Genomic DNA, 144,179 nt, shown 5'->3' on the forward strand with positions numbered 1-144,179 from the left:
TGAACTGAAAGATAGTCAAAAAGAGGACATGTATAAAGTTATTTCAAACTAGATAGTATTTCAAAATAGAGAGTGAATCAGTCGATGTGTTAGCTATCGCGGTAACGTAGGTCAACAGCAACTTGCCAAAGTTTATGGAAACGTTAAACACAGAAATAAAGTAATTTATTATTGTTTCGTGAACTGGACGTTTAATTATTTTCACTAGAAAATTTAAAATAACTCGCCAAAGGGAGAACTATGTCACAATAATTTGCTACAAATTTAACACATGATACTGATTGGACACAGTATATCAGTTCCAAAGATGAGGAAAATTTATTGAAGCTTCATAAATATATTGGGAAGTATGTATGTTTTCTTATAGCAAAGCCTCAATTGGCCATCAAGCTCGGCATGGCCAAGTGGTTAGAGCGCTCAACTAGTAATCTGAGGGTCGAGATTTCGAATCCTGGTCACGTCAAACATGTTCGCCCTTTCAGCCGCGAGGGCGTTATAGTATAACAGTCAATCTCACTATTCGTTGGTAAAAGAGTAGCTAAATTAGGGACGGCTAACACAGATAGTCCTCGTGTAGCTTTGCGCGAGATTAAAAACAAAACAAAAACCAAACCAAACTGTTGTGTCATTGAGAGGAATTGAACTGTTGATTTTAACGTTGAAAATCCAAACACTTAAGCTGTTTCTCTGGGAAACGAAGGAAAGTTCATTGGTAAAAGAGTAGACCAAGAGTTGGCGGTGGGTGGGGATGACTAGGAGCTTTCCCTCTAGTCTTACACTGCAAAATTAGAGACGGATAACGTAGAGAAAAGTCCTCGTGCAGCTTTTCTTGAAATTTACAAAATAAATAAATGAGTGACGTGTTATTTACATGCTACATTAATCAATATCAATTGGTCTTGTATATTTACATAACCAGGATATTCATGCCTTATGGAAATAAAAAAATCATTTTCAAAATCCAAAGTAAACATAATAAACAATGCAAAACAACAGCCGTTATATGGGAAGCTAATTAAAAAAAAAAAGAATGTTATTGAAAACGAATAAAAGCTAAAATGTATGAGAATACGGTAATTGTGATAATTTCATAATTATCTCTGTTTATTTATCGTAATTTTCCATAGTAATTGTAAGTTTACTCTCAAATATGTACAAAATACTATTAAAAGCAAATGAGGTATACGGTTATCTGTAAAATAGTGATAAAGGTTTGGAATAATTGTTTAGGACGTGGTATCGTTTGTTATATATTCTGACTTTAACTTTTCGAGCCAACGATTAATTTTAAGCCAGGATAGCAATTATATCAAAATGATTGTTCGTTTTTATCAACTTAAAAGGTTAATTCTGGCAATAGCGTTTGTTGTGACAACATACAAAACAGGAATTTGTGGAAGTGGTTTGGACTTGTCCGAGGTATTTGCTTTTATTACTCTTAAGTATTACTGTTAGGCGCCAAGCTGCAAATTGCAAAAGCTTCAATGTAAAACTGCACAACTGAACTGTTAGTGTTAGCAGTACGTCAGTTGAGAAAATAAGGTTCTTTACCACATAATCAGTGATGTCGAGAAACCCACTTGTTGAGAAATTTATATGCAAAAACGGCTCGTTTGGGTTGAGTAAAATATTTTCATCTATATATATTATATAGATGCAAAGGTCAAATTTGAGTAAAATATTTTCTCAACCCAAACGAGCCGTTTTTGCATATAAATTTCTTTACCACTTAACTGTTGTTATATATCTTAAAACGAGAGGCTGAACACAGAGGCTGAGATTTGCCTAACTTTGTAGAATAATTGTCTTTTTTTTCTTCTTTAAAGTAGTACTGATAAATCAAAGTATTCAAATTATGAGTATGACTCGGAGTCGTATGAACTGAACCGTTATTGTTCATGAGAATGAACCCCCAAACAACCGCGATAAAATATCATGATTTATTATTGCTGGAAATAATTTATATAGACATTTATGATTTACGGAATTCAGTTATACTGAATGATTTAACTACAAAATAATATTTAGAAAATTATATTAATGTCTTTTCTGACAAATTTCGTTTAGGTTTATATATTATATAGATGCAAAGGTCAAATTTGATGTGCATAAATACATAGAGTAAATCCCTAAAGTATATGCCATAAATAATACAAATATATACTCAGGTGTAAAACCTACAAAATAAAGCTTAAGGAACTTGTAAAATTGTGTTTTTTTTTAAACAGAGAAACTGTAGGCTTTGCACATAAATTATGAGTTAAAGATATTGCTAAAGAAAAACTCCCTTTGTACCTAACTCGGCAGTAAAGTTGTTTTATACTTCCAGCTCAGAAGGAATTGGTGTTGCATTTCACAATAATTACTTTACCTATACATAACAAGCTAATCAACAATAAGCAACTTGTACATCTAGTATCATGTGATTATTGAATTACATATTTTCTCCCAATCAAAAAATGATAAAAGTACTAAATATTGCTGCAGTATCTCTGTACTTCAATGTGAGTTTGATGATATACAGTTTGTCATTATACCTGGCTCCTTTAAATTTAAATTTCACCTGCTAAAGACAGTTCACAGAGTGCTGTGTTCTCTTCCTCTCTGCTTCATTTTCTTAACCTAGCTTGGAAGAATTCAGATTTGAAAACCTACCTGGCTAAAAAGGCAAAACAAAGAAGCAACAATTTTTATCAAATAGGGTCAAGACAGCTTGGGCTCATTGCTTATTTTATTTCTCTTTAACCCGCTAGTACAGCAGTATGTCTCCGGATTTACAATGCTAAAATCAGGGGTTTGATTCCCCTCGGTGGGCTGAGCAGATAGCCCTATGTGACTTTGTTATAAGAAACACACACGCACACTTTTTAACCCATAAATGGCAGCCATCATCAATTGATGATTTCATGCTTTGCACTCAGTATAATTATCATCAATTGATGATACAGGCTAAAAACAGTTGGTAACCCCCTCACACTATAATGACTATACCCACTCAAAGCATTGCATTTGAGTCATTTTCTCAGTGTAAGTCATGGAGCAGAAATGGAAGGGTGTGTCAGGTAAGGGAATGAAGCAAAAATGTTTTTCATCAAAGGACGAAATTGAAGTATTAGCACTTAATGAAGAAGACTTTTAGATTTTTCATTATCATCAACTTCAATTGTTTCAAGTTCAGAATGTCATTTAGATGATAAATCACAAAATAAGAAATGGGAAGATACAACTACTGAGGAAATGTGCACTTTTTTTTTACTTTGGTGATGCTCATGCCACATGTAAGAAAAGTACATATTGGCTGATTATTGAAAGAATGATCTCCTTATAGGAATTCTAAGTTTTGCAAAATACATTACTCCAATGATTCAGGGAAATTCTTAGATATTTGCACTTTACACATAAGGAAGAACTGAATATGGAAGCAATCGATTATGGAAAGTTTGAGAAGTGTTTACGATGGTGAAAAATAAAGCTAAGGAATCTTTTTCTCCATTTCAAAAAAATGAGATAACAATCTTTGTATTATGTAATTGTGAGACAGGAATTATAATAAATATTAATATCTTTTCTGCAAGTGATTGTAGATGTCCCTAAAGATCCCTGATTTGGAGTTTCAGGATCAGTTGTCAAGCAGTTGATGAAAGAATACTTTGGAAAAGATCATATATACTGATAATTGTTATAGAAGTCCAGAATTATGCAACTTTCTTTTTGAAAATAAAACTAATTTTTGTACAACAGTTATAACTTATTGGAAGAAAATGCCTAAATTTGCACCTCTGAAGAAACGAGATGTTGAGACCAAGAAGCAAGGGAATATTTTAGCACTTCAGTGAAAAAACAAACATCCTGTTACTTCGCTTAGTACAGTATATAAAGATGAAATGAAGTACAGTGGAAAGGATGGTTACAATACTAAACAACCAATAACCAAACTTGATATGGTTTCAGATTATACTGTTAACATGAAGCTAGTTGACAAAAGTGACTTGCAAATTGGACAAATTGATTGCTTTCATAAATGTGTGAAGTGGTACAAGAAGCTCTATTTTTTCACTTAATTGATATCTCAAACTTGAATTCTTATAACGTATCTAGTGAGCCGTCATTGAGGCAGGCTAGTTAGATTTTTTGGAAAAGAAGCATTTTCTCTGCACTTTTTAGAAAGTATTCCATTCTCAGGAGCTAGAAAAAGTGGATAAAGACAATGTCACATTTGTATGCATACGACAATAAAAGAAAAGCAAAAGATGGTGATTCCCTGGTGTAAAGAATGTAGAGTAGCACTGCATATTGGAGAATGTTTTCATAATTTTCATACCCTAAAAATATTTGAACTTGTAATAAATAAGTCTTTATTATGCTTTTCTTTTTGTCTTTCATATTTTGTTCAAAATTCATAACAAAAATGTTAAATATTATGTTTAAGAAATATTTTCCCAATTTTTTATGTCTGTGATGAGCTGCTACCTACAACATTCCTGCTGTTTAAGGGTTAAATACATTTTGTCTGTGGCTTTAAACACTATAAAGCAAATTTTTTTTATCTAGCAAATGGTAAAAAATGTATCACTGTAATTTAAACTGTTACAGTGCCACTTTGTATGAACAAAAAAAAATCTTTGTTTCTCACTGTAGAAATCTAGTAACTCTAATTATACACTGTATTTTATGCTTATACAAAATGATAATACAGAACATAATCAGAAAATTTGTAAATTATTAATAGGAGTTGTGTTTTTAATGTAATGGTGTGTAATGATATATATCATATAATGATTGTGCTGACAGATGTCTGCATCTGAAAGAAGAAAGAGTCTTAACTCAGTTCTCACTTATTACCCTCACCAAAAATTGCCTTAAACAACAAGAGGTAGAAATCCAATTGATCAGAATGGAAAGGATGTGTTCATTAACAAAGTTATTCATACAATTGGGATTTCAGAATGGTCATGAGAACAAAGACAAAAACCATAGAAACTTCAAAAGTAGCTACTGCCCATGTGTTCATCTAATTTTTAAGATGGAGGAATAACAGTCTCTAAAAGTATTTAGTAAAGAAGTCTTATGTGACTGAATTGTGGTTCAGGTTGTCCCTTTACAGCATCAGTGGCACAAATCTCCCATTTAAAATTTCAGTATTTGAAATTAAAAGAAAATCACATTTACTCATTTATTCTCTGTTCTTTTTAACAAAAAAATGCCATTTATATATTTGGCTTAAATACCAAATATTTTTTTATTAATGTCTCTTTTGTGTAATTATGAAAATAGGAAAAGTTTATGGTCATTTAGTTATTTAGGGTTTGGGTTTACTGGTATTCTAAGCTTTTGTGCTTATTAATTGTAGCACCTCTAAACACTGAATTGGTTTGAAGGACTGAGGTTTCAAAATAACTTGACACCCTCAACTGAGTAGCTACATAGAAAGTCATAGAATATGGAATGGGAAGTTTGTGAGTAGGTTGATCTAACTGAGGAACAGATGTAACATTCAAGGTTGAGAAACAGGAAAAACCTGGCTAGGTAACAATAACAGAAGCCATATAATGTTAGACCAGAGAAAGGAATATAACTGAAGATATCCATACAAATAAGAACTGTACATGAAGAAGGAAGGAGTACAATAAATAGAAACATACCTGACCCAATGAGCTCCAACTGTAAGAGAATAAAGTAATAAGGGGTAGAGAAGTTCAAGATTCATAGCTAATAACTGATGTAAGTGCTCATAGTATCTTGTAGGCATATTACTAAGATGTACTTGCCAGCAAAAGAATGGCATTGAAGTATCTCATTAACAGCTGTAATAAGCTGGTATAAATGATTAAATAACAAAAGATAACAGCATACAGTATATCATTAAACAGACCATTTCACAAATATATATTTATATGTTAAAAATGGTTTATTTAATAAATATATATATATATTTCTAACAGACAAATAAATTTGCCAAAAAAAGAAATATGGATCATAGCTTTAAAAGCAGCAATTTACCCTAATATCTAGCATAAGAATTTAAAAAATAGTGGTTGAAGGCCATTTAGCCTATTAATGTTAATCTTCACTTACAAGAAACAAGAAAAAAAGAGTAAAATTTTCATTTCTGTACTTACCATTCCAAACTGAATAAAGTCACTTATTAATTCTTGTACAATCTGCCCAAATATACGTCTTCAAATTTTTTAAAATTATTTTTATGAAAATTGTATCACTGAACTTATGAGTTAAATATATTGCATTACAAAAAATGATTCAAAGTGTATTTTCACTTTTAATTGTACAATATAATGTAATAAAATAGAAAGTCACAGAAGTCTATCTACTCATCAGTGTCTGGTGTATGTTAAAATGCATTGGTTCAGTCATGAACAACAGAATATTTTCTTTTTTGCAGAAAAGTACAGTTTTAGATTGCAAGGTCAAACACAACTGTCAAAACTCTTCTGTTAGAGAAAATGTTAGAAAATATTGTGAAGAAGAAAATCTTACTTATATTGAAAGGTGTTGTTTCAACAAAATGTCTATGGCTAATTTGCTAGTCGGGTAAGTAGAAACTGTTGATTAATCAATTTAAAACTGAAATTGTAAATTATCTTACAATGAAGCAGGCTGTTTAGTATTAGGAGTACTATTCAAGCTGTAATATAGATGATCTGAGACAAAAGTTATCAAAGTGAAAAAAGTTTTTAAACAAAATACCTGGAAAGGTATAACAAAATTATAAATTTTAAAATATCTTGCAGTTTTTTATCTTGTGGATATGAAGTGAAATTTTAGTATTGAGGTAGAGTATTTTGTATGCAGAATATAATTGTATCTTGACTAAAAAGTTGTCATTCTATGTTAAAAGAAATAAACATTTTCATACTTTAAAAATTTAAGATATAATATTATTTTTCTTTGTAAAGGAAAATATCTCTATTGTAGAATTAAAGATAAATATGTACAGCATTTCACAGGAAGATCTACAAGTTAAACATGAAGATAAAGAAAAGCATTTGAATTTAACCCTATAGTTAAATTATTTTATACTTTTTTCAGACTTGATTTGTCAAACTGTATGCTAATGAATGTAAATGACTTGTTCAAGAATACCACTGATCTTGTTATATTGTAAGTATAATTTCTTTTATTGTTTAATATTTGTGACAGATAACAAATAATCTCTTGAAACCACAATAACATAATATCTTTGTGGTGAACAAGGACCCATGTCAATTGAATTTAATATAATATTATAGAATGACCAAACCTTAAATTAAGTACATCTGGCCATCCAGGGCTATTATACACTGACTAGCCATATTTGGTTCTCTTGCAGTAAGCAAGTAATATCATGAAAAAATTGAATTTTTTTTTTTAAATATCATTTTTCTATTGGTTTAGCTCTCTTAAGTGTAGCAAATTTTTCTAAATTTGTAATATAACAAAAATAGAAGGAACTTTCAGTGAACATAATGTATTCAATCATAAGAATTTTTATGTAACTTTAGGTTTTAGTGAAAACAAGTAAAGTTTGGAAATAGTTTTTATGTGCAGATTTTCAGGACTCATCTGTTGTCAGCAGGATTATAGTTTGTGACTGTAGTGATATTATTATTGATGTGAGGCATACAGTTAAATCAAGAATTTTTTTAGGATCTACAGTGTCTTGGGTTATGTTACTTTGTTGGAGAGCCTGTTCTCCTGATTTAGACCAATATTTTAACTCCATTATTAGAACAATATTTTTAATCACAGGTCTTAAGGCACATGTAATTAAAATATAAAATAAATATAAGTAAAAAAGCTGATCATTGGCTTAACAATTAATTGTCATATATTAACAAATATAAAAAAAAACTTGACCATCCCATCTTATGGCAGTATAAAAAGAAATCAGATATTACATGACTTACATAAGTATTAAAATAACTATTTAAAAAAATACATGTACATTTACTTTTCAGAAGATAATTTGTATATGAAACTGCATATGGATATTATTTAATTAAAAATTGTACCCTAATTTTCATTTCGTACAACAACTCTAGCTTCTTTAATATTAAAAAAAAAAAATTATTCTATAATTAATATTTAATGTTAATTTGGTAGGAAACATGTTTTAAGTTCATCACACTCGCACACAAACATGCAAGGGAAAAATATATACACATTATTAGCTTTCTTTAATAAATGTAACAGTAGCATTTTATTTAGTAAATATTCAGCATGGCTTCTTAGAGATAGTTTAAAACTTACAAATTTGCTTTCTTTTTTATAATGGTTATGCAATTTGATTTTCCTTGTTTATGTGCACATGTAAATTTATATTATTTAAGTAAACATCAAAATGCTTATGTTCAAAAGTACATTAGAGGAAACATCTCATTTTTTCAATTTTTAAAATTTCATATTGATACTGATATATCTACTAGTATTCATATGCACTGAATGGTAAAACTAAGGAAAAGATTATTAAAAAGAAAATTATTTCTTTTGGTATGGGAAGTTTACAAAAAGACAGGACTTCCTCTGTCAATTGAGTTGAATGCATATTTGATATTTATTCATTACAATTTTGAGGCAAACTGCTGCTGAGTTGTTTCAAATGGCATCTGCTATGAAACTATAATTGAAAGTAAGCATAATGTGAGTTAAATTACTTCACTTTTTGATTTGATATCTTAGCTTCTTACTTATTAAAATGTTTTATTTTTATTATTAGTTTTATATTGCATTCTAAGTCTTAAAAGGTATGAATATTGCATTTCTTGATGAAACATTTTATTAGTTACATTATTTACAAAGTTTCAATTATATTTTATTAAGTATGTTTTATATTTTGCTAGTCTATTCAAGTTCATGTTCAAAATTTCAGTTGGATTTGACAAAATAATCTGAAACTTTTACAAGAGTAAATACGTATACATATTTATTATTTTTTCTATTATTAGGAACTATTAGAACTGTTATTGTCATGTTTGTTCATAGTCCACAAAGTTTCATGAAGTTATACATACATTATCAAATGTTTGCTAACCTCATGGTTACTATGGTGGTCATTTAGTAAGTGAAATGAACCTGCTCATCATAGTTAGAGTTTATAGATGTATAAAATCCTCCTAGGTTCATGGATAAAGAAATTATTGGGAGTAATTTTTAGTAGAAATATTTTTAGGGTGGTTTCATTTCATTTATACTTTTGATATTATTAGAACTTTCAAGAGTATCTGTCTTTCTACAGTTGGCTGCAGACAGTGATAGGTAGTAGGAGTTGAGATGTTTTGTGTGTAAGTACTCAATTATGCACTCCTAGTTTTGCATCTGCATTTGGATTTTGTCTGATAAATGGGACTTCCCCATAAAATAATTTTAAGGCATGTTTTATATTCATATATAATATGGGGAGTGTACCATGTTTATGAAAGATTTTTATCTTTCTTCTCCTATACAGTTGTGACTGAGTGAGAAAAATCTGATTTTTTTTCTAAACTTTCATAGCATAGTTTTAAAGATTTATAATACATGTAAATGTGTATTTTTTTTCTTTTGATGTCTAGAGATTTGGCAGTCAATCCTCTCCTCAATTACACTAAAGCAGATTTTTTTGGCCTTACTCATTTGGAATATCTGTAAGTTAACTTTGATGTTCAGTATTTAGCATATAGCTTGTAAGTTAACATGAAAGTTCAGATCAGGGAGCCTTTAATTTAGTTATAAGACATTAACCCTTTCCATACAAGTAGGGGTAAAATATTTTATGAACATATTATAATAAATTTGGCATCAAACTGTTGTTATAATTCAAATTTTAGTATTATACATTACTTAATTTCTTAATTCAAGGGTAACTATTAAAAAAAATGCATCAACTAAATATAAATTTTTGTGTGTCATTTAGTATATTGTCATCCTCCTTTTGGTCAGGTGATATTTTATGATACCCATATATCTATACACAATGTCTTTAGATTTTAATGAATTAGAAACCCAAATTACCAATACTGACAAGCTAGAATATAAAATAAGAACCTCTTACTTTTTCTATTTGCTGAAATATGTTTAGTGAACCCACTGCTTCATCATTTGAAAATATTTGTTTACTTATGCCTTCTTTTTTTAAGTACATATTTATTATCATTAGTCAGTGCTTATTTTGAACTACACTGTCCTGTAAGTCTTTTTAAAGTATTTATTTGGAGAAAGCCATTTAACCATTGGATGATCAAAGTGATATTCTGATCAGAAATTAGATATTTTTTAGGCACAAACACAACTTAATTAGAAAACTTGATAAATTACAGTAGATGTTGTGGTATTATAGTAATTTATTATTTTTTAGTATTCTAAAATGCATATATAAGACTTACAATTTTTTTTTCTTACTCCATGTGTGAAATTCTGTGAGACTTAGCAAGTATGACACAAGTACAAAAACTTTGTCACAAAGTAAGTAGTAGAATGGCTGGTTTTCTATATATTTTTAATTACTGTTGTATGTTTTGAGAAAAATAACTGAAATTAAAGAATTCATTTGTAAATAGTAATAATATATATAGGTATTTAATATGTGGTAACTAAAGTGTCACTATTTTACAAAATACTGGTATGCTGTTACTAAGACAAAAAAAGCAAGAGATTTGTGCTTTGATGGCCAGTTTTATGTTATTCAATATGATAATGGGAGCTGCATGTGCACTCTATGATTTACAACTTTTATGATGGATTATTAGTTATACAAGGTTCAAAAGCCAATAAAGCAGAAAGATTGATAAATTTAAATAGATGTATACTGTTATGAGCTATAAGCTAATTAGAATAAGTAAATGTAGTTTTGTGTTACATTTTGTCATCATTCTACAGTGGCACAGTTGTATGTCTGTAAACTTACAATGCTAGAAACGTAGTTTTGATATCCTGTGGTGGGCAGAACACAGCCAATTATGTAGTTTTATGTGTAATGACAAATAAGATAGATTTATTTTCTAAGTGGTTACAAGGTTGGTCATATTGATCAACCTCATACAGAGTTATGGTAGAGAAAATAATAAATGAAATATAAAATTTTTCTGAACAAAATTTATATTTAATTGGGAGGTTTCAGAGAATAAGCAAATGAAATGTGACAATTATCAGATGAATAAATGTATTAATCTTAAAATCAAAATCATTTTGCATGATGGATAATCAACATTGTAAAAGCAAAGGTTCACAAGCAAATATTTAATTAAAATACTTAACCAAAAATATAATGTCTGTTTATATTTCTTGAATGAAATACCTATTGATTTATAAATGAATAACAATTTTAATATGGTATTTGTTTATTGTTAAAAATAATAATATTTAAGTAATGTAGTTATTTCCAGGTAGTAATAGTGAGCAATATACAGATGCTATAGTTGTTACTCTTTCATAATTTACAAAACAAATACCTCTGTATTCAGGCATGTTTAAAAAATTTGTTTCAGAATTTCAATAGACATTGTCTGCAGGCATACATTCTATAAAAACAAGATGTATTCAGTTGTGAACAGTAGTAATTCCACCCTTAGGCTGTCGCACGACAAGAGTTAATACAGACCTGTGTGTTTTGTTATCTTTGTAACCAGTATGCAAGATAGTTGTCAGTTTTCATGTTACTATTTCTGGTATACTGTAAATGTAAAGAAATACATACTTGGAAAAGATTACTTTTCCTAGTAACGAGACTACTCTTTTGATGTTTCTGATGAGCCCTCTGGGATCTGAAAAAATATCTTGAACTAAAATATACTTTCATGTGAAACTAACAAGTAGTTCAGTTTCTTAGGTTCTTTAATTTTTCTGATCAATTAAGTCAAGTGTCTTTGCTGTATGAAAGGGTCTAAATACTTAGATCTTGATGTTTCATGGGTACAAAAACACCACTTTTAGTTTTACTTGAGGATACTTCAGAGGAAGTTATTAAGTGACATTTTGGGTACTGTGACAAGCATTTGTTTGCAAAATATGAAAAAGTATGCTTCTCTTTTCTTTTTTTTTTTACATTTGTTTGTACTGTGCGAGTTTGTATCTTGTTTGAGATGAAAGGTGCATTTCAGAATTTCAGATCTCACAAAGGACTTGCAGTGAAAAAAAAGAAAACAATACTTGTGAAGAAAAGTGACATCTGAGGTACAATTTAGAAGCATGTACAGATGATCCATGGCTGCATCATCAGGAGCAGGGAATAGAGCATCAGTCAGGACCTTTTCTAGTTGTAGAATCTGCTCAGCCTTCCTTGGTTGCTTGAGTTAATAGGTGACTGTATTATATCTGTGTGGGAAAGAATATCTCATCATCTTATCGTCAGATCTTTGTTGAAAATTTTATGAACTAGTATAACCAGCACCACATGAATGTAAAGGAGTGTTTTATCTTTGATACAAGCTGTTCTTGTGACAGAATGGTTTGATATGTCCAAGTCAAAGAAGGAGCCAGGAAAGAGTAATCCAACTTTATTATTTGTGATTCTTTAGAAACAAGTAGCAGAAATGTCAACATTCCACTAAACTCTAAGCCCTTTTGCTACAAGCACCATTAGAAGTTGTAGTGCAGCTACATTGAGTGATCAGGTATATCAAGACTGTTCTCTGAGCAGCACAGTCAGTACTGCATTCATGTTCTTCAAGATGATGCAATAAACAAAAAGGACAGAGTTCTGCTTCAGCTATAAGTTTTGGACATTGGGAAGAACTGTCTGTATTATGTTGTGCCATACAGATATCTTCCTTTCCAACCAGCTTCCAAGCAGGTACGAGAGGGTCTGTAGTAAACTGTGGCTATTTCTTCTCCAGTTAGTTTAAATTTCTGGGCCTTGTGTTTGCTATGTCCTCTAATTTCAGAAGATATAGCATCATGTTTGTATAAAACATTTTGTTAGCCAGATCATGTTACCATGAATTTGGCATGAGTTGTCATGTGATAATGAAAATAAACTGACATTAGGTTGAAGTTTTGGTGAATGCTTATTCTGGCAAAACTTTTTTTAGGTGTTGTAATTCATGAAGTAAATTCAGAATTTTGATAAACTTTAATTCTTCAGTATGGGTATTGGGCTATGAACCTGCCCTTTGCATGAAACATTAAGACAATGAACACTAAACTATGTATGAGCTAATGACTGAAGGACATCAAGATGTCTCATGCATTACTTTTGAGCAGCATTTGCATGAAATTGTTGAGGGGTAGTGTAAACACTAAATTGTGTGTGTGTTGTCTAAAAGCAAGTTGTGATTTACTTTCTGAACTATTAAATGAGTCGTTAAAATAATACATAATATTTTATATTAGATGATGGAAACAGTTAGGACAACTGTGTCATAGGAGGCTGAGGCTGCTGTAAGATTAATAGCTGAAAAGATGTGGCATGCTTACTTTTCAAGTTACTGTGCATAGATAAGCATTATTTCTGCATTGCAGGCTATTCACTGTGTCAGTATAGTTACTAGATGTAAACCTAAAGCATTGATAGTTGAAGTGACTGATAACAATCCTATGTATTTTAGTATACTAAAGGGTTTAAATTTAGAACTATGTGATCATTGATTCCTTTTAGCATTCTGATGCATGTACTTAGATTTGGTTACCAGAAACATTTTGAAGAGATCCACTGTATTTATGTTGCATTGATCATGTAATGACCATTATGAAGCCAAAAACACCCATCAATCTTCTAAATTCTCACAACAAAAATACATAGCTAAATTTCATAATTCATGGTACAAATTTTATAATTAGTATCTTGTTCCTGTATGAAATATATCTTAATATCTGATTAGTATTTCAGAGAATATTTTTTTCCAGTATCACATTGTACCTTGCAATTGAAATTGCCCCATTTGTGATTAAATAGTGTAACTCAAGTCTGAGATTTTCAAATTAGTCATAGTTTGTACTTCTGATACATCTACTTTTTGTTACAGAAAAATTTCTCAACTTATACTGTGTTCTACTACTGGCTCCTATTTTTGCTTGACAGTAACTTTGATTCTCCCACTTATTTCTGTATACTAACATGCAAGTACCTATGCAGTAACCTTCCACCAATAGTAGTAGGACAGTACCAGTATCTTAACTAGCACCTTCTCAAATCTTGCACGTGTTAATCATTTAATGATTAGCATTCTTATAGAATGGATATATTTTTGCTCATAGTTTTCTTCAATTATTAACAAGTTTTTGCTTTTGTAATTTTTTTATTTAAATACAATATTCTTTATCATTTTCATCCTCTGTTGTGGAGAATTAAAAATTAGTTATCATCCTTTTCAGTTTCATGAGTTGTGCACTCACAGTTTCACGTGGTCATGATTGCAACTGCTGCAGTGGAATTACCAACCATGTTCAGTGGGTCAGAACCATGTTTCTTGGCCCATGAAATGATGGCTAAGGTCCATTAGGAGTTGACTAATTTCATGCAACAATCAGAAAAAATTGATGATTGTCATATCACAGTTTTCCATAATCTGGGAAATTTTGGATATGAACAGCCTTTTTCCTCCTCCTGAATATGCCTCTCAGCTACATATTGTTTTGGAAGACTTGCCCAGACCTTTATCCCCTTTGATGGATTTGATTATTCAAATATATTATATTCTGTCTTTATCTCTTATTTCCTATGTTACATTGCTACTATTTTCAGGGAGTAGCCTCTGGGTCATTGTTTTAGTGTTTCCTCCTCCTCTGGATATGGGGGTTCATGCATATTGTTTGGGTGTCAGTATGTCTTGACTCCTACATACTGTGGACACTCATACTTTTGATTATTATTGTTCAAGTTTTCCTTACTTAGACTTATAGTGTTTGATGTGGTTTCTTCTTTCACTGGAATAAGACCTCAATAATTTGATTACTTTTCTTGTATTTCTTTGTCTGACTACCCTTCTTGGGTCAAGGCTGGTGGGGGCCAGACTCCTTAATTTGTCTAGGTTTGGAAGTCCATGGTAGTTGATCCGTGGGTTCTGAAAGTCATTTCAGTAAGTCTAATCCTCTACTTCCCTTCATTTCTTGTTAACTTATTCCAGAGGTATTAATTTCCACCATTCTATGAATGTATGGCTGATTCTTGCCTCCTCACTAGATGACTTAGTCCTGTGTTTTCAGTTTACTTATCAAGACACTGTCATGGTGAGTTGACATCTCAAAGTGAAAGAACCTTTCCTCATATCCACACCGGTTTTTAGTTAATCTCAGGTGTTTTTCATCTTTCTCCTCCACTGGGCCCTACCTGCTTTGTTTTAGTTGCAGGCTATGAAATGCCTCATGTGCACCATCTCATTATGTCCTCCTACTGTGTGTGAAATTCTTTCTTTTTGAGGGACATGGATTTCGTTTGAATATCAGCCCTGAAACTTCTTGCTTTGTGTTGAGGTTTTCTTCACTTCCTGCAGGCTTCCAGGGACCAGTTGGTAATGATTCAGTCTGGCATTTGTGTTGTAGTCTTGTATGTCACTGGGCAAGGGGTACTTGATTGAGATACCTCAGTTTTTTTAACATTTGATTTCTATGTCAGGCCCACTGCCATTCCATCAATTTGTTCACATGTCATAATCCAGGTGTCCTGAATCTGATTGCAGATTGGTTATCCAGTCCCAACAAGAAGCTGTTTGTGGAATGGTCTTAAGATCTATGTGTTTTTTGGTTTTGTACTGTATGGGGTGTCTCAGATTTGGATGCTTTTGCTACTCTTATCAATACACCACTTCTTTGATTTTGTTCTTCTGTTCCTTATCCCCTGGCAGGAGCAGCCAGTGCTTTCAGTTAGGATTAGTCAGGTTGGTTCCTATTAGTCTAATCCTGTGTGTCCTTGCCATACATGTGTTTGGATATTACCCTCTTCTTAGCGTGGAGTGGACAATAAGTTTTCGATGCCACCAGGTTTTGTTAGAGGTCCTTCTTCCTTCTGTTTGCTGGATGTGGGTTTCTGGTGGATCTGCTGTTAATTGTAACTGGATGAGACACATGAATTCCTGTATGTTTTAGGCTGGGAACCCTCCTGCTGCTGTGGACTGGACAAAAATTCTCAATGCTTTCAAGTTTTGAACCAGAGATGAACACACACTTGGGCTCTAAACGTTACTACTGCATGCCAAATGTCAATTCCCTGTTGATCTGGTGTTGGTTGTGTTCAAAATTGCACATGTGGAGGTGGGTTTTTTGTAAAGAAATTTTTCTACCCTGCCTGCCCCTCCACCAGTTCAAAGTGTGATTCTAATTTTTTGTGTAAGAGGTGGTAAGATATCATATCAGAAATTAACATTTTCCTATACTGAAAATGTATTTCTGACAGATACTCATTCTCACATTTCCCACCCATCCTTCCCACTTCCAGTGTGGTTTGACCTGACCAATCTTGAAGTGGTTAACACTATAAAAGTTAAAGATGGTGCTAGTTATGAAAGGGGATAGTGTTGTGCTTCTGTAGATGGAGGGTTGTTGAATAGTCATTTGCATGTTAGTATGCAGAAATAAGTGGGAGTACCAAGGCTAGTGGTAAGCAAACATTTATGCTGCTAGAGGGCAGCATATTTTGAGAATACTTTTCCAATGTGCTGTGTTACCTCCATTCCCCTAAATGGCTATTTCATTCAAAACTGTCCACTATATCCAAAAGCTTTTTTGGATGTCACAAGCCTTGAGCTCCTCATACCTTACAATTTATTGATTAAAATGCAACAGCCCTCCAACAATAAGTGCAACACATTCTCCTGACATAGGTAACTCCTGATATTTAATTCTACTAAGCTATCACTTCTCTTTCATTGTTTGTTTGTTTAGAATTAAGCACAAAGCTACACAATGGGGTATCTGTGCTCTGCCCACCATGGGTATCAAAACCCAGTTTTTAGTGTGTAAGTCTGCAGACATACCACTGTGCCACTGGGGGACCACTTCTCTTTCAACAGAAATTGTGTTGTAACATTTAGTTTGTGCTCTCTTCATGTTTTTTTTCTTTTACCTTTGTGCCAATTTCTTTCAAGAAGTTTACTCTTTATTATACAATAATGATATTTTTATCTTGTTGAGTTATTCTGAAATGCAGTTATTTTATGTTTCTTTATGCTATCACACTACACAAGTTATATGTTGTATCACTACATTTACACAGAATTGAGGTGACAGTACTCTACAGGTAAATTAATGGCTTTTTTTTTTGGGGGAGACTGATTGTCCAATGAGCTAACCTTTTTCAGGTGTTGACAAAAGTTTGGAGGCCTAAACATTTTGAAATACAGTCTGCCAGCTTTGGAAAAATAAGATGATATACTGTTTTGGTTATTAAATACTTTTATTATTATTATCTGTAGAAGTATAGGTTTTATAACATAATATTTGTTAGATTGGTCAATACTCAGTTAAATTCAGGTACAAAATTAGTTGTAATTGTATCCTATCTCCTCCATCATTTGCTTAGGCTTACCATAGGTCTCTGTTAATTTAGGGTTATCTGTTATACGTGTTACTGATCAGTCATTAGTTTATACTGCTTTTCTTTGATACATCTTGTCTCATGCATGTGTTATTCTTTATACATACTTACTTAATTATACAAAATAATGTCTTTTTCATTTTTGTTTTTGTTTACATTTATACTTTTTCACATTAACTTGGTTTAGTGTGGAACCCTTGAGCTTGGGTCTACACAAACTTCTCCCAATTTTGTACATACTTAGTGTTAAGTTAGGGTTTTTAGTTTAGAGCTTAGTGATATATTTTGTCCTGCACTGTTTGATTAGGCTTAACAAGTAATTCTTGATTTATCTATTCTTGTACTTGTATGTTAATTGATAATCAGGTTAAATATCTTTTTTCATCACAACATATAACACTTATGTTTATTTCATCATGCAATTTCTTATAATTTACAATATATTGAATATTTCATTTTCACCATTATTTATAATTTATACTTCTTATCATTAACTTTCATTAATTTATAAATTATAATTCTTACCATTAATTTCATTTGTGAGGGCCCCAGTATTGCTCTCCTTCCTCCTATAATGACTGAACCCATTTCAGACAATATAGATAGTGTCATTTTTTCTTACACCTGATCATGGATTGCCTACACAGGCCTCTACTGCAGAATCTGCTAAGCGTATCTCAGTTTTTCTTAAACATATTTCACTGTATATTTTCCTTCTTATCCTGACATTGTTTCATGATGATAATTTTTGTCTTGCTTTGGAGACAAAGCCTCACTCTACATAGGCTTTGTTTCTTTTTTGATTATTAGACATTTTTTCTTCTTGATTATATGTCATTTGGATCTCTGTTAATTCTATCCATTTTATTCCTAACCTAGTTTTCCAGCTTGGTTTACCCTATGATTCCTTCTATCTATGTTTAGGCAATTGCCATCTATTAGTTCTTTTTCTCTGTATGTAGCTTTTTATCTTTTGAAATCGTATAGGATGGGACACTACCATTTGTTTACCATCCACTGCTAATAGGGACTTATGGTCATTTTTTTTCTCCACAAGTTCATTTTATTGTGGCTACTCTTGTACATTTAGTGATATATTCTTTTTTGCTTTTATGTTTCTTTCCAACTTCATTCTCTGTCTTATCTTGATGACATTCTTTATTCATTGAATGATGTGGATTGTTTCATTGTGTCCATTTCCATGGTTTCAATCCCTTACACCACATCTGTGTTTGTGATTAATTTTTCCTTCCTCCCTTATTCATTGGGTTTGGATTGTGATTTGATTGGCCTTTTGTTCCTTGTTTTTTTCTTTCTGCCATCAAATCTTGGTGTTTTCACTCTAATCATGCACCTTTCTTTTTCCCTGCATATCAACCCTGTTGTCCATTGGGAGCACTGTCTGTCAAGCACTAGGGTTACATTTCATACATTCATTTCCCATTCTCTGCTTTAGATAGGTGTTTCTTCCTTATCAGGGTATCATCATCCATCTGTTGCCATTCTTTGGTGAGACTGTGACTGGGTAAGACACCTTTCTGTACAAATACCTCCTTATTTTTCAGGGAAATATCACATTTTTTTCTTTATGGATCCCACTCTGTGAAGAAGGGTGCCTGTCCAGGTATAGTTAAACTAGTAAGATCTGCACTGTAAGGCCCATAATTTCCATGACCACTAAACTCACACTGCTGAGATGGAATGTTCCATGAGATTACTTGTATGCCTGCCATTGTGATATAGTTGCTTCATTATTTTGTTCATTCTGGACTGTACTCATCCTTGGATTTCATTAGTAAAGCAGAAGGAGATAGCTGCCCCTATCTGCTATGCCTGAGCTTGAATAAATCAGGTGTGTTATGCTTCTCTCAATAGGATTTTCATGGTCTTCTTTGCACTGTCTCAAGTGTTGTCTTGTCTTTTCTTCCCCTGTCAGTTTCGTTTTGATTTCAATGGTTTAAATTACAAAGACATTTTTACAATACTGAAAGTTGGGTTCCTGGATTAGTCAATCAATTTCTTACTGTGTCCTGTTTATAGATTGGGGGTATAATTTTCTCTCTGGTCTTATGATCTTGAGGTGAAGACAGTACAATCCTCTTTCTTACTCTCACATGGATGTTAGTTCCCAGTGGCCTAGATTTGGGATGCAGTTGATTTGCCAGAGGTATGATCCTCTTTCCCACCCTCACATAAACGTTGATTCCTGGCATCGCGGGGTTTGGATACAGTTGACTTGCCATAGACAGTCACTCTACGTCTAGAGGTACGTCCTTTTACTCTCATCTATACTGATTTACCGTAAGTGATTTAGATTCCAAATATTGTGTAGTTTTGACCTTTACATAGCCAGATAATTAAGGAGCTCATCTCACAAAATGTGAGTTGCAGCTTTGAATTCCCATTCCACCAAACATGCTTACCCTTTCAACTGTGAGGGCATTATAATGGTAGAGTCAATCCCACTATTCATTGGTAAAAAAGAATAGCCCAAGATATGTCAGTGGGTGGTGATGACTAATTGCTTTCCATATAGTCTTTCACTACTAAATTAGAAACAGTTAATGCATATAGCCTTCATGTAGCTTTGTGCAAAATTTAAAAAAACCAAGTCAAATCAGATTTCTATCTAACCATTGTTTTCTCCCTTTTGGGTGTAGCCTTTCTAATTTCCACCCATGAATGTGACATCAGTTTACTCACTAAATAAAGTGTATATTTGGTATAGAAATCATGCATTTTTCTGCATATGATCCTCTATTGTGAGGATCTACTCTCTTAGGGTGTCTTTTAGATGTTTTTGAAGGATGCTTCTTTCTGTCTCACCTGTCCCTCTACCTATTTAGTGTGGGATTCTAGCTATTTTTGTGAGTAGAGGTAATATTCTGTATTGGAAGTTATAATTTTCCTATACTGATAGGTACTTATCTTCTCTCACACTTCTCACCCTGTTTCTCCATAGAAAACTGATGTGTCCATTTTCTTGCCAAAACTCAAAGTGATAGTTTGGTAGAATTGAATAAAGGAAGTTCCATGCATCAAAGAGTGTGGCCAACTCTTGTTAGTGGAAGGATGTTGCATGATGATCTGCAAGTGAGATGCATTTGAATGAGACAATTGTGGAAGCTCAAATCTTGTGTCATGTGGAAACATGTTTTGCTTATAGAGGGCAGTTCTGAACAAGAATGGATATTTGGGAAGATGTAAGATTGTATCAGAAATAAACTTTCAGGATAGGAAAATGTTAACTTTTTGTTGAGGTAATAAAGGTAGGTAATGTTCAATTTGATAATAATATTGCTGAGTAAGACATGTCTTTAAGGATATAGGCCTAATTTGTGGCCTGTTTTTGGTTTAAATTTTAAGAAATTTAATTTGAAATACAGAAAAAAATTTATTATTTAAGTAGACCTAGTGAGGGAAGGCACTGTATGATAGAATTTTCAAAGTATAATAATTTATAAAAATGCTAATTATAATAGTTCCATATGTGTTTTTATAGAAATAGTCTTTTGAACATTGTTCTCAAGGTTTTAGCAATTTTTTTCTTTTGAACTTCATATATTTGAGATGGCATATTAGCCACATGCTGGTAGAATGAACAATTTTCCAGCTGCTAAATTGTTATTTTCTGTGCAAAACCTTTGAAACATATTTTTCTTTGTGTTTTCACTATTTTAGGGTGTGAAGTTTCTAAAATTTTGTTGTGAAACTGTTTTGAAGGTACAATTTTTATATCCAATCAGTGTTATTTTTTCCTAGCACCCCTGCCTCTTTTTAACTGAGATATTCCAGTTCCTCAATGACTCAGACACCAAACAAGAAGGGATTTAATCAAGAGGTGTCGTGGGTGGAGAAGTGGTATAAGCTACCAGCAAGATAATTGTTCACCATCAGATGCCCCATTTGGAATAAACATCTGGTGCCACTAGGATTTGTGGGAATCAGCCTAGATAGAAAATGTAGATGTTCGGAAGAGAATGAGGCAGAAAAAGCCTGTCATCATGTATTTATAGACCAAGGAAAACAGTTACCTGCCATCAAAGCCACAGATGATCCCCTACACTATAGAAAGCTGGTTAGGAATTTGTCTTAAGATATTTGTGACTAATTCACAGGCAGTACTGCAAAAGTGGTTGGCCCTCAGATGAATGTCAGAAAGCAATCCCACTGCTTGGTAAAACTGTTTTTCAGATGTAATGTAAAATGAAGAAGCTGATAAGGTTGCAAGAGAAAGTCCTATATTAGAACCAGCAAAATTGTATTGACAAGATATTGACTTTTTCTGCCAAATAAGACAAAAATGGCAAACAGGAAAGATTTTGTTTAACATTCAGAGGGAATGAGACTTTTGGAAAACAAAGTACCATATGGTGTATCTAGGAAAGGCAAAATAAGGGTATTCAGCATGGCAGTATACAGGCACAAGGCCACTGGTAATACCAGTGAAGGAATTCTCTTCTATCTTTTGCATGGTAGCCAGACTGCACATGATGGGGTATCGTCTATTTCCACATCCTATGGAATTGTCATCAAATGCTCAACACCATTGGTAATAACAGCTGCCTCAATGTGCAAGGGTATAGAATATTGCTACAACAACTAGATATCAGCTAAGAAGAAATGAAAACTTTAGTAATGTCAGTCATTTTATATAGCTTTCTACTTTTTGTTTTTTCAAGCTGTGTAATGAGTGGTGGCCTTTATTTAAAACTGTACCTTTGACTGATTAGCTGAAGACAATAGTGCTTGTGATATTTTGTGACACATGATAGTTCTATGTGAAGCTCGTTCATATTAAAAAAATGTAACTATTCTTTTAATTTAATAATAACTTGTATCTAATCAAAGTTATGAAATTTTTCTTTTCATGGATTGATCACATGTACTTCAAATGTGTAAAAGTATGTATGAAATTTGGCAAGTTATAATTTCAAATCAAGAATGTTTATAATGCCTGATAGTCATATATGAAGTCAGCTTGTATTTTAAAAAAAAGAAAATGTAACTTTTCTTTTCACAGATAATGCTTCATATGTGTGAAAGTATATATGTTAATTTCAGAAATAAGAATCTGAAACACATTTTCAAATCTAGCATTTCACTCATTTTCTTTTAAGCTCTTTCCTGTGGTGTCCAGAGATGCTTCCATCTAAATACAGTTGTACAAATCTGTAGTTATTGGTTTTGTGCATGTAGAGAAACTAGCTGTAATTAAGAAGACCCTTGAATACTATATGTCATCTTTTCATTAGTGTTCAACTGTTGATAATGTTCTCTGTGTTTCATAATGAAACAGTTTTCAGTCTTTTTAGTAGTAGCCAAGTCTGATAAATCAGATCTTTCTACAAGTATTTAGTTGTTTAATCTTAATTATCATATTCTGGTTTCTGTTTTATCTGAGAATATCACAGGTCATTTTCAGGTAGCAATATTATTACTTTGATATTTCCAGATGGAGTATTGGTTAGGGTTTGAAAACTGTCTTTCTAAATTTATGAAAGAAATGAGTGAAAAAAGAACAAACTTTCTAGGGGGATCCAGAGCATGCTTATAAGGAAATACTTGAGATTTTTCAGAGATGCATTTTTGTGCAAATCTGATAAGGGTTTAGTAAAAGTTAACAACATTTTCTTACATCTATTAATTCTTACCTTTTGAAATTTGTGTTTAACAAGTGAAATAACAAAATCAATAATTTTATATTTGCAGATCCTTATTTCAGTTGCACATCACTTTGTTATTCTGTTATGGTAAAAAAAAAGCATCATTGAAGGGAAACTGAATATTGAAATGTATGTAGCTTATTCTGATCAACAGTATTTGGGGGATGGCATAATATGCTGAGGAATTAAATTTACATTCACTGAATATCATTTTTAAGTTTATTGCATTCAAACAACATATATAACTAAATTAGATTTTACATGATCAAAAACAACCTAAATTTGTAGAAATAAACAATTTAGAAAAAGGTATTGTTAGCAAAAGTATTGTTACTTAGCATAGGAAAGGTGAAGTTGACACTAATTCAAGTTCAGTATATCTTTGTCATTTTTTGCCTTGCTTTTTAAAACTGGTATCTTAAAGTGGCACTATTGTAAATGGCAAAATAACTTACCAAAAGAAATATTGTAATAGATAATAAAATTTTGATAGTTTTGCAAACCTAAACAATTATAAAATTACTGAACCAAATTATGATAAATTTTAAAGTCAAAATTAGATAGTATTTAGTAAATTACTTCAAAGTGTTTTACAGTTTTGTTAAGTATTACCCATGTAAGAAGAAAAAGGATAAATGACAGATATTTTCTGTTTTGTAGGCAAACATATTAATTTTTTTTAGGTTGTACTGTAATTAATTTCATATTTGTATCATTAAGATAAAACATAAAAGGATACCAATGACACACCTCTAGCTAAGACAGAGTAGAGTTGTGGCTTAATTATAGTTTACAATCTTTATTGAAAAGAAACCCAGTTCCAGTTGAACATTGAACTTATTATTTATTTCAATTATGGGTGGAATACCATTAGATAACATAAATGATAAAGCACCTACAGCCAAAGTATTGATTGACACTGATGCTTGGAAAAGGTACACAAAGGAACAATAGAAAGAATTGAATAGTTTATGAAATGATAAAGGACAAATATTTTATGTTTTATAGACAAAAATATTTAAATTATTTAGGTTTTATTTGGCATTTTTCAGGTATTATTGTTATAATAAGAAGCATAGTCATTTATTTATAGTAATATTATAATAGCAAAAAAGTTAAAAATCATTAACTTTTTATAACAAATAGGCATACATAGTTTGTTTTCATAAAATAGCTTACATAATTATTGAAAATATGTTGCCATAGTTTTCATTGTCATAATTTTTATGTTACGGCATGTGAAAAAACATTGTCATTATAGTAACCATTATAATATTTCAGAATAATTATTTTCATGTGTCATTGGTTTGTGTTTCTTTTATGTGGTGGCCTACATGTGTCAGGATTAAAAATCATTTAAAACAACAATCAAGAGTCATATGTAAAATGGATTTTACCAGCTTTTAATGTCACGTTTTCTTAAGGGTAGTACCAAATTACGAAAACTGAAATATTTTTATATAGTGTGTTTGAAGTATTAAGAAAAATAATTCACAAAATGTATTAGTTAATGTGACTCAACTAACCATTGTTGTAATAACAGAAAAATGTTTGTGTAACCAATGACAGTAAAATTTACAGGAAAGATAGCATGCATTTATATAGACATAGTTTGGATAGTCTGTTAATTAACTCTTTATCTATCAAAGGATCTACTAAGGTTTTTATTACTTACTTTTAATTAATTTTTGTGCTAGAAGAATTTCATCAGTACAAATTTTCTAAAGATTAGTTCCAAGTTTATATTTTAAGCATAAACCTATAAATCAATATGAGGATGTAACAGAACACCAGAAAGATAATATAAAGTACAAAATCACACATTGATGTGTACAGTAGGGTTAATTAGAACCTTTCTAGTACATTCAAGTTTTTGAGATCAGCCACGTTATTATGAATGCATTTTTAATAGTATTTAAATGTCCATATAGCTTTCAGTATGTTATATAAATTGTAACTCCAAAGTTATAGTAATCAGACAGTCATTTAACAATAAATATTATACAGAGTTTGAGTACTTTATACGAAAATTATCTTGCAGCCTCAACATATTGTTACAGTCCATGTCCAAAACACGCTGCTACTCCCTGCTCCTTATTCATAATCCATTTAATGTATGAAGATTGTATTTTTCTGTTACCTGTTTGAACAATCTAATCACATAGAAATGCATAAATGTTGTGTCCATGGATTTCACCAGTTTCTTTGTATAAATATGCCTTTTCATTCTCAGGTGCTTGACTTTTGAGAGGTAGATCGGATATATGGTGGAAGCAACTTATGTATCTGTGATAAGTATCACTTTTTCAGATGGAGATTCATTTTGGTTATACAGCATACTGTTGCTTTGGGATATGAGTGCTTTTTGCCACTGATTTCTGTGTTAATGGATTTTCACTTGTTAGAAAGTGTCTTAACTTTCTTACCATGTTTAGGGTATGACTTGGTGCATAATTTATGGATGGTCCTGATACCCAAAGGTGATCTGAATTCCTTTGTTTTCTGATATAGCTAACTTCAAGGAATGTCTTCATTTTGGAAATTCCACATCTTTATATTCTAAGAATATGAGTATTTTGCATCAGATTGGGCTGTTACATGTCTGTCCTGAAATCTGTCGGTGTTTGATGGCATCATACTATTTATAGAATGTGGTTCTGACACATTTTATTCTATCTTGACTTTATGTAGTGCTTACTAATTTGCATATTTAAAATCATTTTAATATAACATACTCATAATGACTTCTTTTTCATTTTAAAAAACAAATACACAAGATACATGCTGTCATAAACAATATATTTGTAAACTGTTGTGACCACCTGTTTCAATTTTTACTCTAGTTATTTACCAGAAGACAAATCATGCCCAGGAGGTGAGGCAGCATGGAGTAATAGTGGAGCTGAGTGTATTGGCCAGTTAAACCCCTGCAATTACTTAAATGGTGGGTTTTACATATACATATACCTTTTAAGTTAGTAGAGAAAGAATCATATTTGAAATGTAGACTTGTACTATATAACTGTGGTAAGATAATGAGGTTTAATATTCATAATAGCATCAGAGGTGTGTTTTATAATAATGAATTAAAAATGTGTATATTTCAGTATCCTGTACTGAAAATGGTCAGTGTCATCACTTGGGCCCAGGTATAGCCAAGTGTGACTGTCTACCAGGACATTTTGGATACAAGTGCCTTAGGCAGGTATGTTAATATAGTGTCTCAACCTAGGAATGAATGAATGAGTCTTTATTTGAATTATAATTAACACTTTTATAAACAAAAGGCCAGGTAATGTTTTAGTAACTAACTGTTGACAGTACCTTAAACAAACCTGGTGATGTGTTTGGCCAGGTTGGCTTAGTTTTTGAAAACCTGACAGTATGTTTCAGCTTTTAGTGGTTCATTTTTGGATGAAAATACTTAATGTGGAAAACAATGCTATCTTGCATTTGTTTTAAGGTAAAAAAATGTAATGACTACTACTTTGAAAATTGAAGCAAAACAAATTTCTGAAAAAAACATTTAGTTTCAGCAAAAATGATTGTAATAAACAGTGTCAAGCTACCAGTATAAAGACGAAATTACCATAATTTTTTTTATATATATATATATAATTGACTTGCTACTGTAGTGACCAAGGTTATTTTGTTTGCAAGCAGTCACAAAAGGCTTCTGAAATCTTGTATGCAGGACTGGCTGGTTATTTTGAATAAGAATTTGCAGCAGAAAACAATTAACTAGCAAGGCTCATTATTTGCATAACCTACAATTACTTTGTTTTCAAAAACCTTGTCTCATTTCACTAAAATCAAACAAACTTTTCACATACTGGAAGAGTTCCCGAATTACTTTTTTCGTGGTAGTTTTATTCCATCACATAATGTGTAAGAATATAAAAGCAGTAACATTAAATTACTTCCAACTAATATTCTGAAGAATTTATGAGGCAAGTATTGATCTGTGCCTTTATAGTAGTCAATATATGTGTATGCTTCAGATTGAAGAAAATTATTCAATTTTGCATAATGTTATTTAAGATTCTTGTTAATGAAACTTTCTCATTTTGTATTCATTTTCATGTTACTTATCACTAATTATAAAAAGGTTTATTCCTTTTGTAGTTCTGTCAAGAACGTTTTTACTTTTTTATTCTTTTTTAGTAATGCTCAATAATATACATTGCCACTGAGCAACAAAACTATTACATGATTGTTCTGAAGCCAACTATAGTCTCTCTGTTGAATTCTTTATTTTTATTTGTTAGAAAGACTTATTTCTGTTCTGAATGTTGTATTAATTTTGGTAATATAATAGCAAAATAGTTTAATTCAGAAGTTTTATGACATTGAGTTGTAGCCAAAAGGAAAATAAAATTTACCATGTAGTGTTTCAGCTAAGCCTTATGTTATGCTTATGTATTAGTCAAGATGCTCAAATTAAAATACAAATATGACTGCTTTTACTAATGTTATACAGTTAGTGTTTAAAAAGTTTTAAGTGGTGAATAAATGTTAATTAATGAAAATTATTTTGGTGTTTTAATTAATTTGGCTTTAAAATGTAAAGAAAAATATTTATTTCTACTAAATATCTTTTATTCTTTGTATTGTTGAAAAAGTTGAAATTTGAGTTTTCTACTTTCTGAATTCAGTTGAAAGGCTCAAGAGTGTTATTTCAGAACCTTTAATCTGAAAGGATAACATGTTTTAGTAATGTTATACAGTTTGTTAATTATTTAACTCAATATAAGTGCTTGCATACTTTTCTTCACAATAACATTTAATTATTTTTCTGCATAATTTTTACTAAAAAATGTGGGGATTAAAGAATTACTTTGAGACTGATGAAATAAATGAAGAGTAGATGCATTTTGGAGGTACAAACAAATTCATTTTCATTAAATTCTGTAATGATTTCCCATCATTTTTGATGGACTTTTATACAAGTTTATATACTTTTTTAAAATTTAAAATACTTTTACATTTTTTATTCTTAAATAAACATCTTGGGTTATTTAAATTTTGCTAATGTTTTAGGAAACAATTTGTAATCTCTCTGGAAGAAATAACATTTTTACAGTTTGTAACATAACTTGTTGAAAAAACTACAACACTGATGCTAAAAATAAAAAAATCTTGAGTCAAGTGTTTAAGTAGTATTGCTACTTTTCATGTAAAAGTTTTGCCATCAATAAATATCAAAACACTGACTGAAAATAACAGTTTATTCATTGTTATGTACATTGAGAACTATTGACAGATGAGACAAAAAGTGGTGATGGACAGTAACTCAAATATAAAAACAAAATTAAAGATTTACTCCCTGTTAACAGTCCTCAAAACTATTCAAAACATAATAAACTTCCAACCTGACCACTTTAAATATTAGTAATAACAACGCCATAACTTCCAAACATTTTCAAGTACACTCAGTTGTAGATGTGATAAAAATATGAAATGAAAAACATTTTAGTCCACAGTATCATCTAGAAATCTACCTTTGTGTGAACTTGGATACAGCCTGTTGTCACAGACAGAAATGTGTAACTTCCTAATGTGTTAAGGTCAAAATATCCATATCTGGCCCCAATGGAAAATTTCAAAGACAACAAACTTTCACTTGCATTCCTACAAGTATTACATACTTTGTGCTGTAAAAAGTGTAACATGTTATACATTGGTCAAATGTGTCACTGCTTAGGGGATTATTCATGTGAATATCTCTCTTACATAAGAAATAACATTACAAAACTCACAGGTAGACACTGATAATCCTTCATATTGCATGTCTGTCTTCTCCATATTTGAACATGCATTTGCTTCATCCAGTACATTGAAAAGAGAATACCTAGTAAAGCATTTGATTTTTAGATTAGGCTACTACAATTTCTCACACTGGTAATTATTTTGCACAACTTTTTCCATCAATGTACACACATTTTTCCTCCTCTATATCCTGTTCACTTTAGTCACCCATCTTTATATTTACTTCTTTTCACAGTCGTTCTTAACTCCTATTAATTTCACACACCTGTTATTGTTGTATTCCTTTTAACAGTATTATTCCATGCACAGAAATTGAATTCATTCTATATGTTGTTGCCTGTATTTATGTTATACTTTTTGCTTTGATTTAGTTTGTTTACTATTATTTGCTATATTTATACAATTTATATACCAAATTATTATTTTTCTTCTTTTAGCTCAATTTGTTCTTAAACTCTTGAGCCACGTGTTACTTGTTCTTTTTCTCTTCCACCCTAACTCTGATTTTAACAGTTTTATTCTCACTAGAAACACGACAAAGAGCTGTTGTCTGAAACATTGTTTTTGTGTCTTGTCAATAAAATTATTTTAAATTAGTTAGTTTTACTATTACTTTATGCTCTATTTTATATTATTTTTTATTCTTTGTAAGCCTTATAATCAATATAAAGGATTAGTCACTGTTAGTAAATCATTTACAACAGGAAGTATTAATAGTTGGCTTTAGAAAATATCAAAGCTACTGACAATATAGTGTTAGTCAAAAGTAATATACTGTATATGGATATTATATCTGATAATCTGAGGAGTTAATAAGATATTCAGATTTAGTTAGATTGCAAAATTATTATTTAGATATATTTTAAAAAGAGAAAAAGACATTGTTCTTGATGCTTTTATTATGCCCAGTTCTCACATGATTGCTTAAAGACTTTCATATTCTAACAAACTGTAATGGATTTTCTTTTTTCCTGTCTTTGAGATGAAATTCTAGTCTTTTATTTTTACATATATTTTCATGTATTCTAATATACCTGAGAATAAAATTAGAGTTTGTCTTCAGTACCAAAAATAAAACAAAAAAAACATTCATTAGAAGTGTACATAAAATTTTCTATGAATTCAGATTTCTACCTTTTTGTGTGTCCTTTTCTAAGGTCAGTGCAAGTTCATAAATAAATAAAACCAAATAGGGGGAGGTTAGTACTTTTTTTTTTAACAAAGTGAAAAAAATCTTGAAGTTTTTCAACTCAAATGTAAGGGATTTCCTATAATATAAGTTGTGTATCAAATATTGTACTTTTCTATCTATAATTTTTATTGGTGACTTTAATAATTATTTAAACCATTCTAGTTGTAATTCTGCTGACAGCTCCAGGTAATATAATCAACTAATATATATTAATTATTTTGAGCTATTCCTGAATAATTTCAGAACAAAATGAAAATTAAACATTGTTTATGTTGTACCAATCTTACTTGTGAAAACATCTCTATAGTAACTTGTATTTCAGTTGAAGTGGACATTCTTATAAAACTTGCTGATCTGTTCAGTTTAATATTTCTTCTGCTATTTTAGCTATTCATGTGTATAATTTTGACTGATATTGCTGTGTAAACTCTGTTTAGATTCATTTCAACAGTGAGAACAATTTCTGTGGTTGTGTAAGGTATGCCATATTCATTCAAAGTAATTCCAAGTATACAGTGTACAGCTGTTGTGTAACAGGAAATGTAGGATAAACTGTGCTACATTTTTAATAATTTTTTCCTTTTGGAAGAAATTATTCAAAGTAAAGTTTATTATAATTATAGAATTTACACCAGTAATTTCTGTACTTGTAATTACTGTGATTCATTAGTAAAGTCTTTTATTTAGTTGAAGATTTCATAATTTTATGCGTTTCATTGCACTGTGCCACTTCAAGAAATAACATAAATTTATGTTTTTGTTGTATACATTTAATATAGATGTTACTGTTCTGTACCCACTCCAGTTGTAACCATAACATAAGGAAATTAACCTTTGTTGTATTAATTATAATTGTAATGATACAAAAGATAGAAAAATTGTCTGGCTTACCCTGGTGGTGGGTGTTCAGCTCATGGATTCATATTCTATTATCAAACATGCATACCCTTTCAGCCATGAGGTGTATAATACTACAGCCTATTCAATTACTTAATAAGTTGCTCAGTAGTTGGGCATGGTTAGTATTATCTAATTGCCTTCCCTCTAGTTTATCACTTGTAAATCAGGGATAGTTAGGACAGATAGCTCTTTGGTAGCTTTAGGCAAAATTCAACAAATAAACTATTTTAACAGTTAGATGCATCATATGAAACTTGTTAACTTAAAGGAACATTTTTTTTCACTTCTTTAAGGGATATAAATTTGGACTTATCAAGCATCCAACTGTATAAATTTAAGGTTAATATTTTCACTTTTTCCAAATAAAATTGTTTTACCTTTTAATTCTGCCAATAAACAAATAGCACACAGTGAATGTGGCTTAAAATAATGTATTAAAGTCAATTGTATCCACCAATAGATAGTATGAGGCAATAAGAAAAATTCAGAAGTTTTTTGTAACATGATGCAATATAAAATAATGATCATCAGTTCATAACTGAACTGCACAATGTATGATTTGTAAACAGTTAGTTCATCACAAGTTTCTTTACATATCACTTGTAAGAATAACTAGATTTAAAATTTGTTCTATATAAACTATTTAAATCATAACACTTCCATTAAAGTGTTCCAAAAACTCTTGATGATGTGAGAAACCCACTTGAAATAAAAATGTATCTCAGAACAGGTGCTATGGGTATTAACACTTTTATTAATAAATAGAGAACAACATTTTGACCTTCCTAGGTCATCTTCAGGTTAATCTGTCCCAAAACAATGTCTTGTATATTTAACATGAAAGAAGATACAAAAGTCATACAGCATTGATGCTATAATACAAAACCACCAACCACAAAATGCTAAACATTCTTTATAAATGTCAAAATTGCAGTAATTTACTGAAAGGAAGGGTAAAATGCATATACTGAAGTAACTTACTTTTATTGGCAAACTAAAGTACTGTTGCTAAATTCTAGGAAGATAAAGTTAGAACTAGAGTATCTGAAGTTTTGTAGCTTAGTGTAAAAATCACTATAAGGAACAAAACCAATACTTGGGAAAGAAAAATCAGTTCTTAAATGTTGTTTTATCTACACTTAAGACAATGTAACAGATATTTGATTAATACAACCTGGTGTTGACAAGTGTATTAAACCTTTTGTAAACTGTTCCCATATGAATATATATATATATATATTCACTTAATTGCATGTAATATCTTCCTGTGGCATGCAACCTAAAAGTTATGATGTAAATAAAACTATGTATTCTTTTATCTTATTTCAAATATATAGAATGCATACACAAGTGTTTGTTGTTGTAACAAACGTAAAGTACTTAATTTTGCACCAAAATAGAGAACATAAGCAATTTTGAAAATTACCCTTAGTTTGAGATAGTTTTGTTTCTTAAAAAATTTATATTCAGGTTATCATACACGAGCTTTGATAGAGAGAGTGTTATGTAGTTTTGTTTCATGATAGTATTTAAAAACTGGAATGTATTTCAAAAGGAGAAAATATGATATTTCTTTGTTCTAGGGTACCTTTCCAATATTTACATACTGCCTGGCTATCTGTATTCCATCTGTACTGCTCTCTGCATTCTTCTGGTTTACTCAGAGAAGGCACGTTAAAAAAGACTGAAGAGTGTTATGGTTTGAAAGAGCAGTAATTATTAAATAACATGAAATGTATAGTAATTTCTGAATTTCATGTAAAATTTGAGTTTTCAATTAATTTAGCAGTTTCAAAATTTTACTGATATAGATTCTCAATTAAATTTAACAAAAACACTCAGCCACCATTGATTTATTACATGTATTTGTCACTAGCATACCATAACAATTTAACAGTACTTTTCCTTGTAATATGTTTTGATTAACTAAAAGTTTAAAATCCAAGTTTAATGCAATGATGTATTTTAATCAATCTATCATTTTGAGTTACTTTAAATTTTGGAGACTGTTAAAGCATTAGTGATAAAAAAAAAAAAAATGTTCTGAAGTTTATGTATCATTGTATCACCAATATACATATAATTTACCACCCACCTAATCTGAAGTGCTCTTTGTCAAGTTGTTTTTAGCATGACAGGATACAATATAAAAGTTTGGGTATAATGTGATACACAAACCCATTTCTCAAAAGAGTAAAGTTACATAAATAGTATTAGATGAATCTGATATTTTAATCTTTAAACATGTGAAAGTTATAAACCTTTTATATTTCACACCTTTTTAATTCTGTTGCTAAACATGTAAAAATATGTACATATAGTATTGTAATGTTTATTAATATATTTTAATATGTATATGCACATTAGTTAAAAAGTATTGTAAAAATGTTTGGGTACAATATTCCATTAAAACTAACTATAAATGCACTTTCTATTCTTAGATTTTGAAATTCTAGAGGCCTGCGGTTTGTCCAAGTTTGGGTATAATGGTCTAATCTGGATTACATAATTATGCTTCAAAGTTAGAGGTTATAGAAAGTGAATAGTAATTATTCAGTTACCATTACAACTACAAACTTGCAACAGAACTTTAGTCTTATAACATTTGGGGAATGTTTTTGAAGTCTTGTCACCACATGTATAAATTACATTTGTTTTTTTAAGTTTGAGCTATTTGATTTCATTTTATGCTTACAAGCTGATAAACAAAGGTTGTTTTATAGTTTCAGTTAGTAGAGGTTAGCACTTATCCAGAAGTTGTAACAAGAGGAATATTTGTTTAAGTGAAGGCTGTATGGTAGATCAGTTAATTATAATTTATACATTAAATAGTTTTTGTAAGTATGAAAAAGTGAAAGCGATTTCCTGTTATAAAGAGCTCCTCTTAACGCAAAAGAACACTCCAAGCTGTTTCACAAGCAGTTTGCTTTGCAAACCATATAAGGGGTAATTGTTCTGACATTTGATATCTGCAACCAACATATGGGGGCATCTCCAAATTTAGCATTTGGGATATTAAATGTTATTTCAAGCTTTTACTTCAAGAAGAATTATGCATAACAGCCTTATTAAACTGTTTATCAATGACTAACACTAAATAAATCATTACAGTAGACAACTGGATTAAAAGTATTTTTATGTATATGGCATGAATAAACAATATCTTAAATTCACTTACAGATCTCTCTCCAAAACAAAAAAAAAACAACAAAAAAACAAATAAAATTATAACAAACCAAGTTACTCAGACATTAACAGATTAAAACTAATTTTGTGCTTTTGCCCTAGCAACTTTTGGAACTTGTTTTTAACCAACAAAGTATATCCATCAAGGTGTAACAAAAAGTATTCATTATTGCAATAAACTGTTCTGAAGACAAGTATTTTACAAGTTTTCACATCTAAAGCTTTAAACCTCTTATAAAACAAACAGCCTCTTTAATCTTCAACTGTCCCAAACTAATTAGAGTTCATACAAAGAAGTTCTGTTTTTCTAATACAAGCAAATTCCTTAAAAGGATTTAACTTCTACAGAAATTGAGCCATATTTCAAAGATAGATTTGGTAATAAAAAAAAAAAAAATCCCTTCAAATCAAGTGAAAAGGAATTGCCAAGTATCTAACATCTGTAATATCTAAGTACATTAAATACTACAGTTTAAACTGTTTGAGATAAAATAACTTCCAAAGAACTTTATGAAGAACATCAAATCATCCAAATGGAATATTCAGTACATTACTCAATAATAAAAGCCACAATCTGTTTCCACTTCTGCATAAATGGGAATACTCAAATATACATATAAAAATATTATGGACTTCATCAAGATTTATCAAATCAATTTTGTGTAGATTAAAATAATACATTGGTAGTGTACTGAAAAATAAAACCCTTTTTGTTACTCTCAGAATTTTCACTGCTGTTAAAAAAAACCTAAGAAGGTCATGCTTAGGTTCATTTGTTTAAACTTTTTTGCAGGAAAAAATTAAAATAATGACATTTATAATATAAAAAAATCAAATTATAATTATATAAGTCTTGCCTTACAATCCCTTGCAGTAATTTTTGTTTATACTTAGTTCTAAAGGGCAACTAGTGCTGAACAGCAGTAGAAGTTTTAAGTACATCAGGTGTTACAACAGAGTTTATTAAACCATCTATGTAATATAAAAACAAAATATTCACATCTGCATTTGGATATGCATTCTTTTATTTTTTGTAGAAGTTTTCCCTTACATTTACCTGATAGAAAACTAACTATATCATTTAAGTGCTCAAAATTTAACGTGCAGGATAATCAGCAATAGCAAAGCCTATGCTAAATGTACGTGATACACAAAAATAACGAAACTAATGGTGTATTAGAATTAAAAGTAAATCCTAATATGTACACACACACACACACACATTCTAAATAAGTGATAAAAATGATTTGTATATCTACTTAAAAAATGTGCAAAGATGCAAAAATTCATTCTGTTGGATAGAAAAACTAAAATATGTACACAATATTAACAAAAATTATAAAATACCTGCACCTACATCAGAACATTAGGGCAGTGCTTACAATATAATGTATTTGTAATATGAACTATTAACTAAAAGTTATTGGTGAATAATTAGCAGCTTAGGTAATATTTAATAATTTAAGTGAATAACAGCATGAATAGCAGAATTTATTATATAGTTACCATTTTTTTTTGAAAATTACTGTTGATCTTAGCTGGTATACTGATCAAAGGCAGGAGATTTAAAAATAGAGTGGAACATTGCTATAACATGAATCAATACAAAGCTAGTGTTGGTATAATGCAGATCCTTCATGAACTCCAAAATTCCTGACCTGGCAAAAGGTTAATTACTCACGAGAAAAGAGCATTTAATACAGACTTTTGAGTAACCCCTCAATTATGCTAATTTAGTAGCTGACCAATGAAATTTGATTACCATAATTTACCACCATTTAACTCCTATAAATGATGCACTTGAACAAATGCAAAACATCTGTGTGTATATATATATATATACAATGTTAACAAAGCTATCATTATATCTGTTACTAACATCAGTTTCAAGAAGAGAAAAGTATATCTAATTACCATAAAGCTCATCATCATAGACAAGATAAAGTGAGGGGCTATTCAGGCATTAATCTCAAAAATGTTATCTCCAAGTCAATTTAAACATGGCTGTTTAAAAGATGACGACAAACTTCTGAAAGGATGCACAGATATAGATGAAGCTGGGCAACAAAGAAAGAAAGTCATTATCCAACAACATGCAACTGAACATGGCAGTCTTCACAGAGTTCTCTCAGAAGTGAACTATATATATATACATGGCAGGCCTTCAGACCATTTAAGAAGTTTTCACAGTGTCTTGATAACAATAACAAGTTTGAAGTCAGCTGAAGCATTTTAAAAACTGCCATAGTATAAACCAAGTGACCATTCAGACATCATAGGTCCATGAACACCATTGCTGCTGGAACTTACCTCCAGGAAATGAAGAAAATAATTAAAGGTGATGGCAACTCCAAAGAAGTGGTTTATAAATGATGAAACATTGGGGATTAAGAAACTGATACTTCCACTACATCAACATCAATAAGTTGCCCTGCCTCTGTGTCAGCAGTGAAAGTGGATGACTAACATTTAAAAACCGATTTCCTAGAGAACTTGTCCCTCTTTCTTGTGACATACCAAACATAAAAGGAAATCAACCTATTACTCAACAACAGCCCCACCCATCCATCACCCTACAATCTCAACCAAATGTATGCATCTTTCAAAGAATGCAAGAAGTTAAATATTTGATGTATTCTTCAATCATGTTCTTAATCAGATTTCTTCAATAATTTGGATGTCTGAGAACCTAAAGTAAAAAAAAAACTTCACAAAGAAGACATCTGCAATTAGGCATGTAAATCCCCAATATCACTAGCATTTTAAAGAACAACATTAAACACAATTGTCATTGTTGATACAAGTAACAACAACAAAATGATGGCTTTATGGAGGGAGAAGTTAACAAAAGAAAGCAATCAATTCTGAGATTCAATGACAGCAAGTACAATGAAATAAACAATGTAAGAAAAGTCACAAGAAATAACAGGAATGGAATACAACACTGTTTGGTTGAAGATACAATTGAAAGAACACATACGAAATAATAGCTAGTACCACAGATACAAATGAAAATTAATGATGATGATATTCATAATAAAATTTATAATGATGATGAAAAGGAAGACTTAGCCATTGCCATTCATGAAATCCATCACAGCATTAAAGTGACACTGAAACAGGCTAAATCTTATGAACATTTGACACCCACAATGATTATTTAGCTTTGAAACATTTTACATATGGCCAAAGTCAAATTACACCAACTTACTGTCTTTTTAATGCACTCATTAATACAATTCTCAACTTGTGGTAATTCATATTAAATCTCAAGATTATCTGTGATATTAAGTAGTAATTTTTAACCAAAAGTATTTATATTTATTCTTGATGTCATTGATTTGATTCTTCATTGTTGGGGATGCCATCATTTTCATGTCACTTATTTGTAACAATACTTGACAAAATTTTGTGTACATTTACAAACATTTTATATTATTTTTACATTTCATTTGCTTAATAAAATTTATTTATTGGGTTGAGGAATAATTCATGAGCGTTTTTTCAAGTTAAACAAATATATTCATAAATGAAACACTTTCGCAAAATATTTCATGTCATTTGGTAGATAATTTTTTTGCTCTAATAGATGGTGTGTTTGATTTTCATATGTCTTTAATTTTTGCTTTCATTTTCAGCTCATTAAATGGACTGTCAAGTGGACAAAATCGAGCATTTTCGACACCATCTGCTTTTCGCATTTAATTTCTTGCAATTTCGGTTAAAACAATGCATACTATATACCTAGGTATTATATGAAATAAAGTATCATAATAAATGTTTTGGGTGTAATGTGTTCATGCATTGAAGTATTGTATAGTCTTGCATGTAATGCTTGAATGAAATTATTTAAAAACGCTCACGAATTATTCCTCAACCTAATATTTATTTTCCTAAAATTTCTGTTTAAATCAGAATAAGCTGTCTTGTTCTGTGTGTCATTTATTCACAGTATTCTGGCAAGTGGAGTTTGAATGGGATGTGAAAGAACATGTCATAGCCTCACCTTGTGGCAGTTTGACATCATTATAATGTACCTCACCAATAATGTGTTCTTGAGATATCGATCCTTACTACAATGCTATAACAAAGCTCCACTATAAATATTGGACAATTAGAAAATTTCCTAAACTTTATATAATAATTTTTTATTACACATTATTTCTATGACTTTTTACAACAATTATTCTTTATTGCCTGTTATTTATATCACCTCTTCACATTTAGAACTCCCAGATTCTACCTCCCACAAAAAAAAACAAACTAGTTATAATTGTGAACTGTTTCAAACAAAAAAGTTCAAGAAACTGTTTATAAAATTCTAGTTTAATACCTTTACAGTAGATTTAATGAACCAAATCTTAGAGATATCTTGTAACTTGATATGCTTAAAACAAACTATGAAATTATCTTAACATACAAATATTGGATTGTTAAAGATACTGTTGTGTATCTGACATGAAATAAAGTGTTAGCCTTAATAGCATAGTTATCCACCAGTGATAAGAATGTTCACTTACATATTAGAATAAATTTACAATATTGAGATCAATATTTTATTTTGCATACTATCTCATATATACATGTTCCTTATGCCATTTTCTTAGAAAATACTTTACAAATACTGTAGTATTGATAAGAACATCCCAGGGTTCCCACATCTGGAAAACCTGAACATTTTCCAAATTAATTTCCAGTCATAGAAAAAGAAGAAAAGATAAATGTCCTTGAAATTTAACTTATTGAAATCTTTTGCTTGTTTTAATAACAAATCACTTCCATTAACAATTACACTACAATGATAAAATTAAAAACAAAACTGAAAATATATAAGAATGGAATATGCATAAAGGTTGATGTAAAACTATAAGGTGGCATGAAAAATTGATAAAATGTTCTGTAAACGTCCTTTCAATTAAGGATGGGAAACCCTGATATCCATATTTAATTACTACATCTTATAGCATAAAGTTCCAATATGGAACAAATCCAGAACATTGAATTTCAAGATTACACATGTAAAATTGAACATTTAATCTATCTACAGTTTGAAAGCAAACCAGAAAAGTTTAAACAGTAGCATATTATATCAAAACTGGGAATTTGTTCATACTCTCAATGTTGTAAGAAAATAATATAAATGACAACAGCTATACCAGACTAAAAACAATTTCATCCAAATTTCAGAAAATGTCAGTACATTTAAATTGTGAAACATAATTTAGGTATAATGTTACAGAAGTGGCATCCTAAGTTATGTAAACAAATGATATATTAGAAGCAGCTGTGTTGTAAATAGTAACCTTTCATTTGCATTGCCTACAGTAAGTTCTACTATTTTAGATATGTGGAAAAGATACACATTTAATAGATAAATTATTGAAAGAATGTATTTGTATATTTTAAAAGCATTTATAATAGACCTAATAGTAGCTGTGTCAATTTAGTTTAAAGTAAAACAAGTTAAAAACCACTATTCTATAATTCCTATTAGGAAAATCAAAGTTCAAAACTGACTCAGCTTAATGGACACTACGTATAGATGATTAACATTCCATATTTTCAATTTGTTTATCACTCTCTAAAATATATTACCAACAATGTCAGCAACATTATGAATTACAGAATTTTTTTTTTACTATACATCTAAGAACAGAAAAAAACTTGAATCAGTTCAGAAGCACTGCATATCTACAAGTATATCAAATACGTAATTTTTGTATAAAACACTGGATAAATATTCAAGATTACCTCCGATATCTGAATAAGTAATATTCCATGAACATGAATTTATCAGAATATGTAAAACAAGACAATTGACAATACAACACTTAAAAATATTTTACAAAATACATTTGTACTGCAATCCTGTTATGAAATAGCTGTTCCATTTTTACATATTATCACATAGTAAAATGATCAAGCACTGTTGCATGTTACCATCTTTTAACTCTAACCACAATATGAAACTTAAAAGGATTTTATTTAAACCTAAGCTTAGCTACCAAAAATAAAGAAATTAACCAACTTTTTACAGACCTTGTACTGCATGTTTTTACTTTAAGATTTAAACACTTATCCTTGCTTACCTAAGGACAATTATATTACAGTATTTCATAAATTTCAAGGGATTTTAGGCTTAGAAAATTAAACTTAAAAGCTTTAAAAAAAAAAAAACAGTTACGTAAAAACTGAAGATACAACTCAATGTTTACAAGTCTCATAGATCTGAACTAATAAGTAACTTTTAGTCCTATACATTTCACAAATGTTGTAGAGAATCTTTTCACTCAAATTGTTTAAGTATATTCAAAACTTCAGCAAAAAAGATATACGTTTAAACATTACAAAAAATAAAAATTGAGTTGTGAAAAAGTAATTTCAAGTCTAATAGTAAGTTTGGTGAATAAACTTATTTAATGATTTAACTATGAATATTGAAATGTTTAGGTAATCCATTCTTTCACTGAAAGAATTACAAATTGTTTTAACTGACAATGTGTAAATATGCATGTTTATAAACTCTTAAGCATCTTGGTTTATTGCTTAAAAACTGCACAGTCAAATTACTAGTACCCAGCTACTTCTGTATATGAACTAGACAAAAAATAATTTCCAAATTAATGATTAAAAGATAAGTATGAAACATTAATGTCTACTATTCTTCTGGCCATGCAAAACTTCTTCCTACTGTCTGATAAAATTCTCTGTTGTATGGAGCATAAAAACGCCTAAGCTTAGAGATAAGAACAGGTAGGATCACAGGGTGCTTTCGGCCTTTACTGTCATTTAAGCATTTGTTCAGAGTTTCATTTCGGACACAAAAAAATCCTTTTGTTTTGTTGTAGTAGAAATTTTCCCTTTTAACATAATGTTTGAGGCCTAAAAAATCTTCAATTTGCTTTAACTCTATGAATGGATCACGTATGAGTTGGTCTCCACTTACAACAAAGATCTGACGATCATTAAAAACTTTTAGCCACTTTCTCACATAAATGGAATACATACCGATTTTTACAGCCTTATAGTTTGTATTGACTTTACCACCTGACTTAAAGACTAGTTTTTCAAAGGGTGGAAGGGGTTTCCCTTTTTTAGCCTTGTTAGCTGAAAGTTGAGAATAATCTGAAATCAAACGAGTCACTGGATCCCTGACAATAAGAAGTAACTTAATAGAGCTATTCATCTCATGAATGCGTTCAGGTACTTTATCAGTGATGAAATATGCTGGACTTTTTTCTATAGTGATTTGTCCAGGAAGAGAGAAAGGCATCTTTCTACGATACCATTCCAGACCTAGAGAGTGTCTAGCATCATTATCAAAGAAATGCTCTTCTTCTGAAGACTTCTGAATCATGGGATGAACATTAAGAAATTCTAGAAGAGCTCGAGTGCCTCCTTTGCGCACACCAATAATAATTACCTGTGGTAACCGACGTTTAGCTTGAAGAAAATTAACTCCTTCCCTCAGAATATGTAAATGAATAATTTCTTCATTGTGATAAGTATCCAGACAAAGATCTGGATCCTTTAAGTTCTCCAAGTGTATGAAGTGAGCTACCACACAAAGGAATAAGATGAAAAGAAACACCAAAACTGCAAAATAACGACTTTTTGCATGCGTCTCAGTCCTGCCTGATGCTGTATGCTTAGAAGTTTGGTGGGTTTCACTTAGAGGCATCAATACATGTCTGGGAAAAGTTGAAAAGCCTGTATCCCTCTTAAATGGCATACTGAATTCAACTCATCTAGTAAAATACAACCAATTTATTCAACAAATAAAACATCAATATCTCTTATAGTTCTTAAGATTATAATATATAATAAAAGCCCCAGAAGTAACTCATCCTTCAGAAAAAAACAGTTTTGTTATCGTTACTTTGTGACAAACATACAATACACTCCATTTTAATAAGTATTAACTAAACAAACATATTTAGCAAACCAATATTCATCATATCATCTCAGGTGAAAAATGAACGTACAAATTCAAAAGTAAAACCAAATTTTGTTTTTAACAATCTTAATTATAACTTCAGAGTATGGTACAACTTATTCTTTATTACAAAAAAATTAAAGTTACAATTTTCCTAAACTGAAAATGTATTTTTTATATAGATAATTTCTCACTGCTTCTCACATAATAGCTTTTGTTGTTTTATGGTGCCCTCTATATGCATAATATCTTGTTTGTCACTAGCTATCCTACTCCCACCTACCCCATCATTTGAACATGGTACAGTTGTGCTGCAGCATGCAAATATCTATTCTACAACCTTCACCAACAGGAGCGAAACACTCCTGGCAAAACTGGTTCCCTCTATACTGAAGAACGTAATCTTTCCTTTAAGATTAAGCAGGAAGGAGGAAAGTACAAGGGGAAATGAGTAATTATTAGAAATAGATTTTACTTCAGGAAAATTACACCATCCAATATGATCCAATCTTATCTCAACATAAAATGCTACAATGAGCTGGTGGAGAAACCAGTGCAAAACATACCAAGATAAGTACACCCTTTGGAAAGCATCCATAGAAAGCCATCTCTCTTTAGAGGAACACATCCATGTGAAACTTCACATCTTCTGAACCATCTTCATTTCTCCATGTCGCAGGAACTACGAGTTGGTAAATGGTAAAGACTTCCATAGTCTACTTGACAGGTGGGAAGGAATCAACACAATGTAGAACCCTGAAGAATGCAACACTGGAAAAAGTGCAATAGGTGACCACAAAACCCTATTTGTAAAAGCAGACTGGTCTTGATTTATTCAATCAGGATCAGAGGGATAAGCCACTTTTCCAACACTGCTTTAATCAAAGGCATTCCATTAATTGACACTAGGAGGACAGACATAGTTATGGTGCAAAACACCATAAGGAAGAATATTCTGGTAGTTTTATGGAACAAGCAATCTCAAAAGTGGGTACTATAGACTGATGATTATTATAGTTGATGACTACATACAGATAGGGGCAAAATAAGTATTGAGGGATAAATGCATAATGACAAGAAAGCCACATGAAGTAAAAATGTATTCTCAAGAGGGCTGGGTATGGGTATTAAAACTATCTAAAAACAGTACAGAACAACATTAACCTTCTTAGGTCGGATCTGTTAATTATGAGGTTAGTAAATGGTTTGTGGTGTTGGTGTCTTTTCTGTTGACTAACCTCACAATTAACAGATCCAACTGACAATTAAACACAGACAAGATACATCTACAACAAAGGACTCAACTTTGCAATAGCACCAAGGTACATTCCAACCGTAAAAATTGAAACATGTTTAGAAGACCTAGCCAAGAGACTTGTGATACCTTCCACAGAAATCAAAAAACAAACAGAAAGAAGACATCTTCAACAATTTTGACATCCAAACTTCCCATAAAAAATTTAAAATTTATATTTTCCAGAAACACCTAAAAACATCTTAAATGATTTTTTCAAAGAACTTTCTCACAAAACCAACATAATTTCACAAAACAGAAAGCCAAAAAACCATCTTACAAAAAGAAACATTAATTCCATTAAGAAACCTAAAACAAGACAAAAACAAAAATTCTAAAAGTGATAAAGAAAATGCTATGGTCATAATGAACATCCATAAAATAAAGAATATCCTATCAGAAACAAATTTAAACCAATACACACAATCCAACAAAGATACATGAAACGCAACTAGACAAAATACTAGTAAAATTGAAAAAAGCCAACATAATTTCAAAAACACTATTCCTACCTATGCAAGACTGACTCATGCACACCACAAATATATGGTATCCCCAAACCTAATAAACCAGGTTGTCCATTACAACCAAAAATGTCCACATATGAATTGTTTAATTTCAATCTGGGTAAATACATAACATGGGTATTCTCCAAATATGTAACATCAGCCAGCTCATTCAAAGACATTTGATTTCAAGTCTAATCTTAATCAACATTATCAAAGCCTTAATGGCCAATTTCAATGTTATATTGCTCTTTTACAGAAGTCCCAACTGATGAAACCTGCAAGATAGCCTTAGAAATCTATATGCAAAACCCTAACCCATCAACAGAAATTCCAACAACCCTCATAGAATTCACCACAATGAAGACAAACGTCATGTTCAACAACTAAAACAATATATAAGCAACATCCACCACTATACTGTTACAGATATGTAGACGACGTGATTGCGGGATTCAGATCTACAGAACACACACTTAATTTTTTCACACATTAACTTTATACATCCCAACATTAACTTCACATTTAAACAGGAAGAAAGCAATCAAATATTTCTTAATCTCAAAATTACAAGAACCGAAACACAATTCAAAACAGAAATCCACCGAAAAATCACCCATACTGGACTATACATTCCTTGGGACTTAGCACACGAAACAAAATAAAAACTCAACATACTAAGAAACCAAATAAACACAGCCATAAAACTATGCTCACCAGATAAAATTAACGATGAATTAGACAAAATAAAACAATACTTCATCAACATCAATAAGTTTCCTCCACAAACCGTAGAAAACATTATACGCATACACCTAGACAGAAAGCAAAATCAACCAACAAAAGTAAATATATGTCAGGAATAAAAAAATCACGAAACCATATACTGCTGCATACCATATACTCCCGACATCAGCAGACAAATAACCAACATTTGGCAAAAACTAGTAACAAAATATGACATTCCAGTTAATACCAAATTTATTCAAAAACCAGACAAAAAACTAAGGTCTATACTATGTAAAAACTACACTGACAAACACCACACCAACATTATTTATAAAATACAATGTGATAACTGCCACGACTTCTATATTGGAGAAACAAGTAGAAAAATGGAAACCAGATTCAAAGAACATAAAAAGTCACCTTCACACGTTTTCGAACACTGCAAGTCAAATAAACACAACATAACCATAGAAAAAAATCAAATACTAAATAAACAAACAAACAAAATTAAAGAAGCCTTACTTATACAACAACTCAAGCCCAAAATAAACCAATACAAAGGAACACCTTTATACCTATACCTATATTAATAAATATAATAAAACAATAATGCCCTCTATATTCCTACACTCAGTTACACAACCCCTTTCAAACATGTGGTCAGCTATCAGTCAATTACCTCTTTCCTTCTTTGTGAACCTGACGATGACCGAAGAAGGTCGAAATGTTGTTTGCTCCTCTACATAAAAAATTTCCTCAACCCATACCAGCTGTTTTTACATATATAGTAACAACACATAATAACTCGAGTTTAACTGTTGGAAAACAAGCAAAAATCCAGAAATACAATAGTTATAAAAAAAAAATGAATTTGAATAAATCAAAATCAAATGCAAGTGAAAGTTAACATTTTCCTTAACTGAAAACATAATTCCAATAATACTTACTTTTGCTGACAATATAGCTCCTCTTTTACATCATCTATGCATTTATCTCACATCATAGTCTTATACTGATACCCCACATAAACAGCTTTAGCAATATCTAACTTTCAAATTTCTCCACCCTCATCAATGCTTTTTCTATCTTAGTAATGTATATAAGCACCTCACTTAGATAACGTTATAACTTAAGACTTATACCTATTCTTAGTGGAGGCAGGGTGTCAGTGGAGGTAAGTATTATTTGAAATACACTTTCAGTTTAGGAAAATGTTAACTTTTAAAAAAACATACTTAAACAAACCATTAACACAGCTGAAGTACAAATTAAGAAAGTGGAGGGGTCATTGCGGGCATGATCCATACAGAAAGCATCTGCATAGGACAGTGGTGCACCAAGAGGAAAATGGTACACAAGTGGGAGAACAGGTAAGCTATTCACCTGGAACGTAGTTCTTGTACCAAGGACAGAACAGAACATGAATACTTTTGATAGGCCAGCCCCAACCAGATAGTTGAAATTCCAAAACTTGGTATTGCAATTAAGGTGTTTTAATCCTTGTATCTGATGTTGGTGGTTAGGGCTATTGGAGTGCAATGTCATAGCCCCCCCCACACACACCTACACTTTTGATTGGATCCCAACCTGTAGCCATGGAGTGATGCACTTCACACTACAACAAACAAAAAAAATGTAACAGAGGTGGACAAATTTTCTCCCATACCCGAAGAAGTCCAAAAGGTAGCACCCTCAGCTCAGAATGAGAGGATTGTGCAAGTCATAACTAACTAAAGGAACAGAAATAATCTGGTCTGGAATTAATAACATTCATCCTCACTTTCCAACTCGCTGAATAAGGAGTATTCCACTTGCCCCTGCAATCATGGAGAAGGTGTGGAACCTGGGCTCAATGAATGACCAAGGATAAAGACACTTAAAATTTGGAATTTTAAGAAGATGGTGGACTTTCTTCCATATACAAAAATTACCAAAAACAAGGGTCATGCAACCACACATCTCCATGTCAAATTGGAACCAGAATTATGAGCAGGCTCTCTCCAAAGCTGGTACCACTCCTATTGATATATGGGAAAAGCATTCCAAGACCCGCAATAACACTGGTGAAAAAAAACCTCGGTCCATTATCCAATTGACTAGAAAATAGGTGGGGGTAAGGACTCCCTGGCTGCACTAGTAGAATCTTGGGAGTAATATGTCAGGGTCTTGACGAAAAGAACTGTGGGAAAAGAGCAATAGGTGAACCAAGTTCCTTAAATTTTCAAAAAAGCACACCAACCCCGATTTATTCAATCAGCTCTAAACTAAAGGCAAAATTCCTTTTAGCTTTATTCATGATAGTCCATGATAATATAGTAATACATCTGCAAATGCTCAGATGATCTCATGGAACACCATTTCTGAAGAGTCTTTTGTAACCTATAATAATAATCAAATCAGTTGCTTGTGTGAAATCGGGATGAAAGAACTGCACCTGTCTTCACAACACTTGCCATGAACAAAGTGGGATCCAGTGAAAGCAATATATAATGCACCCTAGAAAACAGAGACAAGATTATACAAAACTCCTTGCAATCCAGGTATTGTTAAAAAACAGCCAAAGGGTAAGGTGAAGTGAAATTCCCAAACGAAAGCTGCCGAAGCATATGAACAATGTGAGAAAACAGTGGGAGAAATTTGAATATCAACTCAAAGAGTCACTCATTGAATAAAAGGAATGAGCAGCAAAAAACAAATGGGTTGAATTTGTTGAGATGCAACTCAAAAGATGCCTCACTTGTAAAAACCAAAATATGCAAAATGGATATTTGGGATCCACTTCCAAGAAAGTGGGGTTACTCAAGGGAAACTAAAGGATCCCAATGAAAACAGTCAAGATGAACATTACAAAAGATGACGAAACAGATCACTAACACTTCCAAGCCTTACAGACCAAAACAAATTAGACTACATTTAGTTGCAGAAGTGAGAAACATAGCAAAAGATTTGCAGAGATGGATGTATCCCCTAATCTAGTTGCCAGAGACTTAAAAAGGACCTATCAGACATAAGGGGAGAGGGAAAGTCCTAAAAATATAGTAACACTAAAAAGTAGAAAAATCAAGGCAAGCAAACAGGCAAGGAGGATGCAAGGTCTATGTATCCCCATCACATAATAAATCAGTAAATCACCCACCATGAACAAGAAGAATGAGGAAAGAGGAGAAATTAAATAGTTGCCCCCTCCTCTCCACCAGCAAGGGAGGAGCAGACTCAAAGATAACAAGGAAAAGCAACAAAATGCCACAAATACAAATGATTAATAAAAGAAAAGGAGAAGAGTCCAAACTGGACTTTTGAGAAGCTAACATAGGAGAGCAAATTGTCAGAAAAAAGAATCCAAATTTTCCCCAGGATCAATAAAAAAGGTCAACTTCAGAAGCATTAGGAGAAAACACCCCAAGCCAAATGGAATGTCTCCATCTTTCAGTAGATAAAAACAGGGACAGCTCCAACCGAAAGTACCACCACCATCACAGATAAATGCTAGATAACAAAGGAAGAATACAGGTCAGATTAGCTGCCTCACTGACAACAGTAATATGGAAATTCATACCTACAAATATCACATCTAACTTCTTTGAAAATAATGTTTTTAAAATTATGATCACATAACAAGATGATGCATAACAATTCCTCAGCATAAACTATAACCAACACTTCATCAAGAAAAAGTGATCACTATAACCAAGTCAGGTGCTTATATACAGTGCTAGGATACATGATGTATTGATGAGGGAGGAGAAATTTGCAAATAAGATACTGCAAAGAGCAATGCTCAGCTAGGTAAAGTTGATGTTGAATAGATACACATCAGTGTATGGTACAATTCGAAATTTGATCACATCTTCACACTACTGTGTCAAAAGCAAGAAGTTAAAACAGTTCTGAAGTATAGAGGGAGCCAGCTGTGCCTGAAGGGTGTATCACTTATTGGTAAAAAGATGTTGCACATTTATTTGTATGCAACAGTGCAGCTGTACTATGTTAAACACAAAAGTAAGTGAAAGTATTAAAGCTAGTGGCGAGCATAAAACATTGTACATATAGTAAGCAGCACTGAACAAATAGAAGTATTGTATCAAAACAATCTTATTAAAAGACAAACCAAATGACAAATGTATATTTAAACATTTGTATCACTAATGCAGTAAAAAAACAAAACAAAACCAATAATTATAAATATATTCACTTTCATAAAAAACAATTAACCCTAACATTGAATTCAAGTATATTCTAACTACCATACAATAAAATATTTTTACAATTAAGAAGTCATATTTATACCAATTTTGAGATTGAATATAGCAAGTGTGTTTAAATGTTGCACATAAAAATATTGGGCAAATGACAACTAGCACAAGAACAATTAGAAAAACTAAAGAAAGTTCCTACAAAATATAATTAAGTGAAATAACTCAAATAGAAATATTTCTGAAAATACATACCTGGATAATTAGTGGTCCTCAGGTCTAAATAATCAACATACAGGTATAGATATCAAATAACTGAATCTAAAGTTCTGAAACATACCTAAAAATAAAAAAATTAATTGCATCATGCATTGTACAAAGATAAAAAAGGTATTTATTTTTCTTGAAATCTTCAACTAAGTCATTCTTAAACTACCAATCCTTAACTGTAAAAGTTGAAAGAGAATTCCAGTATATCAGAATGTTTCTTGAATTAAAATCCAGTGCTGTTTATCATACAAAAATACTATAATAAATGAACAGCTTATCATCTGAAGAAATTAAATTTGAAAATCAATTTGTCTGTAATTAAGCACAAAGCTATCTTGTGCTCTGCCCACCACAAGTATCAAAACCTAGTTTCTAACATTTACATCCAGACATACCTCTGAGGGGCAGGTAAGCAAGATACTCTTGTGCTATCTGGAATCACGTGCTCTTTCCACTTGGTTTATTGAAGCTCTAAACTAAAATAATGCCATTTTTCCTACATTATATGCAAGATATACTTAGTTAATAAGTCAAAACATCTGAGATTATATATACAATTTTCTTAGTAAGTACCTAACGTAAAAAATCTTATACAAAAATTAAGTCCTTATTATGCCTGAGTTTCATAGCTTCTAATTGATAATAAGAATTATAAATTTTTTATTTTAATGAGACATTTGCTAAACCAAATCAAAAATTTGCAGAATGATTAGCTTTCTTCTCTCTCTATCCCATCTTTGTTTTCTACAAATCAAACTTTTAGAGCAAATTTACAGTTATAAAACAATTTAGCTTCTTTCCTAACTATCAGTGATGTCGAGAAAACCCACTTGTAGAGAAATATATATGTAAAGATGGCTCATTTGGGTTGAGAAAATTTTTTTACGTAGAGGAGTGAACAACGTTTTCGACCTTCTTCAGTCATCAACATTACTTATAAAATACAATGTGATAACTGCCACGACTTTTATATTGGAGAAACAAGTAGAAAAATGGAAACCAGATTCAAAGAACATAAAAAGTCACCTTCACACGTTTTCGAACACTGCAAGTCAAATAAACACAACATAACCATAGAAAACAATCAAATACTAAATAAAGAAACAAATATAAACAAACGCAAAATTAAAGAAGCCTTACTTATACAACTTAAGCCCAAAATAAACCAATACAAAGGAACACCTTTATACCTATATTGAAATATAATATAATAAATAATAAAAATTAATATAAAATTGTATATTCAACATCTAAGCCTGCCCTCTACATTCCGACACTCATTACACAACCCCTTTCAAACATGTGGTCAGCTTCCTGTCAGTTACCTCTCTTTCTTTGTGAACCTGACAATGACCGAAGAAGGTCGAAACGTTGTTCACTCCTCTACGTAAAAAATTTTCTCAACCCAAAACGAGCCGTTTTTACATATATATTTATTTATTTCCTTACTATGTTTCAGTCTTTAAAGTAAAAATGAATCTTATGATAAATTAGTTTAATCCATGCATTTATGTACAGATCCTCAGTGAAATTAGATCTTAACTGAAAAGTTTTTGTAAACTTGAAGTTATTTAGAAATATTTATATACAGAAATTCCATACCAAAAAGTTATTCCTTATATTGGCACAATAAAAGTTTAGGGAATCTAATGCGTGTTACACAATCAAGCTGGTTATTGATATATTTCTTTTTAATGCAGCCGACATTTGCCTATATAAACAGAATAAAAAAAAATAACTACTTATTGCTGGGGATATTTATAATTTTCACGATCCTATCTTACTCATATTTCAGTCACTTTAGTACTTATTTTTCATATTTCAAAAAAAACCAAGTTACAGTTTGTACTAAAAACAGAACACAGAGAAAGTTAGTGATGAAACAGCAAATACATATCAGTGAACACACAAAACTGGCAAATTACAGAAATGCATATCAGTTGTGTAAATAAATATATTTAATATAGAACATTAGAAGTAATTATGAAAACAGCAAATAGGATGGATATAAAGTGCAATTAAAATAAAATAGGATTAACTTTCATCAAAACAGAGCAAAATAAAGTACAAGATCCATATATAATTACATTTGTTTTTCATGTATATTTTTTATTTAATGTTATCAAAGTAATCAAAATGTATAAAATTACAAACTCAGATAAAAAACAAAAACTTCAGTGCAAGAACACATTTTGTGCCTGCAGTATGTTGTAATCCAAGTGTGATAGTAACTTGATGCTGTGTTTACAAAAACCTTTGGCAATATTATAATTTACTTTGGCAGTAAAGTAGCAGTAAAACAAAAAACAAACAACCTATATGTCCAGTAAATTTGACTATCCATTTGGGCTGTGAGAGCATTATGCAAATGTCTGTAATAATATGCATTAATTCTAAAAAGAAAAACCAAAAGGATAATTTATGGGTTTTTTTTTTCTGTGATAGTTATAAGGCCCATCAAATGGACCAAGTCTGTATATACTGTTATGTAAAGAAAATAACAGACAAAATTAATGTTAATTGATATTCATTTAGGTAGTTCTAAAAGTTATGCAAATTAAATCTGAAAATTGTGAAATGAAAATTACCTTTAACCTTAATGTGAAACTTCACTTGCCCTCAAGAACACTCAAACAGGTCTTTAGTAAAAAATAATTATAAAACTTGATTTTTTTTTATATCCAAAATACTTGTAGCATTTACTAAAAGCTTGTCAAATTTCATTGTTTATTTGGAAGTTCATGAAAAAATGCATGAAGGATATATATACTAGTCATTCCTAATATAGCAGTGAAGGACAAGAGGAAAGGCAGCTAGTCATCCCCACCCACCTCCAACTCACCAATACAAACTCAAAAACCACTGGTAGCTAATTTGACAAAATGGGCAATGTGCAGATAATGTCCCCAAGGTTGAAATGGTTAGGATGTTTGGTGGGACAGGTTTGAACCTGGTTGCAAGTTAAGCACCTTAATCATCTGGTCATACAAATTCCACATACAAATTACAGTGTGTATTATCTCAAGGCTACAATTTTGAAAGGTTGATCAAAACAACCAAGCCTGTATATGTAAAGTTAATTACAATTACAATTATATTGATTAATATCACAAAAACAAAATTATCAGTTATTACTATTTCTAATTATTTCAACTATTCAAGTCATTATGAAAGTGTGACATAAAATATATATAGAATTAAATATGTACATACACAACATCAACCAGACAGTTGAGGTTCTTAACTCATCCTTGGAATTAGGATAAATAAAATAAAATATATATATAACATAAGAGAGCACAAATATAGTGGCCAGGGCATGTGGGCCACATTATACAACCTACTATTTTATTTTGCCTGTATATTGCCATCTACCTGGGAAAAAGCATCCAATGGAAATGGAGGGCAAGAAACCAGCTCTGCTATATTTTTAATGTGTGGGTAAACTCATAGTCTGCCAGCCAGGTGACTGAACTGATAAGAACTCTCATCCTACACTGGAAAAAAGAAGAAGAAAGGAGTGCACATGGTAAGAAGTCTGACAGAACATCATAATTCCCTATTCTAAAATGCAGACCAACCCAAATTTATACAGTCAAAGGATCAGCAGAGGTAAGCAGAAATCCCCTTCTTCATTACTCATAAGTGAAATTTATTGATATGCACATTATCTGTATGTCTAATACACACACAAATAGTGAAAGTTTGAGGTAAACCATAGCTGAGCAGGCAATACCCACCACAAAGTTGGATCCCATTATCAGCAATTAAAAGTAGAGCTTCTGGACAAAAAACAAAAAACAATGAAATGAAATAATATATAATTTACCCCTGCCAAAGGTGAGCTGATGTACATGAAATCCCCATGGGAGGAAAATGGTATACAAGAGGAAAATATAGCCATGTCATACAAATAAGGAGCAACAAAGGGATAAATAAACCCATAGAAAGCATATGTTAAAAATGATGCTGCCACTCACAGTTGTCACAATACCATGACAGCAAAATGTGGACAATTGGGACTCAAGTGTCACAAAAGTTACACATTGAGGAGTTAGTACCAGATAAAAAAAAAAAAGTTAAATAACTGTGACCAATGTGTAGTCTACCTAAAATAATTTCCTTCTTCTGATCCTTCTGATAAGAGAGCCAGAAACCAACAGTTGGCTTAATCTGGAAAACCTTGCTGTGATGCTGTTGACCTCAAGTTGACTGCCAACTGCCATGAAACCAAATTTGAATAACACACTCTAATACATACATAGGACAAGTATAACTGTGATGGTACCAGAGCAGATGGACTTAGCTGTAGTGTCAGCAAACTCCTTCCTGTAAATATCAACAGACAGGTATCCAGAAAATTAGGACAGAAACAGAAGATAGAAAAATGGGCTAGTTATTGTTGAATATTGATGAGAACAGGGTGAAACTAACATTAAGTGATTACACGTGAAGTAAAGGTAAGAGTGTGTAAATAGTACAATAGGTGTACTGCATAGCTTCTATGTAATCCAGAGCAAGAGAAATGGCACACAACTCTGCAGTGAACTAAAAAACTGTAGAGGAGATCCTGTGAACAATCACTAAGCCACAGTAAACCATGGCATAGTCCCTAGAGTCACCTGATTTTGACCCAGAGAAGACTGTGCCTGTAGTTCTGGTATAAAGAAAACATCAAAATGATGGCAAGATTCATGAAACTTTCCTGTAAGGAAAGACATGGGATAATAGGTATCAAGGCCTCAAATGTAGTTCAAATTAGAATGGAAACCTCAATAGTACCACTGTATCGAAATAGCTATTTCTATTGAAGTGCAAAAGAACTGAGCAGAGAACCTTTCTTTATGAGTGCACCATTTATATTTAACGGAAGATAGATCAAAACAATCATTAGGAGCCAAGACTAAAAGAGGTGAACTTGGGTGATCACTGGAAGTAATGGTAGGGACAGAATAGACTGACTTTTCAACTCTTATCCACAGATGGTAAAAGGCTCTTCCTATTGTGTAAGAGACTCTGAAGGAAGCACAGAAAGGTCTCTGAACTTTCTCTGTAGCATTGGAATTAGTGTAATGGCACAGATCCAAAATGGAGTACAGGAGAATAACTTCAAAGTCTTGGGGTAAGAAAGATTGTTAACAGTTCTTAAATGCTGTGCCTCATTCTTCTACACTCATTTAAAGCAAAAAGAATAGTAAGAAGGGTGGAAGCCATCACAATTAACAGAGTGAGAGTCTAGTTTAGATTTACAGGCATCAGGGTCTTTGTCACCACAACAAGCACATATCACAGAAACACAAAAAGATGCCTTCAAATGACCAAACTATTGACACTGGAAACATCAGAGGGTTGGGAGTGCATGACGATATATTTCAGAAAATCCACCTTGACAGTGGCAGGTGGATATGATGATACAAATGTCAAAATAAGAATACTAATAAACAGCATAATTCCTTTTTTAAGAGTGTAGATACATCACACTGCAGAAGCTCCTTTGCTGGAACAACCAATGAGGATCTCCGACTTCGAAAAGTTTTTCAAATCTCTTAACAGTAACTCCTTGTGAAGAATTCAAAGTAACATGGAAAATAACCTGAATAGGTAGATCCCAAACAGCCTTTCAATTCAGAAAGAGTTTTCTGTGTTTTGTTGTAGATGTTTTCATCAAGTTATCTATAGCACAATGTCTTAACTGGCTTTGGAGAGCCAGCAAGTTCCTCTAATCCCTTCCGAACAAAAAAAGGAAGATATTTGCCCGAGTTCTGGCTGCCATAAAATGCAAGATCAAAAAGTGGGGTATAGGTACAAAATTGGTTAAATATTGCTGGTCAGCCTTCTAGATGTGGTTATTTATCAGTTTGCTGGTTTGTTTGTTTTTTTTGCCATTTTATTTTTAAGAGGATTTAGGTGATCCACAATAAAGGAGAATAGTTCAGTGTCCACTGAGCCTGCTCATAATCAAGTAATAGATAGGGATGCACAAAAATGCCAAACAAGGACACTGTAGCAATGCTAGAGCTTTGTGAGCACTAGACTCAAACATCAACATCAGACATGATGTCCACAACACCCAATGAGAATGCCCAACACTGGTACTCAGTTGACCCTAGCCCAAAGGACCAGTCAGCTGTCACTGTGGGGCAACCCATCTATAGAAACTCAATGTCAAAGTAGTGTGCTGCAGTGCCCCATACACCACTCAAACACCAGAATCCTCTCCTCCTTTTCACAGGTTGCCATACACACTGCCAACATGTGGGTGGATGTTCAGATCCCACAGAAGGTAAATTATAAATACAGAACCTTACCTAGGAGGTCCCCTCACCACATAAAGGTGTCCACCTTGAGGGGTGGGAAATGGCTATTGTTACATATTATAATTTATCTCAGATGATTGTCTGATTTGACGTATTGCAATTTCAAATAACCAGAAATTTTAATTTAGATGCTAATTGAATGTCAATTTCAGATTGATGCACAATTTTCTTTCTTAACAGAAATATATTTTAACATAAAAATAATCCAATTTATAATAATAGTTATAAATATTGGTTTATATACAAAAGCTTTACAAACTATGCTGAGTCATATATCTGACTAGAAGTGAATATTTTATTGACTGTCCAAGTCCACACAATTCTGAGTTGATACTGTTACACCTTGTTTAAGCCAGTTAGCTGTCTTTTATTGGCACAACTGACTTTTTATTGATGAAAATATTTAACGTCTTTATAGAAATACTAACATTCAAAGTTAATTCACTGAAGTTTGTAATGTTTGGAATATATATACACATTCCTGATCAGATATCTTTGGTTTTCCAATTAGTAAGTATTTATCAGAATTGTAGGTTTTGAAACTTATGCTATACCAACTGTAGCAATAAAAAAAAATATTCATTTATATCTCTTGGTGTATCAAGTTGTATACTTTAAGACAAGATTCTCAAATGTTCACGGTGTGAAAACATGTTGGCATTTATGAAAACAATATTTTGATGATTATTGCTCTTGAGAATCTTCTACAAAGTTAGAGAACAGGTATGACTTGCACAATACACATCCAACAATATACCTCATGCAACAAACTAAAACAAACATAGGTGTAAGAATAAATGTTTAATAATAAATGTGTTAGCTGTGATAGCTAAACCACCCACACTAGCAGCATGTCTTAGGGAGAAAGGACCAATTGGGACAAAGGATGACATCTGAGGAATGGTAAAAGATGTGCATAACATTAATATCATCAATATCTGAACAATAACAGCCACAAGCAAGCAAAAGGAAGAAATATCTCGAGGAAGAGAAGGTAGATGAAACATGAAAACAAAGGTTTAAATGGAGAACAAGAAAGAGCATAAAGGACCACAATGAGATCCTGATAGGTAAATCAAAGGAATAAAAAAAGGAAAGAACAGAAGAGGAGGAAATGAGATCAAACCTGGAGAAAAAACCTGAATAAAAGTTTGTCCACAGAAGGGAATTTGTATGAGCCAAATGCATGAGAGTTGAGAACTTTCAAATGAGCTCACATCCTCAAAAAGAACAATATGAGCTGTAAGAAAAGGTGAGAGATGTGAAATGCTTGCTCCAAACCCAAAGAGAAGAAAGCTGAGGTTGGAAGTAAGACCAACCCAAACAAACAGAGTATTGAAATGGGATAAGAGCAATCTTCCTTACTGTCATTAGGAAGTCCCACCCGTGCTACATCTTGTTAGAGCAGAGGAGTGTAGACTTTGGACTGCGAATGGGAGAAAGCAAGCAGGAGCCAATCATCCATAAAAGAAAAAGTGCAAAGACTCAAACTGAAGCTTTCAAGCATAAGAGAACTTGAAGCAACAGGAAGAAAGGAGAAGAAAAATTCACCACCAGATAGAACAATGTGGCAGCATGGCAACTGGTGGAATTGATGCTGAAATAAAGAGTCCAAATTGTCTTCTCATTGCTTGTATTCTTCCTCAGAAATACTGTCATATTGAAAAGAAGAAGAAATTGCTGGCCAAACACATGAACCAAACACCATGCAAATTAAAACTTCTTCCTTTTCAGAAAAAGTTAACCCCAATTCCTGGAAAATTGTACCAGAAGTGTTTTTGACTGAAATGTGAATATCTATAGTAGATACACTGATTACAAAATTTATACTATATTTTGTAATTAGGTGACAAAAAAACCAATGCAAAAAAAATGTTGAAACAAATGAATGCAATGACAGTAAATTACAACTGTGGAAGCAACGCATCTGATCAATGCTGTGTCAATTGAGAAAGTGGAAATTGAGTAAGAATAGTGAAAAGAACTATCTATGCCAATATAGATGGCACAATACTACTATTGGAGAATAGATACATAATATGTACATGTTCAAAATGGTGCGAAATTGATGAGGTATAATGCACCAACTGGTGCATTGGTCAACTTTTTTTTTTCCTTCTTCTTAGTAATACTTAGAAGTCAGAAAAGAATTGAGGTATCTTTGTGTGAGAAGGTAAGACTATTGGAAGTGGGTGTCCATCTCAGCCAATTATGCTGGAGATTTAAATAAAATTAGTGTCATCCTTAGTGCTGAAAGTTAGCCTTATCCATCATGTTATTGTTTTATGAACAAGAACTGTTTAGTAGGGATTAAACTCCTAGTAAGTTGGTGATCCCAAACAAAAAAGTGTTAAAACAATACCTGAAAGTAAAAGTATCAAATGTGAACATTATTATGGTTGTATACACTAATATGGAACTGAGAAAGTTAGTAGAGAAGTAAAAAAAAAATATTTAGGCTGGAATAAGTAATAAGTAACAAAATGCTCTGTTTAAAGTATATAAAACACTAGTACATTATATAGTGTACCCGCCTCCCCCTCCCTTTTTTTTTTTTATATCTGCTATAATATATTTGTATAAACTGGCTATTTCGTTGCAATTAGTAATTACTATTGCTGTATAGATTTCAACTGTGAATTTATGATTTAGGTGGTTATGATGTAAATCATGTTATATATCAGAAAAAAAGTTGATTAAAGTATTGCAACTTCTACTTCCAAAGTGTTTATACATACTTATTTTGAAAGAATTCAAAAATAAGACATGTTAAAACTCTTTCCATGTGTCCTTAATCAGTAAGATTAAAATAGAATTCTAGGGTGCATGAAGAAAGGTATATAACAGAAGCTGAATGGTTGAATCTAGGGTCATTTCAATAGCTTTTAATATTCAATTCATATTTCATATCTTAGCATGTCCATCCTTGAGTTTGTTACAAATATTTCCACTCATTCTTCCCAGAAAATCAGTTATTTCTACACATTAACCACACAATTACCTAATTAAGTCCTAATATCGTGAATATAAAAATGAGAAATTTAACTCCTTGTTGTAGATTTTTTTTATCAATAACTTCCCTGATATTCCAATAAAATTATACTGTTACATCAAAATTACACTAACTGATCAATCACAAATAAATATAAGACACTTACTTTACCTGAACCTGGCTACACAAGTCTTTATCATATTGCCTATTACTAAAGGGTCCACCCTTCTAAACCATTCATGTTTTGAAGTTTACAAAACTATTATTCTTTGTGTTCATGTGCACTTTTATAAAAATGAACTTAATACAACCTATAGATCATGACTCATTTTTTGCATTTTTTCTTGCTTTACATCATGGATTCTCAACCGGGGTCCATGGAATATTTCTGGGGGTCCACAATGATATTTTGGTGGTCCATGAAGAAAACCAACTCAGAATGGTTTTTATTATTAAAAATTCAATTTCTACTGTAATTTTGGTTGAACGTGAAGAAAGCTGAAGTAGACATTCAAACGAATTTGGATGTATTTTCTAGATTTCGAAAAATTTCCAGAAAATTGCCTTGAAAGCAATAAAAAAAGAAAAAGAAAAAATAAGTGATAAGAGCTGGTTTTAAATATGCACCTCAGGCAGTCTGTTCTTTTCCTATTATATTGTCTGTCTGACCTTCGCCCTCCCATACTAATCTCCTTAGGGAATTTATTCCAGAAATACTTCAATCTGTCAAACCCTTCTAGGGGAAAATCTATTAAAATGTTGACTTAACCCAAGCAGTTCACTTCAGTTTAACGTTGAACACCATCGTGAAAAGGTAAGAGATATTAAAAGTTCCTAGTACAGACATTCTTTCGTATTTTTAATTTCTGCATTTCAATAATGAAAAAATTATTTCCCAGTATAAAAAGACTGAAGAGAAAAGTTGCAATTTTTCCCGTTTTGATACAAATTTCAAATATCAATTCATATCTTGGCAGTTATCTGATATAATTATCAGCTTTGAGAAAGTTAAAAATGTCAATGGTGACCCTAATGATAATAATGAATGACTTGTATAGTTTTTTTTTTTAATCATTAAAGTTATTTTAACTATAACATTTCTATTTACCAGTTTTACCTCGAACATTTACCATGCACTCCATTTCTAAATATGCGTTTTATTTGTCGAAAAATTTCTAAAAATGAATAGCTCTATATATATAGTTAGATATTATGAAATGCAATAATTGTATGTATGTATCTACGTACGTACGTGTGTTTTTTTTTTCAGACATCCCATGGCTGCTCCAAGTAAAAAGAAGTGCCGACAGTACTCTGTTGAATATTTGTCTTACGGATTTATTCCAACACCACATAATGAAATGAAACCAATGTGCCTCATATGTATGGATGTACTTTCAAATGATTGTATGAAACCTTGTAAACTAAAAATCCATCTAGAAAAGAAGCACACAGGAGAGAAAGATAAACCAGTAGAATACTTTAAAAAAACTTCGTGATGATTTCCAAGCTAGAAAAACTGTCTCAACTGTTTAATAACAAAGTGTGTAAAATGAGTGATGGTTTACTGGCATCATATGAAATTAGCAAAATAATAGCAAAGGCAGGAAAACCCCATAATGTTGGTGAAACAGTAATTCTACCAGCAGTGTGTTATAATTTCGTCAGTTATGAAACAAAATGCAAGTGAAATTACTAATTCCATCCCTTTAAGCAACTCTTCTGTGTCACGACGCATTGATGAAATGGCAGAGGATGTAGAAAAACAATTGATAGCCCATTTGCAAGTAAAACAGTTTGCCCTTCAACTTGATGAATCCACTTTAAGAGATAATGAGGCCATTTTATTAGCATATGCTAGATTTAACAATGATGAAGGACCCAAAGAGGAAATGCTTTTTGCTAGAAGTCTTGTGACAGACACAAAAGGTGAAACAATTTTTAATGAAGTTGTTACTTATTTCCAGGAAAACAATATTCCACTCAAAAATATAAATCGCTTGTGCTACTGATGGTGCACCATCTATGACAGGCAGATACAAAGGTTTTATTGTACATTTAAAAAAAGCTGTCCCGGAAGTGTTTTGTATTCACTGCGTGATACACCATCAACACTTAGTTGCAAAGAAAATGAGTGCACGTTTGCATGATGCCCTTACTGTCATAATACAAGTAGTTAACCATATTAAATCAAATTCTCTCAGAGACCGCCTTTTTCATGAATTATATAAGCAAAATGGAGAAGAGTTTGAGCGGCTTGTATTACATACAGAGGTGAGATAGCTATCAAAGGGGAATTGTCTTCAGTGTTTCATTGGACTTTGGGATTCTATTGTTTCCTTTCTTGCTAACACACAACTTGGAGAACAGCTGCTTGCAAATAAATGTGATGTGTTTTTCTTATCAGATATATTTGAAAAATTGAATTCACTTAATAAACAGCTCCAAGGAAAAGATTCTGATCTGATATCTAGTAAAAGTGCTATTGCTGCTTTTCTGAGGAAACTACAGTTGTATAAGAATAACATCAGGCGTCGTGCATTTGAACAGTTTCCTTGTTTGGCCTCTGTTAGCAGCGATTTGCAAGATGAAGATCTTGCATTATATGGTGAATATATGGAAAATATGCATGAAGATATGCAAACTCGGTTTGGTGACCTACTCATGATGGTTATACCAACTTGGGTTTCAATTCCTTTCAAAGTTAATGTTGCCGATATAGACATATCTTTGCAAGAGCCTCTAATCGAATTACAAAGTGATGAAATAATGCGTGCAAAATTCAAAGATGGAAAGTACAATGTATGGAAGACAAATGATGTTGCTACAAAGTACCCTTTGCTCTGGGATAAAGCACAGCTCTACGTTATTGCTTTTCCAACATCTTATCTTGTTGAATCGGGATTTAGTCGTGTTTCTCAACTGTTATCAAAAGCTCGCAATAGACTTGACATTGTGAAAAGAGGTGATCTTCGACTATCATTAACATCGATGGAACCAGATATAAAGAAACTCGCCGAGCAGCATCAACCACAGGGATCTCATTGAATAAATATGCCGATCTCTTTTTTTTTTTTTTTTTTTCTTATCACACACTTAACTTTAACTGGTGTATCAAAAATTTTAACCAGTGTACATAAATAAATGCTGCAGTGAATTCAATTGCCTGAAGAGCTCTGATCTCCATGGGCTTGACCATGGAAGAAACATTATAATATTGTAATACAAGATATTGGTAAAGAATTATCATTATCATCATTATTATTATTACTAATTATCATTATTATTGTTGTAGAATACTTTATTTGCATTAAATTAGTTTTCATTTAAAAATAAAGCTTAATTATATACTATTTCTTTGATTATTAAAACCTCAAAATTTATATTAGTGAAAAATAGAATATTGTCTTCTTATGACCAATAGTTATGAAGGGGTCCACCAAGAAAAAGAAGGGAAAAGGGGTCCATGGGTAAAAAAAGGTTGAGAACCACTGCTTTACGTAATTTCATTATAAAACACCTCCATTCACACATTACTCCCATAAAGAATTAACATGTCTCCAGTAAAGTTCATCAGTGATAACCATTAACATACTGATGCACATGGATTCTCCTCACTGTTCATACTCTTTATACACACTGGTACAAGCATTCTCAAAAACTGAGAAATATGCTTGAGATTGCTTAATTAAAACTGGAATCCAATTTTCAGATATATCAAATACATCAATATTTACTCTTTCAAAACAATGCTATAAACTAACTTACAACAATCTTGTATTCAAGAAATGAAAGAAATTTTCTTATCACTTTATCCACAATCTCTTGTAGCAAGCAAGCTTTGATAATAATAATTTACCCAAATTAGTAGCAAAAAAATGACCACAATCTTTCCTTTTTTTGATAATACCCTTCTGTAAAATTTTGACACTTCGTTGAAACAACTATTTTCAGCCATGTAACCTTTACTACCAATAACTTCCATTTCTGTTGAAACTACCATTCTGAACTATGCACACTTTGCTGCTAATCACCTCCACTTTTGTAAATCTTACAGCACTAGCTATTTTCATAAACTTTTATTACCAACACCCTAGACTAATCTCATAAAACAGTAGCGAAGCCAAGGCAGATACTGTTACCTACACTACCTAAATATGTATACAAAACAAATTCCAGAGTAGTGATCTAGTAATGCACACGTAAACACACACACACACAAAAACTCATATGTGCCAATAATTTTTATAATGCTAAAACTTCTAAATATAATGTTAAACATCCCAATTTAACCATCACAAAACATTTTTATAAAAGCACAGAAGATTTAGTAATAAAAACATTTTCATCTACACACTACAGACATCAATACCATTCCTAAACTTCTTACAATCAAAATCATCTTTAGTCCAAGACAAAATGATTCAGACTTTTACAGTTCATTGAAGGAATTTCAAAACTGCCTTCAAAATCTGAAAGTGATACACATGCTTAAGTATGGTTAAATAATCAGACCTGCAGTTCACACAACAAGATTTACCTGTTAAAACCCCACGAAACATGAACTACATAAAACAAACTGTATTATAGGGATTAAGTATGCTGAAAAAGGGGGTCTAGAACAGCCAAAGTTCTTAAACAACTATAGAAATAGGACCAAAAATTTAAAAATACAAAAACATGAGATCATAACTTCAGTGTTATTTTGTTAACACAGAGCTAACTGCCAATTAACCATACAAATAATGTCACACTTGACTAATCTAATTAACTTATCAAAAGGATTCTTTATTTTACCCAAAAATAAATTTTAGCCTAACCTGAATCTAGGTAATTCTTTCTCTCTTTTGCTACTTAGTCCTGAATAAGGATCTACCTTTTGAAAGTACCTGAACTTCAGATTTTCACAACACTTTTTCCCCAAAGCAATACCAATACATTCATAAAATAAAAAAAGTAAATATTTACCTTTAGTATACTCCTATATTAACTATATCATTGTAAGAAGTACCATAACCAAAGTTTTTCCTTTAATAGAATACTTAGATCCTTTGTCCAAAACAGTTATATATAAAAAAGGTGAAATAAATTTCCCAAGTCTTAGTCTAGTAAATTCTTCTCAGGATAAACCTTATTTTTGGGTTATAAACAAAGTCAAGCAATTTACAATGTGACTAAGAATATTACTGAATATGTAACAAATAACAAATATATCATAATAACTCAATCCTAATCAAAGCAACCCCTTTTTAAACTTGAAACAGTCCTTTAATTTTGTTTGTTTGTAGTTAATCACAAAACTACACAATGGGCTATCTATGCTCTGCCTACTAGGGATATCAAAACCTGACTTACAACATTGAAAGTCTGTAAACATACTGGTTTACCACTGGGGGGCTAGCCACTAATATTGACTGATGTACTTTAATACACGTCTTTTGTTTCTTAAGAATTTCTCTTTCAGTACATTTTTTTTTTAAACTATGATATGATAATGTCAGCACTTTATTGCATACTTTTTAAAGTATGTTATTACTGAATTCTGGAATTTTAAAGTCATTCATTTCTGCCAAAAAATTTTGTAAAAATCATTTAGACTTAATATTCTTGCATATTATACAATGAAGTTTTGTTACCCTCACTTTACAATAGATATTTCACAAAACAAATAATTTTACATTTCCTTTTTACCAAATACGTATTTTGTAGCTCCTCTTCACACACACACAGCACTATTACCAAAAACATTTGTTCAAGTGTAACATTCAACATTTCCATTTAAGACCTGTACTCTTAACTTCATAAGTAATATACCATGGAATATCAAGAAGAAACACAAAGAAGTTTTTGAGTAGAACATTAACTACTGCAAAAAAGGTACTTAAACTTTCTTTGTACACAAAGCTTCTTTCAATATCAATTATACACATACACAAAGTACACATTATGTTTTCAACTCCATTCACTCTTGAACACAAAACAACAACAAAACTTAAAGAAATTGTATACAAGTTGTAATATCACCAGTAAGCACTTGATAATCTTCCAAATGGATTTTTTAAAAATGGATTACAAACTTTAAAGTATAAACATACTTCACTCAACAGGCATCTGATTTAAGCTCACTAAGCATGAAAACACCTAAATCTATTGTATTTCCCAAATTCTAAAACCTCACTATCACTGGTTGAGAGCAAAAAAATGTTTTTCAACAGTCCAATATCCTGTTAAATATATAAAACTATTCAAACTGAAGCCTAGCTTATCTACCAATTCTCTAAAATCTAGAGAGTATTATTTAGAGCCCAGACAATATTTTAAGCTTTAAGAGGTTACCTCTTACTCTTATTTTCTCTAAAGAAAATACATTAAAAAACATTCTCATTTCTGTAAAATAAACCATTCCACCATATAACAAGGGTATACAACTAACTTTTGGGAAGATAGAAGTCATCTTCACATAATACACTTATTCTTCTAAAAGGATGGTTGGCCCTTTAAATGGGTTACCTTCATATGACGTAAGTGCATTAAATTCAAGAGAGTTTAAGAGAAAACTGGCCTTGCAATCTTTATTTTTTCTTATTCAACATATAGATTAGTAGATGGGACAGCTTAGATGGATCAACAGATTCCTTTTTATCCTTAAAATAAAAAAAAAAGAATTTTATCTTTTGGTTTGTAATCAATAGATTTACAAATATATCTCAAAAGTTTCTTTTGTCTTTACTAATTATAACAAAGCACTGCTAAGATTATTTTCATCAATCAAGTTAGTGAATTTGGTTTCCATCTACAGGGTGGCCCGTAAGTCCCTACCCATCCATATATCTTATGTATCCAGTGTATCTGTGTGCCGTCTCTCATTCTTGCTGCATAATATTATGAGACGATTATGTCACAATAAGCTCTTCAAGTGTAAATGGGCTTACATTGGCCATACTTCTCTGAAAAAAAAAGAAACAAAAATACATGCATAATTGAATATAACATAATAACATATGGATGGGTAGAGACTTACGGGCCACCCTGTATACTTAAGAAATTACAATCACCCATATGTATTACTTTGCAGTTGCTATAATTGGCATTTGTTTGCAGAATATTTTTCCTATTACAACTTATTCATGTTACTTTGGAATATTTCAACATCCTTGATACAATGAAATACAAGTATAAAAAACAAAAGTGGAAGGTATCTTTAAACCATTTCATTCATTATGATTACCCTTCAACCATTACAACAACAAAAACAAAATTAAATATTTTCACACCTATGAACATAGCCAACTAATTATATACTTAACTGACAAGTTTAAATCAATTTCAACTAACTGCACATAAAATACATCACTATCAAATATCAGGCAAACCATTTTATGATATTACAGCTTTGAGTTTAACTACAAAATATAAAAAATAACTTATCCAAAGTTTAGCTTATTACTTCTAATAGTACTACTGAATTTCACATTTCCATTCTTCTGATTATACCAACCATTCTACGAGACCATCTATATTTTCCAATCCATTAACAACCAGAAACACCTGAATTACATGTAATTCTTTCACATTTCAGATAAAACAAGGCAAAAACTAAGTTTTTCCTTGACACTTAAGCTTTCTTAACCCAAGCATCATTATAGTAATATCAAAACTGTACATGCTGATCCAAGGCAGACTATTATTTATTTCAACTGATGAATTTATATATGGCTTAAAATATAATACTAACAATTGAATCACAACAATTACTGCAAACATCTACTCTTATCCACAAACAAAAAAAAAAAGACAAATTCACAGATTAACCAAAAATCACAAACTGTAATCTAACTTACTTTCTATTCAACTAACACCTTGTTACATTAACCAAGTAAAACAATTTGTTAATACTACTTAGTATTAACATTTATAATACATTGGCTGTAGTAATTTAATAGTACTTTATGGCAACATTTCTAATATTAATAAGGGGTATAGGCAGTTTTGGCATAAATAACTTATTTAAATAACTTTAAACTTAAACCACTTCTAACTATAAATTATTGCTTTAAAGTTCAAAATTTTTATGAAAATAGTAAAACATGTACTATTCATACTAACCATTTTTTAGTTTATTTCCCTAGGACATTTTAGTGTTTTCAGTCATTGATCTTTAACTTCATACAAATAAAAAAAAAACAACGACAGTAACGAAAATGTTTATACTGTTGAAGCTTAATCCCAATGTGCAACACGATTATAAACACACCAGGAGGAATGACGTGGTGATGTTCTCAAAGTCTAGTTTGACTAATTCCCGCACAACTCGCAGCATTTCTATTAATGTTATTTATTAATATTAGTTACCCAACGAGTTTCACTTCCAGTTTTAATATTTTCAGAGTTTAAACAACTGCCTAAATTTTCGCCTCACTTAAAGTATGAAAAACCTACGCCGAAAATTTTACAATGATTAAAATTAATAGTGATTTAAGTTTTCACATTTTCAACTTAACAAATATTTATTTACTTATTTATTTAATACTTAACGCACCTAGAGTCACAAATAAATACTTAACAACAATATTTATACTTACACAAGTCACACTTTGAACTGTTTAACACACGGCCATTACTCTTTTAATTTACTTCAGACTTTCCAGTTGCATTACATTTCATCAAATACGAATGAAATACGAACACACAACGATTTCATAATATCTGTACCCACACGCTCATGAAAATTATGATATCACGTGACGCAAAAGCTAAAGTTTCCCTAGTGCACGGTTTGTGTTTCCTTGTCGAGAAAATTATAGTAGAGGAGGGTAAAACAACAGCGAGCTTTGATAGTTGCTCCAATAATACAAAAGCATATGTTACTTTGCGTAATTACTAATTACAGGTAATAAAGAATTTGGTTTAAAGATTATTTTAATATATAATCTATCGTAATCCGAACAACTAAATGAGGATTTAGTCTCGAATTTTATTCAACAAGTTTTTTTGCTATAGTACTGAGACCATATGAACGTTTAAACTTTTGTGTTTTACTGTATTGTATCCATTTTAATTAGTTATGGTCTTAATATTGGCATAGTATCAAAAAACTGTAAGAACTAAAATATTCGCGACTTTTCATATTTTTATTGCACTTTTCATTATTATTCTCTTGTATTTTTATATTTCATAAAAGCTATGTAAAGATTTCTAAATAGTTATAATTTTAAGAGCGAATATGAATAAAACTTTTATCTGTAGTATATTTTTATATTATTGTTTAACACACGTATCTCCTCATAGGATACCTCTGGGGTCTTTTTCTCACCCCATACTAGGCCAGGCATGGCCAAGCGTGTTAAGGCGTGCGACTCGTAATCTGAGGGTCGCGGGTTCGCATCCCCGCCAAACATGCTCGCCCTTTCAGCCGTGGTAGCGTTATAACGTGACGGTCAATCCCACTATTCGTTGGTAAAAGAGTAGCCCAAGAGTTGGCGGTGGGTGGTGATGACTAGCTGCCTTCCCTCTAGTCTTATACTGCTAAATTAGGAACGGCTAGCACAGATAGCCCTCGAGTAGCTTTGTGCGAAATTCAAAAAACAAACAATTCACCTCATACTATAGATTCACTCAGAGCCATCTGTAGCTAGGGAAATACAACTGAAATTTAGGATGTAATAGATTACATTTACAAGACCTTTCCTCATTTATAAGCGGAACAGATTTCAAAAACTTTTTACTTTTACCGACAATAATAAGTTTTTGGAACCGTCAAAAACTCAATGGCTCTATGTTTTTTTTTTTAATATGAAATAACAATGCAAAGCAACATGCTTTGAAATTCTCCGAAACTGGTATAACTTTGTGACATGTGGTAAATCAAATGATACAAAGGGATTCACATTTATTTTTGTTAGGGCGCTCGACTTGTAATCTGAGGGTCGTGGGTTCGCATCCTCATCGCGCCAAACATGCTCGCCCTTTCAGCCGTGGGGGCGTTATAATATGATGGTCAATCCTACTATTCATTGGTAAAAGAGTAGCCTACAAGTAGCCTTACACTCCTAAATTAGGGACAGTTAGCGCAGATAGCCCTCGAGTAGCTTTGCGTGAAATTCAAAACAAACCAAACCAAATCTCGTGGTTCAAAATTTTCAAAAGACTTACAAATACTTTGTTTTTCACATTCTTTATGAATAGATTTAAATTCAAATTGTGTAGATATGTGTTTGGTTTAAGTGTGTGTTTGGATGTTTTTCTCATAACAAAGCCACATCGGGCTATCTGCTGAGTCCACTGAGGGGAATCGAACCCCTGATTTTATCGTTGTAAATTCGTAGACTTACTGATTTACCAGCGGGGGACAGTTTGGTTTAAGTAGAATGCATATTCACAAAGAAGAAATAGCAAACAAATCACAGCTTATACAAGTGTAGTATAAACATGTATACCATTTAATTATTGATTAAAATACATTAAGAGATTTTTAAGGAAGAAATTTATAATTTATATATTTCCTGCAATGTATTACCTATGATGGATAAGCTGACGGGCTAGTTACAGAAATTTGCGATGCACAACAAGCCAGTCGTTTTCCAATACACTTAACAAACAACACCCTTTTATAAAATTCTCTCCTCGGTGGACTCAGCAGAGAGCCCGATGTAGCTTTGCTATAAGCTATAAGAAAACACACACTATAAAATTCATCATAAGACAAGAAACATATATAACTCTTTTTATTTTTCAACGTCCTTATACATTGATCACACCAAGGCTTCTCCACTAGTATTCTTAAAGTTACCCAAACTGACATCTGTATATAATGGAAATAAGCTCACTCAGCTATAAAAAAACAAAACCATGCATTTCAAAAACATTTAACTTCTGAGTTCACAAGTGCAACATCTAAAACCCTTTTATCTTTGCATAAACATATTTCCTAAAATTATCACCAAAAACACAATTACTAACATTCACAAACTTTCTGGGCATTTCTCACCCGTTAGAAATATTAAGGTTTCGTTTATGTCAAAATGTATAATTACTCCTGGCACCAACTAGAGCATTATTCCACTAAATAAATTCCAAGTTTAAGAAATTGTGAGCGAAAGCAAAGAGGAATCTCATAATGTATCAACCATATCAATGCTAATATGGCGTTTTGTTCATCACTATACATTGTCCGGACACCTATATTAATAATGTTGTTTATAAATACAAATACAATACATAAAGCTACATAAGAGAAACAGGGAGGAAACTCAATACCAATATAAACGGGCACAATCATCAACCTTGCATTGTTCAATATAAATACGACCCTGGCAACAACATCCCCTTTCATTCATTTTACACCCTTCTAATAAAATGTAAATACTCTCTGTAAACAAATATGTTGGTTTTTTACCATGTGATATTTCAGCTCATTTATGACTGGCTCGTTTAAACTTTTATATTTCAAATTCAATCCTCAAACATTCACTTGTGCGTTATAGATAGTAATTTGTATTGCTGTTTTTTATTTTTTTCGTACATATCTTTTAAAAGTTCATTTAAAGTTTCAATTTTCTGGAGTAAAAACTGGAATATATTGTATACATTTAACGACCACAAACTCCAGAAAAATAACTAATAATTTACCGTTTTTTTCAGGAGTAATTTACTAATGTAAATATCATTCAACAGAAGAATATTCAGTAACATGTGAAACATACCTTTATTTTAAAGCGATTCTTTAATCATTATTGTTTATAGCAATCCTTATGCCACCCCACCCCCAAGTGGCTAAGCGGTATGTCTGCAGATTTACAACACTAAAAACCGGGTTTCGATACCCGTGGTGGGCAGAGCCCACATAGCCCATTGTGTAGCTTTGTACTTAGTTTAAAACAAACAAACAGTCCCCATCCAACTCTTTTGTCAAATGACGCTTCTGCTTACTTATTAATTTAATTTGTGCTTTGCAAATACATAAATAAAAGCTGCCAAGCATAAATAAGGTCCTATTGTCATGTTGAAATATCGCTTTGTCTGGTGTCAGAGAGGTTTTAAAGAGAAGATTTCTATATGTGTTGAAACTTCATTAAGACCGACTCGCGAACCCTTCTTTGTGAGCTACTACATCGCTGGAACATAAAAATAGAAACAAATAAAAACGGTTACGCAACACCTACCCAGTTAATCACATTACCTTGGATAGGAAAAACGTGATTTATGTTAAAATTACCGTTTAAAAGTCCTGAAACGCTTTCACGCAAACAATTATGTTAACGTTTCCCTAACAAAGGTAAACAGCTTATTTACTGGTATTTCCCTCAAATTCTTGTAAGGTTTATTGAAAGTATTTTCTAGACATTAACATGGTGATTCTAGTGCGTGTTTCTTGTAATCATACGGGATTAGAATTTTAAAATTTTGGTGTTAATTTTTTATACTTTTCACTTATTCTTTGAGTAAACTCATATGATTTTACGTTAGTTTAATAAATTTACTTATTGTAGAAAATAATTTGTTTTCGATCTGAAAAGTATAACTTTTGTAGAGGTGAAACTTTGGCTTCCCAGTCGACTTACAACACTAGAAAATGGGTTTCGATACCCCGGTTGTGCAGAGCACAGCTATCTCGTTGCATAACTTTGTGCTTAACTATAAAAAAATACACTGAAGGGTAGGATATTAGAATCTTATAACTTTTGAAATTCTAATTTGCATGTATATAATATAAGTCTAAACTTTCTTAATAAGTGCAGAGTATATTAATTAATTCAAAAATTTAAGAATTTCAAAACATTCAACTTTGCATCAAAAGAGTTGAGTAATATACTTTCTTAGAAATTTATAGATAGTTAAAACTATCTCAGTAATAGTTTATTTCATCACACAAAAAAATAAAAACGTTATTCCAAAGGAGATAAAAATAGTTTTTAAGGCGCAGATGGTTGATTCCTACTGATTACAAATTTGAATTCGAAGTGAGCAATGTTTTAAAAATTATAATTAGCTTGACTTTATAAAAGTGAAGGGCAACATACTCGAAGTTTCCAGATACACTACAGACGTGAAATGGTAAATATTTCAACTATCACTTGTCAATCTTTCTAAAAAAACATATAATCAAATTGGGACAAGATGTACATATATCGGTAGTTTGCTTTCTTCTAACATGTAAAATGAGTCTTGATGTCTCTTACTCACATGTAAGCAAATATAATGAAGTATTTACCTTAAGGTTCCAGTGATGAAAAAGGTTTGAAGACGTCAATGTGACAAAACCTTTTGTCATAGTTAAGTCCTGTTAATGGCAAAACTACTTTATACATACTTACCAAGGCCCGTCATGGCCAGGTGGTTAAGGCAATCGAGGGTCGCGGGTTCGAATTCCCGTCACACCAAACATTCTCGCCCTTTCAACCGTGGGGCCGTCATAAAATCCCGGTCAATCTCATTATTCGTTGGTAAAGAGTAACCCAAAAGATAGCGGTAGGTGGTGATGACTAACTGCCTTCTCTTTAGCCTTACACTGCTAAATTAGGGACAGCTAGCGCAGGTAGCCCTTGTGTAGCTTTGCGCGAAATTCAAAAAACAAACAAACATACTTACCTGCACCTACTACTTAGAAATAAATTCACGTATATCATGCACACATACACACAACACACACATATATATATAGTACATTATTATCCAGTACTAATGTAGCTCTTGCTACATTAGAAATTGTTATATGGTATCCGATGCACCAGATGGAGACTTTAGTACTTTAATAAATAAATCAATAAGGAAGGTAAATAAATTATAGTTTAGTGATCACTCGTGTCTTGAGTACGATGGTATTACCGAGCTTCCCTTTTTAAAGCATATCGTCTGCACTGAAGTCATAATAGTTTCAGCGTTTACTCGTGTTTCAAACTATAACTCCATTTTGAAAACTAGAAAAACGTCTTTAGCTGCAAGCAAAAGCAATATTGTCTAAAATCACCACTTACAAGTTTTCTTTCAACTGTGTTATTTCACAATCAAGAATTAAAATAATATGCTGTGTAAATTTTTTGTATATAATCTTCATACTTTATCTAAGTTAAGAATTAGTTTTTATATGTTTTTATAAGTTCATTAATAAAACATTTTTTACTTCTACAGTGTTTCTTAGGGTAGGTGTCAGTTAGTAAATGGTCTTATAGTTTGGAAATCACGTTCATTCTGTCGAATTGCTTTAAGCAAATCAAACTTTGACATGAAGAAAAGCAGTTATTTCATATAGCAGTTCCATTTAAACTGTAAGAGATGTTTTACTTCTATACAACAGTTCTATTTAAACTTTTGAGCTGTTACAGTTTCATGTAGTTGTGCTATTTACCTTGATGAATTATATTAATTTCTTAGATATTCTATTGAACTTGAGTTCCAGTACTTTAATAATGTGGCGGCTATTCTCTAAACTGTTGAGTTGCAGTATTTTCATATAACTATTCTATATAAATTGTTGAATTGTATTACTCTTATATAGCTGTCGTATTTAACTTGTTGAGCTGTAGTAATTGTATATAGGTATTCTTCTTAAGCTGGTTGTTGTAGTGCCTCAAGTCTGTGATGTGTTCGAAATATTTGGCAATAGTACTTTTACATCTGTAGCAATCAAATAACTCTGTAGGCATAAATCGTTAGTCATTGCAGAACAAAAGTAGAGACAGACTGTATACGTTGACCTTTTCGTTCCCTAATTTTTGTCTCTGATGTAATGTTTAACACCAGTGTAATTAACATAATGATAAACCTTATTTGTAGTTTAAATAAATCTGAGAATAAATACTACTAGGTACCAGTAAAGAAGGGAAACACTAGTGACACACTGATGCAGGACAGCACCTTTACTACAACTTCCAGATATTTCTGTGAAGAAGTAGAATATATTCCAGATTGTCAGAACATGGCATTTTATATATAAAACCACAATGATATTCTTTCACAAGTTTTATTAACATCACTCACTGTTGGTCATTCCAATCAAAGCATCATGGTGGTAATAATATTGAGGTATCTCCTGACCTCATGATGGAAAATTTTACTCTTTTTCAAAAATGTTTCCAATGAGACGACACACATGATACTATAGATGTATGACCCACAAAAACAAGTAATTAGGCTGAAATGAATGTAGCTACTTTCTTTTTTAACACAAATATATTTTAGCAAAAAATAAATAAATTTATTACAACGGTTATCACTAATAGTTATTACAAATGATGGTTTATATATAACAGTTTTACAAATTTACAGACATTACTGTTTCTTATATCTAGCTTCGAACTAAATATTTTATCGACGCTCTTGATCCACGACAGGCAATTAATTATGAGTTGATACTGACACTCCTCGCTTACGCTGGTTTGCTTGATTGGCTGCACACCCTTACAAGCTGACTCTTTCTGGGGAGAATATTTAATGTCCTCATAGTAATGCTAACGTCCGAAATTGATTTACTGTAGTTGAACGGTTTGTATTGTTAAAAATCTATAAATGTTGCTGGTCCAATTGTGTAGTTTTCCAATCAGTTAGCGCTAATCACAGTTATACCTTCCAAGGTCTATAACACGCTGACTGTAGCTGTCCAATAATATTCTCCTCCCACTCTCGGCCATCCGCTTTTTATAGAAATCTCAGGCCCGGCATGGCCAAATGTGTTAAGGCGTTCGACTCGTAATCCGAGGATATTGGGTTCGAATCCCGGTCGCACCAAAGATGCTCGCCCTTTCAGCCGTTTGGGCGTTATATTGTTACGGTCAATCCCACTATTCGTTGGTAAAAGAGTAGCCCAAGAGTTGGCGGGGGGTGGGATGACTAGCTGCCTTCCCTCTAGTCTTACACTGCTAAATTAGGGACGGCTAGTACAGATAGCCTTCGAATAGCTTTGCGCGAAATTCAAAAAACAAACAAACAAAACAATAGAAATCACTCGATTTTCGACGCTTCAACAATATTCTAGCGTGTTTTTGTAAACAAATATTGTTGCTTCTCACTTTCAATAATTCTCTACAGATTTCGAGAATAGGCTGACTTGCACAATACAGAGTTAAGAATATACATCATATGCAAAAAAGAAAACTATACAGAAACAAACATAGGCACTAAAATAAATGTGTAACAGTAAATCTGTTACACTTCTTGTATTACTGTCTTTCGATTTTTATACGAATCATGCGAGTCTTTTGAAGTTTCAACAATGTTCTAACGCGTTTTCGTTAAAACAAATATTGTTCATTCTTACTCTAAAGAGTCTTCTACAAATTTCAAGAAAAAGCTGGACTTGCACATTACACAACTGACAATATTCGTCACAGGCAAAAAGGAAACTATACTGAAACAAGCGTAGTTAACCATAATAAATGCATAACGGTAAATGTGTTACAAAATTCAGAGCGTTTCCTACTCTGTAGATATTCAAGATGTCTTCAGGTTCTTTCACTTGGAGGAGACTACCTTGAGGTTCCAGCACTGCTGTAGTTGTTGACAGTTATCTTCTCTATCTTCATTCCACATTAATTAATTAATTATTGTTGTTCCTTTCCAAGGGCTGAAAGTCAAATCAGTAGTTACGGTTAATGATGACTATTTGACTTTGAATTTTCAATGACATAATAAAGTAAAGAAACAGTGCGTGCATTAGGGAAGCCTCCCAATGGCACAGCAGTATGGCTGTGGAATTAAAGTGCTATAAACCGGGTTTTGATTCCTGTGGTAGGCAGAGCACAGATAGTCTTTTGGGTAACTTTGTGCTTAACTTCAAACAAACAAAGCATGAGAGAAATACACGTGTAATCGCAAGTTGGCTATATTTTATTGCTTTATTAGCTATTTTGAATTGCTTTTATTTGAGATGTTGCACACTGGGTCTGGGTATCCAAGGGTTTTTGCTTCGCGACTCTTTGTTACATATAGCAAAAACACTTGGCACTTTGGAACCATGGAAACTTTATTCGTATGACAGTCAAATCCAACTATTTGATCTAGCAAAAATCATCCTGAGTTGCTGGCGGGTGCTGTTGACTTGTTTTCCGCCTTCTAAATCATTAGTTAAAAAATATATATGGATGGATATGTACAATCTACTGACTTAAAAACCAACTTACACCTGATCTATATTTATGCGCATTTAACAGCAAGTTTCATTATCACATTCTTATCGGCAAGTAATGCGATTATTTTATGTTTTATACACATTTACCTAAAAGATCGAAGTTTCGTCATAGTATTCAACAAACATTTCTTGCTAGTAGGTATTTTTAAAGTCAGAAATTGTGTTAATTTTATGAAGTCACACCAACAGTTAGCCAACAGGAAGTTATTATAATTAAGAAAAGCTGTACCAATCATTTTTCTTATGGCTTAATCACAAATATCGGGATTACGAAACTGCTGTAAAAACATATAAATTACGTTGAACACACAAATATCTGTGTCGTGGATGCTAAGATTATTTTTGTTTTACAGAAAACGCCAAGTTATTGTTATTATAGTCTTTTAGAAACACATAATAAACGATTAACAATATATAAAAAATCATACCACATGGCTCAAAATAAGGCTTGAAGAAATGTAAAATCGTAGTGAAATTTTAACAGTACACATTTCGCATTCTGCTGTAAGAAATACTTTGCATTAGATAGAAGAAAACATTACACACACAAGATTATATGCTCAGAGGAACTCCGTATCTTTGTATTATTATTAAAGAACATTTGTGTTCTTATTTATCCGTGATTGTAATGGTAGTTAAGAGTGCAAACTTCTTCTGAATTTTGAAACCATTTGAATGAGACCAATAATAAAAAAGTGGAAACGACCAATTTAAAAAGCAAAGGAAAAGCTTTAGTATGCTCGCTTTTGCAATTTTGTTACTCAGAATAAAATTGCAAAAACTAACTGTTTTGCCCTACCGGGCGTGAAAGTGTTAATAACACCATCTGATTATAGAAACAATATTTACTTATGAACCTTAGTAACAGAATTCGACTACAGTAATAGACCCTGTGGTGTCAAACTATAATATCGTTTCTCTCTTATTCCACTTCGTGGAACTATGACGTCACACCTAAAAATACTCTCTCTTGTTTTCAGTCTTTTCTATCAAGGTGCCATCTGGTGAAACTTTGTAGCATTATGACATCAGCTTTACTGATGTTTATGATGTTATTGCTTACGGTGTTTATGACGTTATCACTTTTAGTCTTTTTGACATCATCGTCTCTGCCCCTCTTCCATTGCCTATGGCCAACACTTTTGTGTCGCCATCTTGCGACTGCTAGAAAGCTCAGGATAACTACAAATGTGAAATTCATGATGTTAGAAAACACGTTGGCTCAAGAAGTCTTGATGGAAATGAATAAAAATCCTACAACCTGAGCGATTTTGAAAGGAAAACATTTCTTCTTCAGGGTCAAATTTGGAATGGTGTAATCGAACGAATTATATACATAAAGGGAGTTTAGTGACATCTTGAAAATCATTCGGTTTTCCAGGAAATATCTATTTATCTTTGTATTGTTGTAAGCGTTCCATTTCCGGTACAATTTAGCCGATGTGAAAGGGTGTTAGAGAAGTTTAGTTTAGAAATGGCTAAATATGTGTATATTTAAAACTATACTTAGGTGTTTAAACAAAATAAAGGTACTACACAGAGACTCGCTGGAATAAATATGCTATAGAAATCAATTTATAAAATCAGATATGAAAGTTATCTTTAACAAATAGTAATTTTAGGAAATTCAGCTTTCATATTAAATGACAAAAAATGCAAAGAGCAAAATATGTTTTTCTGACAGAGATGAAACCAATGAAAGGAGATCACTGATTCTAGAATATAGATTAATTCTGAAAGGTTGAACAGTGTTTAGATTAGCAATCCAATAAATTTCTTTTATTTCTTTATCTGCTTTAGTTTTTAATCCTGTTTCAATGCCAATGAAAGTCACATCATTAATGGAATGGCCGGGTTGGTTAAAGTATTGAGCAACAGAGAAATCTGTTTCAGTGTTAATAGAAGATTTATGATTGAACATTCTATAAGAGTTATTTGTGTATGTCCTACATATTGGTAATTCCATTTTTAATATCGTATAACATAAATGGTGTTTTTTTCATAAGTGACTCTTCTGGATATTTAAAAGTTTCTTTTGTTTTTTATGAACTTGTAGGTTTGACAACGGGCCTTACTGCATGCACTACAAATATTTGTAGGTGGAATGTAATTCACTATTGTCTGAACAAGGGTACTCTTTTAGAGTTCTGTTTTTTCGGAAGGAGACAATGGGAACTTAAAAAAACCAGTTTAAGACGATCGTTGAGCTCTAGAAGATGAAAATATGTTTTCAAAATTCATGAAACATTTTTAAATTTAAACGGATAAGTAATGATAAGAGGAATTCTATTTGATGTTTTAGTATTGCTGAGTGTTGGTAGCCTTTTCAGTTTGTCTGTCAGTTTCGGTATATTTATATTCTCTTTGTAACACAGTTGGTTTTAGATTTTCAGTGCGTTTTCTGTAGTTTGTTTCATCTGAGCATATTTTCTTGATTGTAGAATATAAAGAACTTGATTGTAGGTAATATTTCGTTTATAGAGTTGACAGCTTTTATAGAGAAAGCGTTGTGGTCTCTCTGTAGGTTTTTGTACAAGTGTGTAAAATTTCGTTTTTTAGAAGAGCTGTGACGTCAAGAAAATTAATCTGGATAGGCGAGTAATCACAAATAAATTTAATTGTTTTTTGAAAAGAATTTGCATGTATGATAAATGCTTTGAGATTGGCTGTCCAAATGAAAATATGTTGTATGAGGTTTTACAGGAGTTTGTTGTAAAAGCTGGTTTTCAATATCACTCACAAAAATGTTAACATAATTGAGAGCCATTTAGGTACCCATTGCATTACCGTAAGCTTGAATGTAATACTCGTTATTAAATTCGAAGTTGTTCAGAGTTGAAAACCAGGCTGTCAAAATCAGTTAGTATTAGATGTTCTAATGGATTGGAAAGGATTAGTGTAGACTTTAGAGCTTCCAGCTCTTTATCATGTGGAATATTGATGTAAATGGAAGAAATATTCATAGTACAAAGAAGACTGGTGAGTGGTAACTGTCCGTCAGTACTAATATCTTCTATGATCTTAATAATGTGGGTAGTATCATTTTTATGTAAGAGGGGAGAGTACTGAGAATATATTTCATGTGTCGGTCAACAAAAACAGACAACCTAAATAACAGAAATGATGGGTCGGCCAGGATCGTTTGGTTTGTGTATTTTGGGCATGAGATAAAATCTACCAGGAAAAGCTTGTCTGGGTATCAAATACTGAAAAGTTTCTTTGTTAATTTTATTATTTTGGAGAATTTCTCTAAGCTTATCAGTTATAGTCTTAATAAACTGAGTTGTAGAATAATTTGAGAATTTCTATAGAAATAGGTGTCTTCTAGTTGCCAGTTAGCTTCCATGATACTGTCTGTTTGTTTGTTTGTTTTTTTAATTTCGCACAAAGCTACTCGAGGGCTATCTGTGTTAGCTGTCCCTAATTTAGCAGTGTAAGACTAGAGGGAAGGCAGCTAGTCATCACCACCCACCGCCAACTCTTGGGCTACTCTTTTACCAACGAATAGTGGGATTGATCGTACCATTATAACGCCCCCATGGCTGAAAGGGCGAGCATGTTTGGAGCGACGGTGATGCGAACCCGCGACCCTCAGATTACGAGGTCGCACGCCTTAACACGCTTGGCCGTGCCGGGCCCCATGATATTGTCATTTTTGTTGAGAATAACAATATCTCCATCCTTGTCTGCTGGCATTATTGCACTAGTGTTGTTCGAATTAAGATTGTTTAAAGCGCTTTTCTATTACTGTTAAATATATCATAAACATGAGTGCGTGTGAAATTACAAACAATAAACTGTTCACCAATTTCAAGATAAGGAAAGTAACCAATAAGAAAATAGTATACTATTTTATAGTCTTACATATTATGAACGTGAGTTAAGGTCCCTCTGATGATTATAAAAATTTTCTTTCAAATTTGGAGAATTAGATTTTTCGAGATTTCTTAGCGTCTGAGTTATTTACAGAAATTGGATGTTTTGTAAGCTATTATTAATTGCAGAAGATTGTGTTATAAATTTCTTTCGACGTTTCAAACTGGAAATTCTATAATAATTTATTGAATTTGAAGATTAGTTCTTTTGGCAACTCAGACGAACTCCGACAAAACCATATAGATGTCATTACTTGTTAATTGTAAGGAGAAAAGGAATAATCAATATTTGTAATAGAAGTTTTGATATTATGGAAAGTCTTAAAGAATTAAATGAGTTTTTAGTTTCTATATACTACCCTATGTAAAGAAGCATCTCTGAATCATATAAGTCCACTTTGAAATAGTTTTCCTTAAATTAATTGATGAAAGTATTTTTTATATTGATAAAAAAGAGACTGATAATAATAATACTGTAAAATAATCATTAATTGGAGAATATATATTTATATACAAACCAAAATCAAAGACAAATGTCTAAATAATGTTATCGATAGAAACAAAAACGGGTTATATGTAGCAAAAGCATTATTATTAGTTAATAATAGTTTTGATGCTGACAACGAAAATATATCAAAGTAAAGCAATCAACATAAGAAACTGGCGAAAACAACAAAAAAACTATGTACATAAACAAATATTGACTGAATCGAAGATTTCAATAGAACATTATAAACTAATATGAATGTATTAGAAGACAATTCGAAAGAGTCAAATGATATACTAATTTAAGTATTATTAACTTTAATACTGAAACTATGAGAAATTAACAATACTTGGAAAATAAATAATTAGTACTGAATAAAGACAAAATATGATTAAATTAAAGATTCTATGATAACGTTAATTTGTTTGTTTTTGAATTTCGCACAAAGCTACTAGAGGGCTACCTGTGCTAGCCGTTCCTAATTTAGCAGTGTAAGACTAGAGGGAAGGAAGCTAGTCATCACCACCCACCGCCAACTCTTGGGCTACTCTTTTATCAACAAATAGTGGGATTGACCGTCACTTAATAATGCCCCCACGGCTGAAATGGCGAGCATGTTTGGTGCGACCGAGGTTCGAACCCGCTACCCTTGGATTACGAGTCGAACGCCTTAACACGCTTGGCCATGCCAGGCCCTTTTAATTAAAAGAATGACTAGTTATGATTTCATAAATATGAGCCTGGCATGGCCAGGTGGTTAAAGTACTTAACTCGCAATCCGAGGGTCGCGGGTTCTATAGTTTTCACCTATAGTCTTACACTGCTAAACTAGGGACGGCTAGCGCAGATAGTCTTCGTGGAGCTTTGCACGAAATTCAAAAACTAAAATAAACATAAATATGAATCCAGTATTCAAAAAAGACGTATATTGGAAAATTATTGTAAGATTTGGAACATCAAAGTTTTGTTTTTCTTTAAAATTAAAAATCAGGGGAAAATAGGCCCATTGCAAATAAATAAAAATACTTATTCTTCAAACGTATTTTTAATGCTTTTAAAATTAAGATATCGAGTTAGTTCTCGCCTTTGTTAATCTATTCGAGGGACTTTCTCTTTATTTTGGAATATAAAAATACGTATAACTACCTATAAAAATGACAAAAAATTGCTAGATATTTTATTTTAGCGACGGGCGATTGGGACAAATTTCTTTGTTATTATTTCTTTTTGTATTTTCTTTACATTGTTAACACTTCTTTCACAATTTTCGGTTGCATTTTTTCAAAGGGGTAGAGTGGGACAGAACTATTTGTAGTTTATTTACGGGTATTTGGGTCTTTTAATTCAAATAATGTGAAGTTTTAAAAAATTTCTAAAATAGTCCATGTCTCCAAACTAGGGGCAGAAAACTATTGAATTAATAACATTGTCCTGATTTAATATCTGGAGTTTGAGTATTTAAAAATATTTTTTACATCTTTGGATTATTGTTTTATACTTTTTATATTTTGCGTTGTGTTTTAAAGGGGATTTCTTATCATTTGAAAATATTGTCTTTCTAACTGAACAAAGAAACCTCATACCACTAATAGAGAAGCAAAATTTCGAGACATGGAGGTCAGAGCAATGAACAAATTAATAGTTGTACTTTTTGGCAATTTTAAGCTATTTTATGATAACTTTCGGCTACTTCGATTGCTTTTTATTTATTTTTGACTATTAGTTATGTTTGAAGCTATTTTTTCTTGTTTTTTGCATTTTAAAATTTATTTATCTTTAGTTTAAGTCCAGCGAGAGCTCTTTACACACATTACTTACTTGATTAACTTATTCCTGCAAATAAGATTTTCAATAGACAATTTTCAAAGATAAATTTCTTTATTCACTAGTGTAAAATAAGATACAGAATTGTCACCAAAACGATATTTTGCAATAGGTCTGCTACCAACTAATGAGTACAGGTGTCAAATTTATAAAGAATTTCTGTTTCAAAAGCTTCAGTTTAACAGTTACAATAGTTGAAAGTAGAGTTGTTATTTTCACTATCACTAAGGTTGTGACAGTCTGTTTGAATATTCACAACTTGTTACTAGAAGATGCTAAATAAAAATGAAATTAATGAAACACCATTAATGAAAAATATCATATCAATGTCACTTCAAGTATCTAAAGATGAACGAGTGTTAAATGTCACAGAAAATTGATGATAAAACTACAAAGCCCATAAAGGTACAAAAATACTGTTTAGTTATTCGGGTTTGTTTAAATTTGGTAATTAAAATGATATTTAAAAAATTATCTGTGAGTAAACGATTTTCAGTAACATTCAATTTCATTCAGTGTAATTTCAAAAAGAGGCTTCTTTAAATCTGAACAAAAGTAGTCTTTTATATGACGCCTGATTCTTTCCTTTAAGCTAATCAACCATTTCACATTTACACACCTGCACAGGAAACGGTTATCTGCAATTGAAAAAAGAAACCTAGTAAATAACTTATATATTCTAGACAATATAAATTCGTAAATGCTCAAAAATGATAATAACTGATAGAATATAAAGCTTAGAATACATAATAGCATTCCACCTTTTAAAGGCTAAAATATATGAAATATGAGGTAGGCGTAAGCCAGTATCAAACTCACTAATGAAGAAGTAGCATATAATTTTTTTTTGTTATTAAACTCAAAACTACACAACGAACTATCTATGCTGTGTCAACAGCGAGTATTATAACCAGATGTTTAATGTTGTAGCTCCTTGGACTTGAAAACGAGCCACCGGAGGTCGAAAAGTAAAGCAGCTATTTGGCTTTGTTATTTGTTGGTAATATAATAATATCTTTTCACGTATCTACTGACTTTTGACATTTGTTGTTTCTTTTCTTTTCCAAACGTTATTGTGAACATAACAACAATGTATTTCCAAAGCTCGTTCAAAAAAATTGAGTATATATAGAAATATGTTGGTACCGCAGCAGAACACCACAGCCTGGTAGGTAAAGATAAAAAACCTCTTCCGAAAATTAAGAAAAAAACATCATTTTAATAGTTTTACTTATTTATGTTTATATTTTCTGAAATTATTATGAGTTTCATTTCTTTATTTTAGGGAAATTCTGTAATAACAATGTACATGAAAGTAATCAATTACTATATACAATAACCTTTGTGTTAATGTAGTTGGACCAGAACAACTCATACTGAAATTTCCACCAGATGTTAATCACAAAGATTAAAATAGTCTTTATTTTCTTAACTTGTTAAGGAACACTTTCTCCAGTAGCTTTCGTGTAGCTGCTGGGCTGGTTTTAAATTTTTATCTCAAGCTTGTGTTGTGTTTTAATCCATGTATCTCTTTCGGAGATCTTTTGCTCCGGAGCGATTTTTTGCCAAACGTGTTACAATAAACAGTGTGCATGCTAATAAAAATGACGTATTGCAACTAAATGCGATTCTTAGTACTTTTTATTAGGTAATGTCGCTGCAAGTTTAATTTGTGTTAAAACAATACGAAGTTGTCTTCCTCACAGTCGCAAAAATTCTCTTCTATGATGTATTGGTTTCCTTCACTTTCTATTTAGGCTTAACCCATATCGAGAACATTACTTATTTCAAAGTTATTTTGCTCTTATTATTATTCTGGTAATTACAGGAAGATGGATAACATATAACATTTTATATTTCTCCTTTGCTCTTGCAATTGCTATCCATTTCTTGACTTCTGCCTCATATTTACCATCCTCAGTTATTAGTTGCCCCAAGTAGGCAAACTTTTCCACTCGTTATAGTATGTGATCATTCACTTCGATGTTGACTCTAACTTTTTGTTTAACATTTCTTCTCACACCCATGGTTTTGTCTTCTTTACATTAATGCTCGATTCATACTCTAAACGTCTTCTGTTCACTAAGTATATTATTCTTTGTAATGCTTCCTTTAACACTACCAGTAGCACTGTATTGTCAGCATACATAAATACCACTGTATTAACCTTCTCTGGAATCTCATCTATCTCCAAATATCTGTTTTGCGTAAAGGTTGAATGACTTTAGTGAAAGTATGCAACCTTATCTTATACAACGCTTAACAATGAAATTAGCTGACTGATTTTCATTTAAATGAATAGTTAGTTTCTTTTCACTCCCAGTACAGGTCCGGAATGAATCTCTATTGTTACACTTGGTTCAGACAGCTATTATCTTTTGATGGCAAACCCTCTCAAAAGCATTATTATACATATATATACACACTCTTGCTCACTTTCAGGTATTTAACAAAGATTCAAATTGTCTTCTCATGAGCCTATACCTGACCTAGAATCCCCCGCTGGGACAACGGTAATTCTTTGTATTTACAACTTTAAAATTAGAGGTTCGATTCTCCTCAGTGGACACAGCACACACTTCGATGTGGCTTGACTATAATAAAACACATACACACACACCTGAACTAGATCCCGACAAATGATTTTGTAGATAACAACAACGTGATAAATCAAGTACGTATGAAACGTAATCGCTTACTTATAAACATCTATAATGGATCTTGTTTGTAATTAAACATAAAGCTACATAATGGGCTATTTGTGCTCTGCCCATTAAGGGTAGCAAAACCAGGATTCTAGCGTTGGAAGTCTGCATACACACCATTGTGACACAGAGGAGCAAAATAATGGATCTGAATTATATCCAGTTTAAATTTTCCTCCCTTCGGTTTAATTAGTGAACAGACTACTTGGGTCGAAATCAACTGGTAACAAATTTTCATACTATTTACTCCAGTCTGAAAACACTCTCTTTTAGTAAATCTTTTATGTGAATGGTGTCAAGTGCTATTTTGTCCCTAATAGCTATTGAATTATAATTGTGCGATAATTCTACTTCTCTATATATTTCTAATTAGATAACCACAAACACAAAAATAGTAGTGAAAATGTTCAGAAGACTCAACATACATCAAGTATTTTAATTCCACATAAATATCATTCATAATAAAATGATACTTAAGTGCATTTAAAATGAAGAACTATATTTGAAGAAGTTGTTGAATATTTATATTTTTAATGTAAACACATAAAGATATTACATAAATTATACATTTAATCACAAATTATTTTGAATACACGATGTATTAAAGAAGAAAAAATTATATCACGTACTCTTCCACAAATTATGATTTTCAAAACAAAAGAAGAAATAACCAACTTTACAATTATTATATACTATTTTTGACAATAGATTATATATACATACAAATTTAGCTACTAGCACTGTAATAATTATTATAAACTGTTTTTGACAATAGATTATATATGTGAATTTAGCTACTAGCACTATAGCAATTATTACATACTGTTCTTGACGATAAATAAATATTTGAATTCAGCAACTAGCACAAGAATAATTAATTCTTTAACTTTCTTAGCAGCGGTAAGTTGTTTGCAGCATTTTCTTCCACCACATCTTTAAATAAGAGAACGGATCGTCAAAGCTTGGTGTATTGTTTCGAAAGACTTCTAAATAAACCATTTTGGGATAATATATTCTAAACTAGGTGGGCTAAACACGTTTCAACGGAGTGTTTATTTGTTTGTTTTTGAATTTCTCGCAAAGCTACACCGTCCCTAATTTTGCAGTGTAAGGCTTGAGGAAAGACAGCTAGTTATCACCGCCCACCGCCAAATCTTGGGCTACTCTTTTACCAATGAATAGTGAAATTGACCGTCACATTATAAGCCCCCACGTCTGAAAGGGCGAGCATGTTTAGTGTGATGGGGATTCGAACCCGCGACCCTCAAATTACGACTGGAATGGCTTAACTACGTAGCCATGCCGAGTCCGTTTCAGTGGATAGCATGGCAGACTAAGGATCTGACGTTGTGTGATTTTTCATCTCTTTAAGGATGTGTTATAAGTATAACAGTCAAATATACTATTCAGACTAACAACAGTGGTCTAGCTTTCTTCCCTCTCATCTATCATTTTAAAACAAATGATAGCTTGTGCAGATAGGCCTCTAGTGCTTACGCGTGAGATTCATGAGAAAACTTAAACTAGGCCTCGTTTAATGAGGTATATAACCATATCATAAATAATTTTATGAAAAATCTTTAAGTGGGAACTAAACATGCCATTTATATTAGTCTTATAGTGACACTAATTAAGCTCTAAGTCAGTATATAATTAGTTCAATGAAATGTTAAGTAAACTCACCATTAACTACAACAACTCCGTCATTCTTGTCACTCATGTTCAACAGCATAGGTTTAAATTCAGTGTCTTTGAGTTTTTTTAGATTATTTTTGGACATGTTCAAAACTTTTGGAACTTGGTTATGGAAAGCATCATCAGCTATGAAAATAATTTTATTGTTTGAAATGTCCAGATTCAACAGATTGTTGGGTTGCGACAGGTGAAAGGCATGGTTATTCAGAATAGTTAGTTCGTTGAAACGCAAGTCGAGTTGCTCTAGACAGGGAAGATCCTTAAATGCATATGATCCAATGTGAAATATTTTATTGAAGGACAAGTCAACTTTTCTTAATTCAGGCACATAGCCAAAAGCAAAGTCTGGAATACGTTTTATACTGTTGTACTTCAGTTGTAGGTAGCCAAGTTTTAAAAAATGACGAAGATCTTGAAACGGAAAAGTTTCTAGATCGTTGTGGATTATCTCAATTCGTTTTAAGCTTTTATTAGACTGACCAAAAGCTCCTTTCTCTACTTTTATCAATGTGTTTTTATGAACATAAATATATTCAAATCTTATCTCTCCAAATATTCCTTTTGATAATGTAGAAATATCAGAGTTTGTTAAACTCAATTTTCCAAAGTCTGTGACAGGAAACCATGAATTGAAAATCCTATGGAGATCATAAATGTGAACCAACTCTTTGCAAGTTAGAAGCGGAAACCCTTGGGAACCACCACACTCACAGGGTGCTATATTTATCCAGGATGGACACCAGGGCTTATTATAATGACGAAGGAATGAGTTCTGTCTGTGTGTAGGGTCTTCCAGTAGTTTTCGGAAGGATCCTTCACTTCGTTCTGTACTGTTTTGATTTTCAGAAATGATGTCAATTGCTGGTGGAATATCATTAATCCCCATGACGACTGAAACGAAGTAGTACCAGGCAGGTGAAAACAGTACAAACAGCAGCATTAAAACTATCAGTTGTTACGAAGTTTTATGACTGTAGACGAAGAAAATAAATTACATTTTTAAAACGTTTACAAACACAGTTGAAATATCTTGTTTTATTATGAGAGCAAATCCTCTCAATTATCATATTAATCTGTCAGAAAACTATAATTTTAGTAAAACATACAAAAATAAATTAAAAACATATAATTTGGAACTGACGGCATTGTCAACCAGCACTTGTCCGAAATGACGTTAAAAGGATTATCAAACAATGGTTTAGATACTTGATCATCTGACATTTTAAAGAAAAAGATAGGCTCATTTTTAGATGAATTGTTAATTAGCCTTCACGTTAACAGTACTTAGATTTTATATCATTTTATTTTTTTCTTGTATATGAGAAATGAGCTTTGAATATGTAATGTAATACGTGTAATGATGAACATTCATAAGTAAAAACTATTTACAGCAGAAAAAGAAACAAGTGGGGACACATCACATAATTACAGGAAAAATGATTCATTTCACAGAAAATGCTTCCCTTTAACGAAGTTAAAAATTTATTTATGAAAGACGAATGCAATAACGAGGCTTAGGCTCTTTTAGAGGGTGCAAAGAAGGGATAGTCTACCTGACTATTAAATTTAGAGCTTTAATGTGACAGATTTCCCAAATGTGTATTCTCTAGAATGCACTTATTTAGAAAGCAAAGTTCATTCATTTACGATCCATATGCCTTAGTTTCTACAACTTAAGGCTTAGTTTCTAATATGTAATTAGTGGGCTCGCCTCTCCAGAAATTCTCGATAATTTACTGACGCATAGTCTTTGGCGCTCACTTGTTAGGAAATCCTAAAATTAATCCAGTCGTTTAGAATGTCTGAAATATTCACTAATGTATGATCCTTGAACCAGTTTAATTAGAATTTCAAGTATTTGGCTAATGAGTTGTTCCGGGACCAATTTTTCAGGAAACTTAAAATATTCTCTGCTACCGCGAAACTGCAACTAAAATGTAAGGCAGTTTTTAGTTACTTAATTTTGAGACAGTATGTTTGTGATACCACTGTAATGTTTTTTTTAGTGGACATACACACCTTAATGATAAGACACACACGTAAATAGAAGTACGCCTATTAAACTATCTAGCAATTCCGTGTAACATAATTAATCTTACTAAACTATCTAGATGTTCAGTACAACATAACCAATCTTACTAAACTATTTAGCGATTCAGTACAACACAACTTATCTTATTAAACTATCTAAAGACTCATTACAACACAACTAATCTTACTAAACTATTCATATAACCATTCTCACACAACAAATCATACTAAACTATCTAACGGTTCAGAACAACACAACTAATCTTACTAAACTATTCATAGAATCATTCTCACACAACAAATCATACTAAACTATCTAGAGGTTCAGTACAACACAACTAATCTCACTAAACTATCTAGAGGTTCAGTACAACACAACTAATATTACTAAATTATCTAGAGGTTCAGTACAACACAACTAATCTTACTAAACTATCTAGGGATTCAGTACAACACAACTAATCTTACTAAACTATTTAGAGGTTACAACACAACAAATCATACTAAACTATCTAACGGTTCAGAACAACACAACTAATCTTACTAAACTATCTAACGGTTCAGAACAACACAACTAATCTTACTAAACTATTCATAGAATCATTCTCACACAACTAATTTTACTAAACTATCTATAGAATCATTTTCACACAACTAATCACACTAGGCTACCTACAGATTGAATATATCACACCACTAGCTATTCTAAACTATCTTTATATTCAGTATAACACTAGTAACTCTACTAAATGTGTTTGATAAGTTATCATGCAGAAATAGTACCTTACCTGAACAAAAGGCTTATGTAGGTCGCTAGGTAGACAGTGCTAGTTACGCTATGACTACGTTCTATATACTTCCCAAGAAAAGCGCTTGATACTTGTATCACTTTGAGCTTGTGTGTACAGCTGTAGCTAGGCAACTGCCGGTACATTAGACTATGTACATAAATGTGCAATTGCTACTTCAAAAGTTACCCGAAACTAAATATTTTTTGCTAACTCTTGGTTTCATTTTATGAAAAAAATAAACTACGTTTATTGTATTAATTCACTGTTACAAATTACAGATGTGGAAGGAATAGAAGATTAATTAAATATAGAAACCTTTAGAAAAAAACTATACATAAACCATAGTTTGAATTAGTAAAAGAGAATTCGTGTGTTTTTCATTTTTTGTTAAGCATAAAGATACACAATAAACAATTCGTGCTATGCCCAACTGCCCAACACGGGTATAAAAACCTGAGTTTTAACGTTATAAGGCTAGAGACAAAATTCTGAGCCATAGTGGAGCCAGTAAATGAGAGAACAGGGTTAATGGTAAGAGAAAATGATAAATAGTACATAAAAGAATGTCTATAAGAAACTTCAAACAGATTATTGGGTGCAGAGAGAAGAACCTGTCAGTAATAAAGTATAGACCGGTAATATAATATGTAGAACATAGAGTTGAGACAGGAAACCAAATAGAATATGGAGTAAAGACAGGGAACAAAAGATGAAATGATGAATATAGACAAAAGTACAGGAGGCAAAACTAATTTTAGTCAAAGAACGTAACAAACGTAGAGTATATAGGGAGAATACGGTAGTAGGTAGGATTGTCGAGTTTACATAAAGAATAACGTAGACAGAACGTGTAGTATAGACTGAGATAAAAATAGACGGAGCGTGGAGTTTAGACTGAAAACACACTAGACGGAACGTGGAATTAGACAGAGAACACAGAAAACAAAACGTGAAGTATAGGTTGAAAATAGTAGACTAAACGAAGAGTACAGACAAGAGAACTCAGGAGATGGAACGTTGAGTATGGACAAAGAACACAAGAGATAGTATGTAAAGCTTACGTAGAGAAATCGGGAGACAGAATTTGAAGTTTAAACAAGGAACAAGTAGACGGAACATTGAGTTTAGAACTAGAACAAAATAGACGGGACGTGGAATCTATACAGTAAACACAGTACATATAACGAAGTTTATAGTGAACAGCTTTCAAAGTACATTTTTGTAAACTACTCATGCTCCAACTTTGTTTGTTTGTTATCTTGTATAACACGAGTCATAAAAACTATTAAAAAGAAAATCAACAGCAGTATTTCACTTACTTCCATTCATTAGTGTTGGCGTTTTTTATTTAGTTTCCATAGAAAATATCCGATATGACCCACTTTTCGCCCAGTCATTACACAATTACACAATCTGATGAAATATTTCGATCCTAGCATTGGTGAAATATACACTAACAAGCTGACAAATTCAGGGTTAAAGTAAGTTATTTAGACATGTTGAACGTGCGTACGACTTTTGATTTTCAAAAAAAAAGAATAATAATAGAATTCGCGAGTTTTCGTTATACAAAGTACAATAGAGACACAAATATAAAGTTTTACGTGTATAGTCTACGATTTTTTTACTGCAAATAAGAAAACAGCATACTTACCCGTAAAGTATAGATAGTCAATGTGAAATATGCAAGGATATAAAAATTTATATCTTACTGATGCAATGACCAATAATGTCGAGCTACTCGAAATTTTTGGGTATGTATTTCAGATTTATATTTTATTGCATACGTCCTACAGCTGTAGTGTTCTAAAAACTTCAGCTCTCTGCTACATCTAAACGCTTATGCTTTTCCTGGAGCAATAAATATTTTACACTTCATTATTGGTAACTTTTGTAACATTCCAAACACGTTATGCATTTTTGCATTACATATATTCCCTGCCTCGTCATTCTTTCCTGAATGTGAATAGACATTAACTTTAGGAACTTTTGTCGGCGTGGAAACATATAAGTTTTATCTGAAAAGATATGACAAAACGTATAATATAATAGATACATTGTTAGTTGACTACATTTATCCTTGATAACCCCGTAGTATCGAACCTATACAAACAGGATATATATAAATGTACTTACATCGGAATAGTACATTTTGAACTAATAGCTTTTATCACAAGGTACTATGTGAGCGGAAATATATAAATATATTCATAAATCAAATACGGAGTTTTAGGGATTTACAGTAAATATGATATTCACTGAGATTAACATAATTCCATCTTGATAAACGAACCAAAATGTTCCAATACTAATTAGCTAATATTTCTACCCATAAAATAATCATAGCAATTCTTTTAGCAAATATTCGCTGCAGTATTTCTTAATACATTTTACACAGCTATATCTATCCGATAAGAATATTATTGTACATGCGAAGATCATCCACTAAAAAAAAGGAAATATTTAGTTAAATTTCAGGGGAAACAACAAATAAATGACAAAAAAGTACAATTAGGTTGTTTGTTGCCCAAACAATTATTAACATTGTTGCTACATGTAACGTAGGCTGAATTTGAAAGAATTTGCCGTATTTACCTTTCGTTGTCTTGGAAAACAAACTAAAACTTTGGTTATTGAAAAAATGGATAATGGAACAGCCAAAGCATTACAAGGACATTAATGTAATCAAGTAATCCATGCCTGATTTTTTACTAAGTTTTGTTTTTGTACTGATTAACGTGAAAGTTCCAACGATGTTTGATTTGAAATCACGATTTTAACTATTTAATGGAAATATGTTTGTTGTTAAATTTAAAGCTACACCATTTGTACTCTGCCTGTTGCGAGTATAGAAACCCGATTGTTAACGTCATAATCCCTCAGATTTAATGCTGAATCACTGTTGACAGACTGTGCTGGTCCAGCATGGTCAGATGGTTAGGGGCGCTCGACTCGGTCTGAGGGTCGTAAGTTCGAATCCCCGTCACACAAAACATGCTTACCTTGAGGGTGTTATAATGTAAATGTCAATTCCGCTATTCGTTGGTAAAAGAGTAACCTGGCGGTGGGTGGTGATGGCTAGCTCTTTTCCCTCTACTCTTACACTGCTAAATTAGGGACGGCTAGCGCAGATAGCCCTTGTGTAGTTTTGCGCGAAATTAAAAACAAAGAAACTGCCATGATTCATGATTTATTCACAATTGAACAACAGCACAAAGATTCGAAAATCACAGAAAAACGCATAAGCAAAAAGTACGGTGAAATCCATAAAAACAAAAGCGAAAACAGTACAACTATACATTATTTATTTCTGTGTGTATGTGAGCCAAGATGATATATACATGCAGAACTTCAGTGGTGGCGAAAATGGTGCAAAGATTACAATAACGCTATATAACTAGATCGGTTGATTTTGATAAATGGGTAGAGAGAAGTAAGTGACTTGGACTAAGGATATTAATATGTTAGAGTTTGTTAAACAACAACAGCAAGAAGAACTAGAGGGACGGGAGTAGTAACAGACAAAAGAGGATGAGAGACAGAATAGAAGTCAGAAAGACTGAAAGAAGAAAAGGAAATAGAGAGAGTGAAAGAATAATAATACAAATTGAAAAAGACGAAAAAGAAAGAGGAGAGACTGGAAATAGAGGGAAAAAGAGCACAAACTGAGATCAAGCTCACCCAACAGAAAGAAGAAGGATCCAAGAATTTCAACGTAGTCAAGATCAGTCGACCCCAGCTGCCCAACTTTTCTGAATAGAAAAGATATTAAAGATTCATAACTGGAAAAAGGCCGACTGGGTAATCTGTCTCAGTCAATTTCTCACAGGCCTACAAGTATTAACAGGAATGATGTCAGAGGAAGCCATGGACTGTGACAAGTTAAAAGTGGCTTAACTGAAACGTGCGACGGATTTATTATTACATATATATTTTAATATCAATATGTAAGTTAAATTTATATTTTAAAATGTACATAACTTACACTGTTAAATTTATATAGTGAAATTTCCGCATTTTCACTAAAGTTGTAGAAGATTCTCGAGTGTAAGAATCAACAATATGCGTGTGTACGTAAATAATAGTGTATCGCAGTATTGTTGCGCAGGCTGAAATTTTTTGAAACTTTCTTCACGCCTATAAATGTAACTAATGAGACGCGCCAACAAACAGTATATATTATTGGTTTGCTACAGTTGGTATCAGAAGCTATAACTGTGATTAATGCTTATTAATTGAGAACTTCAGATATATTGACCAGGAACGTTAATAGATTTTGAATGTTACAAACCATTTAACTTCAGAGGATTCAGACTTGGCATTAGAATGTTTACAAAGAAATTATATAACTTCACCGGTAGAAAAGTTGAAGAAGGACATAGAACTAACTAGCACCCCGTTAAGTATACAGTATTTTTTGTAAGTCTGTAAAACCTTTGTATATAGATCGTTATTTGTAATAAACATCATTATCAATTCTATTTTAGTGTTTGTACTAAAATATATTTACATTAGAAAAGTAGACTGTGCGTTTCAGTCTTGTTGGCAGATATCACAAACTGGATACATATCGACACTTTTTGAACTTCTAACTTAAAATGCAATATAACTCAGTTTTAGGCTATTAGAAATTGGAAAACATAACAAACGCTATAAATTTACCACAGAAGGTTTTTGTTGGAAGCTTAGAGAACTCAAATCTGACACTAGAGAAATGGTATTTCAGTTTGGGGAATGTATACAGTGATACTTCGCTAAATTAATTAACTAACATGACCAAGTGTGAAAATTAGTCTTGAGGAACTGGCAGACCTACTAATAAAAAACATAACTTCTTCTATTTGAAAACAAAGGTGCGAGTAAAAGCATAAAGCAAATACTAAATCAAGTTCACGGTTGACAAGGGTAATCAAATATTGTTCAATTCAAATGGGCAATTTTTAATCTAAAAATGGACAGGAAATGTACAAAATAGACGAACTGTATATATAATATGGAAATAAAAATGTTAAAACTATGAATGTTTTTTATTGCTTAAGTATTCTTGTTATAATTATTTACATACAACAACTTTAGGAAATGAAATTTTTTGAATGAAAATAGATTGTATGAATATACCATACTTTTTACACTAGAAGTGTAAAACTTTTTCATTTCACAAAATATCACATAAAGTTATGCTAGCGATAAACACAGTTAATATTTTACATCATTTTGGTTAGAATAAATAAATACCTGAAGTGAAACATTGCAACATAGACTTTGAAAGATGCTATTATACATTCTTTACAACTTAACGCAAAAACAATTTCTCACTAACTTTGTCCTATTCTCAAAATATTCTTGAGAATCACTGTTTCAATGATTTATAAATTTATAAATCAGTTGCACTAGATTTATTGCCTGTTTACGTATACATATACTGCTCGTCTGAGGCCTAGAAGTTTCTAGAAACTGTGAAGTAACAATACGCACTTAAAGAAACGAGCAAAATGAAGAAGGTTTGAGTAAAAATGACGCAAATTTACAACTGAACGACACAATAAATGATTCGTTAACAGTTATGTAAACAAACTTCCAGTAACTATCGCTTTTAAAAATAATTAATTTAACAATCGACTATCTAAGTCATAACTTTCATTTTAAATTTAAATGAAATAGTCATGTAAATTAACAATGAATAAATAATGTCAAATTTTAACTTCCCGTAAACGTCTAAACAAACCACACGTGATCATATTATACTGTTAACCAAAAATCCTGTTCAAGTATCTCTCAACTCACAATAACATCTCCGAATTACAACTTGTTCTTCCATAGTACATTAAATATAAAACATTTGGTGAAGCGTTTGGATGTACTTTGGTAAACTGTAGCATTTTCTTGGTGTATTTCGGTAAATTTGGACCAAGGCCAAACTACATTGTACAACAGAGAATACGACCTACCAAAGAGTGCATTAGAATTTTTATTTTCAATCTAATCTCTGTTGAAAAAGAAAAGGAATTCTTAACATGTATATTCAGTCATTAAACAGTTGGTCCGCTGTATAACATCGATTAATGAATTCGACGAAATGACATAACATTATTCACATACCTAAATAAATTACATTACTATGTGGTGAAGTAGGACATACTCAAAATCCTATAGATAATACGTAATCATGCCCTTTACCTTTTCATGATTAACAATGAAAGTGGTTTTAAGAGAGTAGGAAATAAAACCTTGTTTTTATAAAATGTGGCCAATCTCAGTAAAATTTTAATAAAGTTGCGTGTTACTTAGGGAGAAGTTACCACTAAATTACATATTGAATAAAATTCTATGGTTTATAAGGCTTGATTGGTAAGAATACTTGGCCATTAGAATTTCCTCCTTACTTAATTTTATTTGACACTAACTCGTTAAACAAAAAATAGTGGCAGGTATTTAGTTTTAAAGGAAAGATATTACACTTTCCTTAACTTGAGTGTTCAGGGATAATGTTATTCCCCTTCGCTCCGCACGCATAGATGTGAATTCTTGAGAGTATTGGGGGATTGATTATTATAATTTTAGCTATTGTTGATGATTTTTTAACCGAGGAACTTGGCGAATGTCAAGTGGATACAGAGGCAGAAAGAAGAAACCAAGGTCAGTGGTGAAGACGACGTTGATGTTGTAACGTTGATGAAAAGAAGCAAGTCGACAGCGTTCGAACAAAGTATGTCACAACTGACGCCCTTCTAATAGGCTGTGATCTGTAAATCCAATGCCGTGGTTGGGATGAAAGGATCTAAGAATGCCAGGAAATTTGATGTAGGTGGAAACGGGAGATCCTCGAGAAAACTCTCTTTCACAGGACAGACGCCGAATAATATTCCTGTCCTGTGCCCACAGCTGGAAAAGAAACGACATAAATGAATTAGTCATACCTTTCAAGTGTGTTTTGGTTTCTTTTTTGGCTAGATATTCATTGTACGGGGACACTGTTTTGTACGATGCATTCGTAAGTGTGTAGAGAGCAGCAGAAATGGGATATCTTTTCACTGCTTTATTATAGTGTTTAAGTGTGTGAATGTTGCATATTTTGTGCAAATAATTTGCTGAGGTAATAAATTCTGAAAGTCTTAAAGCTAATTTGAGAACTCTGTTCTGTTGTAGCCGTAATTTGTATCTTATTCTACTTGAAATATTGGTGGTAACTTGACACCCTTATTCTATAAAAGGATGTATGTACGCTGAATAGATTTTTATCATTGTTTCTGGTTTTCAGTCCTTGTTTCTTCCTGCAATTAACCTTAAATGTGAAATGCATTTAAAGATGAATTTGTGCGTTTGTGCTTGAAGTATTCAGCCCATGTAGGATGGCTGTCAAAAGGTTATACCTAGAAACTTGGTTGTGGGGTATATTTTTATTTCGGCATTGTTTATTTTTATCTTATCTTTTCTGACATTTTTGGAATTTTGTTGAGACTGCATATAAAAATAATTCCTGTTGTTTTAAGTGGGTTAAAAGTTACTCTCCAATTTTTACACCAGCTGACTATGACGTTTAGGGATTTTTGGAATATATCGGCAGCTATAAGGGGGTTTTGCGAAGTGCTCCAAACAGTAATATCAACATATGGTGAAAAAACGTATTTATGCTAAATTCGGAAAAGGGATGTTTTCAACAAAGAATGTGTAAAGGAGCAGTGAGAGGACGGAACCTGGAGAGACTCCTGCTGTAATGTTGAAAGGTTGAGAGATGGTATTATTAACTTTGACAGATGCTGTTCGATCACTAAGAAAGTTGGATGCCCATCTAAGGATTGTATCATTAACTTTCTTATTAAGTAAATGGTATCTAAAGGCATCGTGCCAAACAGAGTCAAATGGATTCTTTACGTCGAGGAATAAAGCTATAGTGATTCAGTCGTTTTTAAATGCTCTGTGGATGAATTTTGTTAGTCTGATTAGGTGGTTTACGAATTTTCTTATTTTTTACGGTAGGTATTCTGGATGTTCGGAATCAGATTATTGTTTTCACAATATAGAAGAAGGCTGTTTGATATAATACGTAAAGAAGTTTACCCATTGCTCACAAAAGAATTTTGGTAATACTTAGATAACAAAGCGGATTTGTCAGTGTCGGTGTTAGCCAGTCCAGTGCTGATAGACTTGAAATGAAGTAATTATTAGCGCAAAATATTTAGGGTAAATCTTTAATACGATTTAGAATAAAGAAAAAATAAAGACCAGCAGAATATGGTTGGTATTTTATAGAAGTAATCATAATTTACAAAAACACCTGTCTTCACATGCACAATTCGGAATTGTTTGTTTGTTTTTGAATTTCGCGCAAAGTTTATCGAGGGCTATCTGCCCTAGCCGTCCCTAATTTAGGAATGTAAGACTAGAGGGAAGGAAGCTAGTCATCACCACCCACCGCCAACTCTTGGGCTACTCTTTTACCAACGAATAGTAGGATTGACCGTCACTATATAACGCTCCCACGGCTGAAAAGGCGAGCATGTTTGGTGCGACGGGGATGCGAACCCGCAACCTTCAGATTACAAGTCGCACGCCTTAACCCACCTGGCGATGTCGGGCATCAATTTGGAATAGCAAGAGTTATGTGTTTAAGGTAAAAATGTAAATATCACACTCAATAATAATGTCAACTTTGTACACGTATGGTGCTTATTAGTATTTCACAAAAGACACTACAATTTGAATCGTTTATGATTTTACAATTATTCTCGAGCTAGAGAACAGAATTGTCCATTAGTGTATCTTACAATGTACTGATATGTCACTAACAATTAAACTAGCAGTGATATCGTTCTCTTGCATACCTATTAAGAAGTCGAAAAAGAAAAATTGTATTTTGTGAAAACACTTAAAATACACCGTGTTTAACGAAAGTGAGGAAAATTTTCAAACAGTTTACATTTAGGAAATAGTCCTTTAAGTAAACGTTTAAAAACCTATGTATGTGATAAAACACACACACACAATAATATAGGGGAATGAGCTCTGTATAAGGGTGATATAATGGGAGAGTTTCAGTGGGCCCGGTATGGCAAAGTGTGTCAAGACGTTAGACTCCTAATCCGAGGGTCGCGGGTTCGAATCCAGCACGCCCCAAACATGCTTCCTTTCCAACCGTGGTAGCGTTATAATTAGGGACGGCTAGTGCAGATAACCCTCGAGTAACTTTGCGCGAAATTCAAAACAAACAGAGTTTCAGTGACCTCACTCCTGGACGAGACTTATAATGACGTTATATATATATATCCTTTTAATTCGTTATTATAACGTTCTTATTAAACGACGATGTTTTATACCATTAATAAACGAAATTAATTTCTTTCTTTTGTATTTGCTGTGGATTTGAACAAATACTTTTCCAAATTAGTTAAGTCTCAGTTTTGAAATTTAAGAAGTAATAATCTCACGACGTGTGACGCGGCCGTTATTTTAACATACAACTTATGATGGGAGAGACAGACGCGCTACCATTGCACCACCGAATCTTTCGCCAGTGTTTTCACAAAAAAAACACTTAGTAGAATTTTTTTTTAATTTTTTTTTGGGGGTGTAAAAAATTACTTGTTAAAATCTCGTCATTTTCTTTGGAAAAACTAACATTATCTGTGTAACCTTGAACAGAAGTTCTATAACATTTAATTAACTGTGAAATTGTTTTGCTTGTTTGTTTTGAATTAAGCACAAAGCTACACAATGGGCTATCTGTGCTCTGTCCACCACGGGTACCGAAACCCGGTTTTTAGCTTTGTAAGTCCGCAGACATATCGCTGAGCCACTGGGGGGCGAACTGTGAAATACCATATGCCTTATAGTTACAATTCAATAACTTTTTATAATTTCCCACAGTAATTTGCCTTCCAATGATAGATCATCGTTCAGGGATGAATTGTGAGTAAATACAAAACACTAAAGCGTCAACCTTTCTGTTTACACTGATGTCGTGTGCATCTGTTGCAGGTCAACATAAGAATACAAGTTTTGTAACCGTATTAGGGTCAATACTACAACACGAATGTTAATGCTGAAATACAGAGGGAGTGTTGAAAGTTATTTGTTATTTTGAATTTCGCGCAAAGCTACTCGAGGGCTATCTGCGCTAGCCGTCCCTAATTTAGCACTGTAAGACTAGAGGGAAGGCAGCTAGTCATCACCATCCACCGCCAACTCTTGAGCTACTCTTTTACCAACGAATAGCGGGATTGACCGTCAATTATAACGCCCCCACGGCTGAAAGTACGAGCATGTTTGGCGCGACTCGGGCGCGAACACGCGACCCTCAGATTACGAGTCGCACGCCTTAACACGCTTGGCCATGCCGGGCGAATAATAAAATAAGCACAAGAACAAGAAGGTCAAACTTTTTGCTGTGATAATTATAAATATTTACAAAATTTGTGACTCAGTTATTGCAGAGGGATTGTTATGCAACAAAATACCGTATAGTTTGAAAAGTTCTGATGATCTATTGAAGAGATATTTATAGTTCCATTACGATGAATAATCCCAGTCATACCTATACATGCGGCGCTAATCCCTAAAGTTTAGTAGGATATTGCAAAGAATGGCGGGGGTAAAAAGGAAGCTCATGGAACTTAGTGTACAGACTCTGGATTGGTAAACTAGAGAAGGCTCTTGTGCAGAGCTAAAGCCATCTTCAAGGCAAGGGGTCTGGTAGAACTATAAGTCAGAGACACATAGTCTAGCTTGGTATTTGTGAGGGCACGATATATCTTCAACACAGAACACTGATCTACTCCACAAGCTGTGGAAAGAAGATATAGAGGATGTTTAGTAAAGGTAAAACAATTTGCTGTGGTCCACTTCATCAAGTGGTTGCGAGCAGTTTGAAGCTGCCACTCAATAAACCTCATGTTTCACAACCGACAAAAAATGTAAAAGTCGTCGACATCTAGCCTGTTTGCAACAAAAGGAAGTAGCTACTTTTGATGGCATTAACCTTGACACTCAAGACACACCCCTTATGAACTATAAGTTCCAGTGTGAAAGAATGGGAAAGGTTCGAAGCCATAAAGTTTTGGAATTGCCAGTAAAGAGAAAAAATGATGAATAAAAATTGGTAAATGATCATGCAATCTATAAGAGTAAAGGTCCTGCAAAATATTTTGTTTCTCCACGTAATGTTGTAAGCCTTTAAATAAAAAAAAAATGGATACAAGATGTTCTCTCTTGAGAAAGGCTTTTGATTCATATCAGTTGGTCCACGGCAGAGTACTCTCGATAGGAACCACCTTGAGTGGGCGAGAAGAGGTTGCTTGATTCAAGAAACCAAATAAGAGAAGCATTAACCATTCTTTCTAAAATCTTAAAGAAACAGTTAGTCAAAACAGTTGGATAATAATTACAAGGATTCTTGGAATCCTTCCCAGACTTTCAAATCGGTAGAACAATAGTCTTGTACCATATATTAGGAAAACATTCTCCTTTTAAAAACAACCAGAAGAAAAGCAAAAGAGATAAGAAAGAGATAGCACAGCATCTCATAGTAAACATCATTGCATCCAATTTATGTAATGGCAGACCAAAGAAGAAAAAAAATTAAGTTCCACCAGTGTAAAGGGTAATAACATACGTCATAGAAATGATTAGCCCAAAAGAGAAGAGGCAATTTATCTGCTCGAGAGTTGATTGCCAAAAAGGCTAGGGAAGATAAGAAATATCTCGCCGAGAGTATCAGCAATGCTCTGTACATCAGTAGCTTCTTGGTTATTGAAGAGCGAGGTGAAAGTGGACAGGGTATTGAAATTGGCGATAGAAACGATGCTGGAAGTAAGCTTAATTCAAGATTCATTCTAGGTTTGACATTCGACCTGGTGAACATGGACACAAGCCCACTGAAAATTAATATTGTTGTAAAAAGTTGGATACCTGATAAAGGAATCCTATCCCCTTTTTCGAGCCTTCTATGCCTTCTGGAAAACAGGAGACCGTCACAAACGAGGATACCATAGGAAATATGTCGAGGTATGGGGAATAGAATGAAAAGCTGTTTGAATTATACAATTCATTACTGCTTACAGGGAGTCGGTAATAGATGGAAAACTAATTATGGGAAAATGAAGTTACGAGAGGCTGGCGAAAAAGAACCAGACAAGCTGCTCCAACTTCTACTATGGCACTCGGGTTGGGGAGCATCAACCACAGCAAACCTTTCTTAAAACGATATAGTAAAATGATCCTTGCCCCATGTGTTACTATCAGCTCTGAAAGAAGAATGCGAAAATAGTGAAGTAGAAGAGATAGATCGATTAATAATGGTAAAAGAATTATTAGACGCCAGTAAAAGAGTGACTACATGCGTGAAAATAGGTAAACAAACCAGTATTGAATAGAGAAAGACTGTAATATGAGAGTATATGCTCCACAGAACGACCCCTTCTACTAATGTTAGCATCGCCTTAGAAGGGAAAGTGTCCATTAAATGTCCCAAGAAGAAAAACGGATACAGCAACTGTTCTGTAAGAGAATCGAGGTCTGATTGACCGTAAGCCTCTCTGGAAGACAGGTAGAGAGTACAAACAGTGTTGGTACAATTTATGGGGATATGGAACTACAGTCTCCAAGGGTGTATTGAGTGGCAAAAACAGGGTAAGTATATGCTGATTAACCAACAGTGTCACTCTCCAGAAATTCTTCCATCACACAGCTTGTTGCACCAATATAAAGAAAACTGACATCTGAAAGAATCAGGAATATAAGCCTGTACCTTACAGTTCAGATAATCTGCATTGACAGATTATGGCGGATGTAGCAATGTAACCATTGATATAAGAAAATATGTAGGGGCATAATTCTTTTTTTACAATTCGAGATACATTGCACTGCAGAATCTCTTTGGCTGGAGAAGTAGGATCTCCTACTTGGAAATGTTTCTTAAATTCCTCTTAATGATAAGTGTTTGGGAGCAATTGAAAGTAACATGTGAAATTACCTCAGTGGGTATATTCCCAATATTTTTTTACTTCAGGAGAAGTTCTCTGTAGATGTTTCCATCGAGATATCCACAGAACATAGCTTCTAAAGTGACTTTGAAGAGCTATTAAGCTCTTATAGTCCCTTCTGAATAAAAAAGGGAGACATCTACTTTAAAAATTTGTCAAATAAAGAATGAGAAACGTAGCCACGGTACACAGGCAAATTAGGGTGGTGATTGCTGATCAAAGTTTTCAAAATGTGTTTTTTTAATATGAAAGTGGATTTTTATTGGGTTTATTTGTCATTGAGTGCTGATCTGTGAAAAAGGGGAATATTTAATGCCTTCTGACCTCATCCACTATGTAGCCCCACAAAGGGACACACTACAATCCGAAAAATGACAATGAGGCTATGCTAGGGTTTCATGGAGACTATGCCTACTAAACACTGTCATTAGTGTCAAGACGTGCGACTCGTAATCTGAGGGTCGCGGGTTTGCATCCCCGTCGCGACAAACATGCTCGCCATTTCAGCCGTGGGGACGTTATTATGTGACGGTCAATCACACTATTCGTTGGTAAAAGAGTTGGCAGTGAGTGGTGATGACTAGCTGCCTTCCCTCTAGTCTTACACTGCTAAATTAGGGACGGCTAGCACAGATAGCCCTCGAGTAGCTTTGTGCGAAATTAAAAAACAAACAAACAAACACTAGCATCAGACACAATGTCTACAACATCAATTGAGAACGTCCAACACTGTTACTTAGTTGACCCTAGCTTAACAGGACTAGCCAAATGACCCTGGGGAAGTCACTCCAAAGCCATCCATCTACAGGAATTCATTGCCAAAGTGGTGTGATAATGTACCACTGACATTTGTTGACCGATTATTTACCCCCTCAACCACTAGAGTCCTCTCCTCCTTTTCATCGGTTGCTATGCACTACAAACCCATGGATTAATGTTTAGATCCTAGAGGAGGTAAAATTAATGTACAGAACCTTCTTTGGGAGGTCACCTCACCATAAACAGAAATGTACCTCTTGGAGTTATTGGTGAGACAGCTATGACTAGAGCAATGAAAATGATTAACTTAGTGAGATAAAAAATACTGTGAACATCACATCTACACCAAATAGCTCTTCGGATTAAACCTTTCATATTCTTATATTTTACTCCAAATTTTCCGGAGTTTCGGATCTCGTGTGAACTCTACTTTGTTACCAAAATTATAAAATTGATTTATTTGACTCAGAAATTCATTGTTACCAATATGATTGATAGAAACTGTTTAGTTGTTTTACCTATTTTAATACCTGGAGTATGAAGCTCAAATTTTTCTTATTAATATGAGATACTACTTTTTCAAAATCTTGTATGATGTTCTTTGCAAGGAATAATATCCAGCTTTGACTTACGTGTTTTTAGTTAAGCAGAAAGCTACACAATGAATTATATGTGCTGTTCTCATCACGAGTGTCAAAATCCGGTTTTTTGCGTTGCACATCTGCAGACATATCGCTGGACAAAAGGATGGGTGGGGCTCAAACTAATTGCATTAAAATTCTTGGTGGAAGCCAGTACGGTAACTACAACATTTTCAATGGAACCTGAGCACAAAATCAAATTATGAAGGTATCTTATTTAATAAATATCTAAAAATGTTTGCTGTTTTATACAAAACTACATGAAGGAAGATCTATGCTCTACCACTCACTGTTATCAAAATTCAATTTTAACCTAATAAGTTCTTAGATTTACCGCTTATCCAATGAAGGTTGGTATAAATATTAAAGTTTAATTTTGAAAGCAGGCATATTATGTTATTTATGTGCCTTAAAACTAAGTTACTATTACTTTTCACTAACAAGTTTTCATATACACTGACGGAAAAGGTGTGTTTTTTATAGCAAAGCCACATCGGACTACCTGTTGAGCCCACCCAGGAGAATCGAACCCCTGATTTTACCTCGTAAATCCGTAAACTTACCGCTGTACTATCGGGGGGGGGGGTAATCGAGGGAAAAGAAACCACAGATTGCAACATTGTAATGCAGCAAATGTATCTCTAACCCATGCAGGTGGAGGACGAACTACTATGTCGTATGATTATTCTAAAAAAAAAAAAAAAAAAAACGTTTTCATCTAACGACAGTAGTACATTAAGAGAGGATTACTGTTTTCAAATATTTACTCAAAACACATATTTCGTTCACTTGGTATTTATAATAAGTTTTTGTTACATATATTTATTAACTCTGGTAAAACAAAAACTCGTTTATAACAAAGTATAGGAAATTATGCTTCTATTTTTTAACATAATAAACATCAAAAGTTTCATAAAAATACGTAAAAGTACCAATACTGAAAAGAAGGACATAATGTTTTTCATAATTCTATCAATATGAAATTAGGTAATGTCAACCCCCTTATGACCTTCCTCATGTCACTCTGTGTCGCTGTATCAAGTTTGGTGCTAATTGATCAATAACTGTGGAAACGTGTAAGGAATCGATACATACAGATATTGACGTTTATCTCTATAGAAGATGAGTGAAGCATTTCAACCCTAACCCTTCATGATCTTCCTATAGTCATCCTGTATCACTGGGTTAAGTTTGGTACTAATTGATAAACAAATGTGGAAACGCATAAGGAAGAGATATGAAACGATAGATATACGACTATGTATTTTTTTTTCCTGGGAATACACTTTGCTTTATATAGTAGGTTTATGAATAATACCTAAGTTGCATAAGATCTATTAACAAACCACTAAAGTTGCATACAGTAAAATAAATACGTTTTTCAGTATTATGCTTCATTAGAGACTGATTAAAAAATTTCATGCTAGAAAATTTCATTTATTTTATTATCTACGTTTGTTTCGGTTTGATGCATGTGACGTGGATTTTTTGATGTATATTACACAAGTCAGCCTGTTCTCTAAATTTGTAAAAGATTATCGAGAACTTACGAAAACCTAGCTTGTCTTTGAACATTATTGAACATTCGAGAATCTCGCTTTAAATTATATAAACCGACACGTCGAGATACAGAACAGAACAGAAGCTACAGTCAGTATACTATAAGCCTCGGAAGCTATAATCGTTATAAACGATTATTAATCGGAAAATTTCAGAATTTGACCAGGAAAGGTTATAGATTTCGAACGTTACAAACCATTCAACTTCAGAGAATTAACTTCGGACGGACGTTATTATTTCTACAAGGACATTAGATATCTATCTTCTGTAAAAAGTAAGCTTGTAAACCGAATTAAGGCAAACAACAACAGAGGTAGCTAGCATTCCAGTCGAGTGAAGTATATCTGTGTTTCAACATAAAAGTAATTTGCGCTTCGTGGACCTGGACCATCAATAAAATATTCAGTCCCAGACCAGAGAGAAGACTAAATATTATTTGTGAGTTTGTAAACTATTTTGTATATAAATTATTATTTCTATTAATTATTTGTAATAACCGTTATTATAAATTTATTTATATATATATACATATTAAAATATTTTTGTGTAAAGAAAGAAAATTATGTGTATTAATCTTGTTCGTAAATAACATAATTTTAATACATATCGACATTCCATTGACTGCTAAATTAAAATTCCCGACTATTTGAAATCGTAAAAAGTAAAGTACGTACAATAAATCGGAGACTTTTCCGAGATAAATCGTTATACCTAACAAGTGACATTAGTTTATTATAAACAATTTTATGGGTCCTTTTCATCATCTCTAAAATAATTTTTAATGTACCAAATACTGTCATGGCGTTTGATCTCACTCTTACAATCTGTTACAAGAAGCTATTATGCAATTACGCCGATAAATGATGCTATAATATAAACAGTCAAAACGAACTGTATATCTGAAAATTTTTTAGATGCAAAACATCATAAAGAAACATTTATTTATGGCGTGTAAGCCTTGATTTTCTACATCTATACATCAATATGAATCTAAACCTTTGTTAATCGTAGCTCCTGGCGTGTAAAGCTCTTTTCTTTGTGTATATATCAATATAACACGAAAGCTTTGTAACCATAGTTCATGGCTTGTAAGATTGAGTTTTCGACACACTGATGTTACTGTAACGTTACACATTTATTAGTGGCATTTCATTGCTTTCAAGCCTTGGTTTTCTATAGGTATGTGTCACTGAAACCTTTTACTTGTACTCCATGGCTTTAAGTAACAATTTTACATATGTAAATATCATAATGAAGCGAAAGCTTTATTAATCCAAGCTCATGCGTTGAAAGTTGTCTTGTTTGTGTGTAACCGAAAACTTTGCTAGTAGCGGCTCATGGCCATCGTGTAAGCGTATGTTTTTCGCATGTAGATGTCATAGAAGCCCAAAACATTTGTGAATTCACTGTTTATGCTGAATGTAACAGTCAAACAAATCTCTTTGTTTTTATAACACCATTTTTGACGAAATCATTAATTATAGAAACAGCATTAAGTGTGTTAAAAACGTTGTTGAACAAGAAAGTTCCGTTCAAAGTGAACATGTTATTAGATCAGGTATTGAAAAATCACGAGACCTCCTTAGTTTTTAACACAAAATGTTTTATTAAATAGAAGAGGTTGTTAAATATATAAAATTGTTCACGTTAAATCTGTAACAAAGTTTAATCCACTATAAGATTTTACACTAATATAAATATCAGTGAGATGTAACAGATATCTAAGATATTGATTAACGATCCACATATAGTTAATTACGTAGATAATTTTTTTTTAAGTTCGAACTGTGAGAGCTTCCACCGTTCTTTAAACGTGTGTTAATACTGAGTAAAGGGTTCATTTGGAACCTCAATGGTTTAAAATGCAATGAAAGAGAAAATCGTGTTTTGATTATCAGGATATAAATAGGTACATATTTAAACGTTTTCGATGAAGTCGGAAAATTGAATAGCTGAAATGTAATACACTGCTATGATAGAACATATAAAAGTATTCAAGGATATTGCTCAAGTAATAGTATATATAAGTATTCACATTGATGTTAATTGACAGGAGAAACTTTCATAAACTTAAAACAAAACATTATAGTTTTTAGATATTCTACATCACCAACATAACGAACATTTTATAATTTTGTAACAGGACTACCAGTACGGCTCATAAGAGGTATCATTCCTGTGAGTCTACAAACTCATTTCACTGTGGGTTCTACAGAATACTGTTCTTACACATACGTAATGAGCAGTAAATTTAAATATGCAGCATGGAATTATACCTACAAATAAACAGTACAACTGTCTAAAGCTTTAAATAACTTGCTATATGTAGGATGTATAATGAAGCAATTACTGTTTTTAAATTAACAACACCACACTTTTGTACAAAATATTAGTATAAAAAGTAAGAAACTAGCTTTGTCGCCGTCAGGTGTCCTACTAGCTCATACACGGTAAAAATGAAAAGAACATGAAAATGTCCAAAGTTGTTGTTTTGAATTAAGCATAAAACTACACAATTGGCTATCTGTGCTCTGCCCACCACGGGTATCGAAACGCGGTTTCTAGCGTTGTAAGTCCGCAGACATACCGCTGAGCCACTGGGGGGCATGTCTGAGGTAGTTTCTTGTTCTTTGTACGTATATTTTGTCTCAAAATGTTTTTTTTTTTTACTCTTTAATTTAACTAATACATACAGCACTGTGTACTTTACATTAATTCCTCTTTTCTTAGGGCTATTAATGTAGAACACACAACTATAAATTCAAGACAAAACATCTAATTTGGTAACATTTCTACTTGCCAGCCTCAGCCAACTGATACAAAGTAATACCATATGAGAACAAGCTGCTTCCTACAGTAAGTAGAAGTGATTTTCCTAGCGTAAAAAATCCCCATGCACTTAAACTGATGTCAGTTCCCAACATTTCCAGGATTAAAGATTTGACTCGCAGCTGGTTTTTTAATCCTAACTCATCACCTCATTTTATGAACAAGAATCTTAAGCTTTGTAGATACTTCTCGTGACGTTCTGTGAAGCTGTTACCAATATATGAGAAAAAGATAAATAACACAACTGAGATAGAGTTAGCTATTAACGAAATGACAGCAGACATAACCCATTCAATGCCGTTTAGTTCAGTAAACACTAGGAAAGTTATTTCTGAAAGAGCAAGAAGTACAAACCAAACAATCCAAATGAATATCATTGAACTGAACACACAATTTAACCGAGACACTAATGTTGCTATGTCACTGTACATCTTGATATGGTATTTCATTTGTATCATAAACTTTTCCGAACAAACAAAATGACCGAAAGAATAAGCCAACTCATCATACCATACTTTCAGTCTCTGTTCCAGTATCATCACCACTGAAAGATAGACCCCTATAATAACCATTAGTACACAATACCTGCTGCCCACGTACATGTTATAGTTGAAAGTAACAAATATATATATCAGAACATCTGGTATTTTATTAGGTTTTAAATAATAAGTATTGTAAATCATATCTTTGATGTTTTTAGAAGTCAATGTTTGATAACTGACTATCGCAAGAAAAGTGAGAAGATAAATGAAAAAGACTACAGTTATAAACTTGTATGTTTTACCCAAGGATTTTATAACCTTCTGACAATGGATTCCTAGGATCTGTTTAGTGGTTTTCAACAGTTCAATAATTAGCTGCAGCCACAGATATCAAACAATCTGAAATGCTTCTCCAGAAGATGCCGTGGATTTTCTGAAACACGTGGAAAGCTGCTTTGTTAACATGTCGTGGAACCAGAATATTAATATAGAATAACAATAACATTTTTTTAAGTAGAGTTACTTTGCAACAACGATAAGTATTTTCGTAATCTTGAGACGTAAAAAGATGTAGACCAAAATGTACCATCATACGGTTAAAGTGGAGAAATTTGGATTCGTTATTAGAAGTCATTCCGTCAGGATCAAATGAAAACAAACGTAAAACAGATGAAAGGCAACGTTATAAGACTATTTATAACGTATGTTGAAACCTATTCATGTAGTGCATTAACTCAAACCAGAGGTTTATTGGTTTTTCGAAACTACAGGTAATCTTTGTGCTTTTTCAAGTAATGATACGGATTCGACTTTATAATTTAATATTTTTACAGTTAAACCTTTCATATAAATTTATCGAGCCAGTAGTAATAGCGATATGTAAATATTATTTTTTGTTGTTGCACTCTTGATAATTCCTTCAGTGCAGTTCGATGTAATTGGCTGATATACTGCATATAAGAGTTATAACAGTGGTAATAATTCTTTTAATAATTGATTTTTCTTTCATGACGAAAGCACATGTGTATGAACGATGTAAATGATAGAAGTTGTTTGGTTGCTTTATCGTTTACGTGCCTAATATATGAAATATAAAACTTTTGGGTTTAACAGAAAAATGTTTCCTTGTGATATTTTTCTGTAACGTACTTCAAGATTTCTTGTCAAATAAATGTTCAGTAATTATTTGCATTAATAATTATTAAAGATTTTCACAAGTCGAATCTTAATGTCAGTGAAGCGAAACAGGAAGCCAATAAAGTAACTGAAATTTCTGTAAACTTGTTGAATATGAGTCCACAAATAAAGATATATCCAATTTTATATAAGATTCCCTCTGCAAGTATAGGTATTTCCACGTATTGTTCTTAAGTCTGCTGTCCGAAACAAACTATTGTAAATTGTTTTATTTTAATTTATCAATATATATATTGCCCTTATTGGATTTCAGTTTATTGTCTAACTGGCATTTGTATTATCTGTGACCCCTGTACCCACTGTTTCTTTACGTTCCCGAGAATTAATGTATGTAGAATTATGCTTAAAATAAAAAATGATTGGATATAATAACTTGTAATGTACATATGTTTTCTAAAAAACACCAGCAAAAACAAACGAAAAATGCAAGCTTTTCAGAAAATAATAAAACAGCTTTGACATGTCTTGTAAGTAAGGTAAACACGTGCTTCTGCCTCCCACAGATTGTCCAGTTTCATTCTTCAAGTACTCCTAGGAGTGTATTATAAACAAATATTGATTTTTGTAAAGAAATGTTGCTGGAAAACTAACATGTTAGTCTTTTGTTTGTTTGTTTTGGAATTTCGCACAAAGCTACTCGAGGGCTATCTGTGCTAGCCATCCCTAATTTAGCAGCGTAAGACTAGAGGGAAGGCAGCTAGTCATCACCACCCACCGCCAACTCTTGGGCTAATCTTTTACCAACGAATAGTGGGATTGACCGTCACATTATACGCCCCCACGGCTGGGAGGGCGAGCATGTTTAACGCGACGCGGGCGCGAACCCGCGGATTACGTGTCGCACGCCTTATGCGCTTGGCCATGCCAGGCCGACATGTTAGTCTGTTGTGTAACTAACTTGTAGCCATCTACCAGTCTCTGACATCAGTCTGAAGAAAGTTTGCCCCACTCCTCAATGCAGAATTCTTTCAGCTGTGAGATGTTTGAGGGGTTTCTTGCATGTACAGCCCGTTGCAAGTCACCCAACAGCATCTCAATGGGATTAAAATCTGGGCTTTGACTCGGCTATTTCAGGACTTTCCATTTCTTAGTTTTCAGCCAGTCCTTGGTGGATTTACTGATATGTTTTGGGTCATTATCGTGTTGCAGAGTCCAGTTCCGCTTTAGCTTTAATTTTCGTACAAATGGTCTCACATGATCCTGAAATATATATAAATAATAACATACATTTTAATTTTAAGGCTGATTTTCAGAAGAGTGGAAAATAAATTAGTAAAGAGGGAAAACCTAGGAAACATTTCTCATACTAGAGAAGCTTAAGAATTTTTCATATATTTCCTTATAAAATTAAGTTAGATTTAAATATAATTCTTTGAAAGTCATGACGTGCAGTTTGACCAATCCACAGCAAGACGGTTAAATCTATAAATTTTAAATTATTTTCTCTACCGTAACACTAAACGGACTCAGTTAATTTGATAAACCTTGTAACCATCAACTACCACAATAAAATCAAAGACAAAATATATCTAAATTACTCTTTCTTCTTTCTAGAAAGACTGCAGATAACAGAAAAATACATTTATTTATCCTAAACTGATTCAGGCTCATAGCAATATGTATTTGTTTTTACTTAATTTTATCGTTTTATTGATCTTTGAACTGTGTCTAACTCATGAACCCTTTAAAAAGCTATAGAAACTTAAAACAACATAAACATGTAGCTTAAGTTGCAATATTAACTTGTGTAATAAACATACACTAGCATGAAGATCTCACCAATACATTGCTTTTACTTACGTTTTGTATCTAGATCAAAAATATTATAAATTTTACATTTTATTTAATTTTTATAATGGTAAATGAAAAAAGTAAAACAAAAACAAAAATTTAATATCTACATCTCTCCTCACTTTTTTGCTCTCAGCCTCTGACAAAACGTAACCCTACTTTCTGTAGCAATGGTTGTAGTCCATAAAATAATTTTTATTTTGTTGGTTTTGGTTGGTTGGTTTTTGGAAATTCGCACAAAGCTACACGAGGGCTATCTGTCTTTTATTTTGTATTACTAAGAATGCAAAATAATAACATTCACATACTATGCAATCTCCTATAAGTATTATAATTTAGCTGCTTTCTAACTAAAAATTATGTGCCTTAAAATTATTCACTTGCATGGTCAACGTGAATTTTGCAATATCTAAAATCAATCTGAAAGTCAAATCAAACACTGTCGTCAAAACGAGTTAACCATATACAGAAAGTACCAACTAGATCAAAATATCTCAGACACCTAATTAGTTTGATGCAGCTACTAATAGATTATACATTTAACCGCTCTAATAAAGAAAAACAAAAGAAAAGTGAGGTGTGAATAAACCTGTATCGCAGGATCTACATAAGCTTCTTCGATGTTTACGTATAATGTGTTTGACATCGTTGATTACTACGCATAAGCTACATATTACTTCTTAAATTATTACAATAATTTTCTCGCTCTATGTCTACATGTTTATGGGGTCTTTCATTATTACTCCTCCACATACTTAATTGCGCCATATTTTATATTTATACAGTTATTTAAATTTCCACCATTCGATTATTACATATTATTTACGTTCAACATTTTCAGTTGAGCTCTTGTGACATGCATATCACCTATTTCATTGTTATTCTACAGTGTATGTTTAGCGTTTTCGAATGGTACTTTATGATTAACGTGTACCACTGTTAAGATATAATTTACATGTACCATCTTCGATTAATAGGATATGGCTGATGTATTGCTTCTTTCACAGTCACGTGTAGCTAATAGAGAATGCGTCACATTCATTGTTACAAATTATGCATAAGCTCACTAAACTGAAAGTTGAAATACATTTTTACTTCATGTCCATCAGATGTGCTAGGACTCTGAATAAAGACAGTATAACTGACTACCACACCATGTTTGAATACTTCACAACGTATTTCTCGTGCGCATACCACATGTCCTCTACATAAAGAACCAGATTTTTCCCATCATCTGATAACATGGAGACATGAGAGGTTTTCTAGAAAAGGATACCAGTCTTTTGTTGGACGTTTGTAGTTTAAACATTAAGGGTTTCAATTAGATAATTATAGATTGGTCACATCTAGTGTAGTTGAACATAGTAAAAACAGTCAACTATGCTTCTCTCTGTTCTTGTAGGACTAAATTCTGGTAATACCAACCTTATGCAGCATTTTACAAGTGGGTAACATTCTTGTAGTGTAAGTTAATAAACAACTATTACTTTCTTCACTCTTATCATCAGCTTTACTATCATCAACTTCAATACACGTACTTTGCCTGTAACTTAGTTGCTGCTGTAGTGGCAGGAGTCGAAGATGTTGTCTTTGTCGTGGTTGTTTCCTTTTAATTCGTTCTAACAGAAAATGTAGGACAAAAACTTAACCAACATGGTTGGTGAGAGAGGAGTCTAAGTTGCGACTTTCAAATTGCGAACGAGCGTCCTAATCACCTGGCAATATCCGGCCAAAGCATTACAGAAACAACACAAGTTCGTAAGTACGATACAGGTAAAAACAAAGGTTCTAATAAAATCATACCGTAAGGATGTATGTGGAAAAGTAGTCCACACATGGAGCTTTATCTACGTATCAGCTGAATTTGGTTTGTTTAGAATTAAGCACAAAGCTACATAATGGGCTATCTATGCTCTGCCCACCACGGGAATCGAAAACCGGTTTTTAGCGGTATAAGTCAGTAGACACACTGTTGTTCCACAGAGGAACTATCAGCTGAAGACAGATGAACGTTTAACTTTTACAAACTTTATCGTAACTCTTCAAACACAACCTGAACAAGTTATCACCATATTAGTTTAGTCTGTTTAAACAGTGTAGTCGCTAGCAAGATTAGAGTATAAAAAATAAACTTTCAACAACTTCTAATGTTAAGTTATCACCACTTGAAATAAACGGGTCTTTTCTTTCACACACATGAAAGCATAAACTACTTCTTTTAACGTTTTAAAAAGCAAGCAAATGTACCCGTCCTCTGTGACTGGAAAAAGTTCAAGTTAAAATATCAATTTCAGTTATTTAATAAACTTTAAAGAGACTTACTTTATACTCTTGGTTTCCATCGGAGTCAGAGCTCTAAGCTACTTATAATACTTACTGTGAAAAATAATTGTTGAGCATTTCAGACATGCTTACAGACACTCAACAATAACATATGTAAATCTATAATTTTATTCTTTAAGTTACGTCACATTTTGAAATGTGATTGATGATTTGAATGATTCCTAATAATTTAGTATAGCATAACATAGTGTGAAATAAAAGTTGGCATCGACATTATTTACGTCTGTTCTCCCACCAAACTGAAAGTAAACGTTGAGGTTTGTGAAACAAAAAAATAGACAAACCCTCGAACAGCCATCACAATTCGTAATATATACTTATTTATAATTTTTATACACACGTAATGACTACTAATACCGATATTTTTACACCTTTTAAAATATAAACTCTAAAATGATTTTAAGTTTCACGTATTTTAGTATTACAGCTCAGTCAGACAGAAATTATTAAATAAAATTAAACGTAATATAATATAAAAGAATAAACTAATTATACACTTGAATGTTCGCAGCAATAGGCTTGGTAAACAATGATGTTGCTATGAAATAACAACCCTATAACCCACTTTTCGAAAGCGTTTGGGTTATAGGGTTTTAATTTCATCTCTATCATTCTTGAACCTGCGTGTTTATTAACATCATGAATCCAATGTCCCCTTCTCATGAATTGCTGTTCGGTCATACAATAAATTGTGTTGCCATAGTGTCATAGGTTTATGCACATTAGACGAGTCGGTGCCGTTGACGTTATAAACGGAAACTATTTACCATTCAGCTTCTTCTGCTACTATGATTCTTTATTGAGGCTTTCAAACTCCACTAATCAATTGTTTGTTTAATAGCAAAGTCACATTAGTTCTTCTGCTTTGTACACCGTGGAGAATGGAACCCGGATGTTAGCATTTTAATCCCAAAGACTCGCAACTCCCCCGCATCTCTTCTTAACAGCTTCATGTTTCACAAGTTGCATCATTTACCAATACGCTGAGCGCTAAAATCAGGGGTTTGACTCTCTTTGGTGGACTCAGCAGATAGCCCGATGTGGCTTTGCTATAAGGAAACACACACACATAAATACACTGAAATCTCTTGAATCGCCCGTCATATTGTGTTGGTTCCAAATAAAACTTTTGGAATTTTATTAATTTATTAACTCTCGAACAGAATAATTTAAAATTAGGAATGGAAGGGCAATAGTAACTGGTTTGACTGACACGACTATTGACTTATCAGTTGTCTTATTATGAAAATAGATATAATTTATCTGTACAAAATATATATATATATATTCTGATATGCAAATAAAAGTGTACAGATATACAATTGCAGTGAAGCGGCCCTATGATGGAGCTACAAACAAGCACTAGCGTACAGGTGAAGATAAACAGTTCAAGTATGGAGCTGTAAAGAGACACAAATAAAAGTATTTTTGTTTAATTAATATTAAACAAAGTAAAAGTTCAGTGTTATTTAAAGTCCTTTTTATTTTATATGCGAATACACATTGTTAATATAAATATTATAGTACGTCATAATGACGCCATCGCTATCGACTCGAATGAGACGACTGTCACTTCCAAAAGGCTTCCTTTATAGGTTATACCTGGTACTGCCTACCATTTCCTTACAGAACCAAACAAAACTGTGTCATTTTAAATTAAACTAGTGCCTTTATCTACTCTCATGCACTGTTTTTACTTGTAATCATTAGAATTAATCAATTCTTGATGGGGTATCCTCGACGTCAGCGATATTTTCGGCAATAATTCCAAACAAAATATTTCATGACGTTCGTCCAGCTTTGAAGATGTTTGTTACTTTCACATTTATATATTTAAGTGAGAGTGAAAAACAATCCTCATAATAAAAATCATGTAATAAAAGAAAAGAAAGAAGAGAATGTAGAATATCTTATATTTATTAAACAAATTAACTATTCATGTTAATGAAACTAATATTAAAAGTGGCTGAGCATGGTTCAGTAGTAAATGTGATGCACTGTAGACCTGCGGGTTCACGTTAAAAAATTACACTACATATAGTGAGGCCCGGGGTGTGTTATAAAAGAGAGAAAAATACCACTCTACGGTTATACAACACATTTGTGTTCTGCTTCACCTTTTCTAATACATGTTTAGATCTAATACATGTGTGTTCTGCTTTAAACTATTTTGTAATGTTATTACATTATGTTTATAATTATTAATTTCTCTATAAGTTTTGTGTAACTGGTTAGTAATTAGAAACAGATTTACCAAAAAGTGAGATTATTATTGAATACGAAAATATCTCTTAATTCTAAAAAATAAAATAATGTGTAACAACATCTCAAATATATTATTTCTGACATACCAACAGTTTACGATGCATTTCCAACAATACCAGAAATAAAGGGATAACAATGGATTAGGTTTGTTTGTTTGTTTTGAATTTCGCACAAAGCTACTCGAGGGCTATCTGTGCTAGCCGTCCCTAATTTAGCAGTATAAAACTAGAGGGAAGGCAGCTAGTCATCACCACCCACCGCCAACTCTTGGGCTACTCTTTTACCAACGAATAGTGGGATTGACCGTCACATTATAACGCTCCCACGGCTGAAAGGGCGAGCATGTTTGGCGCGACGGGGACGCGAACTCGAGGCCCTCAGATTACGAGTCGCACGCCTTAACACGCTTGGCCATGCCGGGCGTTAGGATTAGGACAAACATTGGAGTAGCCAAGGCACTAATTATATCATCAGTTACGTGAACGTTTGTTACGGTGCGAACTGATAAAATGGAATTATAATTAATTTTATATAAATCATTTCCAGATCACAGTTAAGATAAGGATTAATAACATATTAATTTTTATTTAATTATTTCTCTGTACTTTTATTTGAATTACGTTAAACCCTCATTGGCGTAGTCTCCAATGAAAGAAATAGGGTTTCGATACCCGTGGTGGCCAGAGTACAGATAACCCTTTGTGTAGCTTTGTGTTTAATTACAAAAAATAACATTGAATTACGTCACAGTAAATCAAAGCTCTCATTCAATGTATTTGGTTTATTAAACCCTTCAAAAACACTTTAATTACTAAGACATTAAGAAAACAATAATAGTGGAACAGCATGGAATTCTCATTAGTTTGATTAATAATTGTGTAACATTTTTTTAATCAGAAACTCTAATTCTGTGTTGATATGAAAAGTTTCTCCTGAACTTTTGAATTTTAAGTCTTTGCTTTCCTGAATGAGTTCACATGTTTTGCAACGTGGGAGACTGCATCGTTTGGCCCCGTTTACCTTGGTCGACTGCTTAAACTCCGAATTTGTAAGAATTCTTTTCAAATTAGGGGCTTGTCTCTGGCTTTTCACCCAAGTTGCGTTAGCCAGATTTTGTAGACTTTTTTTTTCTAATCCGTGTAGTATCTCCTTTGATGCTTGAATTATCTTTTAAATATCTGGATTACTTGGATTGCGTGTTTGTAAAAATGTAATTTTTTGTCATTGTTTTCTCTTTGTTTGACTCTCCTCAGGGTTTCCGCTGGTATATCAAAGTCATTGGGTAGTTTCTTTGTTGAAGGCGGACTGACAATTCTTGCAATCTTTGTTCTCTTATTTTGGGGTCTGAGACTATGGTACATATGCGCCGGACCATGTTGAAAGGAATGTTAGTCTTTGTGTGTCTTGGATGACAAGATGTAAAGTCTAAATACTGAAATGAGTCCATATCCTTGTGATAAATATCTGTTTGCAATTTGTGGCCTTTCCTGTCCAGGAAAGGTATCGCATGTTGACTGGTCTTCATTGTAAATTTGATATGATCATTGATGTTGTTTAATACCTGTTGGAAGTCTGAAATATCCCCCAGGTCTTGCTTCCAGATGATGAAACAGTCATCCAGAAATCTTCACCAATTGTTTCGAATATAGATCGCGCCCTCTACTCCATACCTTTCTGCTATTTTTGGATACAAAAGGACTTCTACGATGTACCCCATCGTAATGGTGGCATACGTCGGGGCCACCTTAGTTCCCATGGCCGCCCATTTCATTTGGAGAAAGTAATCATTGCCAAATTAAAAGGTGTTGTGTTGCATAATAAACATTATGCCATCTAATATAAACTTATGATCAAATCTACTTTCCAGGTCTTCTGCATAGGTTTCAATCCAATACTGTATTGCTATTTTCCCTAGGTCATGGGGAATGTTAATGTATAAGCTACATACATCAAAGGTAACTAAGAGTGCATCATTTTCAAGGGTAGTTGGGAGTTTAGTTAGAAAGTCCAGACTGTCTTTGATATAGCTTCTCACCTTATGTACTAATGGTTTTAAAATAATGTTGAGAAAATGGCTGAGGTGACTTGTTGGGCTGTTTGGACCTGCAACAATTAGCCTAAAAGTTAGATCCGTTGGATTCTGTGTTTCAATGTATTCATTCTGTTGTTTAGATATTGCATCTTTTATGATCTTACTTTTGTGCAGTTTAGAAAGACCATAAAATTTGCTTATAAAAAATCAAATTTGGTCAAATATTTAATATCTTCTGTTGTCAAGCATTTTGTATATTTTGCTATAAAATTATCCAATTTCTTCATTACCGTAGCTTCCTGCCAGTTTTCCTCTAATTGTGTGTAGGCTCGTGGTCCTGTAACATTTCATGGATCTTTTTTGCATAATACTTATTTTTCATCAGTACCACCCCCACTTCCCTTATCGGCTTCTTTTATCACTATGCTGTGGTCATTTTACAATTCAGTAATTGCTTTTTTTCCTTTTTATTTATATTTTTATCTTGCATGTTTTGACCAGATTCTAATGGATATTTTTGCAGAAAGAAAATAAAGGTGTCTAGGTGTGTATCGCGACCACTTGGGGGATGAAAGTTGCTTTTATTTTTCACTAGACTCTCTTTATTTTCCATATTGATGTCACTTTTCTCGTTGTTTTTTTCTTTGTGAAAATATTCAGAGAGCCTCAATTTGTGACAAAACGTGTCTACATCAGTATGTAATTCATTTATATTTTGCTGTGGGGTTGGTGCGAACTTAAGTCCTTTTTTCAGGATATTTATTTGTGCTTCTTAGTTTGCCTATCCCTAAAGGTAGATATGAAATTATCGTTTTAGTAGTTAAACCTTTCAGGTGAAAACTCTAGATTATTAAAACCACGACTTAAGAGGTGTAAGATAACTCGCAAGTTACTTTTTCCATTTCGAAAGTATTAATTGCTTATCTGAATTAAGTTTACTAGCATAATAAAATATTCACGCATTCACAATCTGCTGTGAAGTTCAAAGGTTCTTTCATGATTTAAAGAGGCCTCAGTGTATTGATCAAACTCTTCTGTTATTTACAGTTCCTTCTATAACTACCCCAAGGGAGTCTGTACCCAAAACACAAAACCCGTTAAGACACACGCTAGGAGTAGTTAAACATAAGTGCTGAATTTAGTTCTATTCACATGTGAGGGGGGGGATATAAACGCAGTTTCAAAAATGGCATGACCAGGATATCGTAAGGGTCCAGGAACACAAAATATGATTCTAGCTTGAAGTTCATAAACTCAACAAACCTTCTTATCGACCATACGTCATGGCTGGGTGACCTTAGAGGCGCATTTAATATCTTTGGTATCCTTTACTAGCATACATTTATCATCCCATGGAAGGGTCAGAACCAGTACAAAAATGACATTAAGACGCTCATGGTATATGAGTACGTGTGCCATGTTTGGTCCAGTCGAATGTATTCATGAGAAGAGATGATGTGTTATGAAGGTAGGAGTAAGGAACACCAGTTGGAGTTAAGAGAGGTGAGAAAGCTGCCGCCCTTTGGTTAGTTTGTAATGGATTAGATTACTACAGTCCTCAAAGTCATAAGAAAATTATTGGAGTGAGCGTTTCTTGTTCAGCCACTGCGGACCTTATGGGACCCTTTATAATTGTCATATTAAACCTGACGGAGAATGGTTGCTCGAAACGTTGTTAGATAAAATAAATTTGCTTCTATCTAAATGTTGTTTTCACTGGATTTTATTTTTAAAAATCTCCCTCCCCGCTGGAACAGCGGTAAGTCCACGGATTAACTACACTAAAATCAAGTCTACGATTCCCCTTGGTTGTTACAGCATAATATGGCTTTGCTACAAAAAAAAACACACACACAGGCACATACTTAAAAAACGTATCTTCACCCACATTTGCAGTAAGCTGTAAGTCAACTATCCCAATTATCACGAACATTTTAAAAGTTGCAAAAATGCACTTTCGATCTCAATGTTTCTTTGAGGTGTAGAGACAACATTGAAGTAACACTGGAAGCCAAAGAACACAAAACTTGACTTTAGAAACAGGCAACCCTAACGCTAAATGTCTGTACTAAATTTTGAAATGAACCCATGGCAACACTAACTACCCGTATGCCGCCCTGCCATTCGTGCGTATTTTGGGGAATTTGATTTATCCCAGCCACTTTCTGTGTAGTGTAACAACATAAAACGTAAGTCCTTCATGAACAGGGCATTCGTTTATATGTGATTTGACTAACCCATGTATTCTTTGTAGTTGGGCTGTTTTGTAAGTATGGTTTGGTTTGGTTTGAATTTCGCTCAAAACTACAAGAGGGCTATCTGCGCTATTCGTGCCTAATTTAGCAGTGTAAGACTAGAGGGAAGGCAGCTAATCATCACAACCCACTATCAACTTTGGAGCCACTCTTTTACCAACGAGTAGCGGGATTAACCGTAACTTTATAACGCCCACATAGCTGAAGGGGCAGTATGTTTGGTGTGACCGGGATTCAAACTCACGTTCCTCAAATTACGAGTCGAGTACCTTAACAATCTGGCCATGTTGGGCCATATTGTGTGTATGAGCTAGAGAAATGTACACAGTTGATCGTACTTCAGAAAGATCACCCTCATTGAACGTGTTTCTGACAGCTTGTGCGTCGACTTGTTGTCGAGTTGATGTGTTGAACCACTTGGGAAGCTAGCACCCACCTACGTGTCGAACTCATAAACGTCATATAGTCGGCGTCTTGCGGAAATTCACACAATGGTTTATTCTTTTAGATATCTGGTCAACAGTATTTGTGTCCTAAAAAAAGTATTCTAGTAACCACACATTGTAAGATTTGAACTCCCCCTGTTGTGTTTTACCAGCTTCTAATCATATCCTATTGAACCACCATAATGGAAACGTCCAGATGTTTCTTTGTGGTTTGATATGTTTTATTATCAGTATGAATGTTTATACTTTCACACACAATGTCTTACTGCTATCCAAACCGCTGACTAAGAAGATATTTTGTTTCCTTCATTTTTATATGACCCTGAAATGTGCAAATTGTATCATACTGACATTCCGACATCTGTTTTAAATGAAAGTGACCTCAGGGATATCATTGTTATTATCTAAGAAAATAGTTGTGTTTTGATAAAACTAGAGTATAAAAAACTCCAGTTATTTTTTGTTTTGAGCTGTACATTATTAGAGACATTATTTATGTCGAAACATGTTCGAAGTAAAGAAAGTGAGAGTGAGTGTTTTCTTATACAAAACCACACCCGGCTATCTGCTGTGTCCACTAAGGGGAATCGAAACCATGATTTTAACTATGTAAATCCGAAGACTTACCGCAGTCCCAGCGGGGGGCGTAAAGAAAGGTACGCGTTTTGGTTTATTCACTATTTTGCTCAAATTATAAAGGGAAATTACATTTTTAAAGAGTAAAATAAAATGATTTCTTGAGAGATTCCCTCAAACCTTTTTTAACATTTAGGTACTCTATATTCAAATTTACAATGAAGTTTTCCTTCTCTTAACTGGTTAGACCAAGTATGACCTAATAGTTAGTGCCCTTTATTGTGAATAGTATGGTCTATGGTTTGTATCGCTTTGCTGCAAAATTGTGACTTGTACTTCGAAGTCATGGTTTAATTATTTTATTATATAATACATCTGTTCAAATATCCAAATTCTTTCTGACAAGTGTAGCCCAAGAACTAGCGGTTGCTAATGTTGGCTAACTGTCTTCCTTTTAGTCTATCAATTTATAATTAAATAAGTCTAGCGCTAGAAGCTCATATGTATCTTTATGCGAATATTCAAAACAAGACATTGTAATGGGTTGAATAACTTTTAGTTGACAAGTAAATCTTTTCCACTCAGAAACAAATCAGGGATTCGATTTCCCTCGGTGGACTCAGCAGATGGCCTGATATACTTCTGCTATATAAACTCACTTGTTTCCTATTATTACACTTTTCTTTATGCCTTATCAGTAGTAGTTTTTGCTGTAAATCCAAACTGTCAAAGTGGTATCGAAGTATTCTTCTTTAGAGGTTGGCAGCAGGTTTATCTGTTGTTAAGTGTAAAGCTACTAAAAGGTTATATCTGTGCTGTGCCAACCACAAGTAACGAAGCCCACTTCTTAGTGGTGCCAGTCAATAACTTAGCGCTTAGCTACTTGATGAGGAGGGGGAAGAGTGTTAGTAACAGAAAAAAGTATCTTTGGAAAAACTCTTTTATGTACTGGACGAAATAAAACTTGTATATGACGGACCTGCTGAAAATAAGACAATCTCAATGATACAAAGTGGTAAAATGCATAAATTTAATTCGGTTTATATACATAAATGTAGAGATAAGAAGGTTACAAACAATAAATATTAATCCGAATTTTCGTCTATTTATCTTTTGTTTTCGGTTTGTAGTTACATGATAGAGAAATAGAATTAATAGCTTTTCCTGGTACAATTAAACACCTCACTTACTGTCACTTTCAAACTACAATAAACTTGAATGATTTATCTAATAAAAGAATCAACATGTATTATGTTGACTTATATCTCGTATGAAAACTACTTAGCTAGGGGCCAGTGCAGACTGGTACTAAAATTGTCCATAACTGTATACTCCCAAAAGCTTCTTTTATGTGACCATCTAGAGATAAAGTTTTGTAATTTTCTCTCAATGATTATATTCAATATCAAACTTCCGACATCATTTTGTATGAAAACGTGGCAATATGAGTTTTTAAATGTAATTATTCTGGTTTACTTCAGATAAAAACTTTATGAACCAACTATTTCCCGCATAATATGAGCGAAAAAAAGAAACTTTGATTGAACTTTTGTCGTTTGATATATTCTTTACATTGATGAATGTGTATTGACTTTTTTATAGACTAAAACCTATCGTGTAGAACAGACCGAAGTAAGCTAACGATTTAAGAATCGTTATAACATCAGAACTTTATCAACATGAATGTCTGTAAATAACCATAGCGATCTAAGCACATTAAGCCTAAATAAGATACGAATAAACAAAAGTGTAAATAAAAGAACTGACTTGGATTCTAATTTATAACAAGTTCTACAATTTTTTTTGCATATTTTATTTTCTTAAATTCTATATCTGAATGCCTTTTTATCTTATGCTAAAAATATAATATAAGCATGTACGTGTCTGTTAGATTCGATTAATAAAATTCAAATGTATCAGGAGAAGATGTGAAACAAATAATATTTTAGATTATATCTTTTTATTGTATTTATTAGATGAAACGTATACTACACTTTGTTTCCTACCGTCAAAGACCCGGCATGACCAGGTGGTCAGGGCGCTCTAAAGGTTGCCAGTTCGAATCTCCGTTACACCAAACATGCCCGCCCTTTCAGCCGTGGAGGCGTTGTAATGTGACAGTTAATCCTACTATTCTTTGGTAAATGAGTAGCCCAAGATTCGGCGGTGGGTAGTGACGACTAGCTGCCTTCCCTCTAGTCTTACACTTCTAAATTAGGGACGGGTAGCGCAGGTAGCCCTCGTTTAGCTTATTTTCTGAAAAGCTTGCGTTTTTCGTTTGTTTTTGCTGATTTTTTTTAGAAAACATATATACATTAGAAGTTATTATATCCAATCATTTTTATTTTAAGCATAATTCTACATACATTAATTCTCGGGAACTTAAAGAAACAGTGGGTACAGGTGTCACCGATAATACAAATCCCAGTTAGACAAACTGAGATCCAATAAAGACAATATACACTGATAAATCAAAATAAAACAATTTACAATATCCTTAAAATGACCGACTAGTTTGTTTCAAATACAGGCAGGATAACAATTACTTTTGTGCTTAAAGCTCAAACTAGAGACAATTAACCCTCTCGCCACAAGCATCCTATATTGCGCATGTCACAATGTTTTTATAAGTCGCATTCAAAATTTAATTGAAATACATTTAGTTCATGTTACACCAATTAGTATAGCATAATATCGTAACTAATAATTCATATTTTAATAGCATATAAATTTTACGTTCTTAAATTTGTAAGGTAATTTTGTTTAAATAATGAATTTCTTCTAGTGCTAAAAAAGGGGACATTTTTTACCTAGGCATCCCCTCTTCAGTAATTTATTCGCCACTCCTCCAATAAGTACGAAATTTAACTAAAATTATTTACTATTAAATCGACATTGTTCAGACAAACTCCTTCACTTTTGTTAGGTTACAATCATTTGTAATAACTACTAAGGATAACCGTTGTTATAAATTGTATTGTTGTTATTTGTGTATTAAAATACATTTGTGTTAAAAAAAGAAATTTGGGTGGTTCAATATTGTCGGAAAATGTAATAAAAATACAACATAAAATACAAACGTGTCACCATGGAAAATATAATAACAAATACTCTTATGTGTCTGTTTCAATACATGAAAAAAATGTAATGAAGGTGTTTTTTTTGTTTCAGAATTTTAACGTAAGGCTAAGCACGGACTTTCTGAGCACAGCAGTCTTTAAATTTGAACTAAAAGAAAGGCAGCTAGTCGATAGTACCAGTAGCCAACTGTTTGACGAATGCTGTAGTTTTTCTGTCCATCTTATGGCAGATCCACTTTCCTAAATTGTGTGCGAGTTTTTGTGACAATGGGACGCGAGTCATGAACCCTTCAGGTACGATAACACCAGGACATGATCTCTCAATAGACAAGGAATCAATAAATTTAAGGGTCGAACTTCCGGTCTTGTATTAGTCATTAAAAAAAAATACACTTTACGAAAGCACGAGAACCTTCCGTTAGCTTTGATTATTTGTCTACTGTGAATTCTACAGGGTATTCGGAAAGTCACTGTGCACTTATATATGCATATGATTACAAAACTGCACAATGACTTTCCGAACACCCTGTATATCTGATATATCTGTAGTGAAATTTTGAAAAGTATCTAAGGTACATAAAAATAAAATGTAACAGTTTTATTGTATACGTTCTGTTGTTTAATTGTTTTTAATTCACTCTGAAAAATGAATTACTTCCATAATGTGTTGTATAGTTTTGAGAAATATCTAGATATATTTGTAGCTTATACTTTTAAAGTTTAGGTGATACTTTGGGATGTTGACCGACTACTGGAATTAATTAGTACCTAAAATTGCTTAAACTTAATAAAAGTATTCTTTATTGGAGTTAATACCCTTTAAATAAGTAGATGTGCATTGTTTTGTTTTGTTTGTTTGTTTTTTGTATTTCGCACAAAGCTACTCGAGGGCTATCTGTGCTAGCCGTCCCTAATTTAGCAGTGTAAGACTAGAGGGAAGGCAGCTAGTCATCATCACCCACCGCCAACTCTTGGGCTACTCTTTTATCAACGAATAGTGGGATTAACCGTTACATTATAACGACCCCACGGCTGAAAGGGCGAGCATGTTTGGCGCGACCGGGATGCGAACCCGCGACCCTCAAATTACGAGTCGCACGCCTTAACACGCTTGGCCATGCCGGGCCTTAGATGTGCAAAATAAAATCTAAAAGCAAAATAATCATATGAAATACAAATTGTCTCCGAAAAAAAAAAAAGCTTTATCGAATTTCATTTTGATAACTGTACAAGTCATAAATACAATATGCAAAATACAATGCGAATTTTCGAAACATAATAGGAAGATAATTTTGTTCTTAGTAAGTAGAATGCGTGATTATTTGTAAACGATTACAAATTGATTTAAAGTGAGACCTAGTTAATTAAGTATAAATAACAAATGTTTTCAAAAAAGGTGGATTACGTAATTTTTTGTTGTAAATAAAATAATATTTTTATATCATTAAAATTGAGAATATTTCTCAAAATTGTTCATAATTCATTTATTGGCTAGGTCGTTAGAGCGTTCGTCTCATAATCTGAGGGCCGCAGGGTCGAACTTCATCACACATGCTTTTCCTTTTATCCGTGGAGGTAAATCCCATTATCCGTTGGTAACAGAGTAGCCCAAGAGTTGGGCCAAGACCCAAGTGTCACACGTTAATCACAGAGTAACATTCGAAAATGCTAAATATACATTGTAGGATAACAATGCAATATGTCATATGCATATCACAACAGCTCAATTTAAAATGTTGAACGTAGATAATATGTAACAACCGAATAGCGAAAATTTAGATAAAAGTGTAAATATAAAATATGCCACAATTAAGTAGATGGTGGAGTAACAATCAGAGACCCAACCCCTCTAACATGTAGACATAGAGCAAGAAAATTATGTGTAACGCGCTGATAACAATGTAATAGCTGAAGAAGTAATATGTAGCTTATGCGTAGTAATCAACGATATCAAACACATTACACGTAAAAATCGAAGAAGCTTATGTAGATCCTGCGATACAGTAAAAAATGTCGCATGTAGATCTTAGTGTAATAACTATAAATTTTTGACGCATATTATAACAGGCAATATTGCTACTTTTAGAGCTACATTACAAACACACCATTAGTACTGAAATGAGCATTTTAATTTATAATAGCTGTTAAATTTAAATGGACGAAAAATATGTTAACAAACATTTTATTACTTTTGTTTTGATATTATATACAGGTTTTTAACATTATATGTCATAATATATAAATACTTCAAAAAAGGAAATGGTAAAAATATGACAAAGATGCTCTAAAATTTAAATGATAGTAATGAATGTTCCGATAAAATGTTAACACTTTAAGTTTTCAAAATTTATTTTTATCTTCCCTGTACATAAACATAAATAACAAATTTACTATATAAGTTTCCGCCAAACAAATAATGTCAGTGATGCTGAATTTAAAAAAAAAAAAGAGAAATTTTGTAAGTGTCAATTGCAATAGTACCACCTGTATGGTGTTGATATTAAAGCCGTCTTGATTTCTCTAAACTTTAGAGACAACTTTTTAACTTGGGCAGTTTTTTTGGTTCGTTTACTGATTCAATTTCCCAGTTTCTAAAAAAAATTAGGTTGTTTATTTTCATTTCTCATCAAAATTGTGTATTCACATTCACGACGTTCTAACTCATTTGTAGGTGTTTATTTCAGAGCCCTTGTAACAACAGAATTGTCTAGGGTGTCAGCATATTTAACTAGATTATCCTGTTTAGTTTAATCTCTAATGAAAACATAATATTTGCCTTTAGAGCGTGTTAACCCATATAAAGGTGCTCCTTTTGGAGCTCTTGTGACGGTAGAGTTGTCCGGGATGTCAACATCTTTGACAAGATTATCCTGTTTAGTTTCATGTTTAATAAAAATATGATTTTTTGCTTTAACAACTGTTTAACTGACACGTGTATGTTGGTTTCCTAGCTTTAGCAATAATAAACATGTCTTGGCTGTCAGCATTTTCATTAACAATAATAACGTTTCTTTTGCAGCATTCTTGTTTACTGCTAGGTTTTACGATAATAATTTCATCACAATTGTTGTCAAGTCCTGTTGACAGAGGGCTCTGGATTTATTCATCGACTGCTTTTGTTTGTTTTGAAGCAACACTCATCAATCGAGAAAAGGTTTTTTTTAATAAAAATAATCGTTTAATAAACATATTTTAAGATATATAATTCATTATTTGTGTAGCAATCATTTTACTATAATATGCGTGAAACCAAATAAATGTTTATGTGAAAATTATAAATTATGAAATTGGTGTCAGATATCTTATAAACGTTCTCTCGAAACTAGGAAAACTGCCTAAAGCATTGTTCCAAGTAGTGAATAAAGTAATGTACAGCAGACAATAGCTTTAAATACTGTTTTCCACTTATATTTTGCACGTTCACAAAGGATAACTAAAATTGTTTATATTATTGCTAAGACAAGGTGAAACTACTGTTATAAATGTCAAATGTTCTCCTCATTTCATTGGTATATAAATCAAGCATGAAAAGTTATGTAATCTGAACTCCAAAGAGAGAAATAGTTTTCAAACTGTCTTATCTTAGTTGCAACATTGGAGTAAATAACAGAGTTTACAGTGCTTTAAAATATTCAATAATCTAAGTGAAGTCCAATAGAAGACAACTGGATATTTCACTAAATATCTATCAGACCGTTGAACGTTGGATGACTATAAAAAAAAACTGTTTTGAAATATCTCAAAACGTTATTAACAGGACATAGTGGAGCTACTTGCTACAAAATGGTTCTAATACGCTGGTACTTGACTAATCAAAACCAAATCTACATTTTAAGCAAATTACTTATGTATCGATTCAACGTGAATATGGGATACCTGCTTAAAAACTGAATCAGATGTTCGTAGCTCCAACAGAACAACATTTCAATGTACATACGGTTACAAAACTCTAGAAGCTTAACAATATGGGCAGAAAATGTATATTCTAGTTACAGTAAGACAGAAAATATCTCGCTTTCAATATCAGTAGTTGAAGCATGTATGGAAATGAAAAATCATGAATGGACACTCTGGATTTTATGTTTTCCAGATGTCATTCATGCTACAGATAATATTAATGGTAGTACCTTTTACACTATCATATATTGTTACGTTTAGCTCTGGCTTCAGTTTAATGGATGACAATTGTCTTTTCATATGTACTGAGATTGAAGAAGAGGTGATTGACCAGTTTAACTGGTATACAGACTTATCAGACCTCAATAGTATCGAACACGTATAGGTCTCTTATGGAAAAGAATCGCGTGTATTCAAATAACTCTGAACATTAAAGATTCTCTGATTTTCAGTAGTTAGGGGTACCTCAGGACGTTAACAACACTGATTTTAAACATGCAACATCTGTGTGATATTGCTCACGTAGTTTGACGTAGTATACATTATATTAAAGTGAAATGTTTTTAACTGTAAAATTGTGGATTCATTTCTACTAAATATTAATTGTAAACGTAAGATGAATGAGAAGTTAATTGAATTTCGAACCAAATACTTATAATCAGATACCAGATCTTCATATATATTAAATATGAGAATGACTGTGGTTACTTCATAACAGTAATTTTGTGTTCGCTATAATAATGTACTAGGCCCGGCATGGCCAAGCGTGTTAAGCCATGCGACTCGTAATCCGAGGGTCGTAGGTTCGCATCCACATCGCGCCAATCATGCTCGTCCTTTCAGCCGTGGGGGCGCTATAATGTGACGGTCAATCCCACTATTCGTTGGTAAAAGATTAGCCCAAGAGTTGGCGGTGGGTGGTGATGACTAGCTGCCTTCCCTCTAGTCTTACACTGCTAAATTAGGGACGGCTAGCACAGATAGCCCTCGAGTAGCTTTGTGAGAAATTCAAAAACAAACGAACAATAATGTACTACTAATTGCATTATAGTTGAATTGTTCCGCGCAATATATATATGTGTGTACATATAAATAAACTTATATCAAGTGAGAGTTTAATACTAATCGCACATCCTTGTTATCAATAAATATATGCTTATGCTGTATAATACTGAGTACAACAGGGTGTTCGGAAAATCACTGTGCACTTATATATTTATTAACAGACATGTTTCAATTTTTCAGCAAATCGCTGTCGCACCACATCTATGTATCTACCAGCTTCTCGGAATACGTGTTCGACGAGCCATACACGTTCTTCAGTTGTTAAAACCATACTGGGATCAAAATCTGAAATATAATAAAATATGATTACAAAACTGCACAGTGACTTTCCAAACACCCTGTATAAGAAACAAGAACTTTAAACATATACTAACCCTTATCCGTGTATCAGATTTTAATGTTTCTTTAGGGTTGTCATCACTCGTGATTATCGTAACACGTTATTTTTATTAATGTTAACCAGAACCTGAAGCAGACCCGTGCATGTTTTGCTCCCTTCTTTTATTCCTTTCTTCCAGGTAATTTTCACTTACTCTCTGTTGTTGGTTCGGTCTGTTTTTGCTTTAAGAACATATTAGTTTCTCTCATATTAACGTTCTTTATCGAGGCCTTCTTCTCACATTCAACTTCCAAAATATCTAATTCAGTAGGGTAACCTTTTCAGCACCAGGCTGTTTGTCTTCTTGCTTTGCACAACATCCTATGGCACGGTTTTTAGAGCTTTCCATTCGCCCCTGGCATTTTCATTCGCTTTGAAGAGAACACTGAACAATCAATAAAAAATAAATAAATGGATAAAATATAAGTATCACGTGTTTCAAGACCATTAAAATACATATTATTACATATGGGATAGTGGTTTACAGATGTAACTATAAAAGCACTCTTGTGCTTATGCAACAACTAATTGCAAGTGTGTTCAGTCATAATATTTCGAACCATCAAACATAATACCTCACATGAAGGCAGATGTATCAACATTATACCTTATATGAAGGCAGAGATCTCAAATTAATATCTTGGCTGAAATCAGATATATCAACATAGTATCTCGTACGGAGGCAGATGTTTCTAACCATAATATGGGTACAGAAACCAAAATTTATTGAACCATTTAAGAAAGAACATAAATAACAATCTCATACAACAAAATGAGAAATAAAAACGCGATATTTTCGTTCAATATTCTATATCAACACAACATCAAAAATAAGCTCTAAAAATTTGATTTTTTATTGTTTTGTCAGAAGCAAACACATCTACAAAAACAATTGTTTAATCATCATATAGAAGTTTGGTAAGTAGTATTATCTATAACTGAAAACTTCTTTTGGCTTTATTTGTAAAGTTAAGTAAACATATTCAACTTTGCTAGGTTCACGTTGGTGTTTTCACAAGTCAACTACCAAAGGAGCACTGAACACGGTTGTCATTTTCAAATGTGGAGCGTTATAACTTAACTTCCATTCCTACTATTCAGTGAAAAGATAATTGGGTACTGAGACCGGATGCTCTCCCACCACAATATGATCAGATGATTAATTCCTGTGTTCCACATACTTTAATCATCAAGAAGTGGAAGATAACATGTAACCTACAACAAAGCAATAAGATGAATCGAAATGTGTGCTAGCTCTTCCATCCACCAAGGATATCTTACAACTGTAGGTTTTGAAGCCCAGGGCAGAGTAACCTCGAGAACTACTTCAGTTGGATGTTAAGGCAGAGAGTCAAACTTAAAATCACTTTACGTACTGTATCGATTACGTACAACCGAAAAAAACTTCAAATGTAAGTTAAAAATAATAAATAATGTATAATTCTTTAAGCCCAGCAATAATCTTGATTTAACATCTTAAAAATTTTAATTGAATAAATACGATATTTCTTACATTTATAATACATTTCATATTAAACATTGACAAAAACGTTTAAAATTTGCCAAATGTATATATATATATATATACACACACACCGCTGGCCAAAATCTTAAGGCCAATGAACATAAGAAAAGGGAAAATAAAAGTAAAAACCTTTTTAGCATTGAATAGGGAAAATGTGAACACTATGAAATTAGCCTAAATACTAGCTGGTCAAAAGTTTAAGACCATACTGAAACGATGCGTTAATCGGTAAACACGTAACGAAATTTAATCATTTGTGTTCAAGCATTAGCGTTGTCAACATCTCCTGTGTTACATTGGGTAAAAACATGGCAAAGGCTAAAAAGTTGGCAGAATTTGAACGTGGCAAAATTGTCGAACTGCAAAAGAAAGATCTCTCTCAACGTGCCATCGCTGGTGAGATTGGGCATAGTAAAACTGCTGTTGCAAATTTCTTTAAAGACTCTGACGGATACGGAACGAGAAATTAGAGTAATCGGCTCAAGAAAATTTCACCGGCATTGAGCAGGAGGATTCGACGGGTTGTCCGGCAAGACACCAGCCGATCGTCAAACCAGATTAAGGCCCTTACAGACGCAGAATGCAGCTCAAAAACAATAAGACGGCATCTACGAGAGAAAGGCTTTAAAAACCGTAAACGTCTTCAAAGGTCACGTCTCCTTCCATACCACGAAACAGCTCGGTTAAACTTTGCTGAGAAGCACCAAATATTGGACGTAGACAAGTGGACGAAGGTTTTGTTCTTTGATGAAAAAAAATTTAACCTGGATGGTCCAGATGGCTTCCAACGTTATATCCCACCGGAGACATTTTCGCACGACACAGTGGAGGAGGTTCCATCATGATCTGGGGTGCTTTCTCTTTCCATGGAACAATGGAGTTTCAGGTTATACAATGGCGTCAAACAGCAGCTGGCTACATTGGCATGTTGGAGTGATCATTTTTATTGACTGAAGGCCCTCGCTTGTGTGGAAATGACTGGATCTTACAGCAGGGCAACTCTGCAATCCATAATGCCCGCAGGACAAAGGATTTTTTCATGGCGAATAACGTGATTCTTTTGAAGATTCAGCGTGTTCGCCCGAACTGAACCCCATTGAAAATGTTTGGGGGTGGATGGCAAGGGAAGTCTATAGAAATGGACGTCAATTCCAAACCATGCATGATCTTCGTGAAACCATCTTCACCACTTGGAATAACATTTCAGCCAGCCTTCTGCAAACGCTTATATCGACCACGCCAAAGCGAATGTTTGAAGTTATTCGCAATGACGACCGTGCAACTCACTACTGAGACCTCTTTTGAGCATTTCCTACCCTATTTAGGACTTCTTTTTGGTATGGTCTTAAACTTTGGACGAGCTAATATTTAGGCTAATTTCATAGTGTTCATACTTTCCCTATTAAATGCTAAAAAAAGTTTGTTTTTTTATCTTTCGAAGCTCCACTCAAATAAATGGTTGAGTCTAACAACGTAAAATGCATATTTTTTGCTTTATGTTTATTGGCCTTAAGATTTTGGCCAGTAGTATATATACATATATATACAGTTTAAACAGATAAATAGCATATATAATTAATGCCTGTTATATTAGTTGAGATCCTATCTGGTAGACTTCTTCCACGCAAGGGAATTAGTTAGTTTATTTCGTTCCTAAGTTACTTTCTTTAAGAAATCATCGAACAGAAACCCACCTAGTTTTTTCAACCCTTACTCACCTTTTAAAGCTATGAAACAAGTATTAAACTAATTTCTTTGACTATACCAGACCTTTTTAAATTGTCAAAGATGATGATATCATAGTGTTACCATAAAACATTTTGTGGAAGACGACCTCATGGTCGCCTGTTATGGCTGTTTCTGGTGAGGTTAACTAGCTACCAACAGGTATCCACCAAGTTTCTTCAATCTATACTCGTCTTTATAAGCTATACAGCAGGAAACCAACTAGTTTCTTTAACAACACATGGGCCCGGCATGGCCTAGCGCGTTAAGGCGTGCACTTCGTAATCTGAGGGTCGCGGGTTCGGGCTCGAGTCGCGCCAAACATGCTCGCCCTCCCAGCCGTGGGGGCGTTATAATGTTACGGTCAATCCCACTATTCGTTGGTAAAAGAGTAGCCCAAGAGTTGGCGGTGGGTGGTGATGACTAGCTGCCTTCCCTCTAGTCTTACACTGCTAAATTAGGGACGGCTAGCACAGATAGCCCTCGAGTAGCTATGTGCGAAATTACAAAAACAAACAAACAAACAAACTTTAACAACACACTTACCCAAATAAGTTAATCACTTAGACGTAGTTTCATCAATTCCATTTCAGTTATATAAGTATATACCTGTATAGTTATGTAATAACTGTAATTATATAGTTATGTAACAGGAAATCACGTAGGTTTTCCAACACATTCACATTATTTGACAATATAACAAGAATCTAACTGGTTTTCCAAACACACATTATCAGACTATATAATAAAAATCTTACCATTTTCTTGAAGATATTTAACTTATTATACAACTCAGTACTACAGAGTTAGTTAAGCGGTGTAAGTCAACAGACATACGCTGCGCCATTAGGGGGTAGGAAGAACACACATGTCAAAGAAATATCTATCCTCATTAATCTAACAAATACCCAGGCACATCTCTATATATACATTTATCTAACAAATACCCAGGCACATCTCTATATATCTTTGATCGTTATATTCGCACACATTTCTAGGCTTATGCAAATATTTTACATAAAATACTCTATAGTGTTTTTTATATTTATTCATCTTTAGATTGTTTTTTTGTTTAACCATACATAAATAAGCTGTAAAATTTACGCGGATTGATATTTATATGAATAAGTAACTGCAGCTAACCCTAGAACTTAAATACGTTGTTAAATTTGAATGTTGATTTAAATACTAGAACTTTTGATCTACAGTTCAGCACGTACTGAGACGCGCTCCGTCCACTGTTACTGAACAAATGTAGAACCATATAACGAATGGAATAGTTAAAATTAGTAGTAGTAGTATTTTAACGTAATGTCATATTACTATTCATTAAAAATACTTTTAGCTTCTGTGCTATTAATAAATTACTTATATAAATGTTAAAATTAAAAAAATAAAGGTTTAATGGTATCGACGAATTACATAAAATTCAATCCGTTTTACCTATTATACAGATAATCTATAATTATAGCAAGTTTTGTAATATTTTATCAAATATTTTGACTCGCCATGGCAAAGCAGTCTGCTCACTAATTCCACTAAAAACCAAGTTTTGTTACTCGTGCTTGGCAGAGCACAGATAGCGCATTGTTTTTATGTACAACAACAAAATTTAGACCTACAACTATTAATGTTTATTTTCACCATTATTTTCGTAACATACTTCTCCAATATAGGTTTTTCATCGAAGACTCATGTTCGTTATCGATGATATGGCGTCCTTCAATGAAAATCCCTGGATATATAAACATATAAGTATCACAAACGAAAATTAAACAAAATTCCATTCTCTAAATAAAAGCTGTCTCCTATTTTTGAAACCACGGTTAAATTGTTATCTAAGGGAAAACTAATATTGTTTTGTATCCAATGTGTATTTTTGCTGTTCTGGGAATTGTTGGTTGTAGCATACAGAGGAAAAAAACTGTTGTACGAAAACAGTAATGAGTAATGAAAAATTGTTGATGGTATCAGAAAAACACCTCTTAATGCAAAACGATAGAAACCTTGTAGACCGAACGCTATCGAAAGGTGAACCTTTGTTTTTTGGATAGAGAGAAATAATTGTTGTTCAACCAAGAAAACTATTTGTTAAAGAAATACATCTTGTGCCTCTGACTGTGTAATAATCATTTCCTGATGAATCCATAAGGTGAAAACTGAATAATAATAATAAAAAAACTGTTTTCCTTTTACTGAAGGTGTTACCGTAAAACAATTAATAAAATCCCTCACGGCGATACATAACAGATATTTGACAAGGAACGTTTATAGATTTCGAACGTCACAAACTTCAGTGAACTAATTTTGGATAATAGTATTTCAACGAGTTTGTTAGATATCGTTGTAGGAACAGTACTCGCAGGCAGTATTGTTTGTTTATTGAAAAGCTCCACAAGGAAGTACAAGATTTTCACCATTCAAGTTTCTGTACGAAAGAACAGTTACAGGTCCTATGCGAATATTGCAACAGCTATGAACAGAAGAAAAATAGTCAGAAGTGAGGAGCACACATAACTGTGTATTAGACCGCAGAAACTGACAAAGAGAACTGTCAACTCGCTGTTTGAATGTAGCAAAAGCACTTTTTATGACAAGAATGTAAAAAATCGACATTTTGAGGTCGGATAGATCTTGGCTCTGCTACCCACAAACAACAACAAACACACTCAGCAGTGGAAATGACCTTTTGAAATACAGGAAGTAGTCAACAGAATGGAGTATAAGATAAAATTGGACGGGAAGACCGAAATTTACCATGACAATCTGTTGAAGAGGTATTTTGAGTGTCAGGAAGGCATAATGGGTACAGATATTGAAGTACAGATGGATGTTGGAGGTGTGGCTGTCATAGACATAGAACCAGAAAATAGTGATTTTGTCATAAAAGGTGAAGACTTACTAAATATAAGACTACTGAATGGATATAGGGCATACAAAAGCATCAATATCAGAAGAAAGAGTTACGAAATATACTGTACTAGTGTTCAGATGTCATCACGGATAAACCTGGAAAGATAGACCTTGAACGACACATGATCAAGATCGTGACAAAGATGCTCAGTCAAGGTGAAGTCCTGTCAAAATCCCGATGTGATGAGGAGAAACATGATAAAGCAGGAAGTTTTAGCAATGTAAGAAGCAGAAATCATTGAGTTTTCGCATTTAGCTTACTGTCCACCAACAGTAATAGTGAAGAAAATGTATGGATCAGGCCACTTCTCCACAAAATACCGGAGGCTAAACTTGGTAACGAAGTTTGGCTCCATATTGTTACCTATTACGATTTCAAATAGCCTGAACATGAGTTGAATTGTAATTTGGATTCAGAAGTTAATTAAATGTTAATATTCCCAAATTTATGATATTTGCGAACAAGATTGATACACAGAGTTTTATTTCTTAACACAAATATATTTTAATACACAAAGAATAATAGAGTCTATAATAATGGTTATTACGAATAATGATTTATATACAAAAGTTTTCCAAAGTTACAAACATTATCGAGTCTTCTCAATAAGATACTATATATGTGTTTAGATAAGCATATACATTGTTGGTTTTACACCCGAGAATCGTCTACAACTTTGCTGGATAAGCGGAAATTTTGCAATACAGATTTAACAATATAAATTGCCACGCAGTATGTCTGTGGACTTACAACGCTAAAATCCAAGTTTCCATACACCTGGTGGACAGAGCATAGATGACCTATTGTATGGTTTTGCGCTTAATTTAAAAGAACATAAACAGTATAAGTTACATGCGCTTCTGAATATATATTTATCTGAAACAAACACTGATATTAAAATTAACGTAACAAATCTGTCACACCTTAGAGAATTAAAATTAAGCGTCAGACAATTTTTAACTAAGATATTACATAATACATTGCAAAATGTATATTGAATATAATACACTTTAAAAGCATTTTACTTCTCCAATAATCAGTACAGCATATAACACAATCAATAGAAATAACCTTTTGATCATAAAATTACATAGCACGTGAAAGTACATCAGCACAAATATTATCAACCCCTTTGACATGGATTATCTTCAAATCATACCATTTAACAGTATTCTGTTTTTGACCTTCATTCGGTTCAAAAACGTTAGTAGGTTATAATCAGTGTTTTCATACATATACTATATATACACAATTAAATATTTTTAAGCTAACAGTAAAACCAACGCTTCTTTTTTTAACAATACAGTAAATTAATCTTTTGGTGGCAATTAAGTTTTAAGAGAAATAACAAACATGGTATCCAATATATTTGTTGTTTGATTGCAATAGAATAACACCACAACTCTTCACATCGACAGCTAATGCAAACTTATCAAATTCAAGTGTCAACAACACAAGAAAAGTGCTTTAACTTTTTCAAAAGCAGGATAACCATATTTCAGACCACTCAAACTATTGGTTTTTCTTTAACAGGTTTGTTAATGGTAAAATGAATTCAGCAACTTTTTTTTACAAACTTCTTGTAATTTACCAGCCATTCCCAAAAATCTAATCAAACATTTCTTGTTGGTACAAGTTGCATAATTCACAATACAATCAACTTCGACTTGAATTAAAGAAACTTGGCTGTGACCTACTACATGACATAAGCAAAAACTTTGGTTTTTAAAACTCAATTTTTGCCAAATCAGTGAGGTAGGCTTTCTGAAGCCTCTTGAAAACATCACATAAAAGACATAAATGTTCTTCACACGTTTAACTGGAAATCACAATATCATTAACATAAATTTGAATATTTGATACATTGTTGAGACACTGATTAATCATCTGCTGAAAAGTTACATGAGAAGTTTTCATTCCAAATTACATTACCTTGTACTGTTAAAATCTATCAGAAGTAACAAAAGCAAAGATTTATTTTACCATGTCAGTTAGAGGAGCAGCCCAGTATCTCTTCAGCAGGCCACACTTTGTGATATGTCTGGCTTTTCCAATTATGCCAATACAATTCTCCATTCTTGAAATGGTATAGGAATCTGTCTTTGTCAAAATACTTACTTTGCAAAAGTCTGTACAGATTTGAACTGAACCACCAGATTTAGAAACCAGTACACAAGGTAAGACTAATCACTTTTACTGGGTCCTATAATGCCGTTTTCCAGCATGTAAGATATTCCTTTACGTATATTATCAGCCTTGATTGGATTCACACGATAGAGGTGTTGCTTCACAGGATAGCATTACCTATATCTATATCATGAACAGCAATGCTGGTTTGATTAGGAACGTAAGAAAATATATTTACATTTAAGTGATCAAGTTTTAAATCAAAAATGGAAAAGATGTCAGAGTCAGTCAGTTTGGTGTTGCATCCATCTTCGAAATTTTCAAATTTTCGGGTGTCTACGTCAAAACAACTGTCATCAGTATCAGAAGATCACTCAATGGTTAAACTATTTTTGGATGCATCTAGGATATTTGTCTTTGGATATTCAATAACGGCAAAAATACTAAGACAATGTCGCCATGATGGAACTTACGCTTTTCATCCTTACAGTCATAAACGTTTTTTATTCTAGCTTTGAATAATTTCAAATTTTCTCGAGCCAATTTACAAGTACCTAAAACACTGGGCTTGGAAACGTAATCCAGAATGTGCATTTCTTTCGGGTCATCTTTTAACAGTTAATCCTTCAGCACCTAACTGAATGATCAAACCTCAACTGGAATAGGCTAAATCTCAACAACTCTTAAGTCCTCTTACAAAAAAACAAATAATGATAAATAAACTTCTTCATCCCAATCTTTCTCATTATCTATAAAGTAAGTGTCTGCATCTTACTTTTCAAGGTAGAATGAAATCTCTCAAGAGCACCTTGTGATTCAGAAGAGGACGCACTAGATTTCACTTGTTTAGTACCAAGCTGATAAAACAGTCCCAACATAAAATCTGATCCTGATCAGACTGAATTTCTTTAGGCAAGCTAACGAAAGTAGAGAAATTAATTAAAACTATGGAAAAATTTGGGCTGAAATGTTTTTTAAGGGTATATATTCAAAAAATTGAGTGAATGCGCACATGATAGTCAATAAATAATGATTTCCTGATCGAAGTTTTGATAAAGACCCAACATAATCAATAACCACACGACTGAAAGGTTCTTTGAAGACTGATAGATTTCAAAGGAGCAACAGGAATTTTCTAGCCAGGTTTTCCAACTAATTGACAGGAACAAGTTTTACAAAACTGATAAACATTTTTGGCCAAAAGAAACGTCTCATAATTTTGTCAGATGTCTTATTAACATATAAATGACCTCCCAGAGGAATTTTATGGCAACTTTTAATATTTCAGAACAATATTGTTTAAGAGTAACAATTTGATAAACTATAGCCCAGTCCTCTGAAGCTAGCACATTTGATGATCTCCATTTTCTCATAAGAACATTATTTTTGAAAAAATGACAATTTCGAACTTTCTCAGTTCATCTTTTGGGAGTGTCGATTTAAATAGTGAAGAGATCTGTGGATACTTCTGTCTGTTGTTCTGGGATCAGTTTACCTTTAGCAAACGGAACTTCACCAGGTGAACTAGATCCCTTACATTCATCATTGTCGCTAATAGAGAAATCGTCAGTAGAACAATCCTCTACAATATTCCCGAGAGATCTAAAACTATATGAAAAAATCTATAATATCGTTAACTGAATACGTGTTTATAATTTGTTTTTGGCTTAACTTTCTAACCTGAGCACGAGTCACAACATACGAAAGAAAAACACATTGAGAGTTTCCTCAACAAAGACATCATCCTTTGATGAAACAATGATTGACTTGCTAAATATTTGAGTTTGGTAACAACTTTTCCCCCGGCCAAGTCATTTTCTAATAATAATGATACAACCTTAATTAGTATAGTAGGTCCATAACTCGTCCCGACACTAGGTCTGATGCTAAATAATTGTTAAGAAGAGGAACATTAACAAAGCCACCCTCAGTACCCTGAGCAATAACAGAATCATCAATGGCAAAACTCGAATTTTAAGGCAATACATCTTCTAATAACAATGAGTAAGCCGTCCAAGTATCACATAAAATACGTATGGGTGTAGGATTATCAGTGCCATTTGTCAAAGACATAGAATTAACAGACGCAAAAGGTCTAAATTACACCCTGACTACATCAGCCTTTATATCAGTTGCCAAATCAAAAATATCGAACAGTCCGGTGAAACGACGTCCATATGTGGATACGAATGAACTGGATGTTGTCTTTTTTTCTTTTTTCTTTTTCAAACTCCAACCATCGGATATAACATGACCAGGTGTTTTACAAAAATAACAGACAGTCTTTGCATGTTTCCCAATCGCCAGCAGTGTTAGTTTATGTCCAGTTTTGCTGCACCATAACAAGATGGTGACTCTTGTTTTGTTGTCTTTGAATCCAATGAATTTGACTACATCATATTTTCTTGTCAAGGTTTTTTTACTAATAGCATCTTTGTGTTTGAGAACGTCTCACTATAGCTTTACACTTGTCCAAAAGTGTAGTTTCTGTCTTGTAGGATTTTTTGAAAAATATTTGGATATTTTCTTATGGTTTCGCTTTCTACTGATCATTGCTCTTGCCGAATGGCAACATGAGTGTTGGCACGGCGTGCTTTAAAACGGTTTAACCAGACCTTTTTCGCTTCAAATATGTCATTTCCATTTAGTTGGAGAGTGTGTTTATTTTATTGGGTTTAGATTATCAACCATATACTGACATTCCTTATGCACTTTCTTGCATAAATCATGTAAACAAGGTTTTATGGAGGTCTGTATTTTGGGCTGGTCGTACATTATTTTGTGTCTGTTTCCATTTCGCAGGAAATTATTCATAGACAAGCTTCATGTCTGATCCAGCCCTTGATGAGTCATTCAGTAATTCTCTGTTGTTTTCTGTCAGACATTGTTGCAATCATGACACTCGGCAGTAATGTACGTTTTTATCTTTTTGACGGTAGAACTTTTGGTGACAAAGATGGCATGCAATAAACTTATTGAAAAAGTATTTTTTTTGTTTTGGTATTTTATTGGTTAGAATAATCAACAACTGTAAATAAATCAATCCGAGAGGATTATCAAAACGAGCCAAAACTAATAAATTATACTAATATCCTAAACTGAGTGCAATTAGAAAATGTACAGCATCATTGTTTAGTAAAAATTGAAGTAAACAGCACTTGTGACGTCACAAGTCTTCCTGGTTTTGCTAGAAGTGCATTACTATTCTCATATCGCTTTATTAATTCGTTTTGCTTATATTCTAAGATTTTGGACTGGACAAGAAAAATATCATAGATTGCTAATTGTAGTGAGTGAAGAGCCGTTAAGCATGCCTTTTTCTTTGAGTTCCATGATCACAGATAATTCCCGAGGGGGTAATGCTGCCAAATGGACCTACGAAAACGTTTGAGAGTCAAGAGCTGTTCGCCTTACAACTGAACCCGTGTATAGTGGATGAAGATGCTAGGCTAGAAGGCATGGTGGATTGAAAATTAACTTCTTATTTGATATATTCGCATATCCCCTACTATAAAAAGTACAAATTCTTCTATTTAGGTTATTGAGATTTCCTTAAAGCTTTTACAGTAACTTAGGTGTTTGTATATAACAATTTCAGTTAAAAGTTTAAGAAATTCTAAAACAAATTATTCATCCCTATTATATAAGTCAGATAGCACACTCAACTATACCCCGACAAAGAATATATTGTTGTATACAAACACCTAAAATAACATTTTTGGAAGTTGTAGAACTGCTCTAAAAATCTATAAAGTAGAATAAAGATGATTATGTTAATGAAATATAAAAGGTGTTGGGGATATACAGTTTCTTCAGTTATTTTCGTTTTGTTTTTGGCATTTGCACTTTGAGTGAATATGTGATTAGTTTCTACCTATCTAGTTTTTGCTCATTATTAATATCATTAATTATTAACGATTTATTCTTCATCTTGTACCTGAGTTTGCATATAATTTCTCACTTTCATATTTTCTTTGTTACTGACTGGACTTGTGCGTTAATTTGTATTAGATTTGTGAAATTTACAGTTACACAATTAACATTGCATATAGGGAATAACAGTAGTTGTAACAACAAGAAGAATGACAGAAAAACTATGCAGTTAAACTGAGTTTAGTATTTGACTGAATAGAAGGAAAAGACTGAAGTCAAGTTTGGTAGTGAAACAAAAATACGGTTTAATACATCAGGCACGTGTGGACGTTACGATCGACTGCACTTTTCCCCGAAGAATGAAGAGGGATTTTGATTTCACGAGAGTCTGGTTAAAACTAAGAATGATTATGACTATGTAGAAAAAGCAACAGAGTCATTTTTCCTGGAGCGAATGTATCACCCATGTCGCTTTGGTCATGCCCGGCATGGCCAGGCAGTTCGGGCACTCGACTCGTAATATGAGGGTCGCGAGTTCGAATCCCCGTCACACCAAGCATGCTCGCCCTTTCAGCCGAAGGGGAGTTATAATATGACAGTCAATCTCACTATTCGTTGGTAAAAGAGTAGGCCAAGAGTTGGCGGTGGGTAGTGATGACTACCTGCCTTCCCTCTAGATTTACACTGCTAAATTAGGGACGGCTAGCGCAGATAGCTCTCGAGTAGCTTTGCGCGAAATTCAAACCAAATCACTTTGGTCATTCCATAGGTAGAAACAGGGAGATCATAACTTTCAGGTATTCATCATCTTTTATAGATTTGGTCCATTAAACTAAACTATTCTCCAGTGAAACCTTTCATAGGTAGGTGTGTGTATTTGCTTATAGCAGAGCCACATCAGGTTATCTGCTGAGCCAACCGAGCCATAGATAAGTTCAAAAATACCCAAGAGAAACGATCTACGATTAACATAAAATAGTTACTTGCGTAAATTAATGTTTGAAAGGAAAGAGAAACCTACTGTGTTTTAAATATCACAAATTCACATTATTTTGGTATCTTTATGATGCCAAGTGTTGTGTACTAAGCGTTTTTAATTGCTACAGATTTTTAAAATCTATATTCTTCACAGTGTTCAGTTGGTCTAATGACATTCTTAAGAATAGGATTGAAAGTTTATTATCAAAGTAGTTTTTAAACGGTACCTAATTCGACTTTAACTGCATTATTATTGATTAGTTGTTTTTAATTATTATTAATTTCCGACTAGATTTTGTCTCTACTTTTCTCCAGAGAAGGACTGCATATGGCGGTGGAGCAGGAATTTAAACTTTCGTCTTGTTAGAAAGGAAGATGTGTTATATACTAACTTGTACTCTTGTCCATTAGGACTTGAATCAACTAACCATTTAAGTGCTATCAAGATGGGTATCCAAGTTTTTTTTTCCCGATTTCTATGCAAAGTTAGACGGTGTGTTGCCGGCTAATCAGGTGTAGAAATATTCTTTTATCTTTATTGTTATTGCCTGCCGTTCATATCACATGATTTTGGTGTTATTTTATTTTTTATGTAATCTTCTTTTCTGGCATAATGGAGCATTGCAAATACATGGGTATTACGATCTTGTATGGCTATTTTGTTGCTACTTTTCCTTTCATCAACATGTTTTGCAAAACACATTCGTAGCGAATGACATAAATGCTATTTTTCGTCTTAATTAGTCTTTAGGTGTTTTTACTGTACTGAGACTGTATTATTTTGCAGTTTTCGAAGACTATAATTGTACTTGTCATAAGACATGAGTATTAGGCCTCTTATACATTTAAACACAACACTCTTTATTTAGTCTCTTAAAGGATTTCCAAGAATTAGAAAAGTATGACAAATTTCTTAAAGGTCTTCTGAAAGACCTTTGAAAAGAAGAATATTTGTGCATGACTAATTTTCTCCCTGCCTTTTCTGACATTCATTTTAATTATGTCCTTCTGGTTATGTGTACAGGGATCAAGGGTGAAGGAAGGTTGCAGTTATGTGTTTTTTGTTCTATATAGGCAATATATTTATCGCTTTCCTGGATTTTCCGCAAACTTTGTGGAATATGATTTATGTGTCTTGGTAACAATTACATGTACTTTTGCTTGTAGGCCCGGCATGGCCAAGTGTGTTGAGGCGTGCGACTCGTAATCTGAGGGTCGTGGGTTCGCATCCTCATCGCGCCAAACATGCTCGCCCTTTCAGCCGTGAGGGCGTTATAATGTGACGGTCAATCCCACTATTCGTTGGTAAAAGAGTAGCCCAAGAGTTGACGGTGGGTGGTGATGACTAGCTGCCTTCCCTCTAGTCTTACACTGCTAAATTAGTGACGGCTAGCACAGATAGCCCTCGAGTAGCTTTGTGCGAAATTCAAAAACAAACAAAACAAACAAACTTTTGCTTGTAATTGAGCAGACAACTACACAATGGACTATCTGTATTCTTCCAACCGCAGGTATCGAAATTCAATTTATAACGTTGTAAATC

General features: G+C 32.7%; 3 protein-coding genes across 18 annotated transcripts; 1 reads left to right on the forward strand and 2 right to left on the reverse strand.

Annotated features, from left to right (window-relative positions):
- Window positions 1-1,144: 1,144 nt before the first annotated feature.
- On the forward strand, window positions 1,145-33,818 carry LOC143230348 (all-trans retinoic acid-induced differentiation factor-like). Of its 4 annotated transcripts, none has more exons than XM_076463777.1 (7): window positions 1,150-1,419; window positions 6,401-6,549; window positions 7,048-7,119; window positions 9,549-9,620; window positions 25,950-26,050; window positions 26,214-26,307; window positions 32,551-33,818. In XM_076463777.1, the coding sequence occupies exons 1-7, from the start codon at window positions 1,315-1,317 to the stop codon at window positions 32,681-32,683; spliced, it is 726 nt and encodes a 241-aa protein (XP_076319892.1). In that variant the 5' UTR covers window positions 1,150-1,314; the 3' UTR covers window positions 32,684-33,818. The 4 variants fall into 4 exon arrangements, with proteins under 4 accessions (XP_076319894.1, XP_076319892.1, XP_076319895.1 ...); XM_076463778.1 differs by having other exon boundaries at window positions 1,154-1,419; window positions 26,214-26,311; XM_076463779.1 differs by lacking the exon at window positions 9,549-9,620 and having other exon boundaries at window positions 1,145-1,419.
- On the reverse strand, window positions 28,324-67,126 carry LOC143230346 (heparan sulfate glucosamine 3-O-sulfotransferase 1-like). 12 transcript variants are annotated; one of them, XM_076463772.1, is made up of 5 exons: window positions 66,973-67,119; window positions 65,210-65,337; window positions 50,684-50,792; window positions 49,067-49,151; window positions 31,702-41,901 (listed from the first exon to the last, which is right to left on the reverse strand). In XM_076463772.1, exon 5 carries the CDS (start codon window positions 41,883-41,885, stop codon window positions 40,812-40,814), a length of 1,074 nt encoding a protein of 357 aa, XP_076319887.1. In that variant the 5' UTR covers window positions 41,886-41,901; window positions 49,067-49,151; window positions 50,684-50,792; window positions 65,210-65,337; window positions 66,973-67,119; the 3' UTR covers window positions 31,702-40,811. The 12 variants fall into 12 exon arrangements, 11 of the variants coding, with proteins under 11 accessions (XP_076319887.1, XP_076319888.1, XP_076319884.1 ...); XM_076463773.1 differs by lacking the exon at window positions 50,684-50,792 and adding an exon at window positions 59,643-59,826; XM_076463769.1 differs by lacking the exon at window positions 50,684-50,792 and adding an exon at window positions 64,824-65,034.
- Window positions 67,127-81,733: 14,607 nt separating this feature from the next.
- On the reverse strand, window positions 81,734-90,726 carry LOC143230350 (uncharacterized). Of its 2 annotated transcripts, none has more exons than XM_076463781.1 (3): window positions 90,575-90,726; window positions 86,087-87,069; window positions 81,734-82,336 (listed from the first exon to the last, which is right to left on the reverse strand). In XM_076463781.1, the coding sequence occupies exons 2-3, from the start codon at window positions 87,036-87,038 to the stop codon at window positions 82,191-82,193; spliced, it is 1,098 nt and encodes a 365-aa protein (XP_076319896.1). In that variant the 5' UTR covers window positions 87,039-87,069; window positions 90,575-90,726; the 3' UTR covers window positions 81,734-82,190. The 2 variants fall into 2 exon arrangements, with proteins under 2 accessions (XP_076319896.1, XP_076319897.1); XM_076463782.1 differs by lacking the exon at window positions 90,575-90,726 and adding an exon at window positions 88,918-90,076.
- Between the last annotated feature and the right edge of the window lie 53,453 nt (window positions 90,727-144,179).

The sequence above is a fragment of the Tachypleus tridentatus genome, chromosome 10, assembly GCF_004210375.1.
Source record: "Tachypleus tridentatus isolate NWPU-2018 chromosome 10, ASM421037v1, whole genome shotgun sequence".
Taxonomy (NCBI): Eukaryota; Metazoa; Arthropoda; class Merostomata; order Xiphosura; family Limulidae; genus Tachypleus; species Tachypleus tridentatus.

What these genes read in the sequence shown, in the direction of transcription:
- LOC143230348 (XM_076463777.1), top strand. Translation starts at nt 1,315, where the DNA reads ATGATTGTTCGTTTTTATCAACTTAAAAGGTTAATTCTGGCAATAGCG. An exon ending in ATGGCTAATTTGCTAGTCGG is followed by an intron (nt 6,550 to 7,047) that starts GTAAGTAGAAAC and finishes TACTTTTTTCAG; the next exon opens with ACTTGATTTGTCAAACTGTA. An exon ending in CCCCTGCAATTACTTAAATG is followed by an intron (nt 26,051 to 26,213) that starts GTGGGTTTTACA and finishes TGTATATTTCAG; the next exon opens with TATCCTGTACTGAAAATGGT.
- LOC143230350 (XM_076463781.1), bottom strand. Translation starts at nt 87,038, where the DNA reads ATGCTGCTGTTTGTACTGTTTTCACCTGCCTGGTACTACTTCGTTTCA. An exon ending in CGGAGTTGTTGTAGTTAATG is followed by an intron (nt 82,337 to 86,086) that starts GTGAGTTTACTT and finishes TTTCAATTGCAG; the next exon opens with ATAACCGTTTCCTGTGCAGG.
- LOC143230346 (XM_076463765.1), bottom strand. Translation starts at nt 41,885, where the DNA reads ATGCCATTTAAGAGGGATACAGGCTTTTCAACTTTTCCCAGACATGTA.